This window comes from Equus caballus, chromosome 3 (assembly GCF_041296265.1).
Source record: "Equus caballus isolate H_3958 breed thoroughbred chromosome 3, TB-T2T, whole genome shotgun sequence".
NCBI lineage: Eukaryota > Metazoa > Chordata > Mammalia > Perissodactyla > Equidae > Equus > Equus caballus.
This window is the reverse complement of record NC_091686.1, coordinates 58920952-59065130: the sequence shown is the minus strand read 5'-3', so window position 1 is coordinate 59065130 and position 144179 is coordinate 58920952. Positions and strand designations below refer to the sequence as shown.

General features: G+C 39.6%; 2 long non-coding RNA genes and 1 pseudogene across 5 annotated transcripts in view; 1 reads left to right on the top strand and 2 right to left on the bottom strand.

Moving 5' to 3' along the window:
- LOC138923328 (uncharacterized) overlaps window positions 1-483 on the bottom strand; it is a 7513-nt gene extending 7030 nt beyond the window's left edge. The window contains exon 1 of the long non-coding RNA XR_011436803.1: window positions 193-483. This is a non-coding gene — a long non-coding RNA (uncharacterized lncRNA). The remainder of the gene's footprint in view (window positions 1-192) is intronic.
- Window positions 484-32421: 31938 nt separating this feature from the next.
- On the bottom strand, window positions 32422-87556 carry LOC111772863 (uncharacterized). Of its 4 annotated transcripts, XR_011437058.1 has the most exons (7): window positions 86350-86609; window positions 69204-69261; window positions 68774-68970; window positions 66784-66994; window positions 65745-65825; window positions 42786-42866; window positions 32422-33448 (listed from the first exon to the last, which is right to left on the bottom strand). It is a non-coding gene; the product is annotated as an uncharacterized lncRNA (long non-coding RNA). The 4 variants fall into 4 exon arrangements; XR_011437057.1 differs by lacking the exons at window positions 32422-33448; window positions 42786-42866 and adding an exon at window positions 55692-55858 and having other exon boundaries at window positions 86350-86614; XR_011437056.1 differs by lacking the exons at window positions 32422-33448; window positions 42786-42866 and adding an exon at window positions 55692-55867.
- A 10690-nt stretch (window positions 87557-98246) lies between these two features.
- Window positions 98247-100366, top strand: LOC100052375 (TAF5-like RNA polymerase II p300/CBP-associated factor-associated factor 65 kDa subunit 5L pseudogene; annotated as a pseudogene).
- The last annotated feature ends 43813 nt before the right edge of the window (window positions 100367-144179 follow it).

Genomic DNA, 144179 nt, shown 5'->3' with positions numbered 1-144179 from the left:
ATTCTCGTTTACAGCACTGTGAATGAAAATGTTCTTAAAAACAGATTTCATGAGACTCTTCGAAGATGATTCTATCTTCCAGAGTGAACTGCATGAAGAAACAAGCTTTAGCCACGTCTCATATGGTTTGCTTTGGGCCTTTTTCTCTCCAGGAGTCTGTGGACTGGCTTAAAAATCTGTGATTTTACTTACGTCATATCCCATTTTAGCTTTTGTGAAAAATCAGCCAGATCATTAACAATCCTTTGGAAGATTTGTTCTGTGTCAGGAGCAGAGTTGACTGATCAGCCAGAGATGTGTTTTTGTCTTCAGCATCGCCACTGGTAACATCAGTGACTTAATTTTTGCACTTGACCGGCTCCCTGAGCTTGCTTGCCCCACCATGGGGCTTCTTGGGAGAGTCTCCCTCACTCACTTCTCCAGCAAGTTCCAGCCTGGGTGTTTCAATTTCTTCTTGGCTACACTGAAAGGTCTGCAAGTGTCATGTCTGCTGTTGCCTCAGGGTTCAGGTTCGGGGAATGTTTCCTCAATTAGTAGGTGACATCAATCTGAAGTAAGTCCAACAGACTCTCTGGCAAGAAAACCAGCCAGAATCAGGAAGGAGCAATATTAGAAGGTTGTGAAGTCATCAGATGTAATTCAGAGAATGGCTCTGAGAGGCAGAGAGAAAGGCAGATGCTGCCCTATATGATGCTGAATCTCGTTGGTTCTCGCTATGAACAACGGCATCCCTTTCTCCTACTGCTCATAATACCAGACCTGATGTAGAAGGAGGTATGGGAGAGGAGCATGTGGAAAGGGAGTGCTGAATTCCCCCGCCCCCTCCCCCCACCCCCTCATTTTTTCTAAGCCAGTGTGTTGAATTCAGTCTGGCTTCAGTTTGGAGATACTTCAGCCACACTAGAGCCAACTCTCCCCTGTCTTACCTCCCACGTGGATGTGTGCACCTCAACCAACACTCTTAAATTCTTTCTGTGAAGACTGGAATGTTCTGCCAGGAGGATTCTTACAGATACTTCTGAGAGTTTTTCTTGGAACATCAAAGCTACAGTGGCATAAAGGACTAGATGACGGATCAGAGTAAAAGATTTGCCATACCTACCACCTCCCTCCTTTTCGAGTTGGTTGTCAATAGTAGCAATAATTCTATTTTGCATTTCCTAGGCTTGACACTGTTAGGGCACCTCCAGATGTATGATATCTTTTGATTTCTCATGCTTTGCACATGAGAAGATGCTAATTGCTTATGAACTAACCTCTAATTAGAGGAAAAAATTAAGAACAAAAGGGTTAGAAAGACTAACAGTGAGAAAGGAGAAAAATTAAGTACTGTTTCAGTTTGCCCCATATAGGCATGAGAATGAAGAGGGTACATGAATGCTCACACGAATGTATTCCATTGAGAATGAATGTTAAAGATTGTTCCCAAACATTTCTCTACCAAAGGCTTTCATGGGCTCTGTGTTTTGAAAAATAACCTGGAAAACTGCAGTTGTTAAAAATCAATTGACTTTGTCCCCCTTTTATAGATATTAGCCATATTTAACAACAGTCAGTTGGTACAATTCTGAGTTGCTATAAACAGCCATCCTAGGAATACGGAATTTCTATTAGGTTTGAGGATCATGCCAACAGTCCCTGGATGCCTGTTATTAGTTTGATGGTACTGAAGGGATTGAGACAAAAGTTTGGGAACCATTGATATAGTCTAGCCTCTTCCTTTTAAAGATGAACAAGTTGAACAAGAAAATCAGAACACTTGGCTAAGATTACAAAGGTTGTTGATATCAAGGTGAGATTAGAATACAAGTCTTCTGTCTGAGCATTTTATTCCAAAAACAGATAAAGCAGATCAAAATCAAATCCTATTATGAGCCATGCAGGTCTTTAAAAAGGGAAGTCACTAATTAAAAGAAAAACAGAACCGTAGGCTTGGTGATAAATGGCAAACGGCACTCAGCCTCGATACAGAGAGGACAACGGAAAATGAAAGGGAACGCCCTGGCTCAACAGAGCAACATTTCCTGCTGCAGCTAATGGGAGTCATGCCAGTATGAGAATTCAGCATTGCCAAATCTTCGTGCTTTTTCCCCAAGAGAAGTAGGAAATGCACATTCTTATGTGAAATCTCCCAGTGTTCAAGTATTGCCAATTAATTCAAATATTTTTTTAAAAATACTATTCGGGCCAACATTTCAAGAGCCAGACAAAATATACCTGTGATCTTCTAATTTGTGGCTGCTCATAAAAGTAATCAATAATTGAACATGTGTTTACTGATAAAATTTACTAAACTCCTAATGTTAATTCATCCATCCATCCATCCTTCCATTTAGCCATGTGATACATACTTGAGTTCCTACTATCGGTAAAACACAATACTGGATGTTGTGGGAGGCACTGAGTGGGACTGGGGTTGTGAGGAGAGTAGAACAGATTTGGAATGGCTAGCAAGGGGAATTGAGTAAGACATTTGTTCTCAGCCTGGCTATATATCAGAATCACCTGGGTCTAACCCGTGAAGATTCTGACTCAGCTGTTTTGAAGTACCATCAGCAGTTAATAAGAGGTAAGAAAAATATTGTTGAGTAGCAGCCAATGTCAGACCACATGAATTCCTGGTGAAGCCAATATGTATGATATAATGACTTCTTGCAACCCCAGGATAAAAGAGTGGAAGTAATTGTGACATTGGAGGAAAGTAGAGAAGGGATCTCATTTAGCTAAGCTAGGAGACTGCCAAGGTCGTCGTAGCTGAAATGAATGACCATTAAGTCCAGGCTGGTGGTGGTGGGTAAGCCATATACGGGTCTTGAAATAGAAATTTTGAGTCTGTAACCATTGTGTTCATCATGTTTCAGGAGAAACAGAGGGGGCTGGTGTCTTAATTTTCCTCGGTCCATATCAGACTGGCTAAACAATCTTGAGGAAATGGTTTGCTACACCCCAATTTCCTCATTTTTTAAATAAGGTTAATATTGTTGCAAAAGCAGTTTGAAACTTGCGGAGCAGTTTGAACAGTGAAGGAGAAGTGGTGCACAAATGCAAGTATTATGGGTTTCAAATTTGTTATTTTGAGTGCTAAAAGGAATTTCTTGGAGGGGTCTTTCTCTTTCATAAATTCAATCAGAAACGTTCAATTTCTGCACACATGAACAGGCAGCTACAACTGGGAAAATGATTCTGTGATTCCACACATTCCTTTGACAAGTCACAAATGGGTTTTAGTGACCAGCTGCAGCTTGTGTGTTAAATTCAAATAATTCATTCTTGGCACAGTTATTTTTTACGTTCCCTTGCATTAGGAAAAAAAATTATGCTGCCTACCATTACACATTGTAAAAGCGATAGATTATATCTATTTGGAGAGGATATTGCATGCTAAATGCACAAAATGAAAATGTCAATGAATTCTACAATATGTTTCGCCTCTGATCAGTGGGGGCAAACCTTGTTTGGATCTTTAGTCAGCGGGTCTGCTAAGACCTTCAGAGGATTTTCTTATCTCATAAACTACAGGAAATGTAAAATGGAGATAATTGTTGACTACATTCCAGGTACGCAAATGGAAACTAGCTTTTAGAGCTAAGGTTGATCTGGAATTCGTTCCCCTTCCAAGAGTCTGGAGCCAATAACAATAACAGAGAGACTGTCAATCCGCTGAGCGCACTTGTGGTTTTCAGAAGGGAAGTTTTTTTTTTCAAGTCAAAAGATGTTCTCACATTGGACTGAATTCTTGTGTTGAAGGGACCAATTTATCCATTAGCATCCTGAGATCCATTCAACAAAGAAATGTATTTTAAACTTATTTTATCTCTGTGCTTTTTTAAGTCTATGATCATATAAATATACCCTAAGTGCCAAAAAAAAGCCTATACTCAGAGTGAGCAGAGTGAGAGATGTTTCAAGATTGTTACAATAGAATAATGAGTAATATTATCACACTGGAGGTAGTTTGATGGAAAAGGATCCTTGGGTGTTTGTATTTAGTCCCTGACTAAGTCAACATAGAATTTCTACTGACCTAATTAATCTTAAATTAAGCATGCCTACTGTTTACTGTGATTACCTCATTAGACAAACTGTTTCAGAGTCTGTTTTTCCTCATGGTGAGAAAGGTTCTCTTTTACTTCAAAAGTGAGTTTTCCTCCTCTTAAGCTCAGTTATTTGGCCATTTCTATCCAAAATAAATACTTCTCCCTCACCTATTAGCTGTTTGAGGCTGAGTTGTGTCTATAAAGGCATGTACAAGACTCTCAGGGCAGACGACTTCAGTGCGAGCTATGAGTCTGTGAGGGCCTGATTTGACCCTGTGTTTGTGCTCAGTATATAAGTATTTATGTAATGTTTTCATTTCCTGACCCACTCAGTATCATTTCTTTGGCAAAATATATTCACTTCCCTCATATTTTCCCCATCTGTTATATTTTTAAGTCTGTCTATTACTTTGCTTACTTTTCTTTGATCTTTTTCAGTCTGGATATCATTTTCCATGGACAATGCTTGGACACACACACACACATATACACACATACACACAGGTAAACCAAAAGAATACACAGCATTTGTTTTCCACTATACAACTATGAACGTTATTTAGTATAGCATTTAGTTTTACATATAAGATATGCATTCATATACAGATTTTATCTTTATATGTATTTCTATGATGCGGAAATGAATTGATCTTTTGTTTTTATGAATAGAGACCATGAGGTCTCTCTGTTTTGCTTTTATGAGAAAAAACTCGGTATAATAGAGAATTAATGATCTGAGTTTTTTTCACTGTCCTTCTCTGGGTCTAATTCTGGGATATTACCTAGATGGAGAGATTCTGTTTTTCTTTTGATGAATTCATATTTGATTTCCCTTTGTTCCCAAGTAGCATGTTTTGAAAGCATTGCTAACTTACCATCTTGAAAGATGTTAACATTCAAGAAAACATCACACTTAGCAACAGGCATCTGTGGATTCATTCTGGATTCCAGGTGGGTATTTGAGACACAACAAATGAAAAGCCAAATTTTAATATATTTGCCTGCTCTTGTTTTCTCACTTGACTTCCCAATCTAATTTCTTTGCTGCCAAGAGTTCTCACTCATATCACCATTTAAAATTTAAAAGCAATATATATTTAAATGCAAAATAATGTTCTTGTACGGAGACTCTGCCATAGTGGAAAGGATGACAGTGGATTTCATTTCCAAGAGTTCTGGATGATCTCCCGAGTGGTAGAGCCAGAAGTAAGAAATGTTAGATCATCTCAAGTGACTGGAAATAAAACAAATACTATTCCCTGTTTGATCATGCTCTGTCTCCACATCAGTTTTTGTTTTTCTTCATTTGCTCTTTGTCATCTTCCTTTTGAGTGACCATGGTTGCTGTGAATAGCAGAGAGAACAACTTCCAAATTTATTTGAACAGTAGGAAAGGTTATGTCACCCATTATCACACTTTGAGAAAACTGAAAATTTCTATTAGTCATGTGCACGCATCATTTTAGGTTTGCCTTAAAAGTCTCCCTGTTGACTCAAAGCACCCTTCTGAAATCTTACTATTCTCTGTAATGATAATGTAATTCAAATGGGGAATTTTCCACTCACCATCCCATCTTATCCACCGACTTAGGAACACCCTAGTAGAGTGATCCATTACACAGAACTTGGTGCATGCACAAACTTCTGCCACAAAAACTGACGATGAAGCAAAAATGTGAAAAGCTCAATAAAAATGGAAAATATTTTGTATCATGTGGAATGAATATTTATTTAGAATATTTGTATGTTTTGTAATAGTAGAGTTTAGAATACATAAGTAAGTTTATCTCTGGGGTCCATAGTCAAAAGCTTGCTCCCAGAGCAAATACCAAATTATCCTGGTAGGGAAGTGAGTGAGTGGACTACAAAATGTGTAACTTTGTATCTACTTCAACTGCTTCAGGCTTTGGTTTGTTTTAAGGGGCCTTCAAAAGATTAATATTCTGCTATTTCCTGTGGAAACAACACCAATAGTTAAATGAAATAAATCTACTTCTCTGGCATACATTTTTTCCCTTCTTAGAAATTTCAAAACTGAGATGTGCGTATGAGTATGGTGTATACGTGCATGTATGAACCCATATAGTTTGTGTGTGCCATCTACATTCTTGAAAAATTATGTATATGTGAATAAGTAGAAATGAAATCATATTTTAAATGACCCATGGAATTCAATGTAATGTAACTCCTCTGGGAATTACTTTTAAGTGATACCTACTTTAACAATGTAGTTACTCCCACAGACATACTGGATTTATAGAGATTTTTTAACACTGTATTTTCTGTAATTAGTGATAGCCATGTAGAAATACCGATAAACTTTGAATCTAGAAAACTGAAAAGAGATATTGACATTTGACATAACCTTCTAGAATTAGCATCAATATATCAGCAGCTTTCTGAGGCAGGCATTACAGAGGAGGACGAATGAGGACGAGGCCCAAGCACCTGTGAGGAAGTAATAATGTGCTCACCTCTCCCTTTCCTTCTCCTTTTCCATCTCATGGCTTCTGTGTTTGTACCATTTTGGCAAAGAAGAATGTAGGCTTTGGTATTAGTGAATCTCTATTGGGGCAAGTGGCCTCCTGGGAGAGCTGAGCAATCCAATATAGGCAAGAGGAAAGACAGAAGTAAGCCCTTGACCTTGTGGCTGAAATTGTCTATGTGGGTGCTGGAATTTCCTTGGATTCATGATCTGGAGGCCTGTTTTATAGAAATTGGACAGCGGCCATGAGCACGAATCAGTCGTAATATAGTGATGGCTGGTTCTGGGTATTCAACTTCTCCATACTGTCCAAAAACATGAGCCAGAAACTCCAGATGTCATTATCTATCCCTTAACTGCCCCATACACTTTTAAGCTGTTGTTTTATGTTGAGTCAAAGGCATGCGAGTATCTATATGGAAAAAAAAAAGAATCTCAACCCTTACCTCACGCCACATAAAAAAATGAGCTCAAAATGGAACATAGACCTAGCTCTAAAAATTTTAAAAGAAAACTTAAGAGGAAATCTTAGTGACCTTGTATTTGGCAAAGATTTCTTAAATACAACACAAGAAGCGTGAAAGAAAATAATAAACTGAGCTTCATCAAAATGAAAAACTTTTGCTCTTACAAAAACGTTAGGAAAATAAAGGGCAAGCCGCAGCTTGGGAGAAAATATTTTTTTGCAAATCATATATCCAACAAAGCACTTGTATTTAAAATATATAAAGAATACTTACAACTCTAATAATGAGAAAAAAAGGCCACCCATTTAAGAAAATGAACAAAACATTTGAAGTGACACTTCACTAAAAAAAAATATGGATGGCAAGTAAGCATATGAAAGGATACTCAACAACAGTAATAATTAGAGAAATGCACATTAAAACCACAATGAAATGTCTCTATACTACCACTAAAATGGATAGAATTAAAAAGACCGCCCTATCAAGTGTCAGAACTTGAATACACTGCTGGTAAGAATGTAAAAGATATAACCACCTTGGAAAATAGTTTGGCAATTTCTTAGAAAATTGAACTTACATTCACAGTACTGAGCCACTCCACTGCTAGGTATTTACCCAAGAGAAATAAAAGCATTGTCCATGCAAAAATTATACACAAATGTTTATAGCAGCTTTATTTGTAATAGCCAAAAGCTGGAAACAATTCCAATGTCCTTCAACAGCATGATGGAATACAACTCAGCAATAAAAAGGAATGAGCTATTGATATACTCCAAAACATGGATGATCTTAAAATAATTATGTAAAATGAAAGAAGCCGGATTTATTTTTAAGTACATACTATATGACTTCATTTATAGAAAATTCTGGGAAGTGAAAAATCAATCTATAGTGACAAAAGTAGGTCAGTAGTTGCCTGCAACAAGGATTGGGGAGGGGCATAAGGGAGGGATTACAAAGGGTCACAAAGAAACCTTTGGGGTCATGGTTATGTTCATTATCTTGACTGTAGTGATGGTCTCACAGGCGTATCCCTATGTCAAAACTCATTAAACTGTACCATTTGAATATGTACAGTTTATTGTATGTCACTTATGCTTCAATAAAGCTAAAAAATATAAGTATAATATAAAAAAAAATCCTCTTACATTCATTAATCACCATTATCACAAACTTTTAGAACTAATGGTGAAAATTTCTTTTCATTTATTTACTTTATTTCTTGGAATGTTATTTCTCAAGCAGTATACTCTGAACAGGATGTGCACACTAATGCTATCTGTGATCACTGGCTTGGCAAACCCTTAGTTAAAATTTACTTGTGTATCAGGATTCTCAGAATCACTAATATGCTGATATGACATGTAAATCTAGATGCAATACTAGTATACAACATCACCCAAAATAAATCTTGGGGGACTAGTGTTCCATGGAACCCACTTTGGAAAGTACCACTCTGGCTACATCTCTGAGAGGAAAGATGGCTGGAGAGATTCATTCTCATCCCTATTCTGCAATTCATCAGGTTGCCTCTTTGGTTTCTACTTTCCTCATTTAAAAATTAGAAAATTTCAGGAGCCGGCCCTGTGGCTGAGTGGTTAAAGTTTTGCACATTTCACTTTGGCAGCCTGGGTTCGTGGGTTTGGATCTGGGAGCAGACCTACTCCATACATCAGCCATGCTGTGGAGGAATCCCACATACAAAATAGAGGAAGATTGGCTCAGATGTTAGCTCAAGGCTAATCTTCTTCACCAAAAATAAATAAATAAAATTTAAAAACTAAACTAAAAAGTTTCAAGATCAATTTTTACATTCAAGTTTTTTATTTTAGAAATATGTAAATCTAGATGTCCGTACAAGAATTTGCTAGATTCCGTGGGAGCGTCATATACTCACTTCTAGTTTTCAACGGGAATACTTGTGGCTAGAGGTTGTCCTAAAGCAATGGTTCCTGATTACCAGCCTGAGCCCCTTGACCACAGTAAAGTCACCAATAAGAATTAACAAAAATATAGAGTCTTGCCCCTTCCCCTTCCTTTTCCTCCCTGCATAATTTAATCTAAAAGGTATTAGGTTGGGCCAAACAAGGTAAGTATTCATTCCAGGGGTTGAGAAGAGGAGCTTCAGTAATTCCAGAATGTCTGTAAAGAACAACTCAGGACCATGTGCCCTTGATAGAATGCGAGAAAAAATACCCAGCATCAGTTCTGTGCTATTCCTGCAAAAGTTTCATGATCTGAATCTAATCATGAGGAAACATGAGAAAAACCCAAATGGAGGGGCATTTTACAAAATAACAAAATAATCAGCAAGTGTCAAAGTCATGAAAGTCGAAGAAAACAAGGAACTCTTCCAGATTGAAGGACATTAAAGAGACACGACAACTAAATGATACACTGTAAAGGGCATTATTGGGACAATCGATGAAACTTGAATGGGGTCTGAGTATTCGACAGTACTAATACATCAATGATAATTTCTCGACTTTTATGCTTGCTTTGTGGTTATGTAGGAGAATGTCTTCATTTCTAGGAAATACACACCAAATATTTACAGGTGGTGATGCAGAATCATGTCAGGGACTTACTCTCAAATCGTTCAGATAAAAAAAAGCCCTTTACACTGTACTTGCAACTTTTCTGTAAGTTTGAGATGGTTTCAACTTTTTTAAAGAACTTAAAGTCACACCCCTGGGGAAAAATAGAAAACGTATTTTTATACACACGTACATACATACATTATATATACCTATATATAGTATAATATATGTAATATAAATGGTAATATTATATAAACAGGTTCTCAGGCCTTACCTTCAGAGGTCCTAATTCACTAATTTTTGTATATTTAGTAATTTATTGTCATTTTTACACAGCTTCCAGGTGATGCAGATATACACTTTGAGAACCATCTAGAAATCATTTCATTCTATCTCTGTTCCTCCATTTTGCAAAAGAGGAAACCAAATCCTAAAAAGGTGATATCATTTGTTCGAGGTTATATAATTACATACTGGTAGAGCCAGTACAATGTTGTTGACACCTAAATCTTGTCAAGTACTGGCATGTGTTATCTAAACCAGCAGACAAACAAACAAATAAAATATTGCTGTTTTACAGAAAAGGACACTGAGGCTTGTAAAGACTGAAAAGTTGCTAGTGGCTGTACAGCTAGTAAGACACAGAAGAAGAATTTGCATCCAATTGCGTTTGGTTCCAAAGCATGAGCTCTTACTATCACACCATGATATGCCTAATAAATAGCAGGCAACCAGAAATATTTTTGAAATAATGAATGTTGAATGGTGTGTCAAGTGTATGTTCATAGATGACTCTTTTTCTGTAAGCTTAAAAGTCATAGGAAAATGGTGACAGTTTGATTTAAACATTCCAGATAATGATTTTGTCACCAAATAATAGCCCCACGGAACTCAAGGGAGGTTTCAGAAGCACTTAACTGTTTCTCTTTTAGTTATGTTAAGAGATGCAATCACATCCACCCTGAACCAGTCCAAGCCCCACTGCAAGAGGGATACCTGTGCAGATGGGCTGAGAAGTGTCCAAAGTTACCTTTGTTTCATTTTAATGTTAAAATCGCTGCCCGAGGCAGAGCTTAGACCTTATTACCATAATATGCAATGTATGTGGAAGCATGTTTTCCAACTGAGACTGCGCGAGTGACTATCCACCTCCCCTTTTGAATATTCATTCCCCATCCGAAATATAAGGCCCCTGCTGTCCCATGCTCGGGGAGAACTACAACTTAGGAAATGAGTCCACATCGTCTCCTACTTGCTGCAAATAAACCCTACTTTGTGTGACAACTACTTCTGGTGAAGGCTTTGATTTCAACTCACCAAGAAGTGGACCCACTTTGGTTCGATAACAGTTTGGTTATTACCCACTATGTTCTTTCTCTTTTGCATTAGTCCTTGGTATCAAAATGCACCCCTTCAGTATAATTCACTTAAGAGTTAACCAATCATCGTCATATTAGATTCTAAAGAGTGCTACAAGACTTTATCTAAGTCTTTAATTCTATTAAAGGTAAAGAGTATTATATTGATTATATTATATTATATTATATTAATTATATTATATTGATTCAACTGTTTAGTTAGAAAAATTGGGTGAATGACAGAAAGAGAAGCAGGAAGGTAATTATAAGGAAACCAAGATAGGACTTTCCACAACTTAAGGATTGGAAACTAGAGGTGGCTGAAGATAGTCAGAGAGAAATTCTTTATATCTCTTTAATCATTCTCTGTAAGAATGGTGTCCTATGAAAAGAAATTGTAATTATGCATATGAAACTGTGCTTGCAGCTTTAGATAGGAAAGAAAAACATATATTTGTGTGCACATGTTGCTGAAACAATAACATTAAAGTACTAATATTAAAATTTGTTAAAAGAAAATAGATGTAAATATTATTAAAATCAGAGAGGGCACATTATCTATAATTAAATTCACACCATAAATTAAGGTCAACTACTATCATTAAAAAAGTGATTATATAAATGTTAAGTAAAAAGAATTCATCTTCATGTAAAAACTATACACCAGAGGCCAGCCTCATGGCCAAGTGGTTAAGTTCGCGTGCTCCGCTTCAGCAGCCCAGAATTTTGCCAGTTTGGATCCTGGGCATAGGCATGGCACCACTCATCAAGCCATGCTGAGGTGGTGTCCCGCACAGCACAACCAGGAGGACCTACAACTATGTACTGGGGGGCTTTGGGGAGGAGAAGTAAACAAAGATTGGCAATAGATATCAGCTCAGGGCCAATCTTTAAACAAAACAAAACGAAAAACTATACACCAAAAATCACAATGGAAACACGCTTCAACATTAACTTCAAAGGTAATTTTCTAAAACACAGTGAGTGGCACGTCTTTGCTGTCTATAATCCTTTCAGCGTCTCTACCCTGTTTTCTAATATTCTATTTGACTATTAGCAGAAGAGAAAGAAGTGTCATGATTTATAGTGTTTCAGTCTCACTGAAGGGTGTATCAGACATTTCATATTAAAGGCTAAATAATGTCTACTATTTAGTGTATATAATATACTAAATAAAAGGATATATATAATGTTATACTCATAGAAGAAGCTTAGATGGCAGACAACTCTTATTTGAAGAGCACTGTAGTCCACCATTAGTGGTTGGAAGCAGCTGGAACTTAATTGCAATTAAGTGTCTGGAGTTAGGTCCATAACAAAAGATCTGTGAGATTTCTTGTAGTAACCTCTAAAAATAAAGCACAATTGAGGCTGTATGATAAATGAAGCCAAGCTAGTGCTGTGCAGATCAATAAGACTAATCAGTCAAATGTAACTAGACTATTACATTGAATTTAGTCAAATCCATTGCATCTCTACATGTAATCTAAGATTGCACCCCCAGCTCTGCCTGCTGGGCCCACATACACCCTGAAGGATGACGTGCAGTCATTAGCAGATCCTTTGGATTTATGTTGATCCAAATGCTCCTATATTTTTCTAAAGCCTGACTGAAAGGTCAGACAACTGGGTGTGTGTTGATCAATGCAGAGTTTTAGAGTAGATAATTATTAAGGGTTGATAGCAGAAAAAGCCAATTGAAGATTGTTTCTGTATTTGTATTGCTAAAGATATTGCTTATAACATGACTTGATGACCCGTGTACCAGATATCTCTTAGTATAAGGACCACTATACAATTCTCTTTAAGGACTCGTAGAGCTTCCAACCAGAAATCAAAAGACTAATGATCTTAAAAATATAGTATATTCATACAGTGGAAAACTCTTCAGCAACATAAACAAACTACTGATAAACGCAACACTGTAGGTTAATCTCTAAAACATTACACTGAGAGAAAGAAGCCAAAAGAATTCTATACAAAAGAGTACATATTACATGATCCCATTTATATGAGGTTCTAGAACAAGCAAATCCATATTGAAAGAAATCAGAGCAGCGAGGAATTGACTGGAAAGGGGCAGAGGCACTTTTTTCCAAGGGTTGGTTATATTCTTCACCTTGCTAGGAATGTTGGGTTACACGGATGTGTGCATTTGTCAAATCTCCTGCAATTGTAACGCTTAAGATCTGTGCAGCTCATTGTAGATAAATTATGCCTTAATATAAAAGATATTAAAAGAGAAACTGTGGTGTTATTTTATTTTTCTTTTTGCCTTTGCTTCCAGCAAGGTCAAAGGCTAATGTTTAATAGTCAATCACAGATGACTAAGAGAGCCATGATGTTAGCATACTCTCCACTTCTGATTTTATGTTCATTACTTCTAATTTCACAGCCTTATTTTACATTTGTCATATTCTATTGTCCCTCAAAGTCCTTTTTCTAAAGAGGCAGATTACAAAGCTTGCATGTATACAATCACACTTACAAAGATGGATAGAACTCGAATAGGAAAATTTAACAATTTAGAAAAACAACTTTAAAACTCCTGACTTCTTATCACTGCCAATCTTAATTTTTTCATTTACACGAGTCTATCTGAATAGTGCAAAAGATTAATTCCTCTCCTGATTTTAGTCATTATGGCAAAAATTTATTCTCTTTTGAAGACTGCAGCATTGCTCGAGTGGAATATTTACTTGAGAATAATACTGTGTGAATATAAAGTGTTCGTAATTACAAAGGCTATTTGAAATTGTCCAGGTACAGATACTCTATGGGATCCAAACTCTCTCTGTTTACATGACATTAAAGGTGTTTGAGGATGCATGGTTAACATAAAATAAGAAAATATGGAATTTTTGAAATTATTACTGTCATACTTAACATGCAGATAAAAGACATGGATGGGGAGGGCAGAGATCTTCATTTCGAACGATGCTTGGAAGTATTGTGACGTGTGAGGTGAACACGAACGGAGAGCAAGAACGTTTTGTAATTCTGTCTCCGATTCAGATTGTCTAGAAGCTTTATCTCAGTATTTAGAATTTTCCCAATTGATGTGAAAACCTTTAGTTGCTGTAGCACTGAAGAATGTTGACAGCCGAATCATTATGACCCCCTTTTGCTCAAGACAAACAGTGTGGACAACAGGAACAGGCCCAGTGGCCAAGTGGTTAAGCTCACATGCTCCATTTGGCAGCCCAGGGTTTTGCTGGTTTCGATCCTGGGCGTGGACATGGCCCACTCATCAGGCCACGCTGAGGCAGCGTCCCACGTGCCACAACTAGAAGGACCCACAACTAAAATATACAGCTATGTACTGGGGGCCTTTGGGGAGAAGAAGAAGAAGAAGAAAATAAAGATTGGCAACAGTTGTTAGCTCAAGTGCCAATCTTCCAAAAAGAAAAAATGGGTTTCACAAATTCCTGGTTCATGAGAAGCTGCCACATAGAAGCTGCTATCTGGTTAAGACTGCTACTCAGCCATGAGGAAAAAGGAAATCTTGCCATTTGCAACAACATGGATGGACCTTGAGGGCATTATGCCAAGTGAGATAAGTCAAATAGAGAAAGACAAATACTGTACGGTATCTTTTATATGTGGATCTAAAAAAGCTAAACTCATAGAAACAGAGAGTAGAATGGTGGTTACCAAGGCTGGGGATGGGGGAACTGTGGAGATGTTTAAGGGTACAAACTTGCAACCAGTGGATAAACAAGTTCTGAAGATCTAATGCACAGCATAGTGATTATAGTGAACAATACTTCAAAGTTGGTAAAAGACTGGATCTTAATCTTGTCACCACAAAAAAGAAATAGAATAATTATGGGATGTGATAGAGATATTACCCAAAGCTATGGTGATAAACATACTGCAAGATATAAATGTATTAAATCAACACATTGTACACCTTAAACTTATACAATATTATATGTCAATTATATCTCGATTAAACAAAATAGTAAAAAGAAAAAAAAGAATACTTATGTAGCTATTGATGCCTCCATGCCTAGATTTTTTCCTATTGTTTTCTGACCCTTTTTATTACCTTGTACAGAATAGCTTCAAAGTCTACTGCATAATCCTCCACAATAGCTCTTAAGAAAGACTATGGCAAGTTATATTTCTGTCCAAACTAAACTCACCTCCACAATTTTCCAGGATAAAAATTATTTTTCACATACAAATTAGTCATCAAGCTTCTTCAGCTGTTTTTTTGGTTTGTATTTTGTTTTGTTTTGTTTTTCTCTAGATGCTTACAGAGAATAGTGTATCTTTTACTAGGTAAAATTTTTGCTGAGACAAGTACTTCAATGGAAGTTTGAAAACTGCTCACCTGCGCTGTTTCATAATGCAAATACGCAGCATGGCCATTGGCTAAAGGAAGCAAAATTGATTTCTATTATGTATGTTTATATGTTCAGCCTCCTCATAAAAAGAGGAAGGCAATGAAATAAAATCTATCCCCTATCAGACTGGAAAAAATATAAAAGTTTGACCCCAGACTCTGTTGGTGAGGTTATAAGGGAAATGGCACCTCATACATTAAGGGCATTAATATTTTGTAAAACTTCGATAAAAGGAATCTGGCAATATCAATCAAAATTATAGTTGCCTTTCCCCACTGCATTTACTCAAGCATTTAATGCTGTAAAATGCAGATAATGGCAGTAAATGCATACAGTTGCATTTACTCCGCCAATCCCACTTTTGTGAACCTATCCTACAAATATACATATGCTAAATGACGTGTGTACAAGATTATTTGTTGTGGCATTGTTTATAACAGCAAAAGGTTGGAAACAACTGAACAATCCATTTATAAGGAACTGGTTCATAAACTATGGTACAACCACGCAATTAACACTATGAAACTCTAAAGAAGCTCTCTCTAAATGGAAGAAAGGATCACCAAGATACATTAAGTGAAAATAACAAGAAATAGAACAATGTATTAAGAATTCTACCATTTGTGAAAGAAAAGAGATATAATAAGAACATATATTTGGGGGCCAGCCCAGTGGCTTAGTGGTTAAGTTCGTGCACTCCGCTTCGGGGGCCCAGGGTTCACAGGTTCAGATCCTGGGCGTGGACCTACACACTGCTCATCAAGCCATGCTGTGGTGGCATCCCACAGATAAAATGGGGGAAGTTGGCACAGGTGTTAGCTCTGGGACAATCTTCCTCACACACACAAAAAGATTATATATTTGTATTTGTTTATATCTGGATGAAGAAACACCATAAAGTACATAAACAACAACACAAATGCAGATACTTCTAGGGAGGAGGGTAGAGAAGAAGGAAATGGGATAGATGGTACAGAGGTGGGTGCCCTCCAATAGGAATTACAAAATGAGCATTTCTCTTATTATAAGTGAAGATAGTTATAAAATGAATTTTCTATTCTTTAATAGGAAAAATCCTGTCTAGATAATCTTTCCCCTCTTTTCTACCGAGTTCTTAGTCTTTTGACTTGTACTGTTTTGAGGGTTTTTTGGAAAGAATTAGACCTTTGTCTGTAATTTTAAGCAAGGATTTTTTCTCAAGGTCCCTTTTGTCTTTTGACTCTATTTTTGGTAGTGTTCATCAAACAAAAGATTCTGAGTTTTATGCAGGTGAATTCCTTGCCTCGTTTGTGTGTGTGTGACTTTGGGCATTTGTGTCATTCTTGGACAGGTCTTCCTCATTCTGTAGGAATAACAAAATAACAATAACAATAACAAAAAACAATAACAAAATAACAATAACAAAAAAACCTCTATGCTTTCTTCTAGTACTTTTAATTGTTTCCTTTATAGTATTTAAGTATTTTATCTCTCTCATTTTATTTGGATGCCAAGTGTTAAGTAGGAATTCAATTTTTTTTTTCCTGGTAAAAATCTCTTTGTAATTTATTTCACCTACTAGTTTAAAACGACATCTCAAAATACACTAAATTCCTGTACATACGTGTGTCACTAATACCACACTTTTAAATTATTGTATCTTCAGAGTATGTTTTAATATCTATAAAAGTTAGTTTCCTTTCATTGCTATAATTTCTCAGAGGTTTTCAGAATATCCTTGTTTTTTTATTTTTCCATGACATGTAGAATCAACTTATCCTTTTCCAAATAAATCCCATTGGCATTTTAACTGAAATTACATTTAATTTAACCCTTAAAAAGCATAAGAAGCTTTCCATTTTGTCTTCTTTCATCATTTAAAATTTTTCTTCATATGAATTTTGCACATACCTTGTTAAGATTATCCCCTTATCTTTCTTATTGCCAATGTAGGTGTCAATCTATTTATCTCGGTGAAAAATTCAACAATAACGTTTTACACTGAGTTAATCCAGTCAATGTCGTTCATCTGATAAACCTGCATAGATACTGTCTGAAAGGTTTGTCAACCTGAATTGTCTATGGCTTTTATTTCTCTTCCCGTGGATTATGGATAGTATATCTCATGTGAAATATCTTTGTTTCCATGATTTACAGCATCTTGTTTTAAACAGCCATTTGAACTCTATTGCATATTAATGTATTTAAGCCATACAGCATCTATGTGGCTTCTATTTTTTCTCCAATCTAGGCATCAATAGATTCGTTAAAATCATTTTCTTCTTTGAACTCATCAAACAACTGTCTTGGTATATGAGTACAAAATGAGTCTAAAAATTTTTTTTAAAAATTGAGGCTGGCAAAAAGAATAAACTGTGTGTGCTGGGTACTTATATTTCCACATGTATAGAAACAGCACACAGGGAAAGGAAAGCAAGAACCCAGACGGGTCTTGTAACCGCCTTCACAGGAGGCGACGTGTTAAGTCCCCCTAATGACAGGACAGAAGTTTGAACAGAAGCTGCTGGATTACCTTAAGATAATCTTTCCTTTCATAAAAAATAACATGACTGTGAAAATTAGGCATTTTATATATCCACTTGGCATGATAGGCATACTGAAAGGGACGGGGGAAATACAGTTAGCTGCTTTCAGTAATATAGAAATTAATGTACTTTCATTTTCCTGCTAAGGCTGCATACTTTTATTTGACATCCTCTTTCTTATTTAGTCTTGATTTAATTTTATTGCACTTTTCATTTTTCCATGGTTTTAATACCCTTATGCTACTACATGTTATGTTAAACAATTTCTAACATAATATGCTTCTAGAAAACAATAGGATGCAAAGCACATATGTAGACATAGGCTGCCCACAGACTGTGAAGGAAGCATAAGACAGGAATGGGGCGAGTTTGTTCAAGAGTTAAAGAAAAAATACAAGAGTTTATCTGAAAAGGAAGGAAGAATCAAGGAATACGTAAAGTGTTAAAGTGTTTCATTGATGCTAAGATAGTGATTGTCTTTTAGAGAAAGGACTGATGTAGGTGAGATCTCTAACCTTTTTCGTTACTTGAGTTATTCTGTCTATCTAACTGAATTTTAAACCTAATGTAGGGTTTTGGAAAGGATTGATTAGATAATAAGTTAATTCTACAAGGTGATTAAGCTAGTCCCCTGAGGGTGCTAGGCAGTTTGGGGAGATGTATTATTTCTTTCAGACCCCTATAGTGCCATTTCATCCAGCTGTTCAAACACGAAGCCACTTAAAGTGCTTTCTACCACTCAGAAGGAAATTCTGGATAATATAGATAATCAGCACTAATGACATGTCTAGTGTGACAGGAGATCTAGATGGAGGAAGGGATTGTAAAGGGTCAGACCTGGGTATGCACAAGCAGGAAGGAAGTTCCATCATGGGGCTGAGAAGCAGTTTAGGGGGGTATTTCTCCATAAATAATGAATCCTAACAGTCATTACCCAGATAGACCCCAGATCACCAACTAAAGGTACACTTAGGAACAGGGAAAATGGGTATTTGCTTGCTTACAAGGTGATTTATTGATACTGCCATCAAAATTCTTGCTCTGAGCTGGTGGATTTCACACCGTATTATCTAAACGCACTACTTAGCTTTGACTATTGTTTTATCATTAGGCTCTTCTACCTTTTTTGGTCTAAGCAAAATATGGGATTTTAAAGAACGTGGCAGTGGAATGTGGGCATCAAATTGAGGTTGTTGGGTGAGTGTATGACTGGTTTCTATTTGAGGCCACAATTCTTCCAGCCCACCAGACATTAGCACCTACACTGGAATTATCAGGCCTAGATGGTGTACTCAGGCCCCACATCAAATCCAGTGGATGCAAGTATAAGAAGCATGCGTGGTTCTTGCCAAGCCCTGCATTGGATGGAGTTGAGTTTAGGACGTCCTTTGTGCACAGAAGCATCTGTGCGGAGAGAACTATACAGTTCATAACAGCAGTGGCTGGTCAGGATCCCAGTATGTGCTTCTAGTAGGTTATATTTAGCAATAGAGCTCAGACAAGGAGAGGTAGACCTGATGTCCTATATGAAGAGCCTGGTCTACAAAGCTGTGTAGTAGATTTTTGTACCACTAATCATGGCCAGCAGATTCTAAGGTTTATCAAGTTCTACTAAATCAGTGTTTATCAAACTTAGTAAACATGAGAATAAACTGGGGGCTTGTTAAAAGCATATACCTCTGAGCCCCACTCATGGAGATAATGATTCAGTAGATGTGGGATGGGGTCTCAGAACCTGGATTTTTAACAAGCACACCTACTGACTTGGATGCAGGTCGACTATAGAACATAATTTAAGGAAGCTTGTGCTGAGCAGTCACTGATGAAAGTCATCCAAGTGGTAGATGAGAGTGGAGGAAGGTACTGAGGTCAAAAAGTGGCAATTTTTACACGACTGCCTGTTCTGGATTGTCACTGAGGTTGAACTTCAGCAGAATTCAATAGTGGGAGAGAAGTCTGGATAGTTGATCTACTGACAAGTCATAGGTTCTGGTCCAGCTTCCCATGTTGGTATTTTATGTGCCCATCAAATTGGAGATGGTGTGTCAAGGACTGGAGGGACACTTCATTGCTGGAGCATCTTAGAGAGTCCTCCAGAAATGACAGACAAACTGAAGACTGCCAACATGAGGGAATGTGTCATCTATCGCTGGAAAGTAAAGGATCCCTTGGAATTGTGGCCCGTTTCAGTTTCTTCCATGATCTCTCTACCACAGCGGGATGGCATTCCCAGAGGACCAGAGTTTGGTTAATAGAGCTGTTGCAGTTCTTAATTCTGTACGTTGGGAGAAGTTAATTTGTTGCTTTGAGCCTTAATATCCTCATCTGTAAAATAGGTATAAAAACAACAAACTGGATTGTTGTGAGGAATGGGGAAAATAAATATAACGCATTTTGAGTGGTGTCTGTGTATACAGAGGCTCGATAAGAGGCAATCCTTGCACCTTTTTGCTTTTATGAACATCATGGAGCGGTGGAAAGGATGTGGATTTTATAGTTAACCTGGCTTTGAATCCCATCTCTATTACTTCCTAGCTATATGAACTTGAGCAGTTTACTTCCTTTCTCAGCATTGAAATCACTCATTTAAAAAATAGAATCATAATGTGTGTCTTGCGAGGTTGTTGTGAATATTAGCAATAATAGAGGAAAAACACCTAGCATCTTACAGAAACTGATCGAGAAATACTACTGTTTCTCTTCCTTTTTCTTTTCTCCTTCTTCTCCTGTTCCTGCGACTCCTTTTCCTACTTCTTATATTTTGAGGTTCTGAGTTCATGGAACCTATGGAGAGGGAGCTGGTCTCCCATCTTGATATTAACTATCAGCTTCAAAAAATTGCACAGGAAAGATAGAGCTGAAAAGACTGTGGATTCCTAAGTCATCATGACCAGGGTCTCTCTGAATTGCTTCCCTAGTCTGGCTTCTGTGAAATGACTGCCTGGCCTGATACAATAGTTAGGCCTCCTGCCAATCAGTTCACAAGGTCTGTGCAAGAGAGCTGTATCAGCTCACTGTTGGGTAATGGATGATCCTGCAGCCCAAGAGTTATCTTGGTTGATGTCCAACGGTGCCTATTTGAGGTTCTGGACCCTCCCTGGGTGAGTATGCGCAAGATGCCATCCTACTTAGCTCCTGTAGTCAATCTTTTCCTACTAGACAGAATCAAAGAGGGTCAGTTTCTGGGCCAGGAAGCAGGAGTTAAAGTGCTGGAGAAGGAAATCATGCTTTTATACTGAAAGAAAACATTTGACACCTTCCAGAAAAGCCCACATCTTTTGGACTGTACAACCTTACAAAAAACTTCCATTTAATGAGTAAGGAACTCTGGTTATATACCTGCGAAGCTGGTCAATCATCTTTCTCCAATTTGGGGGGTGATTATGAAGTCAATCCACCTTCATCTTGTAGACTATGGGGACCCCAGAGCCTACATAGAGGAGATGATCAGCATGTGGAAAACCTATAATTCCCAGAGATTGCCATAAATCTCCAAGGGACATTTTAACAGGAAGGAATGAATGTGTTATGTACCCATACTGTATATTCTGTTCAAATGGAGGTGTTTCCAGCTGTAGGGTAAGGTCCTTCACTGTATTACCTCAAAGTAGAAAGGCTCCAGCAAAATAGCATCACCAGCTTGATGTGATACTGTGGATGAGCAGGGCTGGAAGCCAGAGTCCTGAGGAATTGGTACCAACCAGCTATATACCAGGGGATGACTAGCTTCGTTCAACATCTGAGGAACAGCAGTGCGATTGTTAGCTACGGCCAGGTGAGGAAATCTACAATTAAATACTAGAGCTGAGAAAGTAGGTGCTAAAAGTCAAACTGAAGGAATTAGAAATAAGGGCCATGGTTGGATCATTGGATAACACCAGTGGGTTCTGCCAGAGAGTATCCTCCTTACCTGGAGCTTTTCCTATTGGGTCATTTCAATGAGTTGTACTGCTCTAACTGTGACAATTAACATACTATAATCATAAACAAATCACCATTCAAAGTCAAATTTAAGACACTTCCCTTGAGTATTCCCTACATGCCAAGCCCTGAGCCAGATGCTAACGAATTACTAGTCAAATACAGCCATGTTCCCTACCCTGTGATAGCTCATAGTCAATTGAGGAATACGTTTAGCAACTACTTTTAACAGGCCACTGATTTAGGAGCCAGGGACATAAAGATGTAAGATGGCTTCCCTCCCCTCAGGCTTAGGGCGACCACACTGAGAGGAGATTGGCAAGTTAGACGAAAAGGCTAGACTATGGAGAACTGCATGTAACAGAAGGAGACACAATGACTCCTTAAAACCCCTCTTGCCTTCTTAGAAGGAGGTCAGGTTAGAGAAAAATCCAGAGGTAACTGCCAGTACTTTGTGCTCCTCAGGAGTAGAGAGTCCTATTGTTTAGCTGAGTACACATTTCTGCTATAGAAAGGTGGTGGAAGATCTGGAAAGAACTGGAATTCTCTTTAGAATCGAGTGACCAGAATGTGGAATTCTCTGGGCAGTTAGGAGGTAAGACATGGCAAAAGAAGAAGTGGAAGAAGGAGGAATCAAGAGGCAAGAAACCAGGATGGGGACGCCTTTCAGGATAGCTTGGCTTGAGGTAGGACAGCCAAAAGATATTTTAGAGACAGGATGTCTACTCTTTTATTTTATGTATTAGTATTTGCATCTGTATATCTCTGTCTAACTATTTATCTATCCATAGTTAAGTATTATGTTCCAAGTTTGAGGTGATGCTCTGTAGAACAGAGACCATATGTGGATGGCAAGAAAATTCATAAACTAGTTCAAGAGAAGCAGAATCTCAAAGCCAGAAGGGATCATGAGAACAGAAGCCTTTTCACTCTCCCGTTCTCCTTTCTTCACACCCTGAATGTGAAGAGGGTGGCAAATTTTCTCAAAGATGGAGAACGGGTTTTGAGCCAATCTTATCAAGATCTTAAGGTACAAAGTGACCCTTATTGATATTTGGATTATACTCAAATTCAAAGCTAAGCGTTCTGGACTTTCTATTATACTCAAAGTCCAACCATTGAAAGATTTTGAATCTGAGGAGTAATTTATTTAACACATAATAATTTTATCACAATTTTGGCTGAAACAATTTAGGAAGAATTTTGTTTTTAAGTATTAGGCACTTTAAAAATTTGACTCCTTTTAAATTGGGCCAGAATTTAGGATATATACAATAAATATGTGATTTTTTAAAAAAATAAGACAGATTTGGGAAAACATTCTTTCACAGAATTTGGTTTTATTAAGAATATTTTGTAGAGATACTGGCTCTGTAGATTTTTTCTTTCTCACAATAACCCTGCATGAGTATATATGTGTTTTAATTTATGGTCAGAAGCAGAATTCTGAACAAGAAAAACTTCACTTAATTTTTGTCGTTGAATGTAAAACATCTGACAGTATTTGCGGAGAAAACCCAAACTGCCTGGCTCTGTTTGCATAAGAAAAGGAAAAGTCCAGGCTCTCCATCTGCAAATCGACATCAAAGCCTTTCCACGAGATGCAGGGAGGTGACATGTATTTGGAGAAGCAGTATGAGACCCTTCTGTTGCTAGGGCACTGCTGGCTGCTGCTCTTACACTAACCAGGGCCAAGGGCAACTAAGGTTTATGTGTCTTTATTGCTGAGGTAGCTGGTCTTTTAGAGCTGAAGTTCATGGCTCTTTGTCTCTTGCCCACTGCCCCACCCTTCAACATCTGTTAATGATGGAGATTCGCAGCACATTTTCTAGAAATGAAGCCATTCTGAAGACTTTCATAAAGTTAAAAGTTTTAGAAAAAAGAAAAAGTCATTAAATAAACAAATCTTTTCTGAGACTTGATGCTAAACATGCCATCGCCGCATAAGAGTTATTCAGTGCACAGAAAATTTACTCCACAGAATTATGGCCTTGACACTTGCCCAAAACGTCTCTATTTCTTTCCCATTAGTAATTGGATCAGGTTTTCTTTTCTCATAATGAGATGGCCACAGGCTGCCTTTTAGAGGTAAGGGGATAATTTAGATCACCCATAAGTTCCAAATTTCTAAGATTCTACCATTATGTATTCTAAGCAAGGGACAGGCTTTGCAGTCATTGAAAATCCTTAATTATCTAATATTTTGGAAGACAGATGATTCATACTGACCCAAGGCTATGATCCTCTTATAAGCTATGAAATTGCCTCCCTCTCTTCCTTCCTTCTCTCCTTCTTTCCCTTTTCTTCTTTTCTCTTTCTTCCTTCTTTTTACCTCCTTTCCCTTTCTTTTCATTGCTTCTCTCTCCTTCCTTCTCCTCTTTGTCTGCATCTTCATCTTCTTCTCTCTCTCTCTCTCTCTGTCATTCTTTCTACTAGATTACTTCAAAAGTTTTTATTGAAGTAAAGCATAATGCAGAAAATTGAACGAATCATGTGTGCAGGCTTAGTAGATTTTTACAGGGTGAATAGCCTTGTGTAACCAGCATCTAGATCAAGAAATAGAACTATTACTATCCCAGAAACCTTCTTTGGGTCCCCTCCAAATTATTAAGCACTCCTGTCTGCCCAAAATTCACCACTATTCTGATCTGTAGCACATAGGTTAGTTTTACCTGTTTCTAAACTTTATGTAAATGGATTCACATAGTATGTACTTTGTGTGTCTAGCTTATTTTACTGAACATTATGTTAAATTTATCTATGTTGCTGCTTATAGCAGTAGTTTATTCATTTTCACTGATGTATGATTAGCAAAAAGAACAGATTTAAAAAAAACATTCCAACTCTGATATGTTGACTTTCTTGGCTTCACTTGAAGTTTGTGTTCATATTGACTTTCTGCTAAGGCAGAGTCTTTTACCACGTATTTTTATTAGATTAAAAAAACAGAGCATGCCCAGGACTAATGCACATTTGCTTTCAGAAGTTCTTTCTCCAACACTTCCCATCTCATCCTCACAAACATGTTCAAAGTTGAAATTTTTGTATTACTCTACAAAAGAACACACAGCTTTTAATTCAAATTTGTTGCTACTTTCTCTTTATGACCATCCAACTTATTCCCTGGACACAGAATTAAAACAATAAAACTCCCATTAGTTTTCACAGTCATTAATGATAACATCTAAAATTTCAGACTTTCCTTTAACTGGGAAATTTTCAAGACTGATCCCCAGAGAAACTGCACACGGTCATTGGGCCTCTCGTTAAAGTGCTTGACCCTTGGGAAGGTGTGAAGAGGCATTCTTCCAAAGATGATATTTTCACTACCCCACATGGAGTTTTACTTCCATAAATAAAACAGCTTAACTTGGGTAAGTCAGGTCATTTAAAGACAATCTTCTGACACTACAGGTTTTGCTAAACAGCATAGGGAGAAACATGTATGATGCAACCAATATTTTGAATTAAAGAAATATACTGAAAGAGAATTTTCAGCAGCACCATAATAAGCCCAAGAATGGTTGAGTGAAAAATGTGTTTGAAAATGGCTTTGTCTGTTTTGAACAATAAATACTGGGTCAGTTGACTCAGGCTCTAGTCAAAACTGGGACATAAATATCATTCATCTCTAAATCTCAAAAGCCTAACTCATTGCCTGAAACTCAGAAAATGTTTGACCAAATTTAATGAATGAATGAATTAATCAGTGAATATATTGTATGCCCTTTAACCTTCCTCCTCACCCCTCAACTGGAATGCTGGATGCTATGTGTTATCTAGTCTTTAACTTGATTTGCTAGAATATAACATTGGAAATTAGAATTGTGACTAGTTCAATGGCTGAGTCTTGAAAAGCCCGTGTTTTCTCTTGCCCCTTGCCTCCAAATTGTTCTAGCCTGGATACCGTTAAATGTGAGTGACTCGTGTTCTTGAAGGCTAAATGGAAAGAGACTCCATTCTGTAGTCATAATTTGGCTCCTATCATGTTTTTCCACACTCAAAAAGAAGTAATGGCTGAGATGTTCAAGAATTGATGCAAGACATGAACTCCTAGATTGTAGAGCACAGTGAGTTCAGAGAAAAATAAATAAAAATAAGCCCAAAGAGCAGAGAAATTGTAAAACATTAACCAGATAGGAAAAAAACCCCATAAACTCAATAAGAGAGAAAAGACAGATTACTTTATAAAAATAATAAACTTATCATCAAAAACATTAGAGGCCAAAGGATAAAGGAACATTATCTTCCAAGTGTTAAACTATCAGGAGAGAGGGGAAAAGAAAGATATTTTTAGACACACACTGAAAGAATTGACCACATAGACATTCTCTGTAAGAACTACTAAAGGATATACTTCAACAAGAAGGAATTAAATCTAAGAAGAAACACTGGATTGTATGAAGCAATGAAAACAAACAAATTGCTAAGTATGATAAAAAATATTTAAAATAACTAATGAGTTTTTAAAAATAAATAAAGACAAAATTGATGAGCGTTTAATACAAGGAAAGAGAAAAACACTAGAAAGCAACAACGTGGAAATGGAAGTGGGTGTCCTGAGTTAAAGTACTAGAAGAGTCTTCTATTGTTTGAAAGGAGTATAGAGCATTAGCTTTAGACTTTGCTAGAGCAAACACGTATGTTAAAATTTTAGAGAAAGCCATGAAAATAGCACAAATATAGGATATGGAAATTGTAACTAAAAAGAATGATATCTAGAAAACGCAAAATAAAATAACAGCAATAAAGCCTAACAGATCAGTAATCATAATGCATGTAAACAAATTAAACTTAATAACTAAAGAAAGACACACATACTGAATTTTTAAAATTCAGTAATATGCTATTTATAAATGACATTGGGTTTTAAAAAGAAATCCAAGTATTTGCTGTTTATAAAAGGAAATATGTTGACACTGAAAGTTTGAAAATAAAGTTATGGAAATAAAATTATCAGAGAAAAATGATTTTAAAAAGATGAAACCATATTAACACTAGAAAATTATAATTTAAAGTAAAAGTATTATTAGAGATGAAAAGAGTCTTCATTTTATGATAAAAGAGAACATTACCAGGGAGAGAAAATCCTGAGCCTTTATGCACCTAACACTATAACTTTGAACTATATAAAGTGAAGAATTAGCATAATTACAAGTAGAAACAGAAATATACATAATGATATTAGGAGATTTGAACATTTCTCTCTCAGAAATTAAAAATATCACAGCCAAAAGGTAATAAAAATGTAGATGATTCAAATATCACACAAGAAAAAAAAACATTTATCTAGAAGTATTCTATCTAAAGACGTATATAAACCCACATATGGAAAATTTCCCTAAAAAATATTTCTAAGCCACTAATGAGGTCTCAAAAACTACCAAATAATAAATATAACTTTGAACAAAATTCCTTTTTTTTTTTTTTTGGTGAGGAAGATTGGCCCTGAGTTAACATCTGTGTCAATCTTCCACTATTTTTTGTATGTGGGATGCTGCCACAGCACAGCATAATGAGCGGTGTGTAGTTCCATGCCTAGGATCTGAACCCACGAACCCCTAGCTGCCAAAGTGAAGCACACGAACCCAACCACCAGACCATCAGGCCAGCCCTTGAACAAAATTCTTTTAGTACAATATAGTAAAACTAAACAATAATAACAAGAAGGTGCCCAAAAATTCCTGAGTCAAAGCATAAATCAACCTGGAAATGATATTAATAATTGAAACACAGTAAAACACTCCATGTCAAAATTTGTGTGATACAGCTAAGATGATATTTAAAGGATAAAGGCATAACTTTAAATGTACATTAGAAAAGAAGGAAAATTGAAAATTAATGAGCAAAGTAAAAATTCAAGAACTAAGAATATTCACTTCAAACTAAACCTAAAGAATTTATATGATAGGAAATGAGCAAGATAAAAGCAGAAATTAATATATTAGAAGATAAAAATCATTAAAAAGAACCAACCAAATCAAAAGCCAGGTATTTGGAAAGACAAAATAGCCAAACTCTGCCAAATGCTGCCAAGGTGAGGATGGCAGGAGATGGTAGAGTGTCAGGGAAAGGAACCAATATTAGGAAGAGAAAGGAGGACACATCTACAGATAAAAATAAAAATTATAATATAAGAGGTAATTAGGAGTAATTTCATGCTAGTAATTTGAAAATTTGTACAATATGGATAAATTTGTGGGAAAAAAAGTATAAATGACAAAATTTATTCAGTAAGAAATTAAAACACCGAATACACCTATACTCATTAAAGAAATCAGATTAGTCATCAAAACTTGATCCTAAATAGAAGCAAAGGGCTCATACAATTTTACAAATTTTACCAAACTTCCATGGAAAAAACCTCTCTCTATATAAATTGTTTTGTGGACTTGAAAAGGAGGAAAAGCTCTCCAACTTATTTTGTGAATGCTAATACGTACTTGATACATATACAGGATTAGGAGAGAATAAGAAAGAAAATTTGTAAGCTATTCTCAATTGCAGAAGCAAAAATCCTAAATAATGTACTAATTAACTATTTCAGTAATATTTTTTAATTGATTATGACCAAACAAGACTAATCTTGGAACTGAAAGAATGATTTAATATTAAGAAATCTATTAAGAAATTTACTACATTAACTCATTACAGGTAAATTTATTGTCTCACTAAGCACAGAAAGAATTATTATATAAAATTCAACAACCATTAGTGATTAAAAAAAAAAGCTTATACCCACAAGAAGTGGAAAGGAGCTTCCCAAACCTGATGAAAGATAACTAACAAAAGCCTGTAACACAAGTGCCCTTCAATGAAACGTAAAGAACATATCCTTCAAAATCAAGGTAAAGGGAAACATGCCTAGTATCATTATTTCTATTTAACCTTGTATCAATTATCCTAGCCAGTGTAATAAAGCAAGAAAAATAAATAAAACATATACGAGAACTTTATGAAGAAAAATATTAATTATTGCTAAAGGAGATAAAAGATAACCTAAATAATGAAAAGGTATATCATGTGTGTGGAATGGAAAAGTCAACATTATAAACAGATCAATTGTCCCCAAATAAATCTATAAATCCACTGTATTTTCTAAAACCTTCAGAACTTTTTTCAAAGAAGTTGATAAGTTGAAATTACAATTAAAATAGAGTAAGTGGCCAAGAATTGCCAAAAAAAAAAAAAAAAAAAAGATGAAGAATTAAGAAGGAAGATCACCCTACCAGAAATCTACACTCTGGTAATAATTAGTAGTAAGTAATTAAAACAGTGTAATAAGGTATAAAGATAGACAACTAGACTAATGTAACAGAACACAGCACCTATACAAAGCCTCATGGACGTACTGGACTTTGATATCTATGACAGAGTTGGCATTACGACTAGAAAATAAAATAGACTATTCCATAGTAATAATGAGAAAATTGGTCATCTTTATGGAAAAAATAAAATTATGTTTCTTCTATACACAGTACACAAAATAAATTCCAATGTGCTTAAAAAGTAAAACTTTGAAACATAAAGTGGTAGTATCTTTTATAACCTAGTAGAAGAAAAAATTTTCTTAAGATACAAAAAGGCATAAACCTTAGAAGACTGAAAAATGTGAGCACATCAATACTCAAAATTTCACTTCTTTTCTACCCTAAGTTGGAGAAGATATTCACAATGCGTGTAACAGACAACAGAGTTGGATCTAAGACATATGAAGAATCCATTCAAGGTAAAGTTTAAAAGAAAGAGAAAGTGAGAGAGAGAGAGAGACAGAGACAGAGACAGAGAGAGAGAGAAAGGCAGGAAGGTGGGAAAGAAGGAAGTGAAAGAAAGAGAAATCCGACAAATTGAAAAATTGACAATGATGTGAACAGGCGATAGAAGAGCTAATGAGCATAAGAAAGACGTCCGGCCTTGATAAACCGGGAAATACAAACTAAGACAACAGTCTGCTAGGTGGGTAGATTTTTAAATCTGGTGAGAATGAGAACAAATAGTATTCTACATCATTGTTAGGAGCGTAAATCCCTACAAACTCTTTAGCAAATAATTCTGTAGTGTCTAAAAAACCATAAAAATTACATGTCTGGGGGCCCAGCAATTTTACTTCCACTTTTTCATCCTACAGAAATTCTTATTCAAATGCTCAAAAAGACATTAACGGGAAGGTTTATCACATTTTTTGTAACAGCAATAAAATGGAAGCAAACTAAATGCCAATTCATTCACTGTTCTAGGCACTTGGAATGTTCAATAAAATACCACTAAACTGGTATTTGTATTGGTATATACAGCATATAGAATACTGTGTTCTATTTTGTTTACCTCCGAACCTTCCTGAAAGTTAACTAGGAGCATGTGTTCTTTTCCACAATCCATATAATAAATTAAAAGGGCATTAAACCTGTGCTCTACTTATTGCTTAACCAGGTAAAGCATTTTAGTACATTTTAATGACTTGAAAGCCTGAATAATTGTGTAGAATAGTAGGTAATGTCATTAGGATGTGATGATAATCAATGCGAATAGTAGAAAGAAATTTGCAATTGTCGTGTGTTGCTTGTATGAATGTGATGTCAGAAATGTCACTCTGTCAATTGACTAATGAAGAACCAGTCACCCAAAAACTGATAAAGAGATTAACCCAAAGGGAAAATGGAGCCTTGTACTTCAGGGAAGGTAGCCCACAGACCTTCCAGAATGCAGACTTTGAGATTCAACAAATCTGGGCTTTGGTCCAGGCCCTGCCACACTGTATTCTTTGTCAAATCGTCTAACTTCTTTGAACTTCATTTTTCCTCCTGTGAAATGGAATAATGCCTACCTCATAGGACCACCCCCACCAGCTTGGACACAGCCGTCGGTGTGACTGATGTAGAGACCCACTGAGGTTTCTTTACCTCCTGGCAAGACCTGAATACTAACATCTCATGACCATATGCTTTCTAAGAAACCCTTGGGACAGATTTACGAGTGTAAAAAATCCAAAATTTTCAGCTTATCACTCATCACCTGGATCCTTATACCATGTGGCTTTATACATCCCCTAATCTGAGTCAATTTCACACTCCTTCTCAAACTTCCAAACACTTTTGAGTCTGTCATCAGAAAAATCTCTTAGAATTTCAATCATTTCCCTAGTGTTCTCTTCACTTTCTTGCTCTACCTGAATCTCCTCTTCCCTGGGTCCCTTCCCCAGCATCCCTTTGGAGCAGTGGCTGTTTCCTGTCCCATACATTTTATGCCAATGGGCCACTTACAGAGTGTTGTTTCTTCTCCCTCTTTTAAACCCTGCAGCTCGTTTTTTTTTTTTTTTTTTTTAAAGATTTTATTATTTCCTTTTTCTCCCCAAAGCCCCCTGGTACATAGTTGTATATTCTTCGTTGTGGGTTCTTCTAGTTGTGGTATGTGGGACGCTGCCTCAGCATGGTCTGATGAGCAGTGCCATGTCCGCGCCCAGGATTCGAACCAACGAAACACTGGGCTGCCTGCAGCGGAGCGCGCGAACTTAACCACTCGGCCACGGGGCCAGCCCCCTCTGCAGCTCTTTTGAAGGTCCTGCTTCAGACTATATCACGCTCTACCTCTCATAGATGCAATCATGCCCAGACCTCAGTGTAGACCTCATTCCTTGCAGATTTTAGCAGTTACTCTCTCTCAAACACTACTGTCTTCCTAATTCTTATAATTCTTAATAATTTCAATATCCACATAGATAATCTTGCCAATACTCTGACTTCTACAATTCTACGCACTAACACTTCTAATCTCTAACCCTACCATCCTGCTTGTACCCATGCTTCCTTAGGGCTCAGGCATGGTCCATGAATAAAATCACTCTTCTGCCTAAGTCCTCCATTGCCTTGGCCCCTTACTACTTTAGAATTTCTTGATAAAACCCCAACAATAGTTTACTCTGTATCTACATTTAAAAGTTGAGCATGATTGTAATGGTTGCTCTCACTTTGAACTCATGGCTGACACTCCAAAAACGTTAGTTCTGCAGGTCAGTTAAGTAGGAGCTGCCAGTTCACGTAGGCTGGCTGGTAGCAATGGGCCAACTTTCTGTTTAGTACGAATGTGATTTGTCCTGCCATTTTCACCCCGGCACTGTTGGAAAATTCTAGAACTTGTATTCAACTGAAGGAAACCACTCTGCCTCTGCTTCAGGACAGGTTAAATTGACATCTGAGTAAAATCCAGAGATGAGTTTCATTCAGGAGCTGCTCCAGGTGTCGCATAACGCAGGCGCAGTCATTAAAGCCATCCTAGAGAGTCTAATACTGTTCTGTAACCCCGCAAGCCAAAGGCCACTGCCACGTGGCAGCTCAGATCAGCAACCCACCTACAGTGGCAGGGACAAATCCCACCCAGAAAGATGAAGTGGACAAAGTTGGTTTTGACACTTGGCATGGTTCATTTCTCTCTTTCCTCCTTTCTGTCTAGATCACCCCTTTATCAATATCTGCTACAGGAAAAGAATATGGTTTTACTTAGTCTCATTGCCCTTAAATCAATCATGGAATTACAGGCTTTTAAAATTTTTCAATCATTAGAGTATTAGCAGGCACATAAGGACATTTTTTTTTATAGGGAAATGGTTTTCTCCTGTATGTATAATGTGTCCAGGCTAGGTTGGGCCTCCTGGATCCACTTTGAATGTATGTGGTACAAGTGGGCATTTTTTCCCCTATACTCATTAACTTAGCACAATCACCTGGAATGTGACAATCCTCTTACATGGTCAATTTTTCATTAATTTTAATGCTGGAACTGTTCTGGGGACAAATTCAGTTTTTCATTCATTAATTAACCCATACAATCGATATAAACATTTGAGAATCTGCATTTGAGATCCTATGCTAAGGGCTAGAGCGAAGTTGAGAAGTAAGCAGTCCTTGCCTAGTTATCACAGGAAGATAAGTAGTGATTATAATCAAGTACTCTACAGAGGAATAATTTCAGTGAGGAGTCTTGGAGTTATTATTTATAAACGAGAGTCTCACCATTCAACATATTTAGAGGATCCGATAGGAGGATGCTAATTAAAAAGACATTATTATAGTCTTTCTCTGAAGATCTCAGAACATTTATAAATATCTTTCACAAAACGTGCTTAAGAGGTAAGAGGATAAAAACCATAGAGGTCAGTAATTTAGAAGCTATAGAGTTTAAGAGCTGAAAAGCACATCAAAATTCAACTAATCGAGTCTTCCAGTTTTACCTCATAAACACAGAAAGCTGGAAAGAGCATTAGTCCAATTCTTAAAATAAGAAAAAACCATTTAAGTGGCAAATTAACAACTTTTCTTGAACCCATCTGAGAACTGAGGATTCAAGGACTATTCTGGAGTCTGGAGAGAGACAAGGCACGTAGGGAGGAACAGGGCCTGAAGGTTTGTTTGACCTGTGGCAGATGCCAGCAGATAACATATAAGCCAGAAAGACCATTCGGTGAAAACCTGAGGACAGATTGCTGGAGGCCTAACGTGGGCTGGTGTGAGAGCGTGAAGTCTCCGGGAAATGCAGACATCGGGGCTTTTCACCCTCTTACAGGCTTTTCTTCCACCAACTCCTCGAGATGCTCATAGGGAAGATCAAGGAGAATCCTGAGAAAGCTCCCCTGGTGGTGCCAGCTCGCAGAAGGAAACAGCAGCCTTTGCTAAAACTCTTCCCGGATCCATCTCCCCTCTCTCCCTGGTGAGAAATGTCTTCATCTGCAGAAAAACTGGCACTTTATACACTGATAGAAATCCATGGCACCTGCAGTAACAGAATAGGAAAGATAGATGTTCTTTCTCTTCGGGGAAAAGAGATACACGCTAAGTCCAGCTCTAGAGCTAGGGCGGGAGCAGGAGCATTGGGAAGACCCCAGTTCTGAATATCTGCCTTAGACTAAATTTAATCATAACATAAGAGGACACTCTGTGCCCACTACCTCCTACCATCACACTAACAAGGACCAAACAAAAATAATAGTGAAATACTTCTGAAAGAGCTGCAAGAGACAGGTCCACTCTGGCAAAGACACATTGAGAGAAACTCTATGGGATGCAAGTCTTCACCCTAAACACAAGACATCACCAGAAGAATTTGAGGCCTGTGGTGCACTGAGGAGAATCACAGCAAGAGCAAACTCCCAACCCAGCTGAACTTCCGACAATGTTAACACAAACCACCACATTACCCAGCAGAAGGAAAGGTGTGCTCGTCTCCAAGCATAAAACATATTTATCTCAATGTACACTGTTCTATACAATGTATCGGGCTTTCATCAATAAATTAAGAGGCATAGAAAAAGGCAAGAAAAAACCCCAAACTGAAGAGAGAAAACAATAATCAGAATCAGACTCAGATTGAGCTTTCATTTTACAGATTTACAGAGAGAACAAATTAAATCCAGAGCAAGGAGAAAGGAAGGAAATAATCAAATAACTGATGATGATGTCAAAGGCTGTAATGGAAAAGGTAGACAACAGGCACTAACAAATGAGTAATTTCATCAGAGGTGAAACTATAAGGAAGAATCAAACGGAAATACTAGAAATCAAAGGCACAGGAACAGATGAAGAGCGCCTTCAGCAGACTCGTCAGCAGACTCAATATAGTGGAGAAAATAATCTGTGAATGTGAAGGCAGGTCAGTAGGGGTGACCCAAATTGAAATGAAAGTTGAAAATCAAGAACAGAGCAACCAAGAGATGTGGTACAATACCAAACAGTCTAATATATACATCATTGAAAGCCCAGGAGGAGAAGAGAAAGGAAGAATGAGTTGGAAGGAATATCCGAAGAATTAATGTATGACAGTTTTCCAAAATTAATGACAGACACACACACACACACAAAACAGATCCAAGAAGCTCAGAGAACAACAAGCAAGATAAATACCTAAAGTAAACATGCCAACACATATCATATTCAAACGATAAAAATGCAAAAATATTTTTAATTATAAGTAAAGACAAATCTAAAACAACGTTCCTCATGAACATAGATGCAAAAATCCTCAACAAAATATTTAGAAAATTGAAGCAAAGGACATATGAAAAGGATAACACATCCTAACTAGGCAGTGTTCATCGAGGAATGCAGGGCTGGTTCAACACTCAAAAATCAATCAATGCAATCCACTGTACTAATAGACTAAACAAGAAAACCCGTATGATCATAACAATATATGCATCAAAAGCATTTGATAAAATTCAAAATTTATTCTTGATTCAAAAATTGATTAATCTTGATTAAAGTAAGAATAGAAAGGAACTTCCCTAACCTAATACGAGACAGCTACAAAAAAGTTACAGCAAACAACACACAACACTTAGTGATGGGAGGCTGAGTACTTTCCCCCTCAGATGAGGAAGGGTTAACAGCATGCTGAAAGCCTTGCCCTGTGCAATAAGAAAAAAAAGAGGATACAGATTGAAAAGGAAGAAATAAAACCGGCTCTACTTGCAAACACGTGATTGTCTACGTTGAAAATCCCAATGAATCTACAAAAATGCTTCTAGAAATACTATGTGAGTCTATCAAGAAATGCTACAAAGCCAATATAAAAAAAGTCGATTGTCTTCCTATACACTAGCGATGACAAGTTGAAATTTGAAATTTTAAAAACAATGCTATTTACAACTAGATGAAAACAATAAAGTACTTGGGTATAAATTAAATAAAATATGTGCGGTTTCCATAGGTTGAAAAGTACAAAACGTAATGAAAGAAATCAAAGAAGAACTAAATAACTGGAGAAATAAAATGTGTCCATGAATTTTAAGACTCAATATTGTTTAGTGGAAGATCTATAGATTCAATGCATCTCTGATGGAAATTTCTGCAAGTTTTTTTATAGATATTGACAAGCTGATTCTAAAATTTACGGGGGAAGGCAAAGGAACTAAAAGAGGCAAAAACAATTCTGGAAGAGAAGAAAAAAGCTGTTGTTTAGTTTAATAGTATCTTACGAATGTTACTTTCTTAGTTTTGATAAATGTACCATGGCTATGTAAAATGTTAACATTAGAAGAAACGGAGTGAAGGGTACATAAGAACTCTCTATACTGTCTTTGTAACGCTTCTGTACACCTAAAATTATTTCAAAATACAGTTTAAAATAATCCAATTCCATTCCCCCTCACCAAATTGGTGTATTTTTGGAAACAAAAATTAGTAATGGCTAGCCTGGTCTTCTGGTTAAGCCATACAGCTGCATTCTGCAGATGGACATGTTGCAGGGGGACGAAGGCATCATGCCGTGTCCTGTTGACCGGTTTTCTCCACTCCCCACCCTCCCTCCCCCAGCCTCATCACTGCAATGGCTCTGCTGAGGGCACTGGCAATCAAAAGAAGGGCAGGACATGTACCATTGCTCATGCTTTCCATGTAAACAATTTTTCCCTCATCCTGTTTTCCTTAAAACTTTGACCTAATTTCTTTCGCATGCTGAGCTAATTCTCATGACTGCCTAAAAGCAGCTAAAAATATCAGCAAGGTCTGCTAAAGGTCAGACATGAAGCCCCCATTCATTCAAACCCTGCTCTCGAGTCATCATCTCTTTAAATGCATGACACAAGTATGTTCCTTTCCCTCTTCTGTTGATAATTTTACAGTGAGACATCATTAGAAAGCAGGCTCCGTGCTTCTTTTCAAGCTGCACTAGCTGAACTTATATTTTTCTCTTCACTAAAAAAGATGCTTACTGCATATTATGAACTTTCGATTAGCAGTAATAAGGAGCAGTGTGTGGTGTTCAGAAAACTTCTCTGGCTGTTTTCAAAGCAAGACTTTAAGTCCAATAATCAAGTTGTTTCTGATACTTGACAAAGGCACAAATACACTCGTCCAGAAAGTTAGCACATTTTCAACCATCTTGACTTGGGGGTTTCTTCCCACTTGGAAAAATTTGTTACTGGAGAGGTTCCACCCAGGCAGGCCCAGAGAAACAGGAGATTGTGAAGACCACAAAGCTTTACGAAGCTGTAGATGCACCCTTGGCTTCCTTCTCCATGTTTTCTGGCAGTCATTTTATCCATTCTATTTCTACCAACAGGGAAGCAACAAGGCTGATGCCCTGGGCAGAAGGATTCACAGAATGGAGAAAGATCTAGAAATCTTTTTTTGCTAACAGAAGCCATCAACACAAATGTGACACCCGAGAACAGCTTACAACTGATCTGAAGATCAAATAAGTTAGCTTTTGCAAAGCACAAAGCAGGCAAGTTGGTTGCTGAAAATCCCCAGTTTTCTCTTCTCTGTGTAGTACCCTTCCTGATTTCAGCGACACGGTGCTTTCTCGCTCTGTGCTCCCCAACAAAATCTACTTTCAGCAAAATCTGCTATCATTCACTCACAGTTTAATATGAATTTAAGTCAATATGTCATCGCCTCCAGGAATACCTGTGTTTTGAATGTTAGTCCTAATTGAGGAATAAGCGATGTGTTCCCAAGATTAAAAGAATTTTAGATATTGATGATTCTAAGAGAGAAATGGACAGAAGCTAGACAGAAAGGAGCCTGACTGCAGTCTCAGAAATTTATCTGCTCCAAAGTTGGCCCACATGAAAACTCTCAAAGGTGTTTTTCATGACTTACTATAGTTTCAGGTTAGATCATCGGGACAAGTATTATTTCTGCTTTTTTCATTACTCACTTTGTTATCACTTTAATCTTGGTTCAGTTGGACAAATGGGATTTTGCCAGAGGGTTAAAGAAGGAATGAGCTGAATTCCACCCATGTTCAAGGCCTGTGCTGAGGTCCTCATTGGTTTTAATGTGCCATATGGCTTGGCACAGTGGCATTTCTCTCCCTTCGAGAACACCCCTTAGCTTGCGTGGCATCCATCATTTTGCTTGTTGACTTAGTTTCATTTTCTGTTTTTCTGGTCTGCTCAACTGCCTGTAACAGCATTAAATTACTCTTCTGATCTTTCGGTTTCCCTGAGTTCACAAACTGGAATTTATGGAAGTCTTTAAGCCTAAAGGGCTTTCTGATAAAGGTGGATGCCAATAAAATGATAAAGGTCGAAGGAAAATAGTACACTTTAAGGAGGCAGCATCCTTCATAGAAATGCCGTATTTTCATATTTTATGTGAGAAGGAAATAGTACAGCCTGTAGAAAAGTCAATGTGGAAATTTGGAAATGAAACCAAAGTTAGAGATTGTCCAGCCCAACCTCATTTGACAGCTGTGGACACTGAGGCTTCGAAAGGGTAAGTCACCGAGGTAGTCAGGGGAAGAATTGGAACTTGAACTTGGCACTCCCAGCGCAATTCGCTGTTGTGTCCACTACATTGTGCTGACTCTTTTGATTACATATTCTTAAGGATGAAAGAATGTGGAGAAAAGGGAATAGCTACCGAGTCAGGAAAAAGAATACACGAAATGTTTTCTCGTTTCCTTTTAAAACCAAGAACTTACTTTAATTTATCTAAACCAAAATGACCATCTGATCATGAAAATCAAGCCATGGTGTGAGGTGGCGGAGGCATTTTATTTCTCCCTGTCCCCTACCCCTGTATGCATAGAGTCCTCAGTCCTGTCGCCGCTCCCTCTGTAGCGTCCTTCCTACCATCCCTTTCTTTCACCCACATTCCACTCTCGTAGCTTACTAAGTTATAAAGCTACCCCTAGATCTCTGAAGGAGATTTTTAAACTGTTGATCTTTGATTAGAGTTCCTCTCTCCCCCCTTTCAATTCCCGATGATGAAAAGAGCCTCTTAATTCATCTTCCTGAAATACCACCTTCACATAACGTTGTCATCAGTGGAATCTCTGACTCTACTTTGACTTGCTATTCTGCGATGTTGAGGCTCTGATCCTCTCACTGTTTTTCTGTTTTGGGGTTGGTTGGTTGGTTTGTTTTTTGTCCTGTGTTTAGCCAGCCCAAATAACTTTGCTCTAGGGCACAGGAAGCACGGGAGGTGCATGGTATAGGAGAATGAGTAGGGGCTTCTGGGATTCTAACAAACCAAAGGTAACCCCATTTTACTTCTATTTAAATTGCTTTCTCTTATATTCACATTTCCCTGATGGAAAAGGTCAAGACCATGCCACTCGCTAGGATTTTCATTGTAGCCCTTCTGTCTTGACGTTGTCATGAGAATGAATTACCTGCGCTTGCCACGCAAAGGGTAACATGGTCTTGCCGTGCAGTTGACCAGCCATGCCCTTGGGAGTTTTCTCCCTTAGGCCTGGATTGTGACTATTTCCTTTTGGGGAAAAAAATCATTTTATCTGCTTAGGAAAGCAAAGGAAAGGATTTTTTTTTTGGTTTGGTGAACATCATTAATATCTTTGCAAACACTATGTTCACGACTTTACCGAGCTGACCCATATCAGAGAAAATGAGGCCAGAAAGTTTGACATAGTTGCAAAGACCCATTTTTCCCACTCACATTGTGAGCTATTCCTCACTAGTTAGCCAATATATCTTATCCTTCCTTCATAAGCCATATTTTCTAGGGGAAAAACCTGATTCTTAGCACAAAAAGACCATGCCCTACTTTAGTCTTAAGTTGAAAATTATCTTCAAACACCAGTCACTTAACTATGTGGATGGAGCTTTTTTCCTTCCTGAAATTAGCAGCATGTGTAATCAAATGAAACAATGTGCACAAAAATAGTTTTCAACCATATAAATTTCTAAGTAAATATATAAAATATTTTCATATTTACTAGCGGCAGTATTCAGCTCACCCCGCCATTTTGCTCCACCCACTCCTAGCAGCACTATTCAATTCAGCACTTTCGAACGAGTTCGATGTACCCCAGGGCCCTAGGCAAGACATCACAGATACGAAGAGGAATGAGGCACAGTCTCCACCATCGAGGGTCTTGTCAGCCAGCACGAGAGCCCATCATTTAAAGAATCCCTTATAATTAGATAATTATAATTAGACAAGTACTGTATAAGTATATAAATAAACTGTCGCATAAATTTGTCACAGTAATTGTAGGCTCCTAACCTATACATTTTTTGAAACTTTAAAAATTTGTCCCCTTGTACTATGGAAAATAAGCACTGTGTCAGCCTGATCTGTTGATAGCGGCTCTCTGAAGAACTGGGTTTGGAAGGGTTTGAAACTACTTCCAAGCTCCAACAGAAAAAGAGTTTTTTGATTAATTACTGACGGCAGCCATTGGCCTAGGAGCAGGAAGGGGCCCTTGGATGTCCTATGTTTGCCTCCTCCAGACTATAACATGTAACTACTATGTCAAACTTTCTCTACCCTATCCGAGGGTCTAAGACATCATGGTCACTTTTGCCAAAATTCTTATCGTTTCACAAAGCAGCTCCTTTCTGGGGATAATTAAGTGGAGCACAGGAGTCCCTTCATCACTTCCTTTACTGTCTGAGATATGAAATTGTTGGCAGGTAAGTCAAGAATTTGCTTGAGTCTCTGCTTTGGGTGAGTGGCCCTTCCAGCTGATACTGGATCCCATCTCCACTATGTTTGTCTCTTGGATCCCATCACTGCTGTATCTGTCTCTTGGCCAGTATTGTGACCTGCATCAGAATGTCTTGCCTAACAAATAAATGGAACAGGTTATCTAATCTTAAAATGATTAGAAATTTCAAAGCCCAAAAGCAGTCAAAGAAATCACAAAAGAAAAATTCAAAAGCTTTAACCTCATAAATACTTAAAATACATTTAAATATGTCAAAATTATAAACAAAAGGCAAAAAACTTGAAAGACAAAGGAAGAATATTGTCTAAAAATATGACAAAGAGGGGACCAGCCCTGTGGCCTAGTGGTTAAGTTTGGCACACTCAGGGTTGGCAGCCCAGTTTCACAGGTTCAGATCCTGGGCGTGGACCTACACCACTCACCAGCCATGCTGTGATGGCGATCCACATATAAAATAGAGGAAGATTGGCACAGATGCTAGCTCAGGGCTAATCTTCCTCAGCAAAAAAACAAAAAACAAAAATCAACAACCACCAAAAAAACCATATGTGACAAAGAGTTGGTATGTTCAACTGATATGAACTAATGTACTAGGTTGGAGTACAAATTAGACGTGGCTGAAACCAATAGAGCTAAACTAACAAAAGTCAAATACCATTTTTAGTCACACCCTCTCCTCCAAATTATTTATGAAAGAAGAGGTTCATTTGATTCAAATGGCCAGACGTGTCTGCAAGTGACTTCGAGGGAGGAATAACGGAGAATCCTATCGGGCCTCCTTTTCAGCACAGGCTTCTGTGACACTGCTGTGTGGTAACCCTATTGGCAACAGGCCCAATACAGTCCAGTGTGTCCACTGCTGTGATCCCTGAGACACCTAGAGGGGTTTATTATCTACAAACACTTCTAAAGTGACTATCATGTGCCAGACAATCTGCTAAGCACTTTACAAATATGAATTTATTTAATCCTAATTGCAACCCTCTGTGGTAGGTTTACTATGACTACTCCAGTTTGCATGTGAGAAAACAGAGGCACAGAGAGGTTAAGCAACTTGTCCAAAGTCACACAGCTGGTTAAGTGGGAGATCTGCAATTGAATTCGAACTGCTTGGCTCCAGAGTCTATGCTCTTAACCATGACATGGAAAGGACTAACACTCCTCAGAATTACCCTTTGTCAAAGAAGCACCATGGCTGGACTCCCAAAGACATTGCTCTTTCCTCTGTGTGTAAAGTCCCATACACTTGCTCTTGGTTTTATTTGCCAACTGTACTGAGCAGGAATTGAGAGTCCAAGCAGGAACACACAACTGATAGAAAAGGATGCTTGATGCTTTATAGGACCAAAGAGCTCATTCTTTGGGAAAACAAAAATAAAAAAAAAGAGAGAGAAGGCACTGATAATTCTAAAGGAGGAAAAAATAGATAACCAATATATTTGTTACAGAATGAATTGTGTACCCCAAAATCCATTTGTTGACGCCCTATTCCCCAGTGTGACTGTATTTGGGGATAGGCACTTTAAAGAGGTAATCAAGGTTACCTGCGGTCATAACAGTGGGGCCCTGATCCAATAGGACTGGAGTCCTTATAAGAAGAGGAAGAGACACCAGGGGTGCACACACAGAGGAAAGGCCACGTGAGCACACAGCAAGAAGACGGCCACGTGCAAACCAAGGAGAGAGGCTGGGGAGAAACCTACCCTGCTGATGCCTCGATCAGGGACTTCCAGCCTCCAGAACTGTGAGGAGTAAATGTCTGCTGTTTGATCCACTCAGTCTGTGGTATTTTGTTACAATGGCCCTAGCAGACTAACCCAATATTAATGAGAAAGCATGATTAACTTTCAATGAAGAATAGATCAGCAAAATAATAAGAAAATATAGATAACCTCATGCTAATAAATTTCAAAATTTCAATAAAAGCACAATTTTCTGGGAGTATAAAAAATTGTGTAAATCATCTCAGTGCTGATATAGTATCCATTCCTGGAAATCAGGAAAGCATTCATCCTTGACACAATTTCTTAGTAATGAATAAATTAAAATATACATCCTTCACATGAAAAAAATCTATCTGAAACCAGCGGCCAATATCTCAACTGTGTAACTTCAGCCCAGAGGACAGGTTGCAAGCTTGCTGCTCGAGGGCCAGATACAACATACAAATAGGTTGGTTAGGCTGGTTCATTGTTTTGTTTTTAATTTGCCCTAGTTGCCTGCACTTAAAAATCGTATTTTATCTTAACTTCCAGATTTTTAGCTTCTGGCAAATTAGGCCCCCATGACAATGAACTGTAGCTAAATACTGCCTTCCCATTGCAAACCAGCTCTGAATGCTCCAGTTTGCCACGGTTTCCAGCACTCTACACAGAGAACAGGTGGCAGTGACTATGTTTCGTGCCACTTTCGTTGTCGCTTTCTTTTTTTTTTTGTTAAGATTGGCACCTGAGCTAACAACTGTTGCCAATCTTCTTCTCTTTTTTTCCCTGCTTTTTTCCTCCACAAATCCCCCCAGTACATAGTTGTATATTTTAGTGTGGGTCCATCTAGTTGTGGCACAGGGGATGCCGCCTCAGCATGGCCTAGTGAGCAGTGCCATGTCCACACCCAGGATCCGAACCCTGGGCTACCGAAGCGGAGCGCGCAAACTTAACCACTCAGCCATGGGGTTGGCCCCCTGTTTTCTTACCTTGACCGGTATCACTTGTTGGTTTCCTGCCAGACTTTCACAGGCCTTTGAGTTCATACCACTTCTTTAAAGGCAGCCACACTAAAGTAGGGAATTAGAATGTCCACAATCACCATTATTATTCAACAGTATTCTGAAAGTTTTAACCAGGACTTGAAAACAAAGTCAAAGGCATAAATATTTGAAAAGAGAAGATACATTTGTAACCATTTGGAAGTTACATAATCGTTTATCTGGCTAACCCACTTCATATACTGTTAGAAATAACACTGCTGAGCAAGATGGTATATTGCAAAATAAATAAATATATATATATATATATATATATATATAGCAATAGCTTTACTATTTAATACCAACAAGCAGTTAAAGAATATCACGAATGTAAAAAAATCTCATTCACAATGATAAAACACTTGTTATGTAAGAATTAATCCAATGGGAAATGTTTTGTACCTAGATGAATAAGCTATGAAATTTAAAGTCCAAGTCTATGTAAGAATTTAGTACATGACAATCATGGCATTTTGAACCAAAGGAAAAAAGGTTGGGTTATTTCGTAAATCATGATAGGATAATGAGTTAAGTCTAATTGCAGGAGAAAAAAGTTGTAAGTGCCAGTCCGCTGGCACAGCGGTTAAGTTCACACATTCTGCTTCAGCAGCCTGGGGTTCGCCTGCCCAGATCCCAGGTGCAGACATGCCACCGCTGGGCAAATCATGCTGTGGTAGGCGTCCCACATATAAAGTAGAGGAAGATGGGCACGGATGTTAGCTCAGGGCCAGTCTTCCTCAGCAAAAAGAGGAGGATTGGCGGCAGATGTTAGTGCAGGGCCAATCTTCCTCAAAAAAAAAAAAAAAAAAAAAGATCTAGCTACAACTCATGCACACGGAAGTCAAATCCTAATTTTCTTATCTATTCTCTTCTACTTTCCATCTGGATTTTTTTCTCCTTTCTCAATTCTTAATTTTAATTTTCAATTCTTCCCCTGAACATGTTTTGGTGGCCACACCTGGTATTATTTCCTGGAGCTTTTTCTTATTCTGTGAATGTTTATTTTTACCTCTCTTGTTGCTTCACCAGGTAATATCTTCTCCCATCTCTTGGAAAATAACATCGATACTTTTCTTTTATGTTTTCTTCCAAATCCCCTGGCTTCCTTGTGCTGTTTACTCGGCTGGGTCTCTGGCTTTCACGTTAGGGGCTCTTCTCATTTGTCTCTGGTCGTACCGTCTAAAGAAGAACTAACAGGCTGATTGGGACACTCCTGGGCATGGTGGGGTCTATTGGACAGTGGATAGTGAGGCAGAAACCCGGCTGTTTTGCTAGGGCACTCCAAATGGCTGGTGTAGGTCTTTTCCATGAGTCGTTGAATTTCTCCAGAGAGTAACCCTCCAATCGCCTGCCTGGTGGCCAGTGTTCTGGGAGCCAAGGGAAAAGGCCCTGAGTGAGGAGGAGGGTTCTCCCAGTAGACCTCCTTGATTCCAGCGCAGTGCTGCACTCCTGCCTGCCCAGGGTCCAGATCCAGGGCCTCTCTCATTCAGTTTCTGCTGAGAGTAAATCTCTGGTGGTCTGTCCCCCTGGGGATGGGGAGCGAGAGTCTATGATAGATGTGCAAAGGAGATCTGGGGTTCTCACGGCTCCTAAGAAAGACACTCAACCAAGACGCATGTTTTCAACCTTTTTGTGCACTCTCTTCTTCAGAGCTAACCAATTCTCTACTTCCGGAGACTTTCAAGTGTTCTGTGGATAGATTGGTACCTTCTTGTCGTCCTCTTGGAGCTAAGATTTCGTCTTCCTCTGTTCTGCCAAGTCAATTATCATTTGTTCCCCAGCTTTCCAGCTCCTGGAGTTTTGCAGGCATCTCTCATTGCTGTCCTTTCCAACCCTGTTGTTTTGTTTTAATTTTTGTGTATTTATGCCTTTTTTATTCTTCACTATCATTTTAGTAGAAGTTCTGGAGGGAGCTGAGATAATCTCTTGGCTTCAACTTGACGTGTTTAACCAGAAGTTACAGTTACAACTGAAAAAAGAACAGTTAAATCACAGGTCATGTTCATAGCTTTTTACAGCTGAAAGAGACCTTAAATATTATCTGTTTCAAATTATTGCTTTAAATATGGGGAAGAGAAGGCACAGAGAATGTGAACGAATTAACGCAGATACTTAGGCCGATAGAAGGAAAGTCAGGGCTCTCTTAAGACATACCTGTGGCAAATGCCTTTTGTTGGTGTCTCAAAGAACTGCCACCCACTAGGAACTGCCTGCATCCACACGGCAGGACTGTGGTCCCGCTAGCTGCTTCCTCTCCGTGCCCCAATCCCTTGGTTATAGCTGATGGGAGCAAGGAAGGTTATCAGATCCAATTCGGGCCCCCAATTCTCTCCCGTAGGAATTTGGGTTTGGGACCCAGAGATGCTCCCTACTCCTTACTCCAGAATGGTCTTTTGAACGAGGAACAGAAAGCTCAGGTATGGGTGTCAGCCACCTTCTGGACACAACGTCTCTAAGCGGGTTATTTTATTAACCTTGCACATACTAAACAAGAAAGACAATGAAAATGTGTATGTCTCATCCCCTACCATCCATCCTTTAGACTGGATTCACTTGTCCTTAAGTAGTAAGTTTCCCAATCTCACCTTTATTTCCTTGGAAAGTCTTCTGGCAAATGGCTTCAACATCGGTAGAGACAATAGAAGAGATTTGCGTTTCTCAGAGTGGACTCTGTCTTGAGTTGCATCTTAAGAGCCCTCAACACTTCAAGGTGACAGTTCTTCAGCTTTTATGCTGCTGAGGCTTTGAGTAATTGTTGGACAAGAAATGTTACAAGGAAAGCTGACAGGACTGAGTACAGAGAGAGAAACCGAGAGAGAGAGAAAGTGTGTGTGGGATATATGTGCATGTGTGTGTGGGATGCGTCTGTGTGTATATATACTAGCACACAGGAATGTATACAAAAATAAGGAAACAAGCTACCAACATGCCCGTGTAACTGTGTTTGGAGAATGATTGATGAAGATATGTCTGTGACATGTACTTTTTTAAGGGAAGAAACAACAAAAACAAAAAATACCCAGTGCAGCCGGCCCCCCACTGCTGTCCTTTCCCCATCTCTTTCTGGGGTAGATATATGGCTTCAGTTCCTTTCAAGTGTCAGCTGGTGACCGCTGGGGCTTTCTGTAACTCTCCAGGACTCTTCAGTTTCTACAAGCATTAAAAACTTTCCCAGTGAGTAAGGAAACCACACACATACACGCACTTGAAGTTCATCACGGGAGCAGTTCCACTGTGTTGGTTCTTTCACTTGTCTTTGGAAGCTGGTTGTTTTCTTCTCCCAAGACTATCGTCCTTCCAGTATGTGAATTCGGTTGATGAGGAGGTTGCGACAGAGGTGGAGAAGGCTGCTGCTTAGCGAAAGCAAGAGAAAAGGAAAGGAGAGTTTCCAAATCCTGAGTTAGCGATTTGCCCTGGAGAAGCTGATGCTCCCTGTATCCTCGGCTCCCATTTCCTAAGCAGCCAGAAGCAGGAAAACCTCCCCCGACAAAAGATCTAGATCACAATTCCACGGCTTCAAATAAAAATAAATATGGACCACAAAAGATGAGGGAGTAGAACTCATGAAAATTAAGCAGCAAAACAAAATGAATGTAATATATCCATTTCAGTCCTTCCAGGTGCGCACAACAAAAAAATAGTGAATATGTATGGCAATGTAAGGGCTAGGCTCTGGGAAGCTATTTTCAAATCCATGTTCTCATTTTCATGTACTTCCATGAAAGCCATCCTCGTCCCCGCCCTGGCTCCTGAGCAGAATTGACCACTCCCTCCCCTGTCCACCATGGCACCATGCATATCAATTTACTGTGGAGTCACAGACACTATGTTGCATTTCTTTGTATACGTCCCTATATCACTGCCACTCCCAGCAGACCATGAGTCCCTTCCCCCCGCCCCAGTTTTATTGAGATATAATTGACATACAGCACTGTGTAAGTTTCAGGTATACAGCATAATGACTTGACTTACATATATTGTTAAATGATTACCACAATAAGTTTAATTAACATCCATGATATCCTATAGATACGAAAAAAAGAAAAAAATTTTTTCCTTGTGATGAGAACTCTTAGGATCTGCTCTCTTAACAACATTCAAATATACCACACAGCAGTGTTAACTGTAGTCGTCATGTTGTACATTAAACTTCCAGTGTTTGTTTATCTTATAACTGGAAGTGTGTATCTTTTGACCACCTTCATCCAGTTCCCCCACTCCTCACCCTCCACCTCTGGAAGTACAAATCTGATCTCTTTTTCTGTGAGTCTGGTATTTTCATTTGTTTCTGTGGGGTTTTCTTTAGATTCTACATATAAGTGAGATCACATAGTATTTGTCTTTCTCTGTCTGACTTAATTCACTTAGCATAATGCCGTCAAGGTCCATCTATGTTGTCACAAATGGCAGGAATTTACTTCTTTTTTACAGCTGAATAATATTCCATTGTGTGTGTGTGTGTATATATATATATATGTATATATTTACCACAATTTCTTTATCCATTCATCTGTTGATGGACTTAGGTAGTTTCCATGTTTTCACTATCGTAAATAATTATGAGCCTCCTAAGAGCAAGAGAAATTCTTTATCTGTCCTTGAATTAATACATAGTTCTGGACTGCCCAGTAGAAGCATTTAATATTGAACAAATAATATTGAAGCACTCTAATCTAGAGAAACCATTTAATTTTAGGCAAGTTTTCTACCCCAATCTCCACAAATATTCCCAGTCTAGCATCTGGAAAAGACATTGCCAACTCATGGAGCCAGAAGATCACCAGTCAACCTTGGCTATTGCGAGATCTGGTGCTAGACAGAGAGAAAATGGGGCTCACAGAGACCTAAATTTTGACTCTGTCACTTTCAATTAGTGGCCACAAGAAAGTCACTTGACTGTTTGAGCCTCCATGTGCTTATCTGTAAAAATGGGGAAAGCATCTTGGAGGATGGTAATAGTAATTTAATGAAACAATAAACTTCACAAGTTACCTAGCTCAGAGCAAGAGCTTGGCAAAATATTGTATCCTTTATAAGCAAGAACATTCTCTACTAAGAAGTTCTAGGTGTGGGAATGCATTCCTAACCAATTCCCCCCTCCTTTAAAAAAACTACTAATGCAGTTTTGTGAGCTACACTATTTGAAATGAAGAATGCACGCTGGTATGCTAACTGCTTTAACTTTGTAACTGGTGCACTGAACCAGGTTTAAATTGTTTGGGAATACGTCTTAAGTTGAGACTATGGCTTTCTTAAAGTAGGAACTTCCGTAATTCAGGAACTTGAACAAAGCAAGGACTCCACAAATATGTAATGGATGATTGAATAAATAAAGGAATACATCAATGAATGAATGAATCAATCAATGTGGCTAATGATGTCTCCTGGAGAGCAGAAAAGGAAAACTAAAAAATTTCCCTCCCAACATCCCAGCTAAAGACACTGTCAGAAAGTACAGCAGGTTGAAGAAGACAGTCTTTGCAGGTTATATTTGGGACTCTGGTTTATGATGCTCCTGGTCTAGCCTCCAGTCATGGAGCTTGGGCTGCCCTTGGAAGTTTACTCCAGGAGCTATTTTGCAGATTCGGGGGTTACCTGTCTATGGATCCACCTACCTCACGAAACTTGCCTACATTTATCTGGCTCTAACGGCTCAATCATCCTGCTTGAGATTCCAGAGACCTGGCTCTGCCATTAGGCTGCTTTGCAAAATTGTGCATTTTAGGAACTTTTTAGATTCTTTATATTCTTACCTTTGAAAAGAGATGATTAGAATTGACAGTTATGAACACTCCTCTGGTTATTGCACAGAGAGTTTATCTTTGGGGAAGCAAGAGTGTTGGGAATCTCAGAAGAGCTGAGTGGAGCTCCTAGGCACCCCACGCCCAGGAAGGCTGGTTCTACAGCTTCGGGAGCGCCCAGCCCTTGGGCACATCCCCTCTCCGCACCCTGCTGTGCGTGCCCAGTCTCCTGGCCCCAGCTTTGCAAACCTAAGTGCTCTTTTGCTTGGTTTCTCACCCTTTCATTCACCCTGCCTCTTCTTTATTCTTTCCCTCTCCATTTTTTTCCCTTTCCCCTGTACCAGTTTTTCTTCACAGTCCTGCACATAAAACTGCCTCACCATTTCCTCTGCTCCTCTGGGTCAGGCTCTCTAGCCTGAAGGTGGGATTTATCCTGTCCCCTGGATCTGTCAGATTTTCTGAGCTGCTGATGGAAACAAAAATGGGCAAGTACTCTAGCCAGGCTGGGTAATGAATGCGGGATCAACAACACGTAGTCCTGAATATAGATGTATTCTAGAGTGTTCTGGAAGCTGGATGCTGTGTGGGGAGAGAACACTGTCTGTGTGGTAGAGAAACAGTCTGAGCTCTCGGCAGGGAGGCAGCCCTGCAGCTTCAGGGCTAAAGGGGGGACCCGCCAATGACAAAAACAAATCTTCAAAACCTAGAGCAATGCGAAAAAGTCTAGCTGTCTTGTGACAGGAAGCACAGATGTCTAAATACACAAACATCCTGCTCTAACGGGGCAAATATTAGTCAAAAGGAGGCCTCCTTGTCTCGAAAAATAATCTACGTCTCTAGAAAATTTTGGTGATTTGGTTGAGAAGACAAGGATATTGCTAGAGATGAAAAGATATTTTAATTTTTTCTCTTTTTCTGAAATTAGGTCAAGCAAACTCTTAGGTGCATGCTTTCTAGAATGTCTCCATATTTTCAAAGCTCTGTCTTCCATTCAGATTATTTTTAGTTTTGCTTCATCCTGGGAGGAGAGAATAAGTTGGCAGGGGCTCCAGCTCCTAGCACAATGTCTGGCAAGTACCAAGTGCTACATAAACGCCCGCTGAATTAGGTGTTTGATGAAGGCAGGAAAGTTGACTTGTTTATCTTACTGGAAAATAAACAGAAAAAAATCCAACAGAAGCTCATTACATATAAAACTGTCCTTTCGGGTAGGCCAAAGTGGGGAAAAAGCTCCCCCCAATTTGACAAGCCCTCTGACTCAAGAGGGACCTTTCCCTTAAAAAGAATGAAATGATCATTTGAGTCGAGGCTGGAGAAGGCTAAAGGGCAATTCCACTTCTCATGGTCGCTTGAGAGGCAGGGAATCAGCCCAGCTTGGGAGATGCCACAGTCGCCACCGCAGTGCTGGGCAAGAGTGCCAAGTCCCGGCGGTACGGCCTGTCATTTTCATCGATAATTATAAGACACGTCACTTATTCCACCATAAACTCCACCCCGTGGAATCAAGCCTGCACCCCACCTTGCTCAGTGCGGCTGTGGAAGGCTCATTACGCCTGCTCAATCAGCTTCAGCCGGTGTGTAAATATTGAAGCAAGGCTAAGGAGCCAAGGAAGGGAATGGTGGTCACTCCATTAATACTAATGAGTGGAATGCAATTGGGAGTGTCTTTAGCTAATTTTGCCACTGAAGGAGATGACTTTAAAAGGAGAAAGAAATCAACAGGATGATTCTTGAGTTTAAAAAATGACCAAGATTGGGCCGGCCTGGTGGTGCAGTGGTTAAGTGTGCACATTCCGCTTCGGCGTCCCGGGGTTCGTCAGTTCAGATCCTGGGTGTGGACATGGCACCGCTTGGCAAGCCATGCTATGGTAGGCATCCCACATGTAAAGTAGAGGAAGATGGGCATGGATGTTAGCTCAGGGCCAGTCTTCCTCAGCAAAAAGAGGAGGATTGGCAGCAGATGTTAGCTCAGGGCTAATCTTTCTCAAAAAAAAAAAAAAAATGACCAAGACATAAAATGCACGTGAAGTAAGAATCAAATAAAGAAAGACTATGGCTCTAGGAAATCTGTGCGTGTCTGTTTTAATGTTGGGTTTGTTCAAAAGACACTGTGTGGACTCCAGAAGGCTGCCACATGCCAACGAGAACAGTTCACACACAGCTTTCTTGTTCCTCCCCCTCGTTTACAGCTTTTCTTGGTACATAAAATAAATGCATATATACTTCAGCAAACGCAGACTATTATCAACATATCCCCTGACTTCTACTGAATGGAAGCCGAAGGATCCAGAAGCGAGTTTGTGAGGGTGGAGTTCTGGGGAAAGGGAACGTAGGAGAGAATATAATGACAGCCATGTGAACTTATGAAAGTCATTTTTCCCTTGCACCTCATTAAATGTTGTAACACCATCCTTATCAAACCCACTTGAAACTCAAACAAAAGCCATTTCTTTGGGAGTGAACATGGTGCTTATTTATTTTAAGGGGTCTGCCCCATATTCAAGGGTTGCAATAACTCTTCACATCCCTCATTTTGGAATGCTTGCACTTCAAAGGAAATTAAATTTCTTGCGACACTAAGGGAGGTTTAGAAACAGCCTGTTGTCTAAATGCCTTTTTTTTTTTTTTCCAAGTAAATGTAACCCCCAAGTTCTGCCTGAGCCTGAGGAAGGTTTCGCCAGCAGCATTTCTTTTTCCTCTACAGAGCATTGCGGGCTTTTGGAGCCTGGCACGGAGCTCTGCCGCCGGCATTCAGAGCCCGTCAGCTGTCAGCATCCCCAAAGGTCTGCACGATTGAACCAGACAGCGAGGGCGCGTGGTTAACCCGGCGGCAGCTCACGCGCAGCGCTTCTCTCGGCGGACACAGGGAGGCAGTGCGGGAAAGCTCGGCTTCCGCAAGCCAGAGGGAGAGCGAATGGGGCTGCAGGCGTGCGTCCTTCCCCCCTGTCAGAGCCCTGAGGTTTCCTCAGTTGCTCGGTTCACTCTTATAGAACTAAGAATTTTTAAAGAAAAACGTCAGATTACCTGATCGATGAAACAAACCAAAAAAATTTTTTTGATGATTGTATGTTCAGGGACAAGGACGCTATAAAAGCTATTAAAAGTGACAATTATTTCAAGCAGTTTTATAATATGTAATATACCCAACCTCCAGCACCCAGCACCCATCCCAGACATGTACCTGGAGTTTCCTCGGATCCTGCCCTCTCAAGAGGATTTACAAACTACTTTGAAATACACAATCTCGCTGAATTCTTCCACTAGTCCATGAGATTACAATAATCATGGACTTGTCTCCATTTCTTGGGGAAGGAAACTGAGGTTAGAGAGTTCACACAGTTTGAGGTCAGCTGGCTGCCGAGCAGTAAGTCAGGACTTCAACCTCTGTCATCTGACTCTGTGTCAAAGGCCATTCACTTTACCCCACTTGCCCAGATTTACGTAGAAATCAGAAATGGTTGATCTCTCTAACAAAATCCTTAAAGGAGAGTGAATTAGGAGGTATTAGCCTTCTTTGGTCCAATGCAGAAAACAGGACGTAAAGTTTAAAACCTCATCATCGTGATCTTTACTGCAATGTAATCTCCCATCTTGGCTCAAGTATTCACACTGGGCTCTCCTTCTCAGTTTTCCTTCCCCAGCTATTGTATGAAACCAGACTTTCGCTCTTCTTCTCCACTCTGTTATCATCTTCGCAGTTATCTCTTTCTCCCTGACTACACCTTGAACCTGTCAGTGAGGTTTCAGAACAGATGGCTCTCTCTTGTGCGGTACCTCCCAAATCTACCCCTTCTCTCCGCTCACACTGTGATCACCATAGATTTTGTCTCTTTTCCTGGAATTTGAAATTTCCAAACATGTTCCCTTACTTCCATTTCTTCCTTGTTCTAATCCATCCTCCAAAGCCCTTCCAGATTAACCATCCTAAACAGTGCTTGAATTAAATCACTTCCCAGCATCGAAACCTTTAGGGGCTCCCCTTTGCTTATGCAAAAAATACACAAACTCTTTATCCAGGCAGTTACAAACACCATGCAATTCTGCTTAACCTCACTTTCCAAACGCAGCCCCTCTGCTCTCTTTCAGGCGAGCTTCGGGCCTTCCAGCTGCTGCCCATGTAAGCAGGCACTTCGGCTTTGCTCATTTACACTGACTGCCCTTTCTCACTATGCTTGCACCTCCAAATTCTACATTCATCAGAATCGAAGTCAAACTCCAAGTCCTTCATGAAGCCTTCCCTGATTCACCCAGAGATGAGTAATTTTTCTCCTTGAAACGCCCATCCACAGTCCAATGCAAATTTTTTTAAAAAATAGACTAAGTATAAATAGTATATAAATAAAAACTTCAGAGCACCTCTCATCAATCGTCTCTCTTTTTTCTTTTTTTTCCTTATTCTCCCTAAAGGCCCCCAGTACATAGTTGTATATTCTAGCTGTAGGTCCCTCTAATTCTGCTATGTGGGATGCTGCCTCAGCATGCTTTGATGAGCGGTACTAGGTCCGTGCCCAGGATCCGAACTGACGATGCCCTGGGCTGCTGAAGGGGAGCACACGAACTTAACCACTCGGCCATGAGGCTGGCCCCTCAATCATCTCTTGAATTATAGTTACTGATGTACATACTAATCTTCTCTCTCAAAGTATAAATGTGTGAGGGCAGGTCTCTTTCTTTGAATTCACAGCAGCCCCAGAACATCTTTCACAAATTGGTGCCTAGTAAGTAAGTGGATAAATAGAGAAAGGGTTGTGGTTAAGTCAAAATAAAAACTTTTATCATTTACCTCCTTTATGCTGTATATATTATATGTATAACATTTAATTTTTCATATTTACTGATTATATATGTCAGGCACTGTACTGGTGCTATAGCAAACAAAACAGACATGTTCCAAAGTACTAGGGAAGATAGATAATAAGAATATTAATTTTTGCAAATAGCGATGGGACTATAAAAACACACAAAGCAGGTGAAGTGCTCAAGGAGGTGCTGTGACGGAAACCTACTCAGGTAGGGGGTCCAAGGACAGTTTCTCAGAAGATAAACCAGACAGGAAGAGTGAAAAGAAGAGCCAGCCAATCAAAGATCAGGAAGAAGTTTGTTCCAGACAGAGGAAGCTGCAGGAATAAAAGCCAGGAGGTGGGGAAAAGCATGCCATGTTTTAGGAACTGAAGGAAGACCAGCGCAGCTAGGTTATAATGAATGAATGGAAGGGTAGGCCAAAACTGGATTGGAGAGGTAGGTGAGGGCCAGACCATATGGATCTTGTAGATCCTCGTAAGGAAATGGATTTTCTGTGGTCTGTGGGAAGTTATTACAGGGTTTAAGCAGTGGAATATCATGATCCATTTGTGCTTTTGGATCATTCTGGCAGCTGTGAAGAGAACAGATGAAAGAAAGGCAAGAGTAAAAGTAGAGAAATTGATAGGGGACCATTGTAGTGGTCCAAGCAAGAAGTGGTGGGACTCAGGCTTGCCCAGCAGCAGGGCTGCTGTGGAGTAGAGGACAGATCCAAGATAGCAAAGCACAGGGCTTGTTTAACATGGGGACTAAGGAAAGAAAAGAACCAAGGGCTTAGCAATCAGGTCATTGGTATTACCATTTATGAAGATAAGAAAAATTAGAAGAATAGGTTTGAGGGAAAATAAATTCATCAGTTTAAACTTTGAAGCCATTTTAAATTATAATTATCCACATGACAAATATTCAGGGCATGTTTTTGAACCCCTATTGTGTGCCTGACACTACATTAGAGGCTGGAGGAAGTAAAACAGACAGCATCCCTGCCCTTAAAGCTCAGACCAGCTGGAGAAGAATACCAACGTCATCAAAATGTTTTTAGTCAGATGGCTTACAGGATGGTGTGCAGGCATGCGGACTCCGTTGGTGGAGATTTTATATAATACAGTATTGCACTACTTTCAAAGATTCTTTTCCTTGGATGCTCTCTTCATATTTGAAACACAAAATTTACTTAGCATTTTGCGAATGAATCCTAGGAATTCATGGAAGTAGAAGTCCAAACCAAACACATAGTAACTTTGGGAATGGCTGCACACTCTGCTTTCATTTTGACTTTTAACGTCCCCTAACCCAAGCACTGAGCAGACAAGCATGCCTGGGAGGTGGTCTGAAGTCATCCTTTCCAATCCTGGGCTCCTCACAACGGGTGCTGTGTTCTTAAAGTGACTGCTTTAAAGAAAAGAATGAGAGTGCCCAATGTCATCCTACAACCTTATCGATAAGAATGTCAGACCAAAAAAATTCAAATTGGGAAACTACTTAAAATTATAGTTTACTCCTGCTTTTTCGGTCTGAATAGAACTTATCCTGAAAATTTTCTCTGTATACACCATAGTTGATGATCAAATCATTCAGGAGAATAACTCACATAAGGTTAAAGGATAATGCTTCTTCTCATATTGCCCCTCTTTTAATGTTTTTACCTAAATCTTTCCTAGCACATCTGCAATAAATTATATAACCAAATACATTACACATTCATTAAGTGACCACGTGTGAAAAACTCAGACAACAAGCCCAAGTTAATAGAACACTCATAAATGAAAATTTGGCCACAGGTCCTTTTTTTTTGAGGATTTACTGACAATTTATTTAGAGCTCTCTTAAAATTTCTGTCTATGCCGGCTTAAAGTATCATATTGTTAATGTGAGGATTTTTTGCTTTATAGTGTGTAACCTTTGTTCACTTCAAAGGACACTTTTTTTTCTTTAACCTGCCCAGAATTGGATTCATTAATTTTCTAAAAAGTAGTTTACATGAAGTCACATTCTAATAGTCACCTTCCTAATGCCGAAAATCTTGTTTTCCTTAGAAGCTGTCACTCTGATTTTCTGTAGACGCTCGTCCTGGCATGTTCTCCGGTTGCTCTCCCCGTTCCCCGAGGCCAGCCAAGAAGCCCTGAGCATATGCACTGACTGCATCCCTATACTTCTTCTCTGGTAACGTCAAATGTATACAGCAGTCATCCGCCTCCCTTTGATCTCCAGCTAGCACAAGCCCTTTCTCACTAAGTTGTCCTCCATGGTTTGTTTTTGATATTTAAACAGTTTGGACATCTCTAAAAGTGGAGTGACATTGACACAGAGATAAGGTGCCAATCAATTTATTAAGTGATTTTGTACAAAAGTGGCAAACTTAACATGACCCTGGAGCATGACTGATTCACCCAACAAGAAGCGTGAAGAAAGTCATTCATCTGTTCTTGTCCCTTCTGGCTGAGGACATCTATATGGAGCTCTTCTCTGAAGTTGGAGCTGATAAAACTCAACAAAAATAATAAAATTTTTTAATTAATAGGTATCAGTGATATTTCTTTCTTTAGTTGACTTATGGATGTAGAGTACATCACGAGGACATGCTTCATGTCATTATGAGGGACATTTTGTTCTTCTAAGACGAGACTTCAATGCTTTGCAAGCCATCAAAATTACCAAACTTATCACGACTATACTAAATAATTTCCAAAGAGGAAGAAAAGAGGTATAAAAGGCAAATGTGCCTCATTCATCTCAAACCAATACATCCTGGGTAGTCACGAGCTAATGCCGGCCTAAGAGTGCTAAATATTTCCAGCAGTTTGTGTTTCAAAGCAAAATAGACAATATCTATGTAAATAAGAACTATGGTTACCTCTATTTCTTATTCTATGTGAATGCCAAAACAATAAATTACTTTGAGATAAAATAAAAAATTAGTATGACCTTTAGATATCATTGTTCTTAATAAAATAGCTAACTCTTAGAATGAATTGGTCTGACTGTCTCACAAGACCAATTTTACATACAGTAGACTCAATCATCCTTGTGTAGTAGGACCAAAGAGCAAGTGTCATTTAACGCAGTTGCCTGTTGGCCAGACACAGCAGCAAGACTCTGGAGCAACTGATGGTTTAGATAGAATGCCACATTTAAGGGATGGACAAGAAAGAGACATTACTGAACCTAAGAAATGATCAGGGAAAGAGTTGGAGAACATCATGTAATAAAAGTCACCTGAGGTGGGAACTACAAAATGGGAGGGTCCAAGAAATGATAAGAATAATTCAATTATTATTGACCTCTATGCCCAGAGAAAGTAGATTATCCTGATTCCCAAGAAGGGAGGTTTGCAGACTTGAAAACATTCCATTAGCATCTTCCAGATGGTACATAGCTCTCTGTTACAGGTTAAATTGTTTACTTAAAAGATATGTTTAAGTCCCAACCCCCAGTACCTCAGAATGTGACCTTATTTGGAAAGAGGGCCTTTACAGAGGCCACCAAGTTAAAATGAGGTCATTGGGGTGGGTGCTAATCAAATATGACTAGTGTCTTTATATAAAGAGGAAATTTGGATAGAGAGCCATGCAGAGAGGAAAGACGATGTGAAGACACAGGGAGAAGACAGTCGTGTGACTGGAGGGAGGCACCTACAAACCAAGGAATGCCAAGGATTGCTGGCAAACACCAGAAGCTAGAAGAAGCCCCCACAGCTGTCAGAGAGAGTACGGCCTTGCTGACACCTTGATTTTGGTCTTCTAGCCTCCAGAACTGTGAGATAATAAAGTTCCATTATTTTAAGCCACGCAGGTTTCGATAGTTTGTTATGGCAGCCCTGGGAAACTAGTACACTGTTTCATCCTGAAGTCACCCCATAATGACAACCATTTGACATCCACCAATATGATCCCCAAGCAGGAAGATTCACAGGCGAGAAAGATGTCATTGCATCAAGCCACTCGTAGCCTGGTCCTGACAGGGACACCTTGCTTGCAGAGCACTTACAGAATTTCTTCTAAGCTGGACCTTTCTGTCCATCCCTGACTTGTCTACCCATTGGTGAATGACCTGGAAACAAGGAGTGGGTGTGCAGTGGGCGTGTGGATAAGAGCGAGCAAGGGAGGAGATAACAGGTGCTTGGGGTTGGGATCAGGAAATTTGAATTGTCCATCACTTATATGACACAATCGTCACTTCAATAAATATTTACTAAGCACTTTTTATGTGTTAGTCGTAGTGCTTAAGGATACAGCTATGAACAAGACAAAGAGGCTACCCTCGTGGAGTTTCTGTTCTGGCCTGATATCGCTCAATCTCGCACAAATAAATCTTTACTAAACAAACCAGTCAGGAGAGTTTAAGTCTGCTTATACAGAACTTTGAAAGAGATGGATTCCTCACATGGTTTGGAATGACTTGAACAGTCTTTTAGTTAATATTCATCTTCTATAGACACTTTAGTCCAAATAAGTTGATTTACAGTCTCTCAAAGCCAGACCCGAAAGGATAAGTGCCGCGCCTCCTCCAATAAGTGTGCGAGTGTGGGTGTGGGTGTGTGAAAGAGAGTGTGGATAGGAATAAAAACATAAATTATGCTGCTAATACTTCTACGTGCAGCTGGCACCTCTATTGTCTTGTCTCTTATGACAGTGCCCTCCTCTGGAAGCTGTTAGGATAAGAGCTAATGTCGGCTGTGCCATACAAAGGTGATGGCGAATTGATGAGCCTGTAAAGAGATTCGGCGACGAATAGGGAAATGCATTGTTAATGCTATTAAATATTACTTAGCCTACAGCAAGCTGCATGTTCAACAGTTTAAACTTTAATTGCTAGCTGATGCAGAAACAAGCCTGGATATATGTAAATCCTATTGAAAGCTAATATCATTTTGGCTGCTCAGATGGATTAGCAGCCATTACAGTTAGCAGCATGTGCAGCTAATGATATTAGGGGAGAATCCATCATGCAGCAGACTGGGCCTTTAAATCTGAAAAGAAGTTAAGGCTCTTCTCCCCACAGAAACCCCGTACTGAGAAGTCTTGCCAATTGATGCAGCAGACCCTAGGGGTGAGCCAAGAAGCTTATAGAATGCCGGAGACTGACTCCACTATCACCTTCAATTGTTCCTCTTTATGCCCTTTACCAGCAATTCTAGCTAAGGACATTATGGCCAACGCCACCTCCTCCCCACTCTCTGGGGAGTGACACTGGATCACAGAGTAGAGGCAAAAAGATCCATCTTCAGTTATTGAACTTATGATTCATTCTGCTACTGAGGTTATGATAGAACGAGAAAGAGCAGGGATTTTTCTCAGATATGGCACCACTGGAAGCAGACTGTGGCATGGAGCACTTACTAAGATGTTTATGACCACATAAGAGAGCCCCAATGAAAATAATTCTCATTCAAAACTGTACTGCCTTAGGGTAATCTATGGAAACTGTCATAGTTTGAGTATAATTTCTGTATCTGTTCTATCAAAATAAGCTTTATGATGCCCTTTGAGGTCGCTAACTCTTAAGGTGCAATGGAGCATGGATGGGGAAGTGTAATTCTATCTCCTTGACTGGATAGTAACTCTTCTGCTTCTAAAGATTACATTCTGACCCTGATAAATAGTAAAATCAAAGTACTTGAAGGAAAGGCTGGCCTTTATTAGTGAAATTTCTAAAGGTTGCAGTTTTATTAATCCAATTGTAAAAAGCTACTATAGTTAATTATAACAGTACAGCTCCCATCACAATTAAACTAAAATGGCTACTTACAAATAATTTTAGAGGGTCTAAGTTTGAAGAGAGAACTGTTTCATAATCAAAACTCCTAACACTCATATAAGTAACTATTAATATCTTGATCTGTGAGACTACTTATTTTAGACAGATTCATCAATGATTGTAAGCTCTAATTTTTAACAATAACCCTATAAAGCCACAAATTCTGAGTCATTGGTATCAATTAGTAAAGTCTCGCTTTATGAACATCACATGGGCAGTAATTACTAGTTTATTTTTTGGAAGTTACAGTAAACAACTGTTTGGGAAGATGAAGGCATAAGAGACGTGTATGTAATTACAGTTTTGTGAAAACATTTGGTGTGGCTTGCCTCTTTGCCCTTGCTATCAAAACTGTAGGATGTAATACACTCTAAATATATTGCAGACAAGGAACTTATGCCACAAGAAGATGAAGAATAAAGGCCTAAGGAAATAAAGGTTAGGCTATCCTTTTTGTTTCCCATCATTTAGAAGAAACTTTTGCCAATTTTGCTCATCTTGGATTTGTCCTACTGGGACCCCATCTTAGCAGGGACAGCAGGCCTCAATGAATGACATAGTACAGAGTGGAGGTGACTTGTTGTCATAAGCAATCCCTTCATGTTTCTTTGAGAAAGCTCCACTCAATAGACGTTCAAACACATCCACTCTAATGGAAACTTCTATCCCATTATGTACACTTCTCAATTTTTTATACTGAGATGACTTTAGAGCTTAGTTGGGCTAAAGAAAATTGATGGCATTTTCCATTAATACAGTCTTTTTCACAACAAATTCGTTGATATCAAAATTTTCCTTTTACCAGCCCTTGTCTCGTCTGCACCGTATTGAGAAGCATGCCTTTACATTTCCACTGAAGACAGTGGGATTCTAGGACATGTGAGATGTCAGGTCAGAGGAATGATCTCATGATAACCTGTGCACATCTGAAGAGTGAAAACAGTAATCTATGGGGGCTGCATTCATCTATTCTTAAATTTAGCAGACACTTATCGAGGACCTACTGAGTGCCAAAGACTCCAATATAAACATACCCAAGGTATTGTCCTTGCCCTCAAGAAGATTGTAGCTTAGTGAGGGAGAGACAGAGGATAAGTCTCATCAAGAGAGAAATAATCACAGGCTCGAGGGCCTGTATAACTTAGATTGGAAGCACTCAGAGTCTAAAAAAAACTGTTAGGTATGAAGAAGAACTTCTGGATGGTGGGGATTATATCAAGCAGTGTGGGTTATCAAGAGGGATTGCAAGTTTGTGGGGCTTTTAAGAATAAATCTTTAGAATGCATATGGCTTGAATTATACATACGCTGAGTATGCCTGAAGCTTCCAAGAGAGTTGGATCCAGGAACACCACGGCAACTAGGTAGCACTGACCTTTGCTGTGACCTTTGGCTGTCTGGCACAAAAGATGTGTTCTCTACAGCCCACTGCTCAGCCCATGTAGTTTCTGCAAATATCAACATCCTCTCTCTCTCTTCCCAGAGGTCCCGCAGCATTCTAGACCCAAGTTTATCTTCACACCTTGTGTGTATCACCAATCAGCTCATTTCTCTTGACTATTAATGATTTGGCTCAGGAATGCTGAGTGGTAAAATAACCAGAGAATAAATCCATTCCTTTTCATCTCCTTCCTCTGTCAAAAACTTGAATGCAAAATATCTTGAATCCTACCCACTAGCCAGTTCTGTCTTATAGTGTAAGCAGAGGCAAAAAGAAAAAAGGAATTGTGCTTATTTTAACTTACCATGATGTCCATTTACGGGTAATGCACAGGTATAGGAGGATGTTTAAAAATAAAGCTAATGAATGACCATTTCAGAAGGCTTATTCTTATTGCATATTTGGAGGGATCATTCCAGACATAAGCCTTGAGTGTAATAAGTTTTTGAAATGAAACTCCAACATCTCAAATCCAATATATCCAAGACTCATTATCTTCTTGTAAACTTGTTTCTCTTCCTGTTCTCTCCAGCTTGGCATCACATTCCCACTCGGTCACATAAGCTACAGAACTAGAGTCTTCCTTTGATTTCTTTCCTCACCTGTTGTTTCAACTTGATCAACAAAACCCATCAATTTTCTCTCTTTAGCATCTCTAAATGTCTTTGCCTCCCTTCTTTTCCCACTGCTGCCACTGCCTTAGTTGTACTAGTCATCATCTCTCACTTGGACAATTGACCATGGTCTTCTAAATGATCTCTTGCCTCCAACTTTCTCTTATATCACCTTCACCTTCCACACTACCAGCAAAATTACTTTCCCAAAATGTACTGCTGCCTAAAAACCTTACAATCTAAGTGATAGAATATGAAATCCTTAGGCTGATATTCAAGACATTTTCCAATTTGGAACCAAGAAATGTTTTAGACTTATCTTCTCTTATTCTTGCTATGAATATGTGAGTCTAAGCTCTAGCCAAGCTGGATTGCTCCAGTTATATTGAGAACTTTCAGACTTCCATCTTTTTATTTATGCTGGAGTACCTCTGCATTCATGTCAACCCACACATCTCATCCTGGTGAAATATTATCTCTCAAGGATCGCTCAATGTCACCTCCTCTATAAAGCCTTCCGTAATTCATTAGACCAATTACTCATTGAATAGCCCTGAGAACGTTAGACCCAAAAATGTCTAACAGGCAAATTGAAAATACTCTATAACATTTTTCCTTCAAAAACATTTAGTTAGGTCAACTATGTATTAGGTACTGTAACAGGTGCAAGGGATACAGTGGTAAACAAAACAGGTAGGATTAGTTTCGTGGAACTTCGATTTTAGAGGAGAAAATAATCAAATGGTAAAAATAAATACATAAATAATTTCAGATACATAAACAGAGTAATGTGCGACTAACTAGGAAGATGAGGTACAATTTTATATTAGTTATCAAGGGAACGCTTCTCTTGGGAGGTACTATTTGAGCTGAGTTCCAAATAATAAGACAATTTCTCTCAACATCAGTTTTGGCTTTTTGCTTTAGCTGAGGGTTAGTGTCGAACCTTCTAGAGGGAAAACACTGAGTCTCCATCATTTAAAACGCCCGTGCTTATTTCAGAGAACATTCTGGGAACCTTAACAACAACAATAACAAAACAACCTAATTTTACCTATTGCTCCATAATAGGCCAACCCATAACTCATTGTCTCAAAACAGCAGTTAGTTATTTCTCATGAGCCTGTGGGTCAGCAAGGGGTTGAATGATCTAAGCTGGGCTTAGCTGGAGAGGTTTGACTCCATGTTTCTCCTGCCCTCTCCTTTCCATGGAAATGGCAGAAGTACAAGAGCAAGGAAGTCACAAGGCCAAGCCCAGGGACGTGGTGGAAGGGCATGGCAAAGTTGGATGCCATAAACCACGGAAACCAGGGATGGGAAGAGAATTTAGCTAGAGTAGCAAATAACATACCTGGATTCTAGTATTGCATTTGCCACCAAGTGTGTCATTTTAGGCATGTCACTTGCTCTCTCTGGGTCTTTACAGTATTCTCATGTGTAAAATGAGATCATTTGATTCAATAATTCCTACATTCCCTTCAAGTTCTAAATTTCCCAAGATCCCTTAATTTTTGAAGGCTAGATGGCATTTAGGGCAACTGAATAATAAATACCCAAATCTTTTATGAAAAGAACTAAAATCTATCATTGGCTCCTATAAATGCTTCACAATGGTGTGTTGACCTTACCGATGCTGCTGAGTAGTGAAGATAACAATGGAAAAAGGGCAATAACAATGGGAAGGGGCATCATTTGCAGACTCCGTGGACTATTTTTCAAGACTTTACAAGAGGATGGTTGGGTTCTCATTCAGAAAACTGTGATGGTTAAGAACTTGGGCCCTGGAATGAGCACCCAGACACTCGGGGGACCCTGGTTGGCCCATTCAGTGGCTGAATGACTTCTCTTTCAGTGCCTTCATTTTCTCATTTTTAAAAAGATGAGAATAAGAGTATATAGTTCATATTATCGATATGAGTACTAACTGAAATATTGCGTATAAAGTTTAGGAAGAGTACCTGGAACACAGTGCTCAAGAAATATCAGCTATTTGTACTGCTTGTTTAAGCTATCTGAAATCCAGGTATAAATTACGTTTATATATGTGCAGATACATGTATGTATGTGTGTATGTTGCATGATAGATACATATGTTTATGTATATATATACATAGTGTGTGTGTGTATCTATGGTACACGTATATATATATTTAAATGTAACAGTCTATGAGTCCTATTGTCTTACATCCAGCCCATTTCTCTCTTCCTGGCCTCTGTAGATATTTGCATTTTCAGTCTCTACTTCAGAAAATTCTAAGGGCTCCTCCAGTTTCTCCAGATGAGCAGTAAGCTCTAAATGTGAAACCACTACAAACTGGTCAGTCATCTTCTCGACGGTTCTTCAAGCAGGTGAAGGAAACTCAGAAGGAATATATTCCAATTTTTTTTTAATGTCCAGAGAAAGAAGCAGTAGCTCTTTTTTCCCCTTACTGTAGGCTTTTAGGCATCATGGTTATGAAATATGGCTGCAACATTCTTTTAAATCCTTTTAAGCAGCAGTCATCCTCCTCTCTCCCTCCCTATTACCTCCCTCCCCGAAACTATTAAGCCCTTCACAGGTATCAATCGTCGGGAAGTAGGAAGAACTGCACTTTAAAAGGATTTTAAATAATGTCTCCAAGAAATATAACAGCAGATTGTTCAGTGGGGATTATCAGCCAAGAGTGTGCTGGGGGGGAGGGTTCTCTCTTAAAAGGTCTTTAAATAATGTAAGTGTACTTCTTGGCAACATTTCCAGGGCCATTTAAAGAGCAGATACCTCTGCTGCACCTACCCACCAGGAGTGTGCACACAAAAGAGACATGAGGGTGACACATGCCAATGACGTTCCCATACCCTTGACGTTGCGGTGACACAAATATTGTAAGCTTTATCCAAAACGTCGAGAGTACTAGAGACCCATTTAGCAAAGAGACTCTCCTTCCTTCCAAAAGCCAAGGTCAAAGAACCCCAAAGAATATTTGAACATTTTTTCAGTAAGCTTTGGGGGGAAATGCATTTTCTGTGCTTTCCAAGAGGGTCTTGAGAAAGGGACTGTTTCTTTACTTTCTCTTCTCCTTTACCCCTTCATAAAATCAAACTTAAGGTCTAAAAGCATCAAAATCTAAAAAGCATCTTCTGTCTTCTTCCAACCACTCCATCTCCAACTCCCTCCCTGGTCCAGCCTCATTCATATCTGCTGGACAGGTGGAGGAGGAAGGGTGTGGCATGTGGTGGAAGTTAAGGGCTTTGGCTTTGGAGACAGAAAATCTGAGTTTAAAATCTGGTTCTGCCACTAGTGGTGAATTTAGAAAAACGTTGTTTACCTCACTGGGCCTCAGTCTTCTCATCTGTAAAACAGGGCTAAACCATGCCTGCTTCCAGCATTGTTGCTAAGGTTCAGTGGAATCAAGAGTGTAAAGCACTCAGCTCCATGCCTAGTACATTCTAAACACTCGATACATGGTACTTGGGGCACTGTGACTTAGAGGCCGTGATTTTGTGAGTGTGATTTTAGTTGTTTAGGGGACAGGAGGAGCCTGTCTTGATGTATCTGACTTGGTGAGGCCAAGAGTGGAGTCTAATACACAACTGGTACCAAGGACTATTTCAGGATGGTTGTAAGGGAGTTGTGCACTGCCTGAGAAACTGGGGGTCAAGTGGAGCTTTCCTCCTGAGGAGGAAGAATGAACAACCAATTCCAATATTCATTGTGGACACAGGGGTCCCTTGGGCCATTTTACAGATAGACTTTGTACAAATTGCAATGTAGAGAAATTGCAGAAGGATGTTTCTTCCTTGTCTCAGAGATCAAACATAAAGCAGAAAAGACAGCTCAAAGACTCACTGTTTTCCTTGACAGCCCAGAAGAGTTTAAGAAATGAGAAGTACCTTTATCCAATGGATCCATGTACCTACATTCTTGGGGAACAGTGAAATGTTAGGGCCGGGACCGAAGATCACCCCCCAAAAATGACGTTGAGCTGACAGGTAAGTGAAAATAATGCAGCTCAAATGATGTGAGGGAAAATCATGTTCCTCTAGCATTCAGACAGTGGAACAGGTCCTGTGTCATTGACCACAATGACAGAAAATCAAACTGAACCCCATTAAAGGAAAAAAGCCATCTATTTTAGTTAGCCCAGCAGGCACCTGAAAGCTCCTCTCAGTGTGAAAAAATGGAAGGGCACTTGAGAAGATGGAGGTCTCGGTTCTAATGACTATGTTTGCACCTCCTGGAGAGGATGGATCTCTCTTTTAAATATGAAGGATTGATTTTGAAAATAGTCTTCTCTGCTATGTTAGTTCTTTTCCTGCCTTTCAATGACAAGAGGACATGATTAGGTGAGGACCTTTTCAGTTAACCGAGATGAACCAAAACAAGGAAACCATTTTTTAACAGCAAAAAGCTGGCAGAGCCTTATTTGTTCTAATACTTTAATTCCAGTGTATTAAACAACCGTGCCACAATAGGAGAAATTTAAGACAAATCATCATAGAAATAAGAGAAAAGAAAAATGCTTTTGAGATTTTCTTAAAGAATGTCAAAGAAATTTTTACAATATCATTGCTACCTGGAAAGGAAAGGTAGAAATTCTCTCTTTAATTCTTTTTCTAGTTGACGTTCCAGGTATCTTGGTCTTCCTGACCATCATCTGTTGATAGAAACACAGATTGACTCTTTGGCCCTTATCAAATAAAGAGAAAGCCTAAAGAAACTACCTAGATAACTGAAACCCACCCCCCAAACACTTTGGCCTCAACTATTTTATGGGAAGGCTACAAAGAGCTTGTAAAAATTTTGACATCAATTTCCATAAACACTTCCCCATGGCTTCACCAAGATAAATGAAAGTTGTTCCAAGTCATAAGTTCCAATCATCATCATTATTATTATTACTGTAATTCTGCTTTACAAGCTAAGATGGAAAGGGTTACACTTACATGCCCTTCAAGCTCAACATGCAAAAATATTTTTTCGTAGACATATCTTGATTTTAACTTATTTCTTAACTTCTTGGTAGTGTCCCAGTAACTCACAAGCCAACTTAGCACAATCAGCATTTTATTTGGTTTTCCCCAACTAGACTGTCTTTCAAGATGTTTAACTACTGAAAAAGCCATGTTCTGAGCATCATTTTACCTGCCTGCTCATGCCTTATATTTGAATTTGACTTTCTAACTGAAAATAAATATGTAATAAGTCTATAATAACTTTTTCTATGGAGCAAAGCAAAGATATACATTTTTCTACTACAAATAAGATCAGGAACCACTCCCTTATGCATTAGACCTCCAGCCTGGCTTCATTTGAAACCATAAGGAGGAGATGGGAGGTCATATGTCTTTGATAGTGATGTTTTATCGGTTTTAGTTGGGTGTTAGGAAGAAGGGAGGGAGTTGTGGGTATAGAGAGTGACTTCAGAAGGGTCTACCACAACTCAAGAATGATAAGGTAAAATCTGGCGTCTGAGTCCCTGTGTACTTGGAAAAAGAGTACAATTACACAATAAGAGAAAAGAGAAAAAGCTTCCACCCATGTTAGGGAAGAATCTTTTGGGTCCAACCCTGAGTTGAAGCCAATGACTCATTGCAATACTGGCAAGTTCTCACCGTTGGCGTGGATGCTTTAAACAGAGATGGGAAAATAGGAAGGTAGCAAATCTGATTCCTCCGCCTCGGACAAGCTGCAGTGCTTGCCTTACTCAGTCCAGTGGATGTGTTGACACCAAATCATACGAGGTGGGTAGGCCCACAGCTTAAAACATCCCCATGGCGTCTCGATGATTAACTCAGCAGCTTGAGCTATTCCAAATGTTGCTCTCTTGTCAGAGAAAAAGAATAAATACATTGGGTGTGAGTGATGGCCAGCGAGGGAAAGCTGGAATGTTTGCTCAGCCTCAGTGTTCTGTGAGCTGAACAGCTTTCCAAAGCCACTTTTTTCCCCTCTCCAGATGTTCCTGAGGAAGATGCAAATGAGTGTATTTTAGTGTTGCAAAACTGTCAAATCCTGCCCAAGGAACTTAAAAGAATGTCGCCAAGTCCAGCAAGTCTCCTCTCTGATGGGGAATGTCTGTGTTGTTATCAATCAGATAACCAGAGGGTCCATAACAAAATATATGCTGTTTTCTTATATCAGAACAGACATTTCTCAAATATTCTCATGAATATTGTCTTAAATTATTTTATTTTCTCATAAATACTAGCTCATAAGTGTCATCCCATGATGTGCTCGCTGAGACATTGTTTCACAGTATAACTCGTGATATTTATAGGTGGCCCTGCTTCGCAGATGAGTAGCCTGAGGGACAGAGACTATAAGAAGACTTGCCCAGCATCTCCCCTGCTCAAATAGGACCAAGTATAAAAACCAATGCTTCCCTTTCAGTTCTCCCTCAAGCCATCATTAGATTTGGTTCTTTGTTTTCTTCCTAGGTCACACTATTTTTAAGGTGCTAATAGTATATAACAAGGTCTCAATGCTGAGGAGAGAAGATGAGAATTCAGAGATTCTCTGTTGATCTCTTGGCAGAAAGAGTGAGCCTGTGGGTCTGTGCCCTGGTTCATTCTATGTCCAATGAGAGCATCTGTCCTAGTTTGGACTAGCCAGAATTGAACTTTGAGAACATTTGAAAAGGAGGATAAACTAGAGGAAGGCGTTAGAATTCTGACTAATAAAAAAATTCTGTGGACACCAGAGAGGGAAAAGAAGGGAACAAATCTAGAGAGAAAGGGATACTAAGAAAGGGACATTTCCTTGAGTGTACACAAACTATGACTCTACAGTGCCAAAAAGCCAATTAAAATAGAAGCACTTATTCATACAAATATTTGCAAATATCATCATTACTACATGAGTTAGGAAGTATATGCAATTTTACTAAATATTCCAGGTTTCATCAGAATTTTTAGCTGGGTAGAAACATAGTTTAATGTTAAGTCTGTGTAGAATGTCCAAAATGGAAAATAAATGCATCAATTATCTGGTTACTTTTTGATACCTTTGTTAATGAGCCAATATTGATATATTATTATTGACTAAAGTCTACAGTTGATTTAGTTTTTACCTAGTGTCCTTTCTCTGTTCCAGGAGCCTAATCTGGATACCACATGACTTTTAGTCATTCTGTCTCTTAGGCTCTTCTCACTATGCCATTTTCTCAGACTTTCCTTATTTTGATGATTTAACGTTTTTGAGGAGTTCCTCCCTTCTCACACTGCATACTTTTGGAAGGAAGTCACTATGTGCAGTCCGTTTCTAAGGAGAGAGGAGTTTTTCTCCCCCTTCTTGAGAGTTGAGTATCTGCATAGTTTATTTGAAACCATTCTGCATGGGAGATTTGCCTCTTCTTCTTCCCTTATTAATTATCCAATTGTTTATTTATTTCAATGTGGACACATGGGTATTTATTTTATACTTTGGGTTATAACCCAGTGCTACATTATTTATTTTTTTGCCCAAACTGTTCCAGCTTTGGCCCTTGGGTGTTCTTTCAGTTGGCTCCTGTACTCCTTTGACATACCCCGATCAATGTGTGCGGTCTTTCTTTCTTCCCTCCCTCTTTCCCTCCCTCTCTCTCTCTCTTCTTCCTTTCTTTCTTACCCTTTGAGCACTTCCTTACTTCCTGGCACCACAAGATGCTCCAGGCTCGTCTTGGGTATTTCTTGCTGCAGTCCTACGATCAGTCCTTTCTCCGAGGAATCCGACTTCTTTTAGCAGAGAATGGTATTACAAACCAAGATCTTCGTACTGGGTGCGCTTGTTGCTACTGGACTGTCCTTTCTTTTAGGCCAACTCATCTGACAGAGCAAAAAAGATATGTTTTTATACTAACCCATGTATATGCACATATCTATAAATATTCCTATGTGTTACCACCTATATCTGTCTTAAGTGAAATATAAGTTCAACTGACACCTCCAACTCTAATCCATTAATTACATGGGTCTTTCTAGTTTCCTCCCCTTGCTTGTCTGTAAACTGCTACTCCAACAGTGAGAAACTTGGCTCTCACTATCCGCCATCTACTTACCTAATTGTTCTATTCCAGCATACATGTATAGCAGTATCAGAATTGTTCATCTGTACTCCTGCGGAAAACAACTTTATCAACTTGAGTACAGTGCTATGTACAGTTCCTTTTCCTTCAGTCTTACCGACTCTACTCATTTCCAAAGATAATTAGGTGAGCACCTTGTCCCCCATCCCCTTCAGTAAGCTTGTTTCATGCATTTGTAATCCAGTTAGATGCTCTTGTCAGAGTCTGCATTATTTCCCAAGACCCCCTCCCATAACCTTCTAAATAACTTTTAAAAAGTTTGTCCCCAAGGCTCAAGGCAGGGGCAGCCCCACCCTTTGAAACCAAGGAGGCAGACCTGATGATTTCTGAATTACCTTTGGAGTCAGTCCTCCTTTTTCTTGAAGAATAGCACAGCCACATAGCTCTATTGTCCCATCCTATTCCCTTTGGTCCAAACTGACAGCATCTCTTTGGAATAATCTCATCTCTGTTCCTGGTTTCCGTGGAGATGGCTGATTCGATCTGTGGTCCACACCCATATTAATTTTCTAATCACATGGTTGCTCACCCTCACCTTCAGTGTTCTCTTCAAAGCATATTTTCTCACTTTTTGTCATAGGGATAGCCTGAGCATTTTCCAGAACTCCTAGTTCAGGTTCATTTTTGCTTAACAATTCCTCCAATTTATCTCCCCTCGAATTTGTCTCCTCTAAAATTTTTCTATAAGTGATAAGAAGAAACCAAGCCACTCCTTCAACATTTTACTTAGAAATCTCAGCTAAATATCCAATTTCATTACTTACAAGTTCTATCTTACACAAAATACTAGAACACAAACACAATTCAAGCAAGTCCTTTGCCAGTTTATAACAAGTATCGCCTTTCCTTCAGTTTCCAATGATATGTTCCTCATTCTACCAGAATGACCTTTAACATTCATCTTCCCACCAACATTCTGTTCATGAGAAAATATGTATTCCCCAAGATGATAAAGGCTTTCTCTTTAGCTCTCCTTTTCTTTCTGAGTTCTCACCAGAATCTCTTTTAATGTCCCTATTTCTGTCAACAATCCCTTCATGGCCACCTATGATTTTTCTAGCATGCACCTCAAAATTCTCCCAGCCTCTACCTATTACCCGGTTTCAAAGCAGCTTCTGTATTTTTAGGTATTTGTTAAAGCAGCACTCCACCTCTCTGGACCTAATTCTGTATTAGTCTGCTTGGGCTACCATAACAAAATACCACAGACTGTGTGGATTAAACCATAGAAAGATATTTTCTCACAGTTCGGGAGGCTGGAAAGTCCAAGATCAAGGTTCCTGCAGGGTTCAGGTTCTGGTGACAGCTCTCTTCCTGTCTTGCAAATGGTCACTGTCTCACTGTGTCCTCACATGGCCTCTCCTCAGTGTGTGCGCATGGAGGGAGGGAGGGAGAGGCAGAGAGACAGAGAGAGAGTTCCCTCTCTTTTTCTTCTTATAAGGCCACCAATCCTATTAGATTATGGCCCCACCATTGTGACCTCATTTGACTTTAATTACCGCCTAAACACCCTATCTCTGAATATAGTCACACTGGTGGTTTGGGTCTCAACATATGAATTTGGGAGTAGGGGGACAGTGTGGAAGGACACATTCAGCTCACAGCAGCATACATTAAGGTTCACTCTTTGTGATGTATGCTTTTATGTATTTTGACAAGTGCATGATGTCTTGTGTCCACCATTACAGTATCATACAGGATAATTTCAGTGTCCTGAAAATCCCCTGTGCTTCCTCTATCTAACCCTCACTCCTGAACTGCTGACAACCACCGATCATTTCACTCTTTCTATAGTTTTACTTTATCTAGCTATTTTAATCATTGTAGACAAGCAAACTGAGCAAAATTTCTGAACTAAATTATGTATATTAAAAGTCTACATATGTGATCTCTCAAGATTTCATCTAAAAAAGGTAGCGAGTTCGAGCAAAAAGAAATTTTATGTCCTATTTCAGCTCTGATACCATATGTTAATTTATCCTTTTGTTTCCCTGTCAAAAGAGGATCAATTTTCTAAGCTTCTGTTGACATGAACTTAGTACTATTGAACACCCATGGACCTCTGTATGTTATCTCTTATTCATCGTAAAATAATGCCTGGCATTTCCTTCTCTTGTTTTCTCTGCCTAATTTAAACTTAGAATTCAGACCAGACTCATATTTATTAAAATACCAAATCATAAATGATGTTGAAAAATGTAATTACATGTATGATCAGCTTCAAGAAAATCTTATATAAGTAAATTCATTCCATTATTCCCATTAAAAAGTAATTTACTAAAATACTTATTTAAATAATGCTCTCTCCCAGTGGTTATTTAATTATCAAAAATGAATTTGACATATCAGTTCTCAGCTGATTTATAGCTACACCTATGCTAATAAAAATAATCAACCCAGTAGAATAACAAAAATTAACAAAACTGATTTTCCATATTTGCTCACTAAAGTTTTAGCAGGGAGAATGTTCTTCATTAGGAACCATATGGTTCTCTGGGGGAAAGCTAGCCACCATGCAAGAAGAGTGACCACCTTGAGACTTCCACGCTGGAGAGGCTACCTGTAGGTTCTCAGGTCACCACTCCCAGCTGAGCTCAGCAATTGAGCCACCCCAGCCCAGCCTTCAGATATGTACCTGAGGAGCCTTCAGGTGATTCCAGACTCCAGCTTTCATCCTCAGCCTTTGAATATTCCCATCTGAGGTCCCTGACATCATGGAGTAGAGACAAGTCACCCCTGCTTGAAATCCAAATCCAGGGAATCCATGAGCGTAATAAAATAATAAATTCTCATTTTATGCCACTAGGTTTTGGGGTGATTTATTATAATGGCAGTAATAACTAGAAGAGTTTAGTTTCCTCTCAAGCAGACCCTGAGAACAGCATTTGATTGCAAGTAGATTATTTGAAAGCTGATCCCAGGAAGCATCAGTTGGAGAGCAGAGAAGTGGGAGAGGGAAGGGAAGAAAACCAATATGGTAAGTTAATGAACAAGTTGCTACTATGGTCAAATGGGGTCCCTTGGTGTTGGGGACTCCTGGAAGATGGTTCAGAAAGTGCCTCCAAGTTTTCCTACCTGATGGGTGGTGAGACTGGGGTATTTACCCATCAATACTTATCCATCATTGCTTGAGAGGTATTCTAGGATGTTAACATGCAGGCACCTGACCTGCCCTGCACATGGGCTGAGCGCTCTCCTACACAGTCACAGGAACTTGTAGCGAGAAGCTGTGGGCCTGGGAATGTTGAGTGCAGAGGTGATATAGCGGGAGCCACAAACCCACCAAGCAGGAGTTCCTAAACTGGAGTCCAATGAGCCATGGTTGGGTTTCAGTGGCCCACTAGCCTCTGGAAACTGTCTTTGAAATTCCGCATGCGTGAACACATATGTATTTTTCTAGGGAGAGAATTCAGGATTTCTTCAGCTTCTCTAAGCAGTCTGTGAGGCAAAAAAAGGTTAAGAATAAGGAGCCAAGATAATAAGAAGAGTTATGCACCTCAGGCTCTCTTTCTTGTATCAGATAATCAGAATCAATAATAATTGTAATCACTATTAAATAATTAGCAGATATACAATAATTGAACAATAAGCCTTATAAACTGTATTAAATTATAATAACCGAACCAAAAATTACTTGAAGAAAGATTGATTGTCATACTGTCCCCTTAGGAGAAGCATTTTGGCAGATGAAGAAACTAGGGAATATCCAAGAAAAAGTAGTCACACTTCAACCACTGCCAAGATAGTGGCTTCACAAACAATACTAGACATCTGGTGGAAAAAGGGCAAATTACACCTTTACATATAGTCTAACAGTGACACGTTCGAACACTTCTTTCTCAACAGTGGTTAATACTTTTTATTAATATAAGATAAGAAAATAATAATACTACAATGACAACCATAATAAGAATTGAAATCAATAAAATGCACTGACACCAAGAAAATCTCAAACTGCTAGGCATGTCCTCAGCATCAAACTTAAGCAAAGTATCCTTCTCTTAGTCAACTTTCTCCAAAAGCAGGAGACCAGTTTCAGAGAAAAACTATGAAAGTATGCCTGCAGGGTGGAATTTGGTCATGTAACCCAAACTATTTAGTTAGTTGGTACTTAAAGATTATCCTACCACTTCTTCTCCAAAACCATAGCCACTCAAAGGTACAGTTTGATTAAATTTTTTATTTTTTTAATTAATTATGTTGGCTTTTGTATACTATTTAAATTAGCAGTTATAAGACTAGTCCACCATTAATCATACTCCTAAATACTTCTCAAGAATTCTGCATGAGGTCAAAGAAAGTAAAGGCAAAATGAATTCAAATAAGTATGGTTTGTAAGTTCCTAAACCAAAAAGTAAAATGACAGTACTTCTAATTATAGTATTGCGGAAAATATCAGTTGATTTCCTTTGACAAAAGATGTCTGCTACCTGTGTCTCAACCAACTATTTCAAGCTGTTCTTCCATGTCCTTGAAGTAAGGAGCTGTACTTCTCTTCCACCCTCCACTCACCCCTTCAGAGATAGATCAAGTCACTCATCCAAATACTGCTTTGTTAATATTTTCCTCAAAGAGTCTTTCAATGATAATTCATTACTACAAAATCCATAATGACGTTTAATTGTATATCTATTGTCGCATGCTATTATTTAAATCTCAATGGACGTCACTTTCTCCTTCTCACTCAGAAAAAAAACATTTTTCCCTCCAAACATCTGCATTAACACATAGTTTATGTTTTCCTGGGATAGGTTAAATGAGTGACAAAATGCTAGCTTCTGAAATTATTAACCCAGGTAGGGAAAAAAATGTTATATCTACCTTTCTATCCATAATCTATATATAAAAGACACAATAATACTTTAACAAGCACCCCAAAAAAGATTGTGTTCTAACGTTATTGGAAAAAATATCTTAGGATATATCCTCATAGCTTGTCAACTATTTTTGTCATTTAAAATAAATTTTGTTTAAGAAAATGCTGCCATTGTATTTGACCTGTTTATCACTCTGTACAGTGCGGTAAATTTCATAGAAATATTAAGCCCTCCTCGATCAAAATTAAACACTATGAAAAATATGGGAATACCAAATTTACTTTAAATTTTTATGTCAATCAACTGTTGTCAAGGCAGTCCAGAAAAAGTTGTGCTGTTAAGTTATGAGCTCATTTATACATGCTTATGACTATCTCACCAAATGATGAGACTTTAGATACAGCTAGTTGACAGCTTTTTTTTAATCAGTAAGGCCAAAGTTGTTTTATCACTTTAATATCATATGATTATCTTTTTATAAATTTGTTTGGTTTTATTAATTTATTGAACCAGTTAAACTATTCATATATGTGGCCTTAATTTCAGCTTGTATATAAAGACAAACATTAGAAAAGAAAATAAATTATAGTGAGTTATTTAAGCTATGTCTCAAAGGGTTATGACTAGTTAAGAAGTGGTGTTGATGACTTAACTGAACAGAAACTCAACTAGGAAGAATGACGTACGTATCTAAATTCTCCTTCTCTGAAGGAAGTAGGAGGAGATAATCAGTGGTGAACTATGCTGGTGCGGTTCTCTAAGCAGAGCCAGGGGAGGACATCTTTCACCCAAAGTTGCAATCAAAATCCTAGGTGTGCCCGGGGTCAAGAGCCAAATGGGAGACATAAAGGAAACTAAATCCGAAGCAGAGAGGAGGGTCTAAATAGGTCCAAGAGCAGATTTTAAAAATAAAAAAGATCAGAAGTCAAAACTGAGAGCCAACGAAATAAGAAGGGTAATCAGGATCAGGACAAGAAGTAGCAAAGACTGGACCTGGGCAATTGCACTGATCGTGTGCTCCTTGACTGACTTTCGTGTATTTGTGGGTAATTCTGTTGTATTGAACGAATGAGGGACAAGGCAAGTGTGGACAATCGTTGGGTGAGATCTGAGGGATTTAAGGCCTGAAATGACTGGAAGCAATCATCCTCCACTTACTGACAAAACAGAAGCTGGTGGAAAAGAAAACCAACTACTAAACCCAAGTTGAATCTGAGTGATTATCTGAAAGTAATGAAAATGGAAACATCAAAGCACAAGACGAAGTCCGGAAATCTGGTAAAGAACATAGATGAAGAGCAAGGAAACTCTTAGCACCTAACTGCAAGTTTTCCTTGTCAACCTCCCATTCTGCTTTTCATAGGGAAAATGAAAGTAGGAATAGTTGATACTGACTTAGTTCAATGGAGCACTATGCAGATGAATGTGTCAAGTACTTCCAGATCCCTTTCTTCACCAAACTGCACTTTATTAGAAGAAAGTAGATGGGCGGTATTAAAGTAGGGAGAGTTACATGAGAGAAAAAGCTGTAAATCACTTACATTTACTGATGATACCACAGGGTTTACCAATCCACAGAATAAGAATTCACTGAAACATGTACATTATAGGTAAAATTTCATATTTCCAAAGACTATTTTGTGAGTGCATGATCAAAGATTAAAATGAAGATTTTTTAAAATAAGAATTTGAGGAGTGATGAAAGCACTTTATTTTAAAGCTAAGACCGAGGTGTCTACCAGGTGTAGATAGAAACTAAAGCTATCAACCTGGAAATCTTCCATCAAGTCCTGAAGCATTCACAACTCTTGGATGTGTACTCAGCACATAAAAAATTAAAGAACTTTTATCAATGATAGATTATTTTCCCATCCTTAAACAATCAAGAGGATTTGGTTATTACCAACTATTTGATAATCTCCTCAACAACTATTTACAGAGCATCCGATACATTCTCAGCCTGAAACTATAGGTAGTGAGCATGGTTTCTGTTCTCAAGCAAGTTATACTCAGTCAGGAAGGAAAGAGAAACTCAAAGAATCAGAGAACAATCAAGTATTAAACTATAAGGTTGACCCATGATTATTGTTCTTTTAGGAAAGAAAGGACAAGTTATCAGCTGAAAGTACCTATTTGAAAAGGGATGATAATAATGAGAAATTGGAGGAAAACATGGAGGAGAGGGAAGATTATAGTCACTACTATGTTCTAGGCACTGGGCTATTTTCTTTACATACAGCAGCTGTTTTTTAAATCATACCAATGACAATAATAATAATATCTAATATTTTTTGAGTGCTGGACAAATATTTACAGATATTGACTCATCTAATCCCTATGATAAGTCCTATAAGATAGGGATTAAGGTTTTTTTTTTCTCTTTTTACAGATAAGGAAACGGAGGAAAAGAGATGTTAAGATCAATGTATCCTCAGGCTGGCCCAGTGGCATAGTAGGTAAGTTTGCACACTCTGCTTTGGTGGCCCAGGGTTCACAGTTCGGATCCTGGGCGTGGACCTACACCACTCATCAAAGCCATGCTGTGCAGCCACCCCTATACAAAGTACAGGAAGCTTGGCACAGACGTTAGCTCAGGGCCAATCTTCCTCACCAAAAAAAAAAAAAAAGAAAGTTTGCAAGTTTAATGTGTCCAAGATCACAAAGCTAATCACAATGCTGGGGAAAAACCAGAGCAATCTGTCCACAGAGCCTATTCTCTTACTTCCTTGTTAGCTATGTTGTTACCATTCTACAGCTGTGGAAATGGACTCTAAATAGGGCTGCCCATATGTTCCATGAGTTTTCTCCTGCCTCAGGAGAGTCTCTCACTTGAGTTATCCCTGTAGCAACACCAACCCCTAAGCTATCAGTCCATAACCAGAAGGTGGATCAATCTCTTTCACTTTTTAACTTTTAAAATTTTCCCTTAGCACAACTAAGGAAGTCTAGGATTTTCTGAAAGAATCTCACTCAAATGAAATAGCAAAGGTAAAATACAAGGAAAGAAAAACTCAAAGGAAATAGCAAGATATAACCGAGCAAACAAAATACAAAGTGTGTCAAAGGGTTATGTGTTCAACTTGAGAACTTCCTAACCCTATTTTGGATCTAAAACTAAGTCTTCTCTGTAATAGTCTAGCTCTCTTTTGCCTGGATAACTCCTACCTATTCTTTAGGATTCCAGACAGGAGTCACATCCCTGACCAACACACACACACTGCACACACACACCACCCCCCCCATCCACCCCACCACCATTGTGGAGTCTGGCTCCAGCGCTCCTCCCTTGATTTCCATAACACGCCACAGCTCCCTGTCTTGGAGCACGTGTCAGACTTTGATGTTGACTTGTCCTCCCCATTCAAATGTAAATCTCTGATGGCGTGGATTCTCCTCCTCTATCTCTTGGTTACTGCTCAGTGCCTGGCACTTGGTGTTTATTGAATTAATAAGTAATTAAATGTTGAACCAAAGTCCACTCACGGCATTTTCACAGTGCAGTGAACAACAATCATAATGCATATGTACCAAAAATTTGCATGCATCCTGTAGGGACTCCCCCTCCCTTAACGCAGACCTAAGGCTTCTGTAGGTGGAGCACTCTAAGAAGAAAACAAGTGCCTCCTCCTCTCTCCCCTCTCCCCCAACCCATTCCTGGGACAAGGCTGAGAATGGGACTCAGGGCAGGCTCCCTGGAGGAAGGGGTTGGACAAAGTTGCTTCTCTACACCCTCTGATGCCCACGTAATAAAGATAATTCTTACCGCCTCCAAGGAAAGAGCCTCTCTCGTTTTGGTCAATGACCTCACTAAGGGGTCAAGATAGAACAGATGTCTACTCGATGCAAAAGAAGTCAAGGAAGCAGAGATGGAGGCAGGGGAAAAAACCTTACAGTTACTGAGTACCCTTGATGGCTGAGCACTTACGTACAAGATTTCACTTCATCCTCACAACAACCCTACCAGAGTTTATGCACTAGCCTTTTTTTGGCTTTCAAGCTCTGCATCAAATATCTTTGCACATTTGATTTGACTCCTCTCTAATAAGTATCTAATCTCTTACAAGATAGAAGCAGCTAAATAATAGGAGGAAGAAGAATGCGACCAAATGTCCTAATGATAGTAATGCAGAATATAGTCCATTAGTAACAAAAACAGAGAAATGACAAAAGGCAGGCAAAGAAACTCAAAAACACCCTGATCCCCATTTAGTATCAAGGCAAACAACTCTAAATTCATCAGAGGTTCTTCAGAACATCACTGTATTATAAAAAGTCTAAGAATTAATGTTAACAATTATTGCAAGTCACAAATAAAGATTAATTTGTCTTAGTATACTCTACTTTAGAGAGTATTTATGTTTTCTAATTTGCCATTATTAAGTTAATGTTAAAACTTAAAACATGCATGAATAATTTAGCCCTCAGCAAACTGAAAACTCCAACAAGATAAAACAATTCATTCTTTGACAAGATTAAAGATTGCAAGATTTCCTTGCATCAGGTGGTTGCTCAGATATGAGAGGCATTTCTTTAAGAAAAGATTAGAAAATCATGAAGGCTAATGTTTAGCATGTCTATTTCTCCATCCGTCTACGAAACTACAGTGAAACTTTATTAAATAATAACCCAGTAAAATGCAATGTTATACTATTTGCACAGGGACCAGACTAACGTTTGCATTTGCATTATCTATGTATAATTACAGGAATTATTAGCAAATCAAAATCTCCAGGGGAATGCTTAAGCAAATCAAGGGAAGGAATGATTGGCATTCATTCCCTCTGGGGTTCGCCTTTGAAGAAGATACTGAGGTTTCCATAAATTTAGAGGCACAGAAGGGGTTACATGAAAAAATGGAGTGAAAGAATAAGATTTTAAACAAAGCATACAGGCTGAGTGGATTGCTCAATATTAAACAGCTTTTCAAGTTGCAAGACAAGAATGAAGACTTCGTCACTTTGTTCTGGATGACATGTTGACAGATAGCAGGCCTCTGATAGCTGAGCGGACGACGAGGGTTTGATATGCCTGTAATAAGGACATTAACGAATCTGACAGTAGACAGCAGCTTGTACAAACCACTGTGCCGATACGATTCTCTGTCCAAAGACGACAAGTAATGATAATGATGAAAATTAAGCAATGAGGGTGAAATCAATCAGGTTAGAACAAATAGTGAAAATCGAATACAGATAGGGGCTTCTACACATCTGAGATCTGTTGAGTGACTAATATTTCAGATGTATGGTTATTAGCAGCCCAGTCAGTGCCTTTTCTTTATCCCTCATTCTCTGTTCTCTTACCCAGCCCAAATGAGATACCTTCAAGACTGCATTTAGTAAAGCCTTATCTTTGTGAAGACAGTAGAGAAAGCTTCAGAAATACATAACTATTGAGAATTAAAGGCTAGGCATGGACTATGAATTAAGTTTAGAAAATGATCTGTAACTAAATATAAACATCATATATTGTATATTGTGCTTATTATATGACAGGCACTTTGCTAAATCTAGAATCAAATGAGATAGACAACATCACTGTTTCCCTAAAGTTCACATTCAAGTGATAGAGGTAGAAAATTAGGCAAATAAATGAATAAAAAAATTAACAAAATGCATGTAAATTTTGTTCTGAAAGAAAAATGGCAAGCTAGAGTAACTGAGGAGGTTATGGTAGATAGGTGACCAAGGAAGGCCTCTCAGAAGAGGTGACATTTGAGCTCAGACATAAAGGATGAAAATGATCAAGTCAAGTGAAGAGATGGGATGCTGGAAGGATGGGGGAGCAGTGAATGTTCTAGACAGAGGGAAGAAAAAATGCAAAGGCCAAGAGAAGGGGAAGGATTAGAAGAATTGGAAGAAGACCAATGTGGTTAAAGCCAAGTGACCAAGAGGGAGAGGAACATGAGAGAAGGGTGACGAGGAAGGTAAGATCCGGTTCACACAGAACCTTTTAAGCTGAAATTTTATTGTAAGATTAATTGGAAGCCAGTAGTAGGAGAGGATGATCATATTTATGCTGATTGCAGTTTGAATAGAGATAGAAAGAAGTAAATGATATGAGACTAATTTGGAAGTAAGAAAAATAGGACTTGCTTAGGAAGCGATGTTGGGATGAGGCAAATGGAAGACTCAAGGATGTCTCTTAGGTCTTTGGCCTGAGGTATTGAGATGGGAAATGAATGGAAGAACATCGCTGTGGGAATATACAAACAGGCATACCACATTATTAGTCATATCCAGAAGGCGAGGAGAAGATGTCTACACCACAGTCCTTGAGATTCTAAACTAAATCACATGGTCAAATAAGAGACAGGATGACCTAAGAAAAATGCTCCGTAATAGGAATTAGAAACTAAGTTCAAGTACTTATTTTACCACTTACATTAGAATTGCACAGCAATGGATTTGGAAAGGACGTTATCAGTCATCTAGGCCTGCTCCGCATTGGTCACAGCAAAGCCTTCTGATGTATCTATCAGTTAGACTCTCACTACTCTAGAAGGCAGCCACTCCATTTTAGGAAAATTGCAACTGTTAAAAATTTCCTCTTAATATTGAATCAATATTCAATGCGACTACACACACCGAACTTAATCTCTCAACCACACAACTCCCCCTGGTATTCTCTTTACACCTCTGATATCTAAATTTGAATCCTGGTTCTAACCATGCCCATACCTACTCACTATTTACATACAAAAATAACAAAAATTATAGTTTTTGTATTTATAATGAGACTTTTATAACTGCCTTAAGTATGTTGATATTCTATAATTATAAATCCTCAATCTCTTTGTGGCTCAATTTTCCCATTTATAATATGAGTAACATTACAGATTTGGGGGGGTTTCTAAGAAAAAACATAATTGTAATCATTTTCAAGTCTGTTGACTTACAATTAGTAAAGCCAAATACATAAATGAGCAAAGGAACTGAGCACAATAATTTGCTTCCACTTGCCCATCGATTTTCCATCTTTGAAAATTTTGGTTCTGGCTGTCATTTGCTCCTCTCCCTTCCTGATTCCTTTTTTTGCTGTCGTGCAGTTGGGGTTTGGGAGGCACTGGAGTCAAATTCATGTTGTTCCATGTCAGGATAAACCAGAAATCTAACACTGCAAATTTGCATTCCTTTTTCTCCTCCGAAGTTATTTATTAAAGATTTGGTTAGGCTTGCTTGTTAAATTTCAGACTTTCAATGATAAATTCTACTATAATTATATATTTTAAGAAAATTGAGTAATAAGAAAGGCTAAGGCAATATAGAAGAATTAGAGGCTCTCTGGGCAGGTCTTGGCATGGCTTATTCATGATCACTCAGTTTTTCAAAGAACAGTGCAGTGATCCAAAGTGGCGGTTAATAGAAAAGAGATATTGCTTTTTTATGGGTTGTTTATTATTGTTACATAGCTAACAGCTCAGAGACACTGAGATGGTTACACAATAGTCACACAAAGGGAATCAGAGTTCACATCTCTTCCTATGAAAGCTCTAACATTTCGGCAATTAACGGTTTCTGATGGCTCATGGCTACGTGCATTCAGAACTCAGAGCTTTAGCATATTTTCAATGTTAATCTTAAAACACGACTGGTTAAATCTTCTACCAGCATGCACAACTTATTTTCCATAAGAACAGTATGTACTAGAAACAATTGCTTATTATATATTCACTATCTTAGGAGTAATCACATAATGGTAGATTTAATGATATCTCAAGGATAGATTCCCCTTGAAATACAGTTTCTTTAGGAAAATAGAATAAGGATAGGAAGGTATAATAAGGATTTGGGGGTCCCAGGTCATTGATTTAGAAATGAGTCTGGTATGCATTAAGCAAATGTTATATACTCTGAATATTAAATGATAACTCAAGTCAAGGTAGGGATCAGCAGGTGGCTGGTCTACTTACATTTCTGACTGCTTTCTTGGTGACATAAATATTACTGAGTAAATAATGAACCACCTTATAAAATATTCAGAGTGAAATGAGAGAAGAAGATGTGAAAATCAGATCGTTATTAATGGACACAGACATTCTTCTAGTAACTCTGCAAAAGGGAAGTCTTGAAAAGATTTCAATCTCTCCTGAATCAGAGAAGTACATTGTGTTTTTTGTCCCTTCTTCCTCCTTCACTTTTGCCAATTTCGATCATGGCTGTGCTTTAGACAGAACTATAACTGCATGTTGTCCTTTTTAGACTCTCAGGTTCTTGAAGAGTCGGATCCGAACTGCTATCCGTGCTTCTCTTCTTCTCACCTACAAATTTACATTTCCAGCCCAAACTAAGCTGAGAAGCTTAGGAAGAAGCCAACTCATTTTTATTCGTATCAAGAATACAACACTCTCTTAGCACTAGAAATCCTGCCTTATTCCTTGAGGCTTATTCTGATCCTGATTGTATTTCCATGTTTGCTCCCAAGACTAGTTGTCTGATGTTTTCCATTTACATATATGTGAAAAAATGCTAATATAGCCATAATTGTTTGCAGATGCTCCTATCAAGGGATGGAATCTATTTCTCCACCCCGTGAATCTTGGCTGGGTTCTGACTTGCATTGGCCAAGAGAATGTAGCTCAAGCATTATTGGGTAAGTTTCCATCGTTGGACTCAAGATACTTTGTGCATTTTTGTTCTTGCTGCTATGAATCCTGAGACTATATGAACAAGCTCAGTTTAGTGTGCTGGAGGATAGAAGACCATGTAGAAAGAGGTCACAGCCCTCTCAAGTGTCCTAACCAAGGTTATCCTAAAGATTGTGACAACCCACCAGACGACCATAGATGTATGAGCAAGCCCAGATGAAATCGGCTGAATTCAGTCCAGACCACAAGAACCATGCAGCTGAGCCCAGCTCATGATTAATGTGTAGAATTGTGAGTTAGAGAAAAGGCTGTTGAGAGCAGTGACACACTGGTAGCAACAAGTACTCCCTGAATCCAGATGTTTGCTTCTAATATGAATCCTCAATGAAAGGAATCAGGGCTCCTTGGAGAAATAGCTAATTTTAGGGCTGGGGCAGGGAATGTCCAAGATGAGCCTAGAGCCTGACAAAAAGTTAGAAAGTGCTCATAAAAAACCCCACAATGATGGGGGTATATTGGATGGACATGGGAGGCAACTGGAAGAGCTCCCAAGGGCCAATGCTGGAATAATGTGGTATTGGATTACAACCCAAAATAGAAAATAAATACCCATGAATGTGTATTGATATAAACGACCGACTGAATGAATAAATAAATAAATAGGTGGAGGGGGAGAGGGAGACAAATCTTCCTTGCAGAAGAATTCCAAATAGATTATGCAGACACTCCACTCCATGCATGACCCTGTGGAGCACAGCAATGCACATGCCCATATCAGGTTCCTTCTCCTGATGCTTCCTAAGCCACAAGTTCTGTTGACATCTCTTCCAAAGCATATCATACATCTGTCCATATCTCTTTATCTTGATAACTACCAGCTAGTATAAGCCGTCATCAAGCCACCCCGACAACTGCACAGCCTCTGGCTTCCATTCTTACACCAACACGATCCATTACCCACAGAAGCCAGGGAGCTTTTTCATACTGCGTAAAGTAAATAAACAAACTAGCCAACAAATCTCTGCTTACACACTTAAAATAAAATCCAAACTTTGTGATTTGCACCCTGTCTACCTTTCTAAGAACGTCCTGTTTCATTCTCATTATCTTATATGCCGCTCTGTCTTCTTCCACACACCAAATTCCTTCCTGCCTCAGAGCCTTTGCATGATGCTTTTTCTAAGTGGAATGCTTCCTCCCTTAGCTCTTTGCATGACTGGCTTCTTCTTGTCATTTACCTTAAAGGCCTTCCTTAGGCACCTGACCCAAAGGAACAGCCCCGTCACTGTCTATCATGGAACACTATTTTACTTTCTTGTTCCCATGACTATCCTAGGTAGAGTTGTCCTCAGCAGAGCAGCTGCTCCTCCAAGAGGTCGATCAGGAACCCAGGCTGATGGCAGCTCTGCCATCTTCAATGTGTGACTTCAAATGTCGCCCTGGGAGTCCACATCCCAATCACTCCAAAAGAGGAAAGAGCATGGAGGAGCACATGGGGAGGTTTTCATGCACTAGGCTCGGAAGGAGCACACATCTCTTCTACTCATAGTCTATTGGAAAAAACTGACCCACATGTAACTGCAAAGGAGGGTGGGAAATAAAGCCTAGCTCTGTGCCCAGATAAGGGGGTCTGAGTTTGGGTGGACTGCTAGGAATCTCTGCCTCATGAAAAGCAGACCTAGGTACTTGATGCATACTTTGGGTGACTTAGAAGAGAAACAAAACATCAAATAGTATCTCAATTTAGTTAGAAAAATGCTAGTTGCTGAAACCCCAAATCCCAGACATTTCTTAGGAGAATAAAAACATTTTATTACTCCAAGTTAGAAAGCAGCTTTCCCCTACCTTGAGATCCACCATTCCCTAGGGCTCCAGAGTCCTCTGCATCTTTCCATTGATGGGGAAAGAACACGAAGAAGCCTCATCCACTTCTAAAAGTCCCAATCCAGAAACCAAACATCACTCCCACTTACATTCTATTAGTGACAACTAGTCACATGACCATACTTGGATACAAGGGAGGCTGGGAATGCAGCCCCTGGCTGGGCAGCTGCTTCTGTTAACAGCTCCACCCTAGGGAAGGGGAGCATGAGTCTTGTTAGGCCACTAGCCTTCTCCATCACAGTTAACCTCGCCAATCAGGGCCTACCATTTATTTCCAGCTTAGAACATGTTACGGGAGTCTTCACAAAATAAACGATAAACAAAATATCATCCTACTTTCTGTTTTATTTGCATAGAATTGGATTTTGCTTTGAGACACAGAATGTACATATAAATATATTGCTTGCTTACTTAAAATCCTTTATGAATCCCATTGCTCTTAGAATAAAATGCAAACCCGTTACCATGACCTACGATGTCCTATGCGTTTTACCTCTTTCTAACTTCTCTAACCTTAACAGCTACCGTCCTCCCCTTCGATCTCTCTGCCCTAACCACACTGAGCCCCTTTTAAGTTCCTGAAAAGCCCCATTCCCACTACCAGAACTTCCCACGTGTTATTCTAGAATCTTATTCTAGAATTCTATTTCTGCCCAACTCTCCTCATGGGTGATTTATTCTCTCCCTTCAAGCTTAAGCCCACTGGTCACCTCTTCAGAACAGTCTTTACTGGCCAGCTCTCTAATGGAGCCTCTCACAGCTCCTTTCCATTCCATTCCTCTTGTTATTTTGTCACAGCAGCTGTGTCAATCTGTAATAATGTTGTTCAATGGTTTCCTTGTTTGCTGTCTGTCTCCTCACTTGAATAGAGGTTCCGTGAAGGCAGGGACCACATCAGCCTTATTCACCACCACAACCCTATTGCTTTATACAGCACCTATCACATAGTTAGCAATCAATAAATATTTGAGGAATGAATGAATGGATGGATGAATGAGTGGATAGATGGATGGACTCAGTCTAATCGAAGCACAAACCTTGAACGGGTTACTTCATCATTACTGCTAGAAAAGAAAATTTGAGAACCTGACCCTCTGGTGGGAGCTCAGTGGTACCACCTATATCAAAGAAGAGAAAACACAAGCCAAGTCACCCCACAATGATACTTCCCAAGCACTGAATTTCAGATAACCAAAGAGAATGCATTGATCAACTGTGACTTTCTAAAAGAAATTGCCATCGAGTTACCCAGAGTGCACAGGCTACTGAGGAAACCTGCCCAGGATGGGAGAGGTAGTGATAAGGTAGGGGCGAGGGGATCTGAGCATTCACTTGTCAAAGCAGCTCGAAACCAATAAGTTCTTCTGCCAATTAGATTCATTCTTTGGACAGGCTTGAACTGACTTGCTTTGTTTAAAAAAGCAAAATCAAAAATACGCTTTTTCTGGGGACAGAAAGATGTAAATTCAGGAGTCTGGCAGTTGGGGAGAGGGAGAAAAGGAGGCTGATAAACAGGGACCAAAAAAAATGTTGGCAGCCAAAAAAGGTGCTGTATATTAGCTCCTATGATCTAAAATGGCCCAGTAGAGATCAGCATAACATCTGCCTAGCTCATTTCTTGCATGCCTACATATTCATGCCCAGCTTTCGGAATTCTCTGGAGGCACTTGAGCATATAGGAAGATGAGTTCCAATGAGCTGCAGCCTCCTGCTTTGCTAAAGGGATGCAAAAAGAAAGCTTGCCTCCTGATTCGACTTTAGCCTCAGTATTTTCAATTTCAGATTTTAGGTACACATGAAAGAAGAAATGAAAGATACAGCAAATACTCACATAAGTTGGATGAATGTACACAAATTGTGTTAGGGCCGCATGATGAGAGAAAACATAGGGGCCCTAAACTCAGAAGGACGAGGGTTCCAAATCCTGGCTCCACCTCTCATCAGCTATGTGGGCAGGTCACATGCTGCCCGGAACCTCAGGATCTTCATCTGCAAAAGAAGCAAATACTCGGCGCTGTGAGGATCAGCTAACATCTGTGGAATGTCAGATGTGCAATAAGTACTCAATGAACGATATTGTCTTTACTGTTTCGAACAATCTAAGCACTCATCAAGCTCTTTTTCTTCATACCAAGTTGTTTGGGGATTTTCCTGAATTATCTGGAGAATGACGCCAGCTCTGCCCTTAACCTTGGCCTTGGTCAACAAGCCACAGGCTCTTGTCACTGAACAATACACTAGTCCAATAAACTGCTTCCATATCTTCAAGCCTCTGTTTATACTGTTCCTTTGGTCTCATCTGTCCCACACTCTGCCTTTCAAAAGCCAATGTTTCAGTCAAGCTTTACCGGATGCTCCCAGTCAGATTTGATCTCTTTTTCCTATGCAGCTACTTCTCCATTTATTCATGCATTCCATTAACGATTATTGAGAACCTGCTGGATGCCAGGGAATTTAACAGATGCCTAGGAAACAAAGATGAGTAATCCATAGTCCCCATCATCACAGTCTACTGAGGAAGACTGAGAACTGGACAGATGATTGCACTCAAGCATGACATATGCAATAAAGGTGTGCATGTGGCACTTGGGAGCCCATGGGAGAGACTCTGCTCCAATAGCAGTTGCTTACACCTCTGGTTCACAGTCACTTTGATCTTCTTTGCCTCGTAGTGTATTGCTAACATATCCATCTTCCTCATTCCATTGTGAACTCCTTGATGCCGGATGCTGTCTTACTTGTCTTTGTATTCCTTTCATGTCTTGCACAATATGTTGCAAATAGTAGGTGTCCAATAAATGTGTTCTGAATGTATTAGCAATATGTGGATGGACTGAAGCCATCTGCAATGAACACTGGCAAATATTTTGGTCTGTCTTGAAGGATCTACATATCATCTCCTCTTCCTAAACAGACTTAAAGACCTTCACTCCTGTGGAACATGGACTGCTGCAGGAAGATCAAAAATTCAAATTCCACAGATAAAACATTTACAATTTCAATCTTTCATACTTCTTGCCAAGTCTAGTTGCAATGCCAGTCTTCTACAAACCCATAAACTTCTGATTTATAACTTTTTACAAGCCACATTTGCCTTGTCTGACCACACTGGGAAACATAATGCCATCTTGGGAAAGTTCGGTTTGAATCATCACCTCTATTCATTGACTGATATCAATGCGAAAAGCCTCAATAAAAACAACAAATAAAAATCGCCATTTACTATATCCCTACTAGTGTTATGTACTTTACATATATTATTTCCAATCCTTAGAACAATATGCAAGGTAGATACTGTTATCCCCGGTTTAAAGATGGTAAAATTGACACTCAGAGAGAGAAGATCTTCACCAGAGGTCTCACTACTGCAGGCGGTTTGACACGCCCCAGCACTGTCTCAGCCCAGTCCTTCCACTCTTTACATTATGCCGCTAACTAGCTTTAGTTTGTTCTTGGCTTAATTATCCTCAATCTGTTTATTCAGCACCAGTGAGAAAGATGACTATTCCAGACCGAAGTACAAATAGTGTAATTTACGTTTGATCATTGAAAATCCTTTGCCTTATGATTTCAACAATTTAGTGTGATTAGAAGTGGAGACCAGGTTCCAAATTCCCTGATCCCACTTGCATCTTCCAGAGAGTTCTATAGTAAGGTTGACTGACACGTGGCTGCTGATCTGATTTTCTGAGATTGGTAGGCATGGATGTTCCAGGGCCTCTGTTTGCCAGTTTCAATATTTAATAGCCATTAAATCTAGTTTATTCTTTTCCATATATTCAAACTCTTTTTGCATGCTAAACCCATTAGCTTTTATTCTGTCCACTACAGATTTAGAGAACAGCTGGTCATGGCCATCTTTATAACTATCCTTCGTATGGTCTAAGGCGGCTCTGTCCAAGAGAAACGTAATGTGAGCCACATTTGTGATTTTAAATTAACTAACAGCCACTTTAAAAAAAATAGTAAAATGGAACAGGGGAAATTAATTTTAATAATGTATTAGTTTCCTGTGACTGCTGCAACAGATCACCACAAACTCAGTGGCTTAAAACAACACAGTTATTCTCTTGGAGTCAAGGATGCCAGCAGTCCAAAATCACCATCCCTGGGCTGAGATCAAGGTGTCAGCAGGGATGCACTCCCTCCAGTGGCTCTAGGGAAGAATCATTCTTTTCCTCTTCCAGATTCTGGTGGCGGTTGGCATTCCTTGGCTTGTGGCCACATCGCTCCAATTTCTGCCTCCATCTTCACGTCACCTTCTCCTCTGTGTGTCTGTCTAACTCCCTCTACTTCCTCTTATGAGGATACATGTGATTGCATTTAGGGCCCACCTGGGTGATCCAGGATAATCTGCCCATCTCAAGATCCTTAACTTAATCACATCCACAAAGATTCTTTTTCCAAGTAAGGTAACATTTACAGGTTCCAAGAATGAGAGCCTGATATCTTAGGGGGCCATTAGTCTACCTATCATAAACAGTATATTTTGTTTGACCCAATGTATCCAAAACATTATCATTTCAATATGCAATCAATATTTCATACTAAGTCTTCCAAATCTGGGGTGTTTTTTAATACTTACAATCTCAGTTAGAATTAGCCCTTCTCAAGCACTCAGCAGCCACATGCAGCTACTGTACTGGACTGTGCAGTCAGGGATGCTTTGGTTTCCTCATCAAACAATTCTCTTTCCTTGCTCAGAAGCAATGAATGTTTTACCAGTTTCTCAACAAACGTGTCCTCATTCAATTTTTTTCTATCATCATGGGTATAATTCCTGCCTTTCTGCCTCATAAGTTTTCTGTGAGGATTAAATTATGAAAGTTCTTCGGAAAATTTAAATCGCTATATAGTCCTTCCAAAAGCCACCCAAATTTACGTCCAAAGTCTTCTGCTCAGTATCTTATAGTCATTTATGCTGATACGCTTGGCATAACAGAGACCTATCACAAAACAGCAAAAATGAAGGAGTAGGGCTGCTCTGCAAACTGGAGCTGGGAGTTTGATCAGCACATCTGGTCATGGGTAAAGAAACATGAAGGAAATAGGATCAATGTTCAGAGAAACGTAAAAACAAAATGTCCTCATTTCAGCACAGAAAACATTCATTCATTCAACAAATTTACTATGTTCTAGGCACAATACTAGATGCTGGGGATGCAATACTTAATGATGAGGGGGAAAAAGATAGAGTCCTTGTCCCATTGAAGCTTAGAGTTGAGAGAGGAGGCAAAAATAAATTAAATGGGAAAACTGCAAATGTAATCCTTTCTACCAGGAAGCAGAACATGGTTCCCTGAGAGGAGGAGTTTGACCTTGTCAGAGGGGTCAGAGAAGGTTTCCTTGAGGAAATGATGATTAAGCAAAGATATGTAGCGTAAGTAAGAATTAATTCAGTGAAGAGGAGAGGAAAAGACGTTGCAGGCAAGAGAACCTCACGCACAAAGACCCTTCTGTAGAAGCAATCACGATGAGATGACAGACAAAAACCAGGATGTCTGGAGCACAGAGAATTAGCAGAATGGACCAGGCAAAAGACGAGATCAGAGGTAGGAGGGGACTTCATTATGCGACTGTGTAAGAGAGTTTTATCTGTTTCCTAAAGTAAATAGTAATCCACTGACAGGTTTTGTCCTTTGAAAAGATCATTCTGCTGATGTGTGACGGGTGAAGAACAGGTGGTTGAGTGGACAATGGCAGATATGGATTAGAAAGGGGACAAGAACATATATAGGTGGAACAGTGAGGGGGCTATTACAGAAGTCTAGGCAAGAGATGGTGGCATGGAGTAAAATATGGAGTCATCCTTGAATCCTCTTTTTCTTTCATATTTCACATCTAATCCATTAGGAAATACTATTGGCTGAATCCAAATGAATCCTTTTATCACTTCTAATGTCAAACGGTGGTCCAAGCCACCATAATTTCTCCTCTGGACCGTATCAACCATCTTTCTGGTCTCTTTGCTTCCAATATTAACTCTATAGTTTCTTCTTCTTCACACAGAAGCCAAAGGGATTCCCCTAAAAGGTAAGTCAAACCATGTCATTCACCAGCTCAGCACCCCCAAAGGCTTCCCATCTCACCCAGAATAAAAGCCAAAGTCCTTCAAGGTGCTTCACCATCTGGCTCCCTACCAAATCTGACATCACCTCCTACCACTCTCCCCTTTGCCACAATGGTCAGCTTGCTCTTCTTTTAACAAGCTGAGCATGGTCCTAACTCAGGGCCTTATCATTTGCTGTACCCTCTGCTTAGAACACTCTTTCCTTAAACACCTTATGGTCTCTCATCTAAGACTCATCAATTATATCTCCATTTAGCTCCTTTTCATTTGACTCCCTCATCTAAAGCTGCAACTCCATATTTTACACCAAAGAAGGTGAGGGAGCAAGCCACAGAGATACCTGGGAGGAAAGCATTTCAGGCTGTGGGAACAGCAAACATAAACCCGGAGGCAGGAGTTCAAGCAACAGCAAGGGAGCCAGCCAGGCTGGAGGCATGTTTGTGGAAAGCGGAGTGGTAAGTGGGGGGCTGTGCTCAAGGCAAGGACAAGGCCACACAGAGCTCGCACGCACATCGTTGTGAGGACATTTCTTTCACTCTGAGATGAGAAGTCATTGCTGGGTGCAGAGCAAAGGAGTGGTGTGACCTGACATATTTTCACAGATGTATTCTGGATGCTTTATTGAAATTTGACCTTAAGGGGGCAAGGGCAGAAGCAGGGAGTTTAGCGATGAAGCTATCATAACAAACCAGATAAGAAATGATCGCTGCTGAGACAAAGCTAACATCAGCGGAGGTTGTGAGAAGTACTCAGATTCTGGATATAGTTTGAAGCTAGATCTGTCAGAATTTGCTGAAAGATCAAATGTGTGGTGTGAGATAAAGAGAATTGGGGCCTGAGCAGTTGAAAATGGGGTGGGCATTGACTGGGATGGGGAAAACTACAGGTTTGAGAACAGTTACCAGTAGCTCGGTTTTGGATGTTGGCTCTGAGTGACCATTTAACATCCACCAGAGATGTCAAAGAGGCAGTTGAAGGACTCAAGGGAGAGGCCTGGGCTGGAGATACAAACTTAGGAGTCAGCAATGTACAGACCATATTCTCAGCCCGGAGTTTCGATGAGATCACCAAAGGAATGGCAGCTGCTAGCAACTACAGAAATCCTCCATGAAGCGTAAAAGGAGCAGGTTCATGGTTGTAACATACTGACACAATCATAATTTTGGCCTACAACTTACTCAGTGGGAAGGGACCTCCAATGGGCAGGTGAAGGAAATGGAGTAATGTAGGTACATGGTTGTTCCAGGGGTCTGAGCTGCTACTCCCAAATGCCAATGCCACAGTTAACCTCACAGAGAATGTGTGGCCCAATTAGCTCCTCAGGCCCAGCTATCTGTCATAAACGACTCAAGTCTCCTCCAGGACCAATACCCTTACATGAATTACAATGCCGGGGTCACCCCTGAGTGGATTGCTTGTCTTCGGCGCAATTAAAATTAAATCATAAATTAAAATATAAATAGCATGCTTCCTCCAACCGCATCACTTCCACGTTTACACTTAGCTCCAGTGATTCATAAAAGCTCCTGGATCACAATAATTATGTTGATGACCATGAAGATCCCAATTCTGTGACCACTGCCGGAGGGCAATCTGTTGTAAACCCAAAGTGGAAAACTCCCCACAGCTAGTCCAAGGGTAGAAGAGACGGCAGGCCTGATCCCCCGTGGTCATCTACTTACTGTCAGCTTGGTTCTCCATGAGTCATGAAAACGGAAGTCAGAGCAACCAGTTTCTGAGGGGCGAGAGATGATGAAACGCATGGATGCAGTGAATGGAGAAGGATTTCTAACATGTCAAGTGCACACTTGTTGGCATAACGGTTCCTTCCATTACCACTACTGCTTCCACCACCTCCACCAACATCGTCATCGTCGTCATCACCAAACAGTGGTTTTACAGTAACACACTCAGAATCCTAAGCCATGCCGTCCCCGATTTCCTCCCCTCCCGTCCACCCCCTACAGCGTGGCTCAGATTTGCAGTCTAAAGGAGCTGTGAAAGCCATACTTTGGGCAACTAAAATCAAGGAGACAGTCCCCACTTCCATATTTTGTGCATCCATTACCTTCCCGCCCCATCTCCTGTCAGTTTGTAAAGTGATTACTCCTCACTAACCTATGACTTGTATGTGCCAGATAATGGCAGAATTTTCCTTTTTGGTTGTGTTGGCTAAAAATCTACAGTGAACTGAACCCCAGAGCTTTTGGACTGTGAGATGCATATTGGGCACTCCAGGTGCAGAGTACATAGGACTCAGATAATCAGTTGAGGGTGACAAGGAGGTGGTATGTCCATTGGCACCATGAAAGACTTGACAGAATTTTTATATAGCTAAAACCATTTGTTCAATTAATTCATTTTTAAAAATATGTGAGGTCTACCAACTCTGTCCCGAAAATATAGCTGATGTTTGAGTAGAGTAATGATGATCAACGAACTGAGAACATAATGATGAGTGAAACAGATATTTTCCCTACATTCATGGAACTTAAAGCATAGTGAGGGAGACAGATAGTAGTCAAGTAAACACCTCCAAAATACATACATATATTATGTGACATGGAGGGAAAGAAAGAAGTGCTATAAATGAAAATAATGTGAGGCATCTTTTAGTTTGGATAAGGTAGGGAAAGGGGACAAAGAAGTTTCTCTGAAAGTGGCGCTTAAGCTCATATATGAAAGGTGAGCAGATATTAGCCAAAGGTGATATGTGATATGATGTCACATGATATGACTGGGAATCTTCTCGCTGAGAGAGCAATATGTGCAAAGATCCTGAGGCAGGAAAGAGAAACTGAAAATACTGGTGACACAACTAGAGCAATAGAATGCAGAATAGTGCTTGCCTGGGGTTGGGGTACAGAAAAGGGGATCAGCTGCAAAGGAGCACAGGGAAATGTTTTAGACAGACGGAAATATTCTGTATCTTAATTGAAGGCAGGGTTACGTAACTATACACAACTGCCAAAATTCACTGAATTTTATTGTATACAAGTTATTATTCATTAAAGCGTGGCATGGGGAAAACAGTGAAGTTTTCAGTCTTTTCCTTTTTAAATCTCAGTTAGAGTTAATATTAACCTGACTTCACCTAAGGTAAAAACAAAGCAGAGAAATGCACAGAGATACTAAATCAATGTAATTGTTTATGAGTTTATTTACTTGTTCATGGCTCATCTGTTTAAAAAAATGATTTAAGGTAGAAGGGGCAAATTTGAGATTCAAAGGCTCATCTGATATTTATATCTAGGATTAAGGCATTTGAACTTCTGAGTCCATTTCCTCATCTGTAAAAATGAGGAGAAATACATCTCTCAGATCAGGTTATTGGGTGGATTATCTCATTTAGTCTCCTTGGAAGATGTCAGTTCCACTAGATACACAATCGGTCTTCCTTCGCTATCATTCTCTTTGGTATGGAAAAGTCAAGCACATGCCAAGTTATTCTGATAAAATCAGCTTCCATGAGAGGTGATGTGTGACAGTATGTGATGTTCTGGCTGAAGGGTGTCTCTGTGGCAGGACCCTAGCGAGGCAGAGCTGAAGCAGTGGAGAACAGGCATTGCTGGTGCAGAGGAAGGTGTCATCCCTACCTTAACCTGTCACCTGCCCCACCTCAATAGGGCAGAAACACTATTACTCACCGCCCAGCACACTGATGTTCATCCAGACCCTGCTTGAGATCATATCCATGTGAAGGGACGAAATAGAACAAGACATGTTCAAACCTTTCCGAAGAAAAAGGAAACGAAGATCACAAAGAGCATTCAACACAGACGCAAAAAATCATTGCACACCTGAAGAACCTCTTGAGTCTTACTCAAACTCTATTTTCTCTCTTCTTTCATCCTTTCTGTTTTTTCCTTTTCATTCTCTTACTATGACTTTCTAAAGTCATAAAGATGAAATTTCTAACTTTATAAAGTCATAAATCGACAAAATTCATTGTTAGAGGCTGAAACAATTTACTCTGACTCCCTTTGATTTTCAATTACTAAAAAAACCATTGTTTCCAATGGATAGAGGCCACTTTTCAACCAAATTGGGGTGTCTCTGGAGCGAGGAATTGTGTTGATCGTCACTGTAAAAATGCACAGGCAGAGGGCAGACAGGCAGATAGCTTTTGGGAGGCTCATCAACAAAGGAGGCGTTATGTGTAGTACAACCATTCACTGCAAAGGGATTGTTTAAGCGGCAATGGCTAGTGGCACTCACACAAGAGGGGGCCTTCGTCGTAAACAGAGGCTGGCTGCCACGGAAACCCCTCCACCTGCCGCCCGCGGCCCACTGCCTGATTCCAAGGCACTGCAATTCGGAAACATGGATGGATTTGGGCCCCACATGTTCGCTTCTAGGAAATCACTGAGAGTTTGTTTCTGGATAGGACCGACCCCAGGCTCACTCCTTCCTCCTCTGAGCCAAAGGGGAATCCCTTTGGGGGTTTTACAGTTGCTGTTGTCTTTTGATCATTGATTCCTGATAGTTTTCCTCATTGAAACTATCCCCCTATCTGGATAGCTCTAGCCATAAATACGGCTAGTGATTTGTTGAACTGCTGAACTTCTTTCGCTTTGGGGCCCCATTCTAGGCACGGCCTGAGTAGGGCGCTTTCCTCTGCACAGAGGAAAACTGAGGCCGAGCGTGGGCATGAGCTCTGGAGAGGTAGTGTTTCGGAATTTGAAGGCATGCCCCTGCTGTCCTCTGAAGGGGTTAATATGTCCTAGGTCTCAGTAATGAGTCAGCGAGGAGTAAAGGGTCCTCGGCCATGAAAAACCAGCTGCATGCATCACCACTGACCCACTTAAGTTCCCTTCTCCCTCCGGGCTGAGGCCAAATTCGCAGGAATCCACTCAGAGGCAGACGGGGATCGTAAGCACTAACATCTCCTGAGTGTGTGCATAAGTCAATCCTGAACTGAAAATCGTTGACGAGTTGACTTTACACCCTCCCCCCCCAATCTGATGGAGGTAAAGTAAGTATATTTGTCAGACCTGTTTTGCACCTAAAGGAAACTGAGGCACAAATATGTGAAATAACACACACAGTCTCAAAAAGATGACTAATGGGCTCAACTCCTCGCTGAGAAACGAGAGCTGTCTCTGTCAGATCACACAAGCTTGAAAATAGCCACCTGGTTCTTCCAAATATTCTCGGAGTGCCCCAAAGGACGATGACGTGGTGGGGGAGGGGAGGGAGTCAGAAGTCGCATGTATGCTGCCTGCTGCTGAACCACGTTCAGGATGGACTGCCACCGGGAAGGGGGAGTTTTCTGTTTATTTGCTGGAGGACACAGTGTGTCACAGAACTCGTGGAAAGATAGAATCCGGAAGTCAAAACTCTATTTCTGCTGTATCCCTTCATGCTTTTGGTCAGGCCACCTGAACACATGGTCTTTTATGAAATGTAAAGAAAAAACTGTCTCCTGGACACTTTTGAAAGTTATGAAGATTTGTGTAGCAGAGAGAGCTAACTGGTTGAACTTGCTAACGGTTCTATTATCTAGCATATTAATAGCATTCTATTATCTAGCATTTACTGTTCGATAAATAGCATAATGCTATTTATCGAACAGTAAATGGAGGCTCTGTTGTTCCCTTTGCTGCGTTCTGGAACACCTGACCTTGTTTGGGTAGGTGGATGAAGTTACTTAGCCCTCGGCCAGCTTTCTTCCCAAAACTTCTAAATGAAAGCCAAAAAGAATTAACGGGGATGTTGGAAGTCACATAAACACAGCTGAAGGAAGCATCTTGTCTTGATTTCAGCTTGAATCTGTGCTAAATTAGTAGTAGGAAGTTTAGCAGTGCCTCATGTCTTAAAACATCAATTGTTTTTAGGTTTTATTGCAGCACTATTCACTTTTGTGGAAACTAAGTAATTGAAAACATTTTAAACTTGCCCTCAAAACAGGCTCACAGATGCAGAAGATGCATTCGCTAGTTTTGTTTGTTTGTTTGTCTCATGTTCTGTTTCCTGGGTAGGCTGGCAAGCATATGTATTCTGTTAATTGTTGACACCAATTTTACAAACTAAGACCTGTTTTGAGACTTTTTTAAAGTCTCCAGTCACCTCTCAGAACATTTAATGTTTAAAGTACAATATGCAGATGCTATTGAAATAGTTTCAGGGTCCTAAAGATATTTTTTGACAAGGAGCCCAAATCAGGATTTACATAATGGATTTGGGTCTTGTAAAAGGTACTTATAACTCTTGTCGTATTTCTGCACGCGTTTCCTTTAATTCAAGTTCACCAAAGCTAAGAAATGGGGCTAATCCAAGATAAAAGTAGGGACAAAGTGATTAAAGTGTTCCTCTATTTTGATAAGGGCACTGGGTTAACATGCAAGCGCTGTTGTTGATGTCAGCATCCCAAGGCAAAGATAAACATGGCCGGGCTGCTCTTACTTCAGATTCGGGGGACATTTTTCTTTGTTAATAAGCATTTCTTTTTCTGCAAAAGAAAGAAAAATTTTATCTTAAGTTTCATGGCTTCAGGCCAAGAGAGATCTTTTCTTCCCTCTCCGCCTTCACCCTTTAACAAAAATAACAAAATTCCTTCTCTTTCATATTTATCTTTGTAATTTTTGTTAAAATCCTTTTTACTTCCATCTCATTATGACTTTTGCACTGACCGCTTTTGTGGGGGAAACAAAATGGATTCACTTAAATTAATATTTATTTTAGCTCTTTCTCTTGAAATCCACGTTTAAGTGAGTTCATGACTGTAAGAGGTACCAGGTTTCTTGGATCTGAAGTTGTTAAGTGAGCATAGCTTTGTGACTCTGTCTCTGTGGACATTTAAAATTTGTTTTCTTTTGTTTGGGTGAGGTTTACTTTACCACTGCCTGGTTGTTATGAGAGTGGAGTAAATCCAGTCATTTGTTTCTAAAAGAATGTGGTTATTATCTGTGTCCTAGGACTTTTACACCAGCTTCAAAAAGATGGGTGAATATACCAGAATCTTTGAAATCAGACTTGGATCTGGGTTCATACCGAGTACTTTGGTGGCCCCTTCTTCCAAACAAGAGAACCATATGTGGTGAGAGTCTCTCCCCTTTTAGCAGAGGGAGAAGTCAGTCCTAGTTTGAGTAGTATGATGGTGCCATATAGTGGAAAACCAACAGGTGGGGGCATCGGAAAACCTGCTGGCTGAGCCCCACGCTGCCATTGAAGACTATCTCTTCTCCAGCAAGAATCTCTTTTATTATTATTTTTTTCTTGCTTGACCACATCTTCAGAAAGATTAAGTCTGCCAGACACATAGTATTTATAAAGTTGAAAATTGTCTTTACCCCATTTTCCCTTAATAAACAATCTGTACTCAACCAAGATGAATATTCCAGACAGCTACAAATGACCACCATACTAAGTAGCCATAAAGCAACACAAGTTGATGTTGTAATTACCTTAGATAGCTTGACTGACAGTAAACGTATGATTTCTATTAGGCTTCTCGAAATATTAAAAGTAACTCATGCTCCGGACTTTCCACTTCTTTATTCCACATGAACCCAAGGCCCAAGGTTGGGAGCCATTGGCTTAATGTGTCTGAACCTCAGTTTTCTCTTCCTCAAAAGGAGGAAAAATACCAGCTCTCAGGGTCACCTCAAAGTTGTTATAAAAAATACAATTAGGCCCAGCCCGCGGCCCGCTCCGTGTCAGTCAGTCATGGAGCCGCGGCCCAGAGCCGCGGCGGAGGCGGCGGGGCGCGGGGCGCGGGGGCCCGGCTGAGGCGGCCGTCGGAGCGAAACCTGCCGCAGGGACGACGGAGGCGGAAGCAGCCGGATCCCGGAGGCGGCGGCGGCGGGAGGAGCCGGAGCCGCCTGGGATGTTCAGTCATGAAACGAGTGCGCACCGAGCAGATTCAGATGGCTGTGTCCTGCTACCTCAAACGCCGGCAGTACGTGGACTCAGATGGTCCCCTGAAGCAAGGACTGCGGCTGTCACAGACTGCTGAGGAGATGGCAGCCAATCTCACAGTCCAGTCAGAATCTGGGTGCGCCAACATAGTGTCTGCAGCCCCATGCCAGGCAGAGCCCCAGCAATATGAAGTACAGTTTGGACGACTACGGAATTTTCTGACCGCCCTCACTTTTTTTCATTATAGATTCTGATTCCCAGCATAGCCATGAAGTGATGCCTCTCCTCTATCCTCTCTTTGTCTACCTCCATCTCAACCTGGTCCAGAACAGTCCGAAGAGCACAGTGGAAAGTTTTTACAGCCGCTTCCATGGAATGTTTCTGCAGAACGCTAGCCAGAAGGATGTCATTGAGCAGCTACAGACCACTCAAACCATCCAGGACATCCTGTCTAACTTCAAGCTTCGAGCATTCCTAGATAACAAGTACGTGGTCCGTCTCCAAGAAGACAGCTACAACTACCTTATCCGCTACCTCCAAAGTGACAACAACACAGCCCTGTGCAAAGTCCTCACCTTGCATATCCATCTTGATGTGCAGCCTGCCAAGAGAACAGACTACCAACTCTATGCCAGCGGCAGCTCCTCAAGAAGTGAGGGCAATGGCTTAGAAGGCACTGACAAGCCTGCCCCTATTCTGCAGAACGAGGCTGCCCTGGAGGTCTTGCAGGAGAGCATTAAGCGGGTCAAGGATGGCCCCCCCTCCCTCACTACCATCTGTTTCTATGCCTTCTATAACACAGAGCAGCTTTTGAACACTGCAGAAATCTCCCCAGATAGCAAGCTGCTTGCTGCTGGGTTTGACAACTCCTGTATAAAACTGTGGAGTTTACGATCCAAGAAGTTAAAATCAGAACCCCATCAAGTAGACGTGTCCCGCATCCACTTGGCTTGTGATATTCTGGAAGAGGAGGATGATGAGGATGATAACGCAGGCACAGAGATGAAGATACTGAGGGGACACTGTGGACCAGTGTACAGCACAAGGTTCCTCGCAGACAGCTCAGGGTTGCTCTCTTGTTCCGAAGACATGTCCATTAGGTACTGGGACCTCGGAAGTTTCACCAACACTGTGTTGTACCAAGGACATGCCTATCCTGTGTGGGACCTGGACATAAGCCCATATAGCCTGTACTTTGCCAGCGGGTCCCATGACCGCACTGCAAGGCTGTGGTCATTTGATCGGACGTACCCACTGAGAATATATGCAGGACACCTGGCAGATGTGGACTGTGTCAAATTCCACCCTAATTCAAACTACTTAGCTACAGGCTCAACCGACAAGACTGTCCGGCTGTGGAGTGCTCAGCAGGGGAACTCGGTGAGGCTCTTCACAGGCCACCGTGGCCCTGTGCTTTCTCTTGCCTTTTCTCCAAACGGTAAGTACTTGGCATCAGCTGGCGAGGACCAGCGTTTGAAGCTATGGGACTTGGCTTCTGGGACCCTTTATAAAGAATTAAGAGGCCATACGGACAATATCACCTGCCTCACCTTCAGTCCTGACAGTAGTTTGATTGCCTCTGCATCCATGGACAACTCTGTGCGAGTCTGGGACATTAGGAACACTTACTGCAGTGCACCTGCTGATGGCTCCTCCGGTGAACTCGTGGGTGTATACACCGGGCAGATGAGCAATGTACTGAGTGTGCAGTTCATGGCCTGTAACCTTCTTCTAGTGACTGGAATCACACAAGAAAATCAGGAACATTAATTTTTTTATCTTTGTTGTAATGGACTGGGGCAATAGTAGAAGGCCTCCAGATTGCAAGTCTTACGACAAACTGAGATTGAATCACTGACTGACTGTGAAAGACTCCCTGCCTCCCTCCCTTCTCCTGTGCAGACATCCTGATCACCTTACCCCTTCACTCAGTCCCCCCAAATGTCGAAGGACTGTGGGGGAGGAAACGCGGTGATAAGTGGACGTGAGATCAAGAATGAAGATGCTCTGGAGGTCAGATTGCAGTTCTTACAAAGATCCCACTGTGTCCTCATGTGAGCACCTTCCTGGCTCTGTCTCATTTTCCCATTTGTAAAACCGAGATGCTGCTTCCTTCCCTGGGTGCTGCATTTGGTCTGAGGATGGTGGCAGAGCACTCTCAGGAGGAGCAGTGCTCCAGGGTCACGTGTTATCAGTCACTTGGGTGGAAGGGAATATTGGTGTAGGAATGCGGGGTGGGAACTAGGAAAAGGGGTGGACATAATCCTGGTAAAAAGTCTTTCCTTTTCCATAATTACAGAGAACCAGGATTTTTTATTATTGTTATTATAATTATTATTATTATTGAGAAGAGGAAACCTAGCACTGGCAGAGGGGCCTTCTCTGCTCTCATCTTTCAGGTTTCACTCCTGGCACTGGCTGTGATACTTGGAATTTTGAGGTTCAGGGAATTCAGAGAATTTGATAGCACAGTGTATTGGGAGAAAGGGAAAATTTCTGGGTGACAGATTGATCCCTCCACCTGACATGTTTCTAGCAATGGGTGGGTGGATTTGATTGAGAAAGTCTTGGGCTCTTGCAGTGATGGTGGGAAGGAAAGATTCTTTTTATGGCTACACTTCTATTAACAATTCTCTCCCCTGAAAGGACATGTTGTGGTAAAGAAATGAAGATAATTTCAAATGATGAAAGATAGAATTAGAAAATTAGATTGAATTTCCAAATGACCGTTTATTCAGAGGTGTGGCTTTTTCAACGTCTTTTTCTCCTGAGATCATCCGCTCCCACCTCCTGCATTGCAATAGCAGTTTAATGAACACTTTGTGAAACAAATTGTAAGTATGTATGCACGCATATAAAACTATGCTTTGAGGATAAAGCAACTTCTAATTTGTGGAAAAAGGACTAAATATTTCTGTTTTCTGAAAAGAGTTATTTTGTATTTTGTTTTCTATTAAAATGTATTTAGTTTCAAAAAAAAAAAATACAATTAAACCACATGTGTTAAAGAGCAATACAGGATGCTAGACATCAATATAAATTATGCAATGAAGTAGCAGAAAAGTGGGGAATACAAAACCTGAATTTCAAAAAACTTTAAATAGCTTCCTAAGGAAGATGAGACATGAACAAAAAGTCTTTTTGACCATTTATTTGTCTATAGTAAGACGGTCAACATGGAAATTCATTCTTACTTGAACCTAAAAAGAAGTGAACACCCTCACACCAATTTCTGAGTTGAACAGGTAATCTCTTTAATATGAGATCATCATGTTTCGAGTAAATGGACATATTTCCAGGAAAGAATGTTGCTTTGGTGGCCATAGGAGAGACATGTGCCTAACCCACCATCCTTTTGATGCGGGGTCAGTGAGCCGAGGAGTCGAAAGAAAGATTTCTTGGACTCTCAAGATCTGGCAGTAGTGCTCTTTTATTTACAGAATAGTGTAGCAAGGGGGCAGGACCCATGGGCAGTCAGAGCTTCTGCTGCCGTGGCTTCTGTTGCCCCCGCTGGCATGGGGACAGGACCCATGGGCAGGCAGAGTGCTGCTGCTGCCCCCGCTGGCATGGAGACAGGACCCCTGGGCAGGCAGAGCTGGTGCGTGGGGACAGGGCCCACTGGCAGTCAGAGCAAACATGAGTGGAGAGTAAGGCTAAATTTAAGACATAGGTATGTGAGTCATCTCTTTACCAAGACAGAGGAAAGAACATGGAAAAAAGTTAAAATGGTATCAGTGCAGGTGGGGTCTGGCCTTTGGGTGGTCCCACAACTTTTAGATAAGAATCAAATCGGATTAAGTAAAGGCCAGAAACCACCACCCTAAATCAGTTACATGAGGTTGCCAGACAGTAACCAACTTAAGTTCTTGCCTCTGGCATTAAGAGTTTCTAGAGATAAGGCCATCCCCCTTCTTCCTGGCACAGAGAGGGAGGCATCTTTACAGATAGAGGTTTCCCTTAGAAATGTAAATCTTTCCCAACAAAGGGACAAGCAAATTCCACTCCTTGGAGCCTGCTTCTCATCTGTAGTTTTAAAAGTAACCAGCCTAAAAGTCCTCATCATAAACCGTTTTAAAATTAAGCAGCCTAAAAATCTTCATCACTTTCATTGGGAATGGCTTCATCCACCATCCTTATGAGCAGTCACGTCTGTGCTAACTAATCACCCTCCTTGGCCACAGGTAATTGAACCAGGAGAACATATCTGTCTCATAGGACAAACTGAGGCCATCAGATCCTCTCCTGTAAGATTTTGAACTGCAGTACTCAGAATCTAGTTGTGACGATAGGTCATATAGAGTCATTCATTCATTCACTCATTCCTTCCAAAAGTGAGTACTAATTACCTGACAAAAATCAGGCACTGGGCTGAGTCAAGGATAGAATCAGAGTGAGCCAGAAGGTGTGGCAGGAAAACCAAGGTCATACATGACAAAATTATGGGGAGCAAGAACTAAGAGACTGCGATGAAGCACATTTGCAGAGATGAAAGGAAAACTGACATGGCAAAGAAAAGCAGAGCAGGAGACCTGGAGAGCGGCTGCCTGTCGATGTCTCCCTTTCCTGAGCCCTTCCTGCGTTTTCTGCTCTTGGCTTCTGTCATCTTCCCTGACATCCTTTTAATAAACCTCCTCTTCTTTTGAGCTTTCTCATGTGGGGCTTGGTTCCTTACAAGCAAATGTGCTCTGACTAAAACAGGCGCCATTGTTAATTTTTAATGTCAACTTGAAACACTTTTTTTGGCCTAAAAAGCATTAAAGTTAGTAATCAAATTTGGCAAGAAGAGAGGAGCTTTGCTCCCCTTTCCTATCGCTGGCACAGTCCCCCAACTTCTCACCCCGGAAAGCACATGAATGATCTGGAGGCGCAAGGGTGGGGGGTGGGTTAGCGTATAGTTTCCCTGGGTCCCAACGCTGGAGGGAAATGGGGCTAACTAGCAAGTGACCTAGCAGACGAATTCCATTTCCATGCAAACACGTCTGCTCCAGCACAGACAGATTCTGATTTTATTTAAATCCTGCTCAGAATTAAATCCCTGCCACATCGGGCTGAAAAGGAGAGCCAGGTGTGAGATGGAGAGGGAAGTGGGTTCCTAACTTGACAGTCCTAGTGAAATGGCCTGCAGCGACATGACTGCTGAGTGCCTGGGAGGAGAGGTGGGGGGAGCAGCCCTGACAGGGTGACAAGCACCTGAGGGAGAAGCCAGAAAGGGTTGGGATTTTGTTGTGTTTGGCTGTCTTTCTGGACACATCTGTCTTCAAATCACTTGCCACTGTAACTAGGTCAGGATGCAGATTTTGTGAAGAAGGAAAATTATAACCAATTCAGAAGGTTTCAGGAGTTTTAAGCAAGTCAGCCCAGACTTGCCAATAGGCCCTGAACAATGAAGAAATTGGAGTTAAAATCCCTTTTAGGTCATCATGAGAAGGCGAGAGCAGGCTTTAGAGTCGTCTGCTCAGTCTTAGCACCTTCTCATTCCTGGTGCACTGTTTGTTCCCCTTCCTAAAGGCATCGCCCATTTTCTTAGGCTTCCAGTATGTTCATGAAATCATACGTACCCTCGAAAAATTCAGGGATATGTCCAAAAAGTCATCCACATCAAGGCACAAAGGGCTGATGAGGTTGCAGGTGAAAACACTCCCAAGAATCATGCATTTTCACATAAGACAGAACTGACTAGAGAATCAGTCTTCAGATATGAGGATTCAAGCACCAGTGGGTTACAGGAAGATATATCGAAGGTGGGGAGGACTCTCCTGAGGTTAATTTGAGGGGCTGCATCTCTTCCAGGGAGGTTGCACCTGGGCAAACACCTGGCTACACTGGAGCCTATCTGATGCAGAGAATGAGAGTGATCAAGAATCACGGGAAACTGACACTCACTCCTTCCCCACCCCCCAGGTTGCCCATCATGATGGCAGACCCCTAGAATTCCCCAATAATCCCTAAAGGAAGAAGCAAAATCACCGAAAAGCTTCAGTATCAGATAAGGTCTGGAAATCACTAACATACAGGTTCAGAAAGCTGAACGAAGACAGGATTAGTATTAAAATGTTTTGTTGATTTTCCTCAAGAGGAAAAATGTAAAGACCATCGATTTTGAATGATGGGAGGTTCTCAGCAACACCCAGTCTTCCTTCTTCCTGTCTGTGCTCCCGGTGATCCCATGACCCCCAAATCTTCCCCCATCCTTACCCACACTGCCATAACTTCCACCCCACCACCCTCAGCAATACACGCAGTGCCCTTATACTAAAATCAAAGCAAGCATATTGCTAAAACTCCATTTGGTTTGAAGTTAGAATGAAGCAAGAGGCCAAAGACTATGGGGAAAAAAGAACAAAAAAAGATGAGCTAGTAACTTGCATGCACAGTTACAAGAATGATTCCCAAAGCAATTACTGCGCTCTCCAGTTTTTTTGAGTCACAAAAGCAGAATCTATTTGTTTCAAAGCAGAATGAGCCAGGTATTTACGATACATGTTTTCTCATATATTACAAGAGTTCAAAAATTAAGTCTATCTCTGCAAAACTGAAAAGTCTATCACTGTAGTTTATGTTCCCAGTGGGAGATGCAACTTAGTTGTTCAGAGGCAAAGAGAATAACCCTTTGCCCCATGATTCTTCCAGAAGAGATCTACTCTCCTGCTCTAGAATGTTCCTCCAACTGACTTAATAGCAGTCTGGTCAGGGGGGTTCACTCCCTCTTTCAGGAAAGGTGAATTTTCAGGACATAAAGGCACAAAGAAGAGTCCCCAAGGGCAGGAAGTTACCCGTTTTAGAAAGGAACAAACATCTGAGGGAGAATTGATGTCAAGCCAAGGAGATTTGGGTTTGGCTGTTCATTCACCTGATGTCTTGTGCTGATGTCCCTGTTTCTCCATTGTTCTATGTGTAAGACTATTCAGGGTTCCTTTTGTGGTAGGCTGTGCTGCACCCACCTCCTCTGCCAAGGAGGCACAGGTGGAGCGAGAGCACAGGCCCCTCTGCAGCATGCTGTGGTGTGTTTCCAGACAACACACATCCTATCAAGCTGACGTGATGCTTTCTACTCCCTTCATATATGATCTCCTGCATTCTGGTCCTCACGATCACCAGTCGGTTTCCTTCTCCTCACTTCCATATCCCTCCCTGCTCAGATTGTTCTTACAGGCAAAACCCACGCAACAAAGAGGGGAAACCCTGACACCATCATGTTTGGCACCACAACCAGTAACACTGTGAAAATCATTTATAAAAAGGCTATTATTCCATTTATAATCTGCTTCCATGATTGCTTTTAACTAACTCAAGGAGCAGCGGCACTAAGGTAGAAAGGTTTGCGACCCATCTGCTCAGTGTATAATTCCCTTTACATTGGCTAGCACAGCCCAATAAAAAAAATATTATTAGGTGCACTAACTCAATCAGCAAACAAATGACAGGCAGATGGTCTTCAAAAACAATACTGACCATGAAAGCCACAGAGCCGCAATGCGGGCCCCAGCTCTTAGGCTGCCTTTGTCTGAAAACACTCCACTGGGTTAAGTGATGCAAAAGACGATGGAAAGAGAAAGAAGCCGTGTGTAAATGAGGGAGAAGTTAACGGCCTCTGAAGTGCTCCCTGAAAGGCTATGATAATTTTACTGGGAACAGGGGGAAAAAAAAGCATCCTACTTAAATAATATATCCTGGCAATGGTGCTAAAATCCAATAGATCATGCTTGCATGACACTTCTGTTCTAAATCCTTACTTTAGTCAGATTTTTTTTTCTCTAAAGGGCCTTTTATTTGACAGAATTTTCTCAAGTTTTGTTTTAGCTGAGTGGTGCAATTTGGTGACTAGAACCTTTTGTATGAGAGAATTTCACTGGTTGGAAGGAAGGAAGCAAGGAAGGAAAGAGAGAGAAAAGAGGAAAGAAGGAAGAGAAGAGAAAGACTAAAAGATTTTGAAAAATCAGTGAAGTCAGAAACTGGCAGGGTAATTTCAAAGTCATGAAGGAGATATATATATATCTCCTTCCATACAGAGAGTGAGTTTAGCATATTTCTAGGTACATAGTAAGCACTCAATAAGTCATCAATGATGATAACTTGTGCATGGTATATACACATAAAGCCTTTGAGGGTGAGCAGAGAACAGGCTCCATGTCCTGGACAACCCACCATCCTTAGGGCATGAGCTTTGGTTTGTTGGATCAATAGTGGTTAAGGATATGGTTCCAATAATCCATACATCTCCCTCATGAGTGGTGACATGCCTGGTCTCTATAACCTCCAGCCTGGTACCCCTGCCTTTCAGATGAAAAAAGAGGAAAAGCAAAACCATACCTAGTTGGCCTTTTAAAAGGTTTTTTTCTTGTAAAAGTAACGCAAGCTTATAGCAAAAAAAAAAAAAATAGAAAAATGCAGAAAAATCATCAAAGACCAGTAAACAATCACTCAAATCCCACCGCCTAGAATAACTCTGTTAATGATGTGTAATATGTCCTCCCACTATTTTTCCTTTGCATTTTTTACATATTCAAATACATATTATTTTGCATTTTTTTACTTAACCTTCTATCAAAGCTCTTCATAAATATTATTGTAAACAGCTACATAATATTTCACTGTTTGTGTAGAACATAATCTTTTTAACGTTTTAAAGAGAGGTATGATGACCTGTGTGTATTGCTAGCTTTATAAACTTGGGAAATTAATATAACCTTCTGAGCCTCAATTTCCTCATTTATAAATGATATAATAGAAACACCTATAACATTACATTGCTGTAAACACTGAATTAAATAATCTGTATTAAGAGTTTAGTACATTGCCTGATGTGTAGTAAGCACTCAATAAAAGTTACCAGTGACGATAGCTTGTGCATAAGAATTCTCGTTCCCACTTCAGGTAAGTGCCTTAGGGAAGATTCCTAGATATGAAATTAAGGGTAAAGGATCTGAACACACTTACAATCTCAGTACATATCACAAAATTCTTCCATCTGTATGGTAACAATTTATGCCCCGCCACCAACGTATGAGTAGCCATTTTCTCAAGGCCTTGCCTACAATGAAAATCCTTTTTTTAAAACTTTGCTTATATGGGTGAAAATATAGTATTTCATTACTTATTAAATTTGGGGTTTTTTAATGTTTAAAATTTTTTCACTGTTTATTAAACATTCACATCTTTTTGTGTGTGAATTAGAGAAATTTCTGTTTGTACTTTTTGAAGTCTGGGTCATTTTAATTCCTTATTCCAAATCATTCAGAGACACACCTGTAGTATCTCCTTAGTACCTGTCTCAGCTCTGCTCTGCCATCATCTCACACCCACACCACACGAGGACTGAAACAGTTCTCTCCACCTTCTCTCTCTCTCCTGCCCTCCCCCCTCCCCCTCTCTCCCTCTCTCTCTTTCTCTCCTCCTCCTCTGTCTCTCCGTTAGACAGAGCTAAACCATCTAAGGCAATGCTTGTCAATCTTGAGTAACCTGGAGGACCTTGCATTTCTGCATTTCTAAGACACTCCCAGATGATGCTGATGCTGTTCTCTTTTCAACCTACTGGGTTACCAGGAGTACCCTGTACTTGGCCCAAGCTATTAGAGCCCAAGAAAAGCATCTCCCTTCATGATTTTCAGTCTTTAAAGGGAAAAAGCCACAGATAGGATGCCTCCAAGGGGAGCCAGCTAGCTACCAAGAGACCTCCCAGAGAGTAAATGTCCATGGTCCATGGTCTGGAAATAGTGAGGTCTCAATTTTCCATTGTAGTGACTGATGTCAGGATTTTTATCACATTATCAATTAGTTTGGGTTATTTAAGTCCATTGATGTCCTAGCATCTAACAGTTTATCTGCCATGATCTATTGGTCATCATCACAGATCTCTGAGTTCTGGTATCTTGCTAGCCACTCTGGCCTTTCTGCCCATTAGGATAATTAACCATGTCTAAGAGGATTAAATGTTATCACCTGCCTTCTGCATTCCAAGGAGCTCCATTTCATGGCAGCATTTTTTATTGTTCATGCAGCCTGCAAATGAAGCTACCACTGAGCCTCTCAAAGATGCTGAAGGGCTCTCATCACTGAATCCACACGGCCTCAGTGAAGGCAGTGCCCTCCATGGCCTCTCAGCAAACAGAGCAGGGTGATGGGGTCTCTGTTCTCATGTATCAATCCACTCTAATACTTCCACCTTCCTGGCCTTCTGGCTCATCCCTCAACACTATGCCAGTAGGACCAGTTAGTAGGACCAGTTCCAGGTGTCCCTTCTAGTACCTTGAACCTCAGGTCATGGGTGAGTGCTCCCACATCAACGCATTTTCCTCTTTCCAACTTTAGACTCTACCCCCATTCCCCACCCTGGTCCAACAAGATATCTGCTCCCACAAATGTTATTCAGGTTCCTGTCCATGAATGTTAGCCAGGATGGGTAGGGTCTTCAGTGTTTCAGTCATTTCCTCGCAGAATAGGGACAGCATTTCCCTGCTTCAGCTTTCCCAAAACCCAACCCTCTTTCTCAATCTCGAGGCAATGAGGAGAGACAAGGACAGATCAGATTGCGAGCAGGGCAACGGCGTCTAATAAGACATCTGCCTCAGATGAGATCTTTGCATGGTCTCCAGGCAAGGGAAGGCTGTCATCCTCTTGTAAGAGGTGAGGAGGCTGATTCTGCCAGATTGAAGGATTCCCGGGAACCTGGAAGTTAAGGTTTTCAGGCTTATCTACCCAAATATGCCCAAATCAGGGCTCAGGATCCCACTCTTTTACTCTAAGGCCCTGACTTTGTTATATAAGACCTATCAAGACTATATTCAGTGTTCTTTGCAGTTCAGCTACCCTTATAATTAGATCCTGGACTAATTTTTAGTGGCAGAAGGAGACAAGAGTCTCCTTAAGCATCGCCATAGAGATCCTCTGATTTTCATATCATGTTATTTTCTCTTTTCAAGACTTTCAAAGAAGTTAACAAATGCCAACCAACTACACAATCCTTATGATTACCGTAGCCCCCCTGACACTCAAGTACCATAGCCTTAAGTAAGCCTGCACCTCATCTCAATTCACTATAGATGAGCATCTTAGTAATTGTGATGCTGCAACATGTTATCACCACTCACAATCAGCTATACCATCTAGGTTTGTGTAAGTATACTCTGATGTTTGCACAAGGAAGAAAATACCTAAAGACTCATTTCTCAGTGGGTATCCCCCTTGTTAAGCGATGCATAGCTGTAGTTGTACTGGTGAGGGATCCAGCTCAAAAATCACATCATAAGGGTCTGTGTTCTGGGAACTGCCATGGTTCCAACTACCTTAGCCTGAGGTCCCCTGAAAGTGGTGTAATTTATTAAGAATGTAATTCCAGGGATCAGGAATGTTAGGGTGAGTGGAGAGTGAAGGAAGAAAAGTCCACACAAGGATACATTATTGTATCAGCTGCTGCTGCAGGCTACTGGTTCTCAATTCCACAGGAGCATCTGAGGATTCTTATACAATGCGTCTCCAGTCTTCAGCCCAGATAATGAAATGGGAAAGCATGTATCCATCAATTCCCATTCTTTATTGATCAAGGAAGGTCCCTTAAGTATTAACTCTCTCACACTTGCAGATTGTGTAAGAATAAGTGCTGAGCAGGTTCCTATGGGCATCAAAGAAACCCTGGGCAGTTTCCCCTGCCAGGGATAAAACCCAAAAGAAGGTGGACAACTGTGTTATCTTCTTTAGGCAAACAGCATCTACTGTCTCGTTACATTTTCTGGCATTGGTAAAGATAGGAAGAGTTGATAGAAAGTTAAAAGTATTAGATTTCCTTTTGAATTGTATGTTGATTAGGTAAAATCTACCTGCAAAGCTTGTGACCCATTTTTCCCTGGTCCGGGTTTTGTCCTGATAGGAGCCTTCCTTTTGTCTTTTAGAAGGCTCAACTCTGCCATGATGATTCGTACAACACTGGCTTTGGTTGTGCGAGCCATTTTAGTAAATTTCAGGTTATTCTTTGAAAATGCCCAACTGAAAAGGCCTTTGGCCAAAGTTTAGAAGGTTCTCTTTTAAAAAGGGAAGCCGCTCTGCTTCCTTCAGATATTTATTCCACTAAAAGTGTTCATTTCAAATTAGAGAGCATCCTTCTCCTCCTTTCTTTTATTTTTGTCCCTTCTCAACCTCCTACTTCTCATTAAATAAATTCTAACAGTATGGATCACATGTCCTTTTAGTATCTCGGACTAGAAGAAGACAGTTGAGCAAAGAGAGAATTTAGGTCATTGTTACTCACATCTAAATATCTATTATTAAAATGTGCACACGGGAAAAAAATCACCTCTAATTCCAAAATTTTATAAGAACAAATGTGGGCACTATCAGAATATTCATTAGAAGAAGGAGAAAAATAGAACAGGCCCGAGAGACAGATCTGAGAAGTGTGGCTGTGTGGAGCCAACACTGAGCCTGACGCCTCTGAGCATTAACACATGGTCCCTCCATCAAAGGTCTGTGTATGCAACTCAGCTGCTGGACTGACAGAAGATTTGGGGTTGTTAACACACACTTCATTAAAATACCAGCTAAAATCCAAGTTCGAAATCCCACAGTTTGTGTTAGTTGATAAAACTCAATTGCTTCTAATTACCGTTAGTGCAGCTTTAAAATAATATTTTGTTGTAATAAAGGATTCAATATGACAAGTGAGAGTTGGCCCACTGAACAGGGAACACAAGGCCAGAGGGAATGTGCTCACAGACAGGGTTCGCTGCTCTGCCTGACTTGTTTATCTGAAAATTTTCTAAGTATCCGAAAGAGAAAAAATGACCAGTCTTCAAATGGATTTCAAAAGAGGGAGGACAGTTCAAGCACTGGGTGCCATCTGCATCTCTGATTAGTCACTGCAGCTTAAGAGGCAGGACACTGAGTTGAAGTGACACAGGCGGAGTTGTGGTTTTCCAATGCTTTTATCGAGCATGCACCAAAATTAGCCAACATCCTCTTCTTGCAATATTTCTGTTTTCTCCCTCTTTCCCCTCCCTAAAAGCTTGTCAAGATTGGCACACTTGCTAAGATGAAACATCTTCAAATATTGAAACTTGTTGCCCTTAGCATTGGAGAAAGAGAAGGAAATTTTCTCTCTCATCAATCTCTTCTACTCAGAACACTGCTCTTCTTAAGATTTCTCCAGAGAGCTGAGCTATTTCCCACCTCCTGGCCCCCATACTTGCTCCTGCCCCCACCCCTACTGCCTTCACCCCACCCCTCTTAACCTAGCTAACTCTTACTCAACTTTTAAGTCTCAACTTAAACTCTAGTCCTGATGGAAGTCTTCCCTGAGCCTCCACATTTAAGTTAGGTCCCCGTTGCATGTCCACTGTCATCACAGCCTGCATGTGTCCTTCAAGGCACTTTATCAAAACTGATTATTTGCATAATATTTGTTTCAGCTACTTTTCCTATTAAGCTCCAAAGCATGGGCAACTCTTTTGTCCTGTCTTTTCTACAGCCACATCCAAAGAAACAAGTGATTGACTCTCTAAGTAAATGGTAACAAAAATCAGAAAATTGAGGTGATTTTTACAAGTATTGGGAAGAAAGAATAAGATACTAATATGGAGACGTTGGCTAGGAGCAAGGTAAAATATTTGGTGAAACATACCTCCCTCAATAATAAAGAAAGGAGAATCTTCTCATCCTGCTGCCAGAGAACTCAGAGGAAGCTATAACACCCCCCAGGAGAAACCCAGGTTTATATACTGACCAATTGTTCCCTATTAGGAAAGATAGTCCTAGTTTTCAATGTCCTATCACACGTGAACAGATGTCCCAAATTGGTCCATATCTGAAATATGTCTACTTCTGTCCAGGGCTTCTCACCATTTGGCTCATGAATAGCCATAAATTCCATCTTAGCCCTGAGCTTTCACATCATGCTTTAGGGATGGATCTCAGGCGTAGTTCTCCTTCAACCCTCTAGCGATTGAGAATAACGTTGATGATGGTGAGTAATATTCATAACAATAATAATAAATGTAATGGTGAGGTGGTATCTTTTGGCTGACCAGTACCCATTCCACCTGCTCTGGTGGTAACTTCTTGATACCTTTGGTGGAAATGACAGTTCCCCAATGATCCCCAATGGTTTTCTATTCAGTTGCTCACTCCCTAGAATTTTAATCTTGAGCAAGGTAACAACAAGATGGAAAATGGGTTTGAGCTGGGTCCTGCTAAGAGAAGCACCCTGGAAAGACTATGAGGAATTCCTTCTTCTTGAACTGCCAGAGTTCATTCTTTACCTGAACCAGGATGTCCTGTTTCACCTGTCAGCTCTTCAATCCTTCCAATTAATATTGTTTTTACTTAAGCAGCCAGAGTCTGTTCCTATTAGTTTCAACCAAATTACCCTAACTGATACAGTGATTATGAAGATATGATGATGAAGATGATGATGATGGCAACGAATACCTCACGAAATTTCATAGAAATCTTCTTTATCAAAGCGCAAGTCATCTAAGATTACCACACCCACTTATTCAGATAACTTCTCTGGAATTCAGTAGTTCGACTTTAAATCCGTTCTCACTGGTTATTTGTTTAACATAAAAAATGCTAATACACCAAACAATTCTACAAAGACTAGAACTACAATGCAATCTGTTCTCTATTCTTTGGCCTTATATAGTTATTTTAACTTTTATAAGCATTTATTGTATCAAAGAACATATAATTTTTCCTAAAATTATCTCACTAAGGAATTCTCTATTAATATTCATATTGTAAATGTTTCCTTATTTAAATGTTTGGAAATTCTACAAAAAGACTCCTGTACAAAAAATCAACAGCTTTCATAATCATTTTTAATTATTGTAGTACTCATTTCGGTAACAAACATTGATAATGAATTTTGTCATATGAAGCTCTTAAGAAAAATTTCACTCCGAGCTAAATCTCAAATGTTTACGTATATTTGAAAGTGAGTATTCACAAGCTGTGTTAGACAGCTATGCTGTCTAACCAACCATCCTAAGATTCAGCAGCTTAAAGCCACAATTATTTATTCTTGCTCATATTTTTGTAGGTCAGCTAAAGGTCAGCTAATCTAGGCTGAGTGACTGACTGAAGTTGCAGGACCTGCTGCACTGGGTTCCTGGCTGCAGCTTGGCCTCGGATCTACTCTGCAGGTGGGCATTCTGGAGCAGAGACTGATGGAGGAGCAGTTGCTCTGGAGAAGCTCTTCTCACAGCAGTGGCAGAGGTGGAAGATAGCAAACCCAACTGCACAAACACAGTCCAAGCTATTGCCTGTATCACAACCACTAACATCCCATTGTCCAAGGGACATCCCATGGCCAAGCCCCACATTGATAGAGAGGAGAAGTATATTCCATACACAGGGGGGAGAGAGGAGTGAATCATATTTCTTGGATAATAATCCACTAGTACATAAAGCATCAATGCATCTGAAAGATGTAATTGGCTTATGTAAATAATATTATTTAGCTGACTAAATATGGTGGTAATTTATTTGATCATGCACAAATTCAAGGATATCAGAAGTGACATTGAAATTGGCATTTAGTTAATTGGCGGTCCAAAATCTAAGGCCAAAGCTGAAACTTCAGTTCTTCCTGACCCAACTTGCCCAAAGCGGCACAGCTTTGTAGTAGCCCAGCTGGGGCTTTAACCCAGATTTCTCCGACTCACATTCCATGTTCTTAAGCACTACGCTGCAGTGCGCCACAGTCAGTACCACGTCTCCATTTTGGAAAAGAAAAATTGAAGCACAGAACATTGAAGCATTAAATATCAACTGCGTGCCAGGCTTTGAGCCAGAAAATTTGTCTACATTATTTCGTTTTATCCTTAGATCTCATGAGGTCAGGGTAATTTTTCAGAATTTACAGATAGAGAAATAATTGTTCAGGAAGTTTTAAAATTTACTTTTCTGAGGACAGGCAGGCAGAAAAACCTAAATTTTGAAACCAGCCTCATCTAACCACAAAATGCATGCTTTTCTATTAAACTACGCAATCATCTCAAAATACTCAGCAATCAGGACTGAAAGGTAGTACCTGAACCCATGCATCTTGACCAAGTGACTTCTCTAGTATTGTTCTAGCAACCATATTTCCAAAACTACAAGTTTTATTTTAATATGTGGTTTAACAACTGGTCAAAATATTTGAATTTAAGATTGTCCAACACATCTTATTGCCATAAATATATGACATGCCTCCTTCTTATTAATTCATCCAACATCTGTGACTTTTTTAAATATGAAGGGAGGATAAGCCACATATATTTAAACATACTGTCTTTTACCATTAAGAAAAATCTATATCGAAAAGGTGAAAGAGGTCTAAATGTTGATCCAAATTTTGTATTTACATGTTCCATTGTCCCTATATGTGAAACAATGTTGCCTCCTGTCACTGGTGATAGTAATAATAATGATAATAAAAGTTTGCTTTTAGGAATTCTCAGTCTAAATAATTTAAACAGGATTCTTCTAATTGACACATTAACAATTGTTTTCAGATTACTGTATTTTGATAGACTTTATAATGCATTCTCCAAAAGAATGCCACTTTTATAAAGCTTTTAGCAACATCAGTGCTATGGATGTGCCGTGTATTTCAAAATATAAAACTAAAACCCTTCTAAAACATTCTATGCTGAATTTACTGGACTCTATGTGTGGAGAACCTAAAATCAAAGAGCTGGCTATCCTTTGGATAATGGTTCATTGTGAATTATAGTTTCTGCTGATTAATTGAAATTAGAATGACTGCATCAAAATAAAAAAATAGAAAAATCAGTAGTTACCCCAACTTAAGGGGATAGGATAGAAAAAATAAAGTGATTGAAGAAATGAGGCATAATTTAGAAATAAAAGTTAAAATTCTTGTGAGGAATGGCACACAATGGAAGGGACAGTGTGCCAGTTCTGAACCCAGGCCTCCAGAGGCCTTGCATGCCTTGGCCCTCTCTTTTGGAACCCTCCCCAGACACCCATGTGACCAAGCCTGAGCTAGCCTGCTGGAATATGAGAGCCACGTGGAGCAGGGCTCAGCCAACCCAGCTGAGGCCATCCTAAGCTAACCAGCACTCAGTCAACTGGGCAGCTGACCTCAACCTATGAAGGAACCAAGCCAAGACCAGAACAATGCAGCTGAGCTCAGCACCAATTGTTGGCTTGCAGAATTGTGAGCTATATAAACACTCGTGCTAGACCACTAAGTTCTTGGGGGAGTTTGCTATTCAGCAAAAGCTAAGTAATTAAAGGAAATCGAACTGATGTAGGACTCGGGGCAGGAACTTGGATTAGGTAAGAATTTAAAAGGAATAGAAAATATACAAATAGAAAATAGACAAATGAGAAAGAGGGCTGACATTTGTTGTTCTAGGTGGTGGGTACATGGGTGTTTGCTGTATCCTTCTCTCCAATTTTCTCTATTTTTCATTTTTATTTTTAAAATTTTATTTTAAATATAAAAAATAAATAAAATTTTTAAATATTTTATTCTAAAGTTTTCATCATAAAAAATTTGATTAAATTATAGCTTTACATTTAAAATAAAAAGAATAAATGCTGAAGTTCAAAAAAAAAATTGTGAGGAAATAGATGACATTACGTGTACAATATAGAGAGATGCAGGAAAGACCTTAACCGAGACTAGAAATCCAGAAGCTATAAAAGAAGACATACATATATCTAACTATATAAAAATTCTAAACTTTCATCTAACAAAAGAAACCATGAACAAATCATCAGTAAAGAACAAACAGAGATGTAATATCTATGATATGCAAAGGGCTTCTGCAGGTCACAAGGAAGGAAACAAACAGCCCAATAGAAAAACAGGCAAAGGATATAAAGAGGCAACTCACAGAGGAGCCAGTTCAAACCGCCATCTAACACAGAGAACAATCTTCTGATTAGTCAGAACAGTGCAAATCAAAGGAAGAGTAAGACAGCACTTCAGACTCACTGTACTGGAAGGGAAAAAATTTTACCATCAAGATGCAGGAAAAGGGTACTCACAAAGATGGATGATAAAAATATAAATTCTTACAGTTTTTTGAAAAGTAACCTTTCAAAAATCTATTAAAATTATACTCACACACTCATGTACAAACTCAAAAATGCCACTCTCAGAATAGTGTCTCTTAGAAAGATGAGCATCAATATAGAAAAATACTGGTTTTGGCATTTGTGTTAGTGGCAAAAAGAACAACAAAAATAAACTGGAAACACAAGGAATATCCATCAACAGAGAAATGGTTGACTCTGCTGCAGTACATTTTTCCCATGGAATATTATACAAAAATTAAAAAGAAGGAATTAGAAATATACTTGTATGCACTACTTTCTTGGCGAGAGAGAAATGTCAGAGACAGAAATGTGCGAATAATACAATCTCACTTAAAGAAATAAAGAAACAATGCTGGGGCCGGCCCCATGGCATAGTGGTTAATTTTAGCACACTCCACTTCAGTGGCCAGGGTTCACAGGTTCTGATGCCGGGTGCAGATCTACACCACTGGACAGCCAAGTTGTGGCAGCGACCCACATATAAGGTGGAGGAAGATTGGCACAGAAGTTAGCTCAGGGATAATCTTCCTCTGCAAAGCAAAAAAAAAAAGGAAACAATGCTTCAAAAACACTAAACATACATGTATATGTGAGCGTATTTGCGTATTATTATATGAAGATGAAACAATATGTAGGGAGATACGCTGGATTGTTAAAGTAGGTTACCTCAAGACAAGAGAATATAAAATAATTTAAGGGGACAGAAGGAAGAAGGAACCAAAAAAGTTTTCCAAGTAAAAAAGAATACATTCATATGTTTATATACATATATTTATGTACAAATATATCACATTCATATATTTATGTCAGTGTACATACAAAGAAATGCATGGGGAAAAACCTTTAAATTAATTGTTTTAATGAAATGAACCCTTTGTTGTATGGGGTTGAACAGTGTCCCTCAAAAGTTCATGTCCCCTCGGAAGCCCAGAATGCGACATTATTTGGAAATTAGGTCTTTGCAGATGCCATCATTAAGATGAGGTCATACTGGATTAGAATGCGCCCTAAATCCTATGACTGGTGTCTTTATAAGAAGACCCTGTGAAGACACTCAGGGAAGAAGGCCATGTGAAGACAGAGGCAGAGACTGGAGAGATGCTGCCACAGGTCGAGGGGAGCAGGAGCGCCCAGAAGCTGCAAAAGGCAAAGAGGGCTTCTTCCCTGAAGCTTTCGGAGGGAGCGTGGCCCTGCTGACACTTTTATTTCAGACTTCTAGCCTCCAAAACTGTGAGAGAATAAATTTGTGTTCCTTTAAGCCAGCAAGTTTCTGCCAATTTGTTATGGCAGAACTAGAAAATTAATGCAACCACATAGCATAGATTGTATATGTTTGGTCACGGGAAAATCATTAATCCTGATTCTATCTCTAAAGGAAGTTACAAGTAATAACACAGCCCCTGCTAGATTGTTACTTCCATGTCTATCTTGTCCACCCCTGAATCTCTAGTACCTGGCACAGCATCGGCACATAGTAGGTACTTAATAAATATTTGCAGAATAAATAAATAGATGAATGAAAAATACACATAGCCCCATGCTTTTAAATTTTGAGAGCAATTTGATTTCTATGTGTTGCTCAAGTTTGGGTCCAGATTACAAGAACAGATTTTTTATCCGACCAAGCTCACTGGCTTTTATGCAATATGTACTGGAGCCAAGACTCAAGGCGCGGTCTCTCTGAAAATAATAAGTGGGGGTGGGAGGGGCAGTAATAGTAGTAGTAGGGGCAGCAGAATCTAACAAAGAAATCCAACCCTTTCATCTGCCCATCATGCTGGTCCTTTCATAACCCCTTTAAATAATTTCTCGGACTTCTCAGAAAAGCTGAAATAAGCTAACCGCAGGATATCCACCAGGACAGCTTTGGCCAGCTGCACCTATCAGACTTCTTCTCCAACAAGTAAGCTGGTGTTACACTGTGTAATAAATTGTTACAGAAACCTTCCTAGAACATAAAAGTTATTCTGGCATCTGACTGAAGGTTACTGTGAGCGTTCTGGAAGAATTTCAATAGGAATAGAAAGGCCGGGCAAGTGAGTAAAGTCATTTCAGAACCGTTCTTGAGGGGTAATGCTGGGCGTTCCCGAGGGATTTCAGCGCTCGGCTGGAGGGCAGCAGAATTACTGCTGAAGTATTCCTCGTGGAGAGCTTTAACCTCACCGCCAAAGTGCATTCAAAACAATTCTGCTGCGATAGTAAAAAATATATATCTGTGCTGTGCGTTCCCAGAAGAGCATTCTGGCCTTCTTATTCACATGAGCCCAGAACTGCAAAAGAGCTGAGGGGTAAATTGGTAAAGTGCTACCTCAGAGATTCTACTCGAAATTCTGCTTGGGGGAGCCCCATGGTCCCAAAAGTTTAAAGACATCAGATGTTTACAGGGTATGTGCCAAAATGAATAATTCATAGAAAAATGCTCCTAACTCTAGTCAGGTGAGATTATAGAGCAATGTAAGAGAATATACCAAATAAATATTCTTTTCTATGTGGTCCTTCTGCCGAGCCCCCAAATTAACCCTTCACATGTGCCCTGTGCGTGGCACTCTGCTAGGTACTGGCAGGTAGAGCCATTGCCTCTCCAGCTAATGGAGTGTGTGAGACATCCACAGATTCAACATTTGTGTAACCCCTACCTGTTAGGCTCAGAGGAGCCAGTGGGCTTCTAACTGGCCCTCTGCTTCAAGTCCTGCACCTCTCCTGTCCCCACTCTACACAGTTTGGAACTCGTCCCCATCACTTCCCAAGGTCCTGCGTGTTCAGAAGTTTATCCTGCCCCCCTTATCTCCTGCCACTCCCTCCCACTCACGCTGCTTCAGCCAGTTCCCTGGCCGTCCAGTTCCTTGCCCTCAGGGCCTCTGCCTGGGAAACCCTTTAAGCCATCCCACGTCTCTTTACGTAACACGGTTCCTCCCATCACTTATGTCTCAGTTTCCAGGTCAGCACCTTAAACAGGTCTTCCACTGACCCTGTCTATAAAATATACACACCCTTTTATTCCCTATCTCAGCTCCTTTTTATTGTTTTCTTCTTAGTGCTTACCCACAGTTTCTGGTTATTTTATTTGTTTACTTAGAGGCTTTCATACCAAGTACTATGTCTGTCTTGTTCGCTGTTATATATTCAGTGCTTAACACAGTGAGTACATAATAGTTACTCAATAAAATCAGCATTTTACTAAGCATAATAGTTGATTAATAAAATGTATTGACTGAATGAATGACCCAAAATGATGAATGCCGGCTCTACCTCAACTAAATAGAAATGGAGTTCAGATCTCTGTTATAAACTCTTCTTCATCCCAGATTCAGTGTTCAGGATGTTGGGCTGCAGAGACAGATGAAAGCCAACTTTTAGTTAGAATAATGTTGCTTCTGTTTTCATTTCAAATGAGGAACTGACTGTTACAGCAACTTGATGGAACTGATTAATGGTTCCAGAAGGAGCTAAGAAGACTCCTTTCCAGTCTACTCCCCTCCCATCATCCCATCCCGTTGCCTTGAGAGATCAAATGATGCTATAAGTGGGTCAAGTCCAAAGATATTAATTGGGATGTCTATAGTTCTTAAAGCATCAGCAAAAATAGTGGAAATAAATCACTGTTGAGGCAAACACTCTCTTTCTTCTTTGTTTCTTGGTGTGACCAACCATCTGAATATTAAAAACATAGACGACTCAGATTTGGATATGGGCCTAAGAAGAAACAAATCAGGAAGGGTGCTCAGCCATCTTGATTCGCGTTTCAGGGCTGCTTACTCTAGGCTGAAGAAATCATTTGATCTGTGCACTACAGTCTGTATTGCTGGAGACTATTCTTGGTTTGGGTCAAAAGAGAGGGAGTTCAGGGAAAATTGAGAGAGTTTGATAGGGCATGACCTCTCCATGCCCTCCTCAGGATCTTTATATGGCTTTGGTGGTTGTTCCATAGTTGGGACTCAGAACCCTGGGTCCTGGGAAAATATCTTAAACAACCATTAGCACAACATATTCCCCCTAGAGATTTGTTAGTAATGAAATAGAAAAATTAAATGTACTAAAATTCTGATGGAGGTGGTGGTCTGCAGATGGCAATAGTCCGAGGGAGAATGACAATCTCTATTACAATTCCAAGGGAGCTGCATGCTCAGGGAGGGCACATATTGGGAGCATGGATTTTTTGAAATGCAACAGAAGATGGCATGGGGAAATTAGAAAATGGTAGACCACTGCCATGTAGCAATATGGTGCCTCTCTGTAACTCCACAGATTTTTGGTAAAGTTATTAACCTCAAAAAGTGGGTTTCTTATTGAATATTGAAAAGGGACTAAAAGTTTTGTGCTTGCTCGAGTAGAACTCAACCAAGAGGGCCCATGTGAAAGCCGCTCAGAGACAAAGGCACCTGGGAAATTCGCACTCATCATTAGGAAGGGGTCAGCCTTGTACAGACTGTGATAATGGGTTTGAGTCAAGTTTACCTAAAACTTGAAGAGTCAGAGAAGCCCAGATGACATTTAGGTTAATTATCAGGGTTCTCATCTGGTTTTTGTATCTAAAGTATTCAGCTGTGTCTTGGATTTAAACATCATCCCAGAAGTGAGAAGAGTGGACCTTCTCGGAAATTGCCAACCTGTGGAGATAGAGAGTAAACCACTCTGCAACGACAGTTGGAGCATTACTCAGCACAAGCTGAGAACTGGAATTGGGACCAGGTATCTCTTAAAATAGCAAGTCCTCCAAGTGATGAAGTAACCAATCCAGCACTGGTTACAACAGTGCAGCCCAGCATTTCGGAGTCACTGATTCAGGATGCCATACCTTTCTCCACATTAACATAGGATATTAAGAGTTGGTTTTATCACCTGAGGGCATCTGACTTCATTGGGAATCATTTGTCTCCAATTATTTTTCTCTGATGCTTATTAAAATGCAGATTTTTTTAGCCTTGGACAGGACTTAACTAAATGGGTATCTGGGAGAGTGGAGTCCGGAAATCTATATCTCAAAAGGTAACTGAAAAATTCCTAAATTCACTGAAGTTTGAAAACGACAGTTCTTTCCCCCTTATTCCCTTAATGTGAACTGTTTCTGCATACACAACTATCAATCTCACTTCCTATGGCCACATGCCTAATGTCTGCCAAATCCTCCAGTTTTCCCATCCTGTCTCTATTGTTGCACTAAGGCAACTTCTGTCAAACAAAGGATGCATCCTCAAAATGATGACATTTGGTAACTGGCCTAAAGGATTGCATAATGGTCTCTGTCTCCTGAAATTCCTGCACCAAACCCCCATTCCTGTTTCTGACATTTAACTCCCAGTGTTTGAGTGTTAGCAATTTATCATATATGGAACTATTGACCTTCAGACTTGGCATATCAATAAGCATTCAGTACCTACCATGTCCTCAGCACAATGCTAGTGGGATGTAAAATTCTGTAAAATATCCTAATATTCTAAGAAACTCTCTCTGCCCTCAAGTTACTTAAAGTCTAGTTATAGTCTAACAGTATTCTGAGTTAGCACAAATGCATAATAAACCACAAAAATAATAACAAAACAAGTTGGTGGGGATGCAAAGTGGTGCAGGTATTATGGAAAATGGTATGACAGTTCCTCAAAAAATTAAAAGTAGAATTTTTTTACCCAGCTATCCCACTTCTGGGTATATACTCAAAGGAAGTGAAAACAGAGTCTTGAAAAGATTTTTGCACACCCACGTCTATAGCAGCATTCTCACAATAGCCAGAAAGTGGAAGCAAGCCAAGTCTCCATCAATGGATGGCTGGATGAATAAACAAAATGTGGTAGACACATAAAATGGAATATTATTCATGCTTAAAAAGGAAGGAAATGCTGACATTATGCTATAATATTTTGGATGAACCTTGAGGACATTATGCTAAGTGAAATGAGCCAGACATAAAAAGACAGATAATGTATGATTCCACTTACGTGAGGTAGGTAGAGTTGTCAAACTCATAAAAAGAGAAAACAGAAAGGTGATTTCCAGGGACTGGGTCGGGGGAAATGGGGAGCTGTTTAATGAGTATAGGGTTTCAGCTTTGCAAGGTGAAAAAGTTCTGGAGATTGGTTGCACAACAATGTGAATATACTTTACACTACTGAACTGCACACTTAAAAATGGTTGAGATGGTGAATTTCATGTTAGGTGTATTTTATCACAACAATAAATAATAATAACAAAACAAACAACTCAGTTGCTATTTGGTTTATCTTGTTGTCTTCGTGAAAGGCCTCCACACATCAGCCAGCGCCCACCATTACATGGCACCATTTTACCCAAACATGGCTGCAACTTTCTTCCACCAGTGTGTAAGCTTCCAAGATCCCCTGAAAAATTCCTCATCTGAGATTTGAGCAAGGATCCTCTCTAAGCTCCCAATTTGACCATTTCCTCCCACACAGGTTGGAGGGCTGTCCTCATGGATTCCCATTGGTGTTCTCCCCCAGACAGCCTGGAAGGAAGAAATGAGATGGATCAGCACTTTAAAATGTTCAATGTCCTTCAAGGACGCACTTTGTCCACAGAGGCCATCACGGGAAAGGTAGGTACATTAATCATCTCCCCTGCTGGAAACGAAGGAGAAGAAATAAATAAGCGGCCCGTCATCATGACCAGGTATCAAAGGTTTGTATTAGGTCATACCCTCATTAAAACAAATTTCAATGCTGTCAAAAGCAATGTCATGAATCTTCTATACGTTTTTTAATGAGTAATTCATGCTGGGAGGAAGCAGCCTCCACTTGAGCTCCATAATGAGTGCCCCGTCAATTTCTCTACCTTTCCATTTTTGGTGATCGCAAAGCAAGCACGGAAGGGTGCTATACATTTACTCCTGCATTAAGTGCCTCTGCCTTAAATAAATATTAAGTCAAGTTAATGAAACTAGTAAAAAAGTCAATAACTTCGGAAATACCATCAACATTTTGTTCTACGCTTGTGCTTTATCATGCGGGGTTATCGCTTTAACTTTATTGCTTAAATCTTTTAAAAATAACTCATGTTTTTAATATGCATCTATATAGAAATGTTAGATAATGTAAACAATACAAACAAGCAAAAAGATGAAAAGAAATATTTACTCTCTCACCTGTCCAGTGATAACAGTTGTTTGTACCTTGCTATGTACCTTATAAAATCTTTTTTTCATGTATGCAGACACACACACACACGCACACACACAAATAAATAAATAAATAAACAGATAAAATATTTTGGGAAAATGAGTTTTTTTTTCCATTTTGGTAGGCAGGATTCTGAGATGCCCCCAAATTTTCTGCCAGACGTCAGAGGCATTTCAAAGGTATATCCTTGGCCTCCAGGAAATGCCAAAAACTATGGGGAGAGATAAGCTCAAACCCATGCCAAGCGGTGGAAAACAGCCCCAAGAGCACATCCTAGTGATGTAGAGACAGCAACACCAGCTTTATGCAGGAATAATAGAAAATTGTTTTGATTGCTTTAAATGGATGGATTACAGAAAAGGAGAAAGAATAGAAGATGTGTTTCCCTCCCCATTTTAGGAGGTAGCTTAGGAAAAGAGACCGTTATCTGCTGAAATCAGTAATGCTTTAGGAAAAAAGCAGACACGGACCTGTTTTGAAGGCAGTAAAGTTATGGCTGTTGGGTTGGAGGATGTGTTTTTGAGCTTGAAATTCCTTAAATAGGCTCCATCATTATCACTTACGTGTTTTTAAAATATGGTAGTTCAGCTCCCACCCTATCTTGCCCCTCAAGGTCTAGCTAGTGGCAAAGAGCATTAAAGTAAAGCCTGAATAAATAAACAAAATCCCGAACCCTCATTCTATGTGAAAAACAAAACAAAGCCAAAACTGATCTTTTCCCTTTGAACAGAATGCCCAAAGAGGAGAATTTTTCTCACACTGTTAAACACAGCCATCATCAGATTCCCATGGGCAGAGATACCAAGCTTGCTAGTATGTAAAAGAATTTAGATGATTTTTCTCCTTTCTTGAAAATAGAATTATGTAGAACGCATGGAAAAATAGGTTAATGATTATAAAATTCTGATTCCTGACAAATTCTGCTCCTAGCAGAGTTTATGCTTACTTCAACCATTATTATTTATCGACATTGAAAAGATTTGCTAGATCTTTGCTGTTCTCAGTCACAAAATACACATGCAGATTAAATAACTAATTTTTCTCAATGAACTTATTCCTAAAGAGATGGTATAAATATCATCTTAAAAAGAAACCTCTGACTATGTTGGAGTAACTACTCAGTACTGACTTTTCCTTCCTGTTATAAACAACTACGGAACAGGATAAAATATATGAAAGAGCTGTTTCAGGTACTGGCCAAGAGTCAGCATGTGACTATGATATTGAGAGAAAGGAGGTAAATCAACTGAGCCCCGCAGTTACCCTGGATTTCTTCCTAGAGGCACTTTTCAGACTGAAGCACAGGGAGGGGGAAGACAAGAAACCATCTTGGCCTCTTTGAGTTGAAGGGAAATAGCCTTGAGTTCAGAGAAGCTGAGGCAGCAAGAATTTGTGGGACAGAGTATTAGAAAAGAGGGGGCTAATAGAAAGAAAGTTCTAGAAATGCACTCAAGTGTCTTCTCAAGTCTCTTGCTGAACATTTAGATACACAGGTGCAAGATGAGTCTAACCCATGAAGTTAGACTGACAACCACCAGGGTGCAGCCAAACAATTGCCAGAGTTCACTCAGGTCTGGGAGATGCTCAAGCTCTGACAAGACACAGTGGATAGTCCTCACTGAATATCTAGGGCGTTCAGTACACACCCCAGAAGAGTCATGCCCTGGTAGTAGGACTAAACCAGCCCAGAGCACAAGCTACTCTAGATTTTCCCTATCAAAACTTTAAACAATCCTCAAAAGGATCAAGCAGAACAGCAAGTGACTTAACTGCCTACCAGAATGAAGCCCAGTACCCTTGAAAAGAAAACAATGAAAGCCAGACACTCAGCAACGTCAAATTCATGATCTTGAGTACCCAACCAATCAAAAATTACTACACATGCCTCAGAAGCAGGATCATGGCATCTAGAACCAGGAGAAAAATCAGTCAGTAAACATGGAACCAGAAGTGGGTGGAATTAGAGACAAAGAATTTTTAACAAGTATTGTATATAATTAAGGTCAAAGGAAAACATGAACATGATGGGGAGAAAAATGCTAATACGGAATGAGAAGTTATTTTACATGGTGAAGATTTATTAGGTGAGATTAACAGAATTTAGGCACTGAAGAAGAAAATGTCAATGAACTTGTAGACATAGCAATTTAAGGCACCTAAACTGAAGCTCAGAAGGAAAGAGAGACTGACAAGAAAAAGTTAACAGAGCTTCAGTGTCCCGTGGGGCAACACAAAGCAGCCACACGTACAGCTAGAGCCCCAGAAAATAGACTGAGGGAGAAATTTTTGAAGAAATGAAGCGAAATGTCTTTCTAAATTAGATGAAAACAACAAACCCACAGATTCCAAGTTGAATGTCTCCTAAGCAGGATATCACCAAGAAAGCCAAACTGAGGCACTTCATCATCAAATAATAAGGAGAAAACATTTTTAAGCCACCTTACATAGAGGGGAACAAAGATAAGAATGATCACAGACTTCTCAGAAACAGCACAAGCCAGAAGATAATGGGATAGCCTCATTAAAGTTCTGGGAAAAAAGAAAGCTGTCAACCTAGAATTCTACATCCAGCAAAATACCTTGCAAAAATGAAAGCAGGGGCCAGCTCTGCGGCCCAGTGGTTAAGTTCCCACTCCGCTTCAGTGGCCCAGGGTTTCGATGGTTCCGATCCTGGGCTCGGACCTAGCATCTCTCATCAAGCCATGCTGAGGCGGTGTCCCACACAGCACAACCAGAAGGATCTACAACTAGAATATACAACTATGTACTGGGGGGCTTTGGGGAGAAGAAGAAGAAGAAAAAAAAGATTGGCGACAGACGTTAGCTCAGGGTCAATCTTTAAAAAAAAAAAATGAAAGCAAAACACAGCTGTTTTGAACAACGAAAAGAAAAGCTGAGAGAATTTGAACTGCTACTGAACTACAAGAAACATTGAAGGAACATTCTTAGGCTGAAGGAAAATAATTCCAGATGAAAACATTGAAACAAGAAGAAGAGGGAGAGAGAAGCAGTATAGTCTGCGTGATGGTCACAGGATTTGGAATCCCGGCATTGATACCTACGCAGCGTCAGTTTCCTCACGTGTAAAACGTGGATAGTTAAGCCTGCATCATAAAGGTGTTGCAAAGATTCAATGAAGTAAGGTGTCAAAGTACTTAGCACAGTGATGAGAACATACTGAGCACGCAACAAATCACAGCTATTATTATTTTGTTAATATCTATTAAATGTGCCAAGAGATTGTTGTTAATAAATCTTAATGAATACTTTTGCACAAAGCACCACATGTGTTAAAAAGAGAAAGGCTGCTTGACGTTAAGCTTTATAATTTATCTTGGAAACAGGTAGGTAGTTAAATATCTTAGTATCATTGCAGTGTGAGAAACTGAAAAGAGGTTAGACGTTGTGAGACAAGTAATAAAGAAGCTCACAGGCAAGAGGGGAAAATTCTCGACTCCCAGATGACCATCCAATGCTATCTTGTAGCTTTGCAATGAAAAATCTCATGATACTTCTGACTATTAGGTAAATTTTGGCCTTTCATTGTACATCCAGAAGAGCTGTCAAATAAAAAATAACTATTTACAACTTTTTTTTCTTGATTCTTAACTTTGTTGCATTAGGAGAGAAGAATTTGTTAAGTAGTTACCTGCTTATGGTTCGACAAAATAACCAATGCAATGGATATTCTCAAGTAGCAACATTTAAGACCACATGCTTGTGGAAAAACAAGATGAACTACCTAAAGTCTGGGTACATACATGGATGGATCAAATAAACCTGCAAATAAGTCCAGCGTAGCAGTGATTGTAGCATAGACTCTGGAGCCCAATTGCCTGGCTTCAATTCCTATCCACTCCCTACCAGCAGAGTGGCCTGGGGAAGCTACATAATCTTTCTCTCATCTGTTAAATGGGGGGAACAATAGTATCTGTCTCACAGGGTGGGTGGAGGACTGAATCAGGAGGTAATAAGCATGGCATACAAGTGTTTGCTGTTCTGTTGTGTAAGCAATGATGAGCGCCCTGAAGAAAAAGTTATAGGCATTACTTACTAGTAGTGACACTGTATACATTAATGCTCTTTTCACAATGTATGTCAGGTTTGAAGTTACTTTCAAACCGCCTAGAGGTAAAACATTGTTGCCACTAGTATTTCTAGTAGCGTTTGAACATGAAATATAGATTTAATTTGTTTGTAAAGAAAGGAAAGCGCCTTCCAGTCTAAAGTGCTTAAGAGGCTCGAGACAACATGTGGAGCGAAGCGACTGCTAACGTCCTAGGAAGACAGTGCTTGGTGCGGTTGCAGTAGCAAGCTCCGCTCTCATCATTCAGCTGAACAAACAAAACCCAGGATTTAGTTATTTTCCCAGAAACTAGATAAACAGCCACTTCCTTTTAGTGTCTCTTTTTAAAGTAAGAAGGTTCGCATCTCTCCTAATCATCACTTCACTCTATATTTCTATTTTAAAAGAGGCTTTTTCTAGATTTTTGCTATTTTAGGCCAATAAAAAATGTCATAGGCAAATATACTCTTTAAAAAATGTAAAAATGTAACTAATATACTGTTCTTTATAGGTGCATTTTAAACCACAAATTAACCCAACAGTCTATTTGGGGTCAGTGGTCCACTGTTAGACTTAATTGATTATGTGGACAGAAACCCACTCAATAACGATATCGGAACTGGAACAGGCTTAGAAATCAACAGGAATGTGGATAGCTCTGAGGCAGGCTATTTTCTGTAGCCTCTTTCAAGGACCATGCGGTTTTTCTCTGTTTCATGGTGTCTCTGTTTCTCTTGGCATATCTGATCTACTCTTTTCTTCATCACTATCTGACATGTCTTCTCACAGTTTCCATTCCCTTTTAACTTAGACTTATACATAAACCGCTATGGGCTTTATCTTACTTATAGCATCTCTGAATTCACCACTTGGTTTGAATCTTAGTATTCCCTATTCAGTTCAAATTTGTGGAGAGGGAGGGTGGTTTAAATATCTCATCAGCACAGCTTACCTGGGCAATCTGTAGACAGACTGCAGATTGTCATACTATAGATTGGTGGATCAGATGCCCACCCTTTGTCCATGTAGGAGAGATCACACAGCACAAACCACATCCCCCATTGCTATTGCGGTCTATGGGTTGGGCTGCTTCCATCAGAAGGGGTGTAGTGTATATAGAGGTTGAATTAAAATGATGTACACCTGAAATCTATATAATGTTATAAAGCAATGTTACCTCAATAAAAAATGAAAGAAAGAAGGAAGTGGTATGGGCAAGCAGGCATCAGAAATATATCTAGTAAATACATTCAAAGAAAATAGGCCACGTCCAGCTAACATTCTGTAATAGACACTTTACTTGGTTTGCCCGCTCTGGGAACTAGCATCTTAAATATAAATGTTGGTTAAGTTCATGTTGGTCAGATATTTTGTGGCAATATTTGATAGGATTATTTTAGCATAAGACTTAATAAATGCATCAAAAAGTGTTTCAAGTTGAGAATTACTGAAATCATACCTTGAAACAAATTATGAACAATTCATTAAACAGTACATTTCAATCTAAATATAGAAGCAAGTTATAGCTGCAAGTAATATATTCATATAGCCACAAAATGGTTCCCAGTCCCATTTAACTAATCTATTCTTGAAACCTTGAGTCCTTTGGACTCCACGAAATTTTTACATACTGTCATTCTTCTTTTGCCATTATTATGATTATGTGCTATATGCTGATTCACATTGACATACCTAAAATTTCTGTTAGGCTGACTACCTTCATGTGTCTAGGCTGTGTTAGCTGAAGTGTACCCTTAATCTCTGAGATGGCAATTTCTTAACATTCGCCCTTTAAAGTTCAATTTTATGAATTGAATCTCTGCTGCTCTAGATATTTCTTTCCCTGTTCATTAATGTAGAGAACCACACAAATAACATGGATATGCCAACTGCAGCATGCCTTCTTCCCTGTGTTGCTGTGAAATACACATCCTTAATTTGTTTGGTTTTTAGTTTATATATTTTTTTATTGTACAATAGTTTGAACTTATAGAAAATTTGCAAGAAATGTACACAAGAATCCTCAAATTCCTTCTTCCAGATTACCAAATTGTTAACATTGCACCAAATCCTCTCTCCCTCTCTCTCTAGGTGTATATCTGTCCAATGCTATCTATCTATCTATCTGTCTATCTATCTATCTACCTACCTACCTATATTCATTCATTCTCTCTATATATAAATGTTTACTCATTTGTTCTATATATACATCTTCTTTCATGTATTCATTCATTCATATAGATTCATTCATTCTCCTGTCAATGAACATTTCAAGCATTTTCTCTTTTTCTTGGCTATTACATAATGCTGCAATGACCACCATTTTTACGTCTCCTTTTATATAAGGACAAGAGGTTTCTCTAGGGCAGCAGTTCTCAAAATGTAGGCGACGGACCTTGGGGGGTTCCCAAGAGTTCATGAGGTCAAAATTATTTTCATAACAACACAAAGATATTATTTGCCTTTGTCACAGTGTTGACATTTGTACTGAAGTACAAACGCAATGGGAGATAACACTGTTGGGGCCTTAATCGAGGCAATGAGAATATAGAGTACTAGTCATTGTATTCTTCACCACTATGCATGCACTCAAGGGGTTTTTTTAATGCCAGTTTCTCTTTAAAATGTCTTGATGAAACTTTAATTTTATTAAATTAAATTTTATTTTTAATTTATAATTTTATTTATTATTAATTTTATTAATTTATTAGATCTCAACCCTTGAGTACACGTCTTTTTAATATTCCGTGTGATGAAATGGGAAGGAAGCACAAAGCATTTCTGCTGCATGTGAAGTAAGATGGTTACCTCAAGAAAAGGCTCTCTTTGGATTGTTTGATTTGAGAGCTGAAGTAGCTGCTGTTTTCCTGGGACACCCTTTTCACTTGTTCACTAATTCAGACCTAGATATTTGGCAGACTTGGAATTTGAACAAATTGAGTTTGCGACTTTGAGGAAAACAGCTGACAGTATTTGTTCCCCATACGAAGATACTGAGATTTCAAGCAAAATTTAGAATTTTGGAGAGCTTTTATCTGCCGCACCATGAGCTCAACAGTCTTTCAATATCTAAAGACTTTTCTGGTAAGATCTGTGATGGTATTAATGAATGTAATCTTTCATATTGTATAATAAATGCATTAATATTTGGAATATCTACATAACTCAGTGAACCAATATTTTCCAAAAGACTAACACATAATGTTACCACATCATGTATGGGTAAAGAGCCCCTGGAAGTATAAGGCCCATGCATTATTAATATTGTATTAAGAAATAAAGCACAAAACGTTTACTAGTATGGTTTCAAATTTCACATTGCAACTAATCTTTAAGAAATTAATACATGTTGAGCTTTGATGTGATATCAAAAAGAATATCCACAATTATCTGAAACAGCTATTAAAATAATACTTTCTTCTCCAACTACATATCTTTGGGAAGCCAGAGTTTCTTCATATGCATCAAACAAGACGATAGATTGCAACAGACTGAATGCAGAAGGAGACGTGAGACCCCAGCTATCTTCTGTTTAGCCATCCCTGAAAGAGATTTGTAAACAAGTAAACAATGCCACTCTTATTCTTGTGTGTGTGTGTGTGTTTCAGAAAATACAGTCATTTTTAAATGTCACTTGTGTTAACATGTAACAGACTTGTTGATCTTGTTCCTAAATAAATTAATTAATAAATCTGTCTTTTAAATTTCTCAGCTTTAGGGGCCGGTCTGGTGGCGCAGCAGTTAAGTGTGCACGTTCCGCTTCTTGGCGGCCCGGGGTTCGCCAGTTCGGATTATGGGTGCGGGCATGGCACCGCTTGGCATGCCATGCTGTGGTAGGCGTCCCACATATTAAAAAGTAGAGGAATATGGGCATGGATGTTAGCTCAGGGCCAGGCTTCCTCAGCAAAAAGAGGAGGACTGGCAGTAGTTAGCTCAGAGCTAATCTTCCTCAAAATAAATAAATAAATAAATTTCTCAGCTTTAAATTCTAATATGGTAGATATAACTCACATAAATAAAAGCTGTTTGGAGTTCTTAGTAATTTTTAAGTGTAAGGGTCTTTAAAAACCATAAAGTTTGTAGATTGCCTCTCTAGGTTATAAATCTGGAAATGAATCTATGAAGCTGTAGGCTATGCATATCTCCACCGTTACTAGATAATGTCCAGTTGCTCTCCCGCCCAATCTTGAATTCTAGGTCTACACGTGCAGGTTGAGACAGAATAGCTTAATTGAATTATCATAATGCTTTCTTGGTATAAACTAATTAGTTATTAAGCACAAATCATTTAGATAAATTTTGGATACTATTTAAGACAGCTTTAAAAGAATTTGGTCCCACTAAATGCCATCTATTTTTATTATTAAATAAAAGAAGAAAAATTCAAATAGGATCAAGTCTTTTTGAATAAGTATACAGGTTAAACATACCCAGAGATGTTAAATTTCATTACAATATTTTATTAATAATTAAGTCAAACAGGTATCCTAGACAACCAATAATTTGAAAATACTATATATTCCTCCTGTGTAACTATAATATATAATTATTCAGGGAGCCTATGCACTGATTAAAAGAGGTGCAATGATTAAAAACATGTGGTCTATTACCATGTAAAATAGGTTTGGGATTAATTCTACAACTGTTTGATATTTAAAATGAGTGTGTAATTCAGTATATTAAAGAGTTTTTATGTACATACAATAGAAAACGATTTAAGATCTCTTAACATTAAAATATAATGCAAGAAGGAGGTAGAAAGAAATTATATTAATTCTCCCAGAGCAAGACATTATAATAAGCTGAATCATACCATTTTTAATTTTAAATTTATGGGTTAAAAAGAATGAAAGCCCTTGGTACTAGATGGATAAGATAAGATTATGATCCCCATAGGGAACTTTTTGGAGATCTTTCCTGCAGACGTCATATCGTCCAGAACTCTTGGAAGAAATGGCCTTTCAATCGTATCTTCTGAAGTCAGAGAATTTTATCACGTCTCGTGTATAATGAAATGTTAATGCGATTTTTTTGGACATAATTCTAAGTGAGCGATTCATTTTCAACACCAGTTCTCACTCACTATAAGACTGATTTAATTTGGTACTTGTAATTAGAGCCTGTTTTTCAAAATGGCAACTGAATCCATAGGCGTAATGGGCCTTCTCATTTACAGAAAGAGTTTCTTTAGAGAGTAATATTCACTGGACTCTCTAATCATTGAAGGAAACTTTAGACAGGTGTAGAAAAGGGTTTAGTGATAATTCTCAACTCATCAGAACACTTCCTCCTTGTCTTCCCACCTCTAACTCCACTTCAGGTTCAGGAATGACATGGAAATAATTTAAGTATTGTTCTACATGAAAATTACATTCATTAAGATATTTATAGTAGTTAGGAAGTATATATATATGCATATGTACATATATATATATTTACCTCAATAGAGTGGCTAAAGTGGTGGCAGAGATACGTGTTAGCTTGAAATGTTCATCAAAGTTAAGGCCTGAGATTGTACCCAGAGAAAAGTTATCGAACACTCAAAGCCCAACTGTCCATGCAGAGGTCCTGGAGTGTCATCTGTGGTTCTAGCCACCTTGCAAGAAGGCTGACTAAGCCAAGAGCCAGAAAAGAGGTGGAAAGACTTCCCCTCCCCCTTTCATCTCTTTTTTTATTCTCTGGGTAAATAGAGGTAAAAGAAGGCTAAATGATCTTTTTTTAAATGCCATTGCCCTTGTTCTAATTTGTGTCTTAAAATAATCTTGAAGAAATACTGTCCATCAGGGAAGAAATGATAAAGAGCCTGGAATGCTTTGTACAGCATCTTATATTCAGAGCTCAATTTTAATGTCATCCTTCAGGGATCTTCCTTGACCACCCAATCCATTCTCTATCGCATCATCCTATTTTATTCTCTGCAGAGAAGCTATCATCCTTTGATACTGTTCTGGTTTATTTGTTAGACAGTGAGATTAGTGTTGACACTACGAATGCAGATCCTGGTTCAGGCTGCCTGGATTGGAGTCCTGGTGCTCCATCTTAACAGCTGTGGGCAAGGCTCTACACTTCAGTTTTCCCCTCTGATAACTGGGATAATAATTTTACCACATCACGGGATCTGGGGTACGATTGCAAGAGTGAATAAGAGTAAAGTGCTAGATTCAAGGCAGGTACTGGTGAACACTTGACAAATATGAGCTTTCATTCTTTATTTGCTTGGTGTCTGTCCCCGATCACTTGCCTGCCTTAGTAACTCAATACCTAGAATGATGCCTGGAGCACAATGAGACTGTCAAAAAATAGGTTATTAATTAATGAGTCTCCGTTAGGGTTTTGAGATTTAAACCCAACTCGACAGACTTTAAGACGGCCTGGATGTAATCTCAACAGTTCACACTAAACGCTGAGCGTCTACTCTCCATGGTAGCCAAGAAGGTTGACTCTACTCTTCCTTGCTATAGTTGCTGAGAAATTATTCTAGTGGTTTTCTGCTCCGTATCCTCTACATACCTGATAACCCCATTTCCTCTCATTATGAGTGATTGAGTCAAATCCTTGCCACACCATTTGGGTCACCTCAGAATCTACATTGGAATTCTTTCTGTCTTCTTTCTCCCACACACTTTCTCTTGAAGTTACTTCTCTGTGCACTATGACGATTTATTTCTACTATCTTCCTTTTGAAAAAAAAAACAGTTCTAATTGTCAGTCTCACGCTAAAACGCCCAAGAACTATTAAAAGGTGTGTGAGTGTGTTTTACCCAAACAAGCTCTCAATACACCCTGAGCTGCTTTCAAATCTAAGTTGCCCTTTTCTCAGTCAGTTGGACCAGGCAGGTTATTAATAATTCCAAATTAAATCAGGAGTTCAAATGGAATAAAAATTGGTGTTGAAAATAGATCCATCTTCTCAGATGACTACACTCAAGATAATCACATTACCATTCCCTCTCATATTCAAGTGGCCTTATTCACTGGTGGACTTGATTGAAGGGCCATCTCTTCATTCAGATCACAGATTACTGTGTGGAGAGGATTTATTTTATAGGTATGTTCAAAAGTATCTCAGAAGGCACAGAAATGTGGGGCAGTCATAAGTCCCATAGAAGCTCTAGGTGTTTCCAATGATAGAGAATAAAGTGCCAGAAAGTTGTGGGGGATCAACACAGACTGCAAGATCTTTGAAAGGAAATAGAACCAGGATAGGAGAAGCCTGGGTCTTTTTAGGAAAATAAGAAGTCAGCTAGGAAACACTTGCATTAGTGAAACTTCATAGTCTTAAATGAACTCACAGTGTTATTACCACTCCATAAGGACCACAGGCCCTTCTCACAGCAGTTGTTGACATCTCCTACACTCTGGGCTTAATGGTATGTTTTTCTGACCCGTTCTTAATCAATTTGTGATTTGTTTAACATTTATTGAAAGCCCAGTACGGACCAGGCACCACCCTAATCACTTGGGATACAGTGGTGTACACAAATAAAGACAACCATGCCCAAACAGAGCTCACAGTTTGGTGGGAGAGACTAAGACTACATCTGTCAAACAATCACTCAATCGCGTGTAAAACTGAAGCTGTGATAGTGCTATGGAGAAGGAAATGGCATTCTGAGAGCACATAACAGGGATTGGGTGGATCACAGAAAGTTCTCCTGGAGAAGGACAGCTTGAAATTAAAAGTGAAGGAAGAATAGATATTAAGTGAGTGAAGATGGGGGCCGGGAGAAGATGGCCTTATAGTCTGAAGGAATAGCATGTGCAAATGCCCTGTGGCAAGGGAGGTCACATAAAGTACAATGGACTGAGAGAAGGCAAGTTTCACTGAAGACAAGAGAGGAACAGAGCATAGTGTGTGTGATGAAGTAAGAGAGGTATGAAGGGACCAGATTGTCAGGGCCCTGTCAGTCTTATCAAGGAGTTTTGCTTTCTTCTAAGAGCCCTGGGAAGACTTTGAAGAGTGAAATTGCACCTCCACTACATGCTCGTGGAACTGCCATCTTGTGCATTTAATGCAACATAATATTGGACTAAATCTAACGAAAGAGTAAGACAGCAACTAGCGAGATCTGAACAGGTGAAATTGGGAATCCCCACTCGAGATTCCTGTAGACAACGGGAAAGCACGGGAATGAACCTGAAGCTAAAGGCAAAATTCTGTGGGTAAAAGCCACCTGGATGTTATCCCTGGATAAAATCCATAGAGTTCCCACAAATCGCACCTCCCAGGCTTCCCTTCTCCCAACCGTTTAGCCGTTTGAGGATTTTCTTATGTTCCGGCCTTTTGAATGTCCATCACAATTGCAGAAGTAAAATAAATGGTAATAAGAAATTGATTTAAGGTGTGCCCTAGGGTAAAATAATGATTCATTGACGTTTGTAGCATTTTATTGTAAGTGTGGTGGAAATGATTATTATCTTTAATGGTTAACTGAGTAATTGATTATTGATAAATGAGTACTCTATTCAAGCCAGGATCCATCTTACATCACCTGGAGAAGGATGATGTTCCTACTCTTTTAATGACCATTAAGTGGTAAATAAGGAAGTGGAAATGTTTCATAACTTACATATTAAGTATCTTTGGTCATTTAACCACCTCTACAATGAGAGCAATAAGGCAGCTGGGGGTAGGTAGGCAACTTAAGGAAAGATCAATGACTGTTTTTCAGAGTTTTATTGAAAGTGCATTATAGATTGTCTTGCTTTTAACATTATTACTTCATTGAATAACGATATATGAGTAGGCTACGGGGAAAAATTAGAATACAGCTATGCAAGGCTATCTGTGTGACAGGAGGAGAATTACATAGTAAAATGGCCTCCAGAGAAAATTTCAATTCCAGCCCCCACTCTCTCTACACGATTCAAGTAGAGTTAGCCGTTGGAAAAACAGCAAAATGAAGGAAGCTGTCTTTGGGCTCCATCCACCTCCTTTTTTTTTGTCCAGTGTCTCTTCATAGTTACCCACCGGAATCCCAATGCTGCCCCCTTACTGCCCAAAGTTCACTCCACAAACTAGTGCCACATCTCACTGAGACACAATTCACATGAATGTCCCAGGGGCTGTAATGATCTCTTCTGCAACCACAGTTCTCAAACACAACTCCCGTTCCTTCATATTCGATCTCAGGCAAGCCTTAAGAAGGAAGTGATATAATTTAACAATTTATACTACTTCCCATTTAACCTGCTTTGTGAGGCTTCATTTTAATAAACATTACGTATTTAACAACTTCTGATGAGAGGAATTTCAGGTGGTTTAACACAGTGACATGCAGTTTCGTGGGACTCTGGACTGGGGCAGGTGGAGCGAACATAGGTAGACTATGAATTGCTGAAAGTGGTTATCAGGGGTAGGATTAAATGGCAACCTCAAAGTCCGACACACCTGGGTTCAAAAGTTGGCTCTCCTCCTTTCCTCGGCCACCTCAAAGCCTCAGATTCATCTGTAAAGTGGGTGCTACTGTCTCGCGAGATTAGAGTGAGCATTAGATAAAATAACGTGTGTGGTGCTTAGTACAGCAGCTGACATGTAGTAGTAAAAACAACCAAATTATCCTTTCCATTTTGACATGGGCAAGTGGTTTGCCAAGGCATTCTAACTAAGGACCAGTGTGGACCTCCGATGATAATGTGATTTTTCCTGATACTCCCAAGGATGAATTAAGTGGGCTAACCAAGAACTTACTAAGGAAGGAAGGGCCTGCCTAGATTTGGAACAACTGAGCATGACCACCCACAAAACAGCAACCCCTGACTCATCTGAAACTAAGCTTGAGAACCGTGAACTTTTTAAAGCCATTCTCTTTGCTTTGGCCTTGGCTCCAAGAGCAAGGACAATAGTACCAGCTTATTAACATCTTCAGTGTGATTTGAGAGGTCATTCGACGTTCGGATGTTTATGTCAACCATAGAATGATTTCAGGTGAAGAAGGATAATTTCATTTTTCGTAAATCATCATAATATAATCTCCAAAAGACCAGTTTCTTTGAAATACTTTCTCTTAGACTAGTATCTAGTATATTTCTACCTATCATGTCTTCTGATTTCCTAACTATTTATGTAGGCTTCAGGAAGTGAAAAATCTTACCACCTCCTGTTCTTTCCTTCCCTGAGTCGTAACCTCAGCCACAGTGTTTTCTTCACCCGAAGTCCTTCTCCTTTCAATCACTATCGAAGCCCATGGAAAATAACATAGTTTGATTGGAGTTGGAAAATATCGATTTATCACATCTTCTCTAAGACCATTTCTGGAAGAAAAAATATTTATAATTTAATGTTCCAAATATACCATCTTTTTTCAAAGTAAGAGGAGGCAGAATCTAGCCATAAATTCATTACTTTTGACCCTTGACCCCAAAGCTTCAAGCCATCCATATATCATACAGCAGAGAGTCAAAGTTCAGACTCCCTTTAAATCATACATAACAGTTACTCTTCTAATAGTCTATTGAAAAGAGCCACCAATCTACTTTAAACAGAAGAAGAAGTCCTTATTTACCACAGCCCCATTGCCATGCAGTTTCTGCACTCAGGCAGGAGAAGCTTGGAGAAAGCTAGTGGGAGAAAGCTGGAGTAGTGAGAAATTTGGTAGTTATGGGGAGAGTGGATAAGGGTATCACCTTAGGAAATTGTACCATATGGTGTTTCCCCACAGTATTTACCCAAGGGAGTGGTATTCAAATTGTGTCCTTTCTAGCCCAAGGATTCTGTATAGATACCAACACAAGACCCAGGGGAAGGCGATGCAGGTAGATCTTGGGCATATCCTACAACTAGAACAGCTCTGCTTTTATCACCTGGCATCCATATAGAAGATAATACTAGGAACAAATAAGAATTCTGTTTCTAAAAAATATTTGAGACCCATTGATATAAGGCTCTGAAGGATTATTTGCTTGCTTCAGTAGCCAAAAGATAAACAGAAAAAAATATATGATGGTCTTTGAAGTAACTTTAAAAATTACTATTCTTTGGCTGTCAAACTAAAGATGATAAAACTGATATAAAAATAGCTAACATGTATCCAATGCTTACCATGTTCCCAGCACTATGCTAAGGGATTCACATTAATAATGTAACAACACAAAGAGGCAGGTTACATTCTGATGTCCACTGTGCAAGGAGGAAAACCTAGGCTCAGTGAGGCTAAGTCGTGTCAAAGGTGACACAGCCAGAAGGCAATTCACAGTGTAGGATAACAATTGAAACCATCTCAAAATCTCCGTGGCTTCACACAGAGGTTTATGTCTTATTCACATATCAATTCAATGAAGGTGTCTGGTAGATAGTCTTCCATTGGTCATTCAGGGACCCAGGCTTCTCAATCTCATGACACACTCCCTAAAGCCTTAGGCGCCTCTGCTGGATTTCTGCATCTGCTCACCAGACAGACAGGAGAGAGTACAGTATTGCATAGGAGGTTTGTAAGGCCCAGAACTGGATGTAGGATGCATAATTTCTGCCTACATTCCTTGGTCCAGAACTCATCACGAGGGTGTGTCCAACTCTAAAGGAAGTTGGGAAAGGTAGTCTGGCTGTAAGTCCAGGAAGAAAGGGAAATTGGTTACTTGCCAGTCTCCACCGCAATGATAGGGCCAGGATTCAAACTCAGGAACTTCGAATTTTCCAGAGCCCACTATGGTACGGTATTAACTCGTCTCCAGATATAAAACAAGTATTGTGAATTGTGACCTCTAGTGTAGTCATTTCAGATTCTGGATAATCCCTAAGAACATTGTACATGTGCATTCATTCATTTATTCTTTCAACATTTATTGAACACTTAGTATATACCAGGCATATAGTCATTCATTCAAAATTTATTGAGCACTTACTGTGTGCCAGGCCAATAGCTGGGGCAGCAGCAATAAATGAGACAGAAACAGTCACTGTCAATATGGAACTCACATCTAAAGAACTTGAACTGTACTTTTCACAAAAAGCGCTCTAGTACTTTCTACAAAATCATGCACCACCACATGCTGTATGCCCCTGCAGCCTCTGCTGTTTAGCTTGAATACATATGGGAATGCAGGAAAAGACATTTTTCTACATGGCAACATATGTTGAAATTCTCTTGACAAGTCAGAGATCTTGCCGTGTTTGTCTTTGCACCTTTGGTACTTGACAAAGTATCTGGCGCGCGATAACTGTTGGTGTCATGGAAAGAGCACTAGACTAGGAATCGTGCAGTTTAGCTTTCATTCTCGTTCTGCTGCTCACTTCATGTCTAACTTGGGTGTGTTTCGTCACTGCAAAGGGAAATACTTTGAATGAAACAGTTTTCCAGATCCCTTCCATCTCTAAAACACGGGCTTCGCGTTTTGAAGACATTTGGCTTAGTGGAAGTCCCATGAGACTGGGGATCAGCAGATGCAGTCTCTAGCTCTGGTGCTCCAGCTCATGACAAAGTCACCCCAAATCTCTGGTCCTCAGTCTGTTCACTGTTAAACAAACGATTCTGAGCATTAAGAATATCCCTTCAAATTCTAATATTCTATTAGTATCTGTAATACTAGTGTTGGGCACCAAAAGATCAGATTTCCGCTTCAGAGCCTAATTTCCTAAGGCTGAATCATGAACAAGGACCCCTAAACATCTGAAAAGGGCAGAACTCCTTCCATGTGTAGCAGGAGTAATGTTCTTCCCCTACGTGATCATTTTAAGCATCTTTTTCTTTTCCTCCAAAATTCACAACCATCCTGGTTTCCACTACACGGCTTGGGGTTCTGCCCAGTTGACTGCTAATTTATTATTTCATAGTTGCATTGCTCCGGACTCTCAGCTTTCCTCCTCCAAATTAGAAATCATGTCAGAGCAGGGTGATTCATAACAGCCTAAACAATGAGGCTGTCTCTCTTAATATCTCCATTTGTCATTACATCATATTTACTTAAGGTTTTAATCAAAACGGGAAAAAACAGTCCTCATTTTAAGGGAGAAAAATTTACTAACGCTTTGAAAATCAAGAGATAATGGAGGATTAAGATTCACAAAATGTTTAGCTCTATACCAAAACTTAATGAGACCTATTGCTAATGAGACCAGCTCTGTTTGTAACACTGATCAGAGAGTTAATGAAATATCTGCAATGCACATGAGGGTCCAGAAAGAAACGTTTTAGATGACACAAGATATAACTATGGTTATTTTACCAATACACAGGAGATGTAAACATTTGTCTGAAAGTGTCCACAATTATGAAAATAAATATAAATCACAAAACTAGGATTCAATTATTTCTAAGAGGCACTAGGTAGAGAGAATCCCCTTTTAAAATAGAATCAACCATAAGTCAGAATCGGATTGTTTGCAGATTCTGTCCATAGGCATTGCTAGAACAAGGATTTTGATGTGGGAGGAGGCAGGGGTGGGTAGAAGCATTCTATAGTAAAGAATGGAGAATTAAAAGTCTCAAAGCCAAAGGTTTGTGATGCCTTCATTCATTATTTAAAAACAAATCTCTTTAAAATGAAAGACTGCAATTCAAGCATTATTTGGTCTCAACCTAATATTCTCCAGGTTCACTTTACTGGCTGCCTGTGAGCCTGAATGATGCTATTACTCTCTGCCCAGCAGTGGCTGCACTGGCTCCGAGGCCCCGAGGGAAATGGAAAAGTCAACAGCGGTAAGCACATCCCACGTGCATCATTTTTTCTCCAAGTACATAAATCCTGCAGAAACCGGTTCCCGCTCTTGCTATGTCTTCAAAGCCACACTCAACAGAGCCTTATTCTCTGAAATCTGATAGGCAGGCTTGGATAACTAGTTTCTAAATTGGTGGTTTCCAAAGTGTGACAAAAATGATCAATCAGGGCATGGGAAGGAAATATTAAAACTTCATCTCCTCTAAAAAATAAAAAAACTAGGCTTTACTAGGTCTTCATATACAGATGGTAACTAGTACATGTATTTACTCCATGAAAAATCATCACGTCCTTTGGAGGGATATGAATCAGGGTCTCATCAGGAAACAGCAGGCATCTTCAAACTGAATAAATTGAGGAGAGTTGAACAGAGGAATAATTGATACAAGCTTGGGGAACAAGGTTTAGTAAAAGCAATCAGAGAGGGTGCATTCCCGAAAAGAACTGCAGAGAGGGGCAGAGGAGGGAAAAGATACCAGAACCAAGGGAGAGGTGTGGAGAAGGCCATGTGTAGGAGCTATAGCGTTCAGGAGAGGCAACAAGCTGTCCATAATCACTGAGCAGGGAGTGAGCCAGAAAAATAGTACGCTGGTCTCACTCTCTCCTATCCCCCAGGTTTCTTGCCAAACTCAGTGAAAGTCAGAAGACAAAAGAGCCCACTAATGTGGTCCATAAGGGGCAGTCATATGTGGGCCAGTCCATGTGGCCTGGAGGAGTGTACAGAAGCTATCCATAGAGGATGTGCCGCCAATTATTTTTACTAATAGGGTTACCCATTTGTATAATCAAAAAAGTTAGGATACCACTGCTCTAAATAACTTCACTAGATACTAAGACTACACTAGAAAAAAGCTAAGTTCAGAAGGCTTAAGCTGTCTAGATGTAGGCTCAGTGGCCCATAATTAATTAGGGAAGTCTGTTCTGCATAAGGGAAGGGAAAGTGTACCATTTGGGCCATGCATTTGGCATCTCCACTTTTGGTTATAAGGCCAACATTTACTTCCCTGGGTTTTATTTTCATTCATTCACTCATTCACTTATTCATTCATTGTGTCAAGCATTGTACAGGTGCTCAGAATACAAAGATGAATTAGACATGGTCCCTGGCCTCAAGATTCTGTAAGTTTGTAGAAGGAGACAGATATATAAATAACATGTAGAATAGTATTGCAATCACGCCGAGAAATCAGAACGGGCTACGACAGGATTACGGAGAAAAAATGGTCAGTTTTACTGGAGATGGGGAGAAGGTCAAGAATTCTTTCATGCAGGCATTAGTTTGAGAAAATTAAAGGAGAAGATAGACAAAATATTCCAGGCCAAGGAAACATTATGGGTAAAATGACAGTGAATTTGAAGAAGTGGAAATGTTTCAGCACAGCTGAGACTCAGAGTACAAATGGGGAAAAGCAAACAATGAAACTGAAAAGGTAGCCTGGCCAAGGTTGGAGAAAGTGTCATTTGCCAATTTAAAAATTGAAAACTTTTGTCTGAACTATTGTCTACTAAGCTCTTAGTTTGGGCATCTCTACCTCAGTAAACCTGGCACAGGTACCTCAACTGGAAAATAAGAACTACGGTCATATGCCATCACACAGATTCAATGGAAAAGTCATTCTGAACCACAGTATTAACAGCTACTCTTGTTTTATGGTGAAGAAACCAACACTGAACAACAATTTATCATAAGGTCAGTTTGGGATGATCTGTTCTTTAAGGATTTCCAGACTACTTTGGGTAAACCGTGTGGCTAAAATAACCTAGCTTGGTCATTAGAATTAAAATGTATGTATCAACTAGCCATGCTGATGATTATCAAATAAAGTCTAATTAAGACATGGCATCGAACACCCTTTTCCTTCTTGTATGTTTCCCTAGCTATTGAGATGCACTCCTGCTAAAAGCTCTCAGTCCCACCACAAAAGCAGCAGAGCCTAGACATTTTTCACAAACATCAGATATTTTCACAATATTACAGTCCTGATGATCCAACAATTCCCCAGCTAGTTGACCTGTACGGGTGTGGGAGCATTGGCTTTGGCATGTTTTATTTCTGAAAACAGAGGAGGCTAATTAATTTGCCCTCTCTATGAGGATAAGTACTAGCACCAATAAGTCTGATTTTCTTCCTGCCCCAATCACAAAATACCTGTTAATTGTATAAAGCAGTTTAGAGAGTGCATTGGCTATTTGGCAACTCAAATGCACAAAGAAATTCAATAAAGATGGTTTGCAAGGAACAATGGAGTAAAGAATAAATTCTGAGAGCACTGAAAGTCAAAGTTGACCTCTTAAAGGAGTACATCAAATGAATGAACAATAAATTTTCCATAAGGCAAACCAAAGCATATTTTATAAAGCAAGAATTGTCTCCCCTGAATACTCAACGAGGCACCTAATGGGCCCAATTCATATCCAATATAACTCTCACAGGCTGGATCTGCTCTTTCCCCAACATATCCACTGGCACTCATATTTCATTAGGTTATTCTCAATCAATATTCCTGCCATGACTGGCTTAAGGCGCCACCAAGAGGGAAGCATTTGGAGGACTTGCCAGCAATTGGGTCCTCCTGAGGACAAAGTGTTTTATTACCACTTAAGAATTCCAAGGTAAATAAAGGCAGATGCTGTCCTACCTCTAGTTACTCTCTTTGAGACAAGCCAGTAGAAATTATTATAGACAAAATTCTCTAAGGGCTTCATAGTTGACATTCAAGCTGGAAGAGCTTGTAAAGGTCCGAATGCTTAGGTCCAGCACCCATCCCAAGTATCAATGATATAGGTACTGGACAACTCTGAGCCAGCAGGAATACAGCGGAAAGCATGGCAACTGGGTG